This window comes from Abrus precatorius, unplaced genomic scaffold, assembly GCF_003935025.1.
Source record: "Abrus precatorius isolate BTA unplaced genomic scaffold, Abrus_2018 Scaffold2, whole genome shotgun sequence".
NCBI classification, from domain to species: Eukaryota; Viridiplantae; Streptophyta; class Magnoliopsida; order Fabales; family Fabaceae; genus Abrus; species Abrus precatorius.
In genome coordinates this window covers 5,918,764-6,062,942 of record NW_020874362.1, presented here as the reverse complement: position 1 = coordinate 6,062,942, position 144,179 = coordinate 5,918,764, and the positions used below count along the sequence as shown (strand labels likewise).

The 144,179-nt window shown below is 30.7% G+C and overlaps 7 protein-coding genes across 12 annotated transcripts; 2 read left to right on the top strand and 5 right to left on the bottom strand.

Annotated features, from left to right (window-relative positions):
• Positions 1–40,757: 40,757 nt before the first annotated feature.
• On the top strand, positions 40,758–45,915 carry LOC113859361 (probable methyltransferase PMT27). The gene is made up of 8 exons (XM_027492159.1): positions 40,758–41,927; positions 42,397–42,546; positions 43,102–43,372; positions 43,990–44,100; positions 44,196–44,370; positions 44,657–44,914; positions 45,041–45,247; positions 45,338–45,915. Exons 1-8 carry the CDS (start codon positions 40,758–40,760, stop codon positions 45,543–45,545), a joined length of 2,550 nt encoding a protein of 849 aa, XP_027347960.1. The 3' UTR covers positions 45,546–45,915.
• A 1,775-nt stretch (positions 45,916–47,690) lies between these two features.
• On the bottom strand, positions 47,691–48,234 carry LOC113858298. Its single transcript, XM_027490867.1, has one exon. The coding sequence runs from the start codon at positions 48,122–48,124 to the stop codon at positions 47,783–47,785; it is 342 nt and encodes a 113-aa protein (XP_027346668.1). The 5' UTR covers positions 48,125–48,234; the 3' UTR covers positions 47,691–47,782.
• Positions 48,235–50,992: 2,758 nt separating this feature from the next.
• Positions 50,993–53,330, top strand: LOC113858767 (epoxide hydrolase A). 3 transcript variants are annotated; one of them, XM_027491519.1, is made up of 5 exons: positions 50,993–51,366; positions 51,466–51,648; positions 52,050–52,291; positions 52,688–52,952; positions 53,042–53,330. In XM_027491519.1, exons 1-4 carry the CDS (start codon positions 51,067–51,069, stop codon positions 52,935–52,937), a joined length of 975 nt encoding a protein of 324 aa, XP_027347320.1. In that variant the 5' UTR covers positions 50,993–51,066; the 3' UTR covers positions 52,938–52,952; positions 53,042–53,330. The 3 variants fall into 3 exon arrangements, with proteins under 3 accessions (XP_027347320.1, XP_027347321.1, XP_027347319.1); XM_027491520.1 differs by having other exon boundaries at positions 52,688–52,917; positions 53,042–53,298; XM_027491518.1 differs by having other exon boundaries at positions 52,688–53,306.
• A 7,453-nt stretch (positions 53,331–60,783) lies between these two features.
• Positions 60,784–84,762, bottom strand: LOC113858591 (folate transporter 1, chloroplastic). 2 transcript variants are annotated; one of them, XM_027491293.1, is made up of 11 exons: positions 84,479–84,762; positions 84,322–84,398; positions 83,333–83,409; positions 82,607–82,700; positions 81,888–81,981; positions 76,419–76,492; positions 73,836–73,946; positions 72,879–72,950; positions 72,733–72,753; positions 72,567–72,634; positions 60,784–61,075 (listed from the first exon to the last, which is right to left on the bottom strand). In XM_027491293.1, the coding sequence occupies exons 1-11, from the start codon at positions 84,600–84,602 to the stop codon at positions 60,943–60,945; spliced, it is 945 nt and encodes a 314-aa protein (XP_027347094.1). In that variant the 5' UTR covers positions 84,603–84,762; the 3' UTR covers positions 60,784–60,942. The 2 variants fall into 2 exon arrangements, with proteins under 2 accessions (XP_027347094.1, XP_027347093.1); XM_027491292.1 differs by having other exon boundaries at positions 60,864–61,075; positions 73,836–73,949.
• An 8,794-nt stretch (positions 84,763–93,556) lies between these two features.
• Positions 93,557–96,032, bottom strand: LOC113858695 (50S ribosomal protein L7/L12). Of its 3 annotated transcripts, none has more exons than XM_027491428.1 (2): positions 95,189–96,032; positions 93,557–93,989 (listed from the first exon to the last, which is right to left on the bottom strand). In XM_027491428.1, exon 1 carries the CDS (start codon positions 95,805–95,807, stop codon positions 95,190–95,192), a length of 618 nt encoding a protein of 205 aa, XP_027347229.1. In that variant the 5' UTR covers positions 95,808–96,032; the 3' UTR covers positions 93,557–93,989; position 95,189. The 3 variants fall into 3 exon arrangements, with proteins under 3 accessions (XP_027347229.1, XP_027347227.1, XP_027347228.1); XM_027491426.1 differs by having other exon boundaries at positions 93,557–93,988; positions 95,186–96,016; XM_027491427.1 differs by lacking the exon at positions 93,557–93,989 and adding an exon at positions 94,490–94,529 and having other exon boundaries at positions 95,189–96,016.
• Positions 96,033–118,343: 22,311 nt separating this feature from the next.
• On the bottom strand, positions 118,344–119,956 carry LOC113858801 (peroxidase 72-like). Its single transcript, XM_027491557.1, has 4 exons — positions 119,689–119,956; positions 119,342–119,533; positions 119,085–119,250; positions 118,344–118,859 (listed from the first exon to the last, which is right to left on the bottom strand). The coding sequence occupies exons 1-4, from the start codon at positions 119,911–119,913 to the stop codon at positions 118,447–118,449; spliced, it is 996 nt and encodes a 331-aa protein (XP_027347358.1). The 5' UTR covers positions 119,914–119,956; the 3' UTR covers positions 118,344–118,446.
• A 3,658-nt stretch (positions 119,957–123,614) lies between these two features.
• On the bottom strand, positions 123,615–134,931 carry LOC113858198. The gene is made up of 17 exons (XM_027490714.1): positions 134,628–134,931; positions 134,430–134,521; positions 134,199–134,237; positions 134,036–134,092; positions 132,889–132,963; positions 132,110–132,175; positions 131,744–131,786; positions 131,357–131,402; positions 127,611–127,704; positions 126,687–126,739; positions 126,467–126,551; positions 126,281–126,383; positions 126,106–126,198; positions 125,490–125,556; positions 125,225–125,291; positions 125,062–125,115; positions 123,615–123,971 (listed from the first exon to the last, which is right to left on the bottom strand). The coding sequence occupies exons 1-17, from the start codon at positions 134,662–134,664 to the stop codon at positions 123,834–123,836; spliced, it is 1,209 nt and encodes a 402-aa protein (XP_027346515.1). The 5' UTR covers positions 134,665–134,931; the 3' UTR covers positions 123,615–123,833.
• Between the last annotated feature and the right edge of the window lie 9,248 nt (positions 134,932–144,179).

Genomic DNA, 144,179 nt, shown 5'->3' with positions numbered 1-144,179 from the left:
AATGAAGTTAGAAAATGTAAATAACATAGAAATCTCAATTATGTTATTAATTTCAATTTTTTTAATTTAGTTCAATTTACATAAGTTTTACAATTATCTTTTGCAATTTTACTCACTAGAATAATTGTGCAGGAATTTTTGGACAAAATCTATGAGAGTTGAGCTCTTAAGAAGAAATTGGGTGAAAGTAACTACTTCCAGTACCCAAAGTAATCACTACAGCAAGCTATTCCTAAGAGTCAAGTGAAAGTAACTACTTCCAGTAGTGAAAGTAGTTACTACAAAGCCAGATTTGAGAGACGAAGCTGTGTGTGTTTACTTTCACCATTGATAGTAAACACGCACAAGCATATTTTTATGATGAAGCTGCATGTATTTACTCTCAGCACTAATAGTAATCTCTCCAGTCAAGACAACACTGCAGGAAGTTTTGTGCATAATTACTTTTACTATTCAAAGTGATTACTCCATGAAGGCGTTAAATTCACTATAAATAGATTCCTAACTAGAAGAGGGGCCCTTTTTATCTTTTTCGCTATTTTCTTGTAATTTTTTATTTCCTCACTTTCATAGGAATAGGATAAGAGTTCTAGGTGGGTGCCCAAGAACTCCACTTTAAGGTTTCTATTTCTTTTCCTCTTTTACTTTGTTTTTCTATTTTTTTTATGCATTAAATGCTTGTAATGTTGAACTCCATTCCCATGGAAGCCTATTTTTTGTTTATTAATCCCTAATGAGTACATGATATGTCTTGAAATCTTGATTTGATTGCCAAAATGAATTTCTTTCCATTGAATTTCACTTTCCCTAATCTCTTGAGAGTTGAGTTAGGAATTAAATGATGGTTGTTGCTTAATCAATCTAAATTTCATTCTTAACAAGAGTTTCAAAACTCAGTTTGCTTAATTTTGGATTAGGTCTTAAGTTTGCTTAATTCTAAAGACCAGGGATTAAAGCTCATGTGATTTGCTTAATTTTTCATGAGAATTTAGGGTTGTTGACGCTTGTTCTAATTAACATAATTCTAGGAAAAAGTGAGTTATTAATTTTAAAAGGATTTATGATTGAACCAGTATGAATGAACTAGGGTTAATATATTTTGTTAATTGATTCTCTCAACTTAATTTCCTACTTGAATACCTTTGAACATAGAAACAACAAACACCCCCTATTTTCTGAATACAATGCACACCACATGTTTGATATTTTGTTACTTACCTAATGATTCATAAGAGGATGATCTAGGTTGATTCAATCTAGTACTATATTAATTCTATTTATATTTTGATGGAGGTAGCGACAACCTTCTCATCAATTATCTATTAGGAATTTATAATGGTAGAATCATTGTTATTTAAGAAATAAAGAAGCTCATTATCACACTTTTATGAGTACAAAGTACATACAAGATTTAATAATGAGATATAACTTTCTTTACCTCGTTGAGATGATTTGTAAAGAGATTCGTGGAAGATATCATCTAAAGACTAAGTTCTTCTTATATATTTCAAATCAGAGCACTTTTGAAAAGAGATAAAATAAAGAAATAGAAGTAAGATTAAAAGATTGAGCTCTAAGGAACTTACTTAGAATCAAGTAGAATAGCCTCTCACTTGGCCAGAACACCAGACAAAAATTTTTACACAAATTTTTGATAATCTCGCCTAAGGAAGATGTGGTCCAAAGAGTTCCATTTTCCCTTGTGCCTTCTCGCATGAAAAAGAGGACAGTTGGGGCGATATTATCCATTCTTACCTAGGTAAGACTTATCTGGCCTAATAAACGAGAAAGCCTTGCAGCAAGTGGTTTAGAAAACTAAGTCTTGCTTAAACAAGACATATCTCGCTTGAGTGAGATCCCCTGTAAAAATACAATAATAAATAAAATAACCATGTGATAAATAAAATAAGGATGTTGCATTTTGTATATTACAATTCAATTTATGTGACTATTACAATTGCTTATTATACATGTTGCATAAATGGATAAATAGTTATACATTAAAGCAATTTTTCATCTATTTTTTAATGCTCACTCTTATTTAATGATGTGAATACTAGTTATTATGTTGTATTGTAAAATGAGCAAGTTGAGAGATGTGAATTGTACTAACATAAAGAATGATGTATGAGAAAATACTTTTGTGATATTTTGACATTTAATGCCTTCAAAATTTTGACTATGTTTATTAAAGTATTAGACCATATTCGAATTAGATTAAATCTTATGTTGTATGCAAGCTTATCCAAACTAAATCATAGGATAATTTTTAATTATGTTAAATGATTTTTCCTCCCAAAATCGATTCAATCTAATATTTGAACACCCTTAATATATAAGTAGAGAATGACTTAACTTAAAATACTTAGGTATCGGAAGAATAATAATATCACATATTGATCATTAAATTTTATTTAAATAGTTAAGATGTGTGTGCACGCGTATGTGTGTTTAACTATCATTCTATCACGTGTGTTGTGTGTTTACATGCATGTGCATGTGTATATCTAACTATTGCTCTATAACTTTATATGAGATTTTAGTCTATATTTATAATAAATTTTATACTATCCTCTTCAAACTAACTAAGTTTTTATTTTATTATATGAAGTGATAATCATGCAACATTGTTAAAATGGATTAAATTGTGAAGAAAAGTTGTTGCAATAAGTTGTTCTTTCTTTCATTCTCCATCGCATAGTTGTGCTTCCATCATAATATATCAATCTCAAAGGTTTTTCTTTCATTACTATTTTTGCTTGTAAATATTTTATGTTTAATTACTTTTACTTTTATCTTTATGACTATGCTAACTAAAATCTTCAGTTATAAGTCTAACAAAACCAAGAGGTAATTTAAGTTTATGAATTAAGATGATTAATTTATCGCCTAGACTTTCAATTAGTTAATTGAATTTAACAAATATAATGTTTCTTAATTATTATATTTATTCGTTACTACCTATAATCATTAGGATAACATATGGGGTAACACCCTTATTTTTATTATTGTATTTTATTACATTTTTTAAAAAATAAAAAATTTTAAAATTTTAAAAACTACAACAGATCTTGCTCAAGCAGAATATGTATCGCTCAAGCGAGACGGGTCATTTTGGACCACTAGTTATAGAACACTCTCACTCAGGCGAGAAGGCACGAGAAAAATAGGAGATATCTGGACCAAATCTTGCCTAGGCAAAAAGGATATTTAAGGAAAACTGAGTAAATATTTCTCGCGCAAACGAGAAATTGCGAGTCAAAAATGATATTTAAGGAATTTCAGTATTCCAAACTTGTATTACAAGCCAAGTAAACTCTTTTCACTATTCTTTATATTCTCCCAGTTATTTTCTCAGCTAAATCACCTTGAGAACTCTAAACCTCTTTCAAATTTGAGCTTAAATGTCTCTTTCTCTTGATTCTAAATAAGTTTCTTGGAGTCTAATCTCTCAATCTCACTTCTATTTTCTTTGTTTTCTCCTTTATCAAAAAATACTTTACTTTGTGATATATAGGAAGTACTTGACCCTTTGAACGATATCTTCCACAAATCTCTTCACAAATTACTTCATCAAGGTAAAAAGGATTCTATCTCATCATTTATAGCTTTAAATACATAATTTCCTTTAATTTTTGTACATGTGCTTTGTTCAGTATGTGATTATATGATGTTTATTTCAAAAATCTAAACTTAAAAATGAATTCTTTGGATGCTAAACCTTACGATTTGACTCAAGGGTCACTTGAAGAAGAGTTTTCTAGAGAAAGTTATTACTAAGATGTGATTTCAGTTATTTCCTTGAGTTGGATAAATTTTGAAATGAATGATTGCATGATATATTATGTTTTGAGAAGTTTGCATGGGATATATAAAAAATGTGTAGTACAAAATAATTATAAAGTGATGTACTTCAAACCCTAGTATACAGGATTTATATTTTAAAATAATTATAATATGATTGGAGCAAAGTCTGGAGGTGTTGGACTTTTGTCAACTTATTAAATGATTTCACGGTATTTAAATGGAATATTACTATGATTGTGGATCTTTGTTTGGAAGTTAAAGTATGTTTGATTGTTCTCTTAATGATGTAGAAATATGAGTTTTGAACTGAGTTAGAAAGTATCTAACGTTCGGCATGATTGATGATTTTATGAAGAAAATGATGAATTTATATCATGATGAGAAATGAAAAAGGATGAAAGTTGTACTATCGCAAAAAGTGATAGAAATGCGTATAGCTAGTTAGAGATACACTAAAAATATGGAAGACATAGTCAATTTTTAGAAAACTGGAGGAAATGTAGGATAGTGAATGTTTGTCATTAGTTGCACATAATTAATGAAAATGCAAGTATCACAGCCTCACACTCATTTTCTGACCTACACTTCTGACTATACTTTTGCTAAAAAAGCCCGTGTTGGCGCACATTATATCTATGTTGCTACAGTTAACTAGTGACTATCCATACTTATAGAAGATCTCAAGGAATCTTAAGGGCAATAATGGTGTGATTGTAATATATGTGTTGTAACATAATGATTATATAATTATAATATATATGTTGTAACATATTGATTAATGTGATTATAATATATGTATTATAATACATTAACGGGTGTGATTATGATACATATGTTGTAACATATTGATTAATGTGATTATAATACACATATTATAACATATTGATTGGTGTAAACATATATTAAATAGTATAATCTTAGTTTATGTTTTAAAATATTGTTGATGTAATTGTCATCATATTTGATCTACTGTGAATTCATTGAATCATTATATCAGTTAAATTTTAATATGAGGAGAAGACGCATCCTTACTTACACTTTTAGAAAATAGAGTATGATCATTTTCAGAAGACTGCTTAGATTGATTTAGACTAGGATCATATTCTCCAGATTTTGACGTAGAAATTATCTGTTCATTAAGATCTAATGTATTTTGATTTTTCTTCTTTTTATAATTATTTAATTTAAATTCTAATGTATTTTGACCATAATTTGTAAATATTGTACTCATATATTTCAGTAATACAAATGAAATAATTGTTTAATACTGTTTAAATTTTATTTTATTTAATAGGTTATATTTTGTTGAGAAATGTTTAATTATGTTTTAATTTTTGTTATTTTAAGTAATTATTAAGTTTTAAGGATTCACTAATTAAAAAAAATAAAAGTTTTAAATTTTTACAAGCTTTTTGTGTTACAATTGAGAAAAGGCGTAATAATTTAATTAAAATCTTAAATTCTTATAAATTATTATAAAATGATATATAAAAATAAGAGTGTTACATATAAATAAAAAGATTATAATTAATGCATGACGTAGTACAAATAGTTGATTAGATTATTACTAATTATTCTAACGCAATTGAATGAAACAAAATTGGGAGAACATACAAGTTAATTATAATAAGAAATTGAAGTTTTAAATTTTTATTCATATTAAAATAACTATAATTTTTTCTCTTTTTTTGTTTTTTTTAATTACAAACACTATTTAAGTCTTAACATTTACAATTTTTAAATTTGTTTGACATGTGAGAAATAATAATAGTAATTGCTTATAATATAATTTTTGTGAGAATAACCCTTAAAAAAAAGTCTAAAACACTTTTTTTTATTACAATTGATGAAGTATATTTACCCGTTAATTAAAATTTTTTAAAGAATATTAAAATTCATTTTAATGTGAAAGATGATATAACTTCCATCAATATAATTTGTTCTAACTTATGTGTATATTGTGGAAGAAAATATGTTTACTCTCATAGTAAATCTTAGATATTTGCTCCACTCAATATTTTTTTTTATAAAATATAAATTTAACAAATACAATATTACAATTATTTTAATATAGACAAAATTTTAGGTAAATCAAATGTCAATAGACATGTAAACGTATACTAAACATTTATTTGTATTTTAATAATACAATATTCATTAAGATAACATTATTTTTAAAATTATATTAAAAAAAGTTTTAGCTCCAAGAGTAACTATCTCCTTCCTTTATTTCTCTATCTATTCTAAAATGTATCAAAGTGAGAAAACTATTTTTATATGAAAATTAGAAAAGTAAATATAGACCGCACAATTATATATAAATGATTAAATTAAAAATTTTAGAAAGTTGCATTATTATTTAAAAAAGTTGTGTAACTTTTTAAAAAGTTTACATAGTCAACTTGTATGTCTTAGTTTTACTCATTCATAATAAAACCTAATCGTGATTTCAAGTAGAAAAAACCCTCTCCTTTAATAAATACATCCGCACATGCTCAAATGACATATCTAGTAAGGAGACATTTGTAATATACGAAGTAAAATTTATAAATTTTGATCATATAACTATCATGGATGGTCATATATAAAAAAAATTTAATAATCATGTGATAACTTAAATTAGTATATAACTTGATATTTTAACCTTAATTATTTATAATTAAACTTAATAGTTAAAATTTATCACCAACTTTTATGTTAAAAATTGATAATTTGATACATAGTCTATATATAGATACACAGAGTCCTGACTTGTAGGTTTTAGGAATGATGTGAGTATCATCATTTATGCTGAAACTTGAAAAAGAAAGAGCATGAGGTATTTGCCCCCACCCCAAAAGAGTCGGAAGGACTAGCAGTGCAAGGCTGCTTTTTAAGTGTCGTCTATAAATAAAGGAAGTTAAAATATATAGTTTGCATTCAGGTTATATGGATTATAGATATATGAATGATGTGTTTATATGGTTGGGTTCTGGGAATAGCTAGCTAGCTAGAACTAGGATGGTCCTATAGTAAAGAATGACCAAGAGAGGAATGGACTACACAATGAAACCATTCGGTATCAATCGTATTCATATATATGATGGTGCAGACATATAGATGTCACTCTACTGTATACTGTACTGATAATGCGGTCATGTGGCCATTGTCTGTTTTGAGTATCATTCACTAATCAAACCAGTACTCGTTAGTTAACAGTCTCAACCTTTTTTCTTTGCTTATCTCTTCCATCAACTTAATTTGAAAGGGACAACCAACATGCTCATCAACTTGTAGGATAAAAAATCTCTCCATCATAAATTTCATTCTTAAATTATCGATAATAACTTCACAGAAAAAGTCTCTTTAAGATTAAGGATATATGCCTTTTATATATATATATATATATATATTGAAATATAATTTAAATTAAAAATTGTATTTTAAATAAATTTATTAAAAATATAAAAATTAATAAAACTTTTACCAATTCAATTTGATGACCGTATATGTATTACTAATTTCGAAGGTACCTATACCGAACAACCGTCAACTTTGATCGCAATGTTTGGCCGTCACCGGACCTCATTCTTCATTTGTTTCTCATTTTATGGAGACAAAAAAAAAATTATATATTAATAAATACCATAATTATAAATTATTGCATACCCTATTTTGAAGTTCCAGATTTTAAATTGACTACAAGGTATGGGCAATACAATTTGCTATATAATGAAAATGAACTTCACAATCTTGTCGCCTATTTTAGGGTTTTACGTGCAAATCGATTATTAGTAGTTCATTAAAATATTAGGCCAGACGAACCAATTGGTGAATTGTTCAACAATTCAGTCTCTTTAACTCAACAAATCTTTAATAAATAACCGATTTAAACCAGTTGGTTCTTTTTCATTATTTAGTTTTTTGAAATCTGTATTCAATAAAAAATATTTTTTAGTAAAATAAAGGCTTAACGTTAAAATATAAAGATTTGTGATTCACTTATATATTATTGTATAACTTTTTTATTATTATTTTATTTAAAAATATAATATGATCATTCTATCCTAATTAAAAATTTTATCTAATTTAATATTTTATATAATAATATTGTTTTATTATTTAATATGTTATGTAATGTTAATAAAATTATATGTTTTAATTTTATTAATTTAATTGTAATTCAACCATACTTAAATTATTAAATGATGAATCAGTATTCCTATTAATTAAATGGTTAGTTGTTAGAACACTTTTAAGGAAGAATTTACAACATTTTACAAACAACTAATGAAAATAATTCAAGTTGGTAAATTGTGACTGTCTCAATTGGCATGATAAAATATAGAGTTTGATTTTTAAATTTTGAGACCAAATTAAATATGAACTCTTTTAACTTGGTTCAATAAGTTCAATGTAAGTTAAACTCACAAAAAAATTAATTTAAAAATCAAGCTTTATTTGGTTACTACGTTTAGAAACTCCAATCGAATCTAAATTTCTTTATCCAACTCATTAAAGCCTACTGCTCAGAATGGGGGCAACCCAAATTAGTCAAATAACTTATTTTGTCGTTAACATATAATTTTCATAAGTTTTCTTAACTTATTTCAATAAGTTTCTGGTATAACTTATTAAAATGAACTCTTTTTAGCATATTCTAAAAACAATTTTGATCAAATATATAAAATAAAATTTTATGTAAAAAAAAATACTAAATAACTACTTAATTAAATATGTTTATAAAGATACTTTAAATAATAAATAGTACAAACAAAATTTAGATAATGTAATTTAAATATATTTTTTATTTATTTTTAATAAAATTAAATTTTATTTTAATTACTACAATAATAAAGTTTAATATTAATTTGTAATATAAAAATTTAATTATAATTAAAAATAACATAAAAATTACTTGAAACACTGCTTGTAAAGTTTAAGTTTATAAAAACAACCATACAAGCTACCATAATTTAAAGTCGGGACCAATGAAAAGCATCTACGTATTGAAAAGCCAACCTTTGTCCTCCGAAATAATCAATAATGGGGTCAGATTCGAACTAAAACATTAATACATTGTTTGGTTGACAGACGTAGGAGGAATGGAGATGATTAAGGGATGTATAGAAAATATCATTTTTACTTTTTTACATATAATTAGGTCATTTTATGCATTTCATTTCTTTCTCAGTTCAACTTTATTTTTCATATTTTTCACCAATTAGTTATCTTGCCTCTGTTGAAACCAGCCAAAGCCGACGTATATATACCCTGATTCTAATGTACTACTCCCTCATTTTTTAACATATGATGTTTAAGATTTGCGTATATAAATCACTCACAATAATTTATTTTCTCTTCCTCTAATAAAGTATCAATTTCTTCTCTTGTCAATCAAAGAGATATTTGTGAACCATCTGAAGTATTTTTTTCTTCATTCAATAAAAATAGGATTTTCTCTATAATTTTTAATTTAAAAATTTTTACCACAAAAAATTTTAATTTAAAGAATTACTGGAAGATTTTTATTTCTCATAAAAAATTTTTAATATCACTCATAGTTTTGCTCCATATTTTAATTTTTAACTTTAAAAAATTCACAACTTCATAGGCATGACTACTAAAGATAGATATAGATATAAATGTTGAAATCACAAATCTAAAAATTAAAAATAAAGATATTTAACTTATTTTTACTAAAAAATTTCACACTTATTTTTCATACTTGAATATTAGTATAGAAGAAAATTTTACTCTTAATCTCAATGTTATTCTAAATTCTCTAAAATTATTCTAAAGTTAGCTTTCATTTAATTTAAACAAAAAGTCACGTGACAATGATAAGAGTTACATAATTGATGAAAAGAGCAATAATGATTATTACGTTTTATGTATTATATCTATTTTAAATATTTATTGGTATGAAGGTGGGTGGAGACAAAGGATGTAGTGCTCTAGGTTCAAAAGAGAGTGGTGAATAAGAGAGAGAGAAAATGGGCTCCAAGCTTAGTTGAGGTGTGAGGGGCTCAATTGGTTGAGTAGTGATAATCCAACACTGAGTGACATACTCGAGCAAAAGTAAAACTTCACTTTTTTTAACATTGCATTTTTTTTTCTAGCTATTTATTTATTTTATCATTTTAATGTTAAATAGGTGTAGACTTTAATATAGAAATAGACTTTGAAGTAATAGAACTTGATTCTCATCCTAGTAAGTTAATATTTTACTGGTTTAAATTTATTTATATTTTAGTATCTAATTTTTTTTATTTCTAATTATAACAAATATGAATGGAAGCCGATAAAATATTGAAGAGGCAGGATTCCAAAGTTAAAGAAAGAAACTAAAAATTTTAAGCAATGAAGAAAACACAACCATTATTCATGTTCTATTACAAAAAAAATTATTAATAAAAAATTACAAAAAGGAGTGATAAATATAGTGACTTCATTATTTTCAGTTTATGTGAGAACTATTGAATGTATTTGGAAATGAACAAAAGAAAGTGAGATGCATGATATGTCTCAAAGAAAGGCAAAAATTTGTGGATGTGAAAGAATTCAGATTGATCATGCTCAATTTTTTAAAATTCCTTTGAATCGATGAATAACTATTCGACCTTTAGCTTGTGTCTTAAATACAAATTAAACTCTAGTGTTTAGGCTTTTAAAATCGGGGGATATACAACACCATTAAAATGCCATAAAACTACTATTTAAAGAAGAAAATATAAGATCTTAATTAGAATTTTGTTTGTCAATGCTCAAAGATATACCACATGATCCAATGTTTAAAAGATTGCATAGCATCATTCATATTGATGAGAAATTGTTTTATATGATAAATAAATTTGAGAATTATTATCTGCTATAAGACGAGGATGATCCATGTCACATTTGTAATAGCAAAAATTTTATTTCCAAAGTTATGTTTTTAGTTGCTCTAATTGACCTAGATTTGATTCTCAAGAAAATGAGGTTTTTTCAAGAAAAATTGGTGTTTTTTTGTTGGTTATTCAAGAATTGTCTAAAAAGACAAATTTAATAGAGTTGTAGGGACAATGGAAGCAAAAGCAATAACTTCAGTATAGAGAGAAGTTATAAGATCATTTTTTAATTGAGAAAGTCCTTTTGGCTATAAGAAAAAGTGGTTAAGAGAAGACTTATGATCTCCAATATTTATCTAACAAGATAATGCAAGAACTTATATCAATTTTGATGATGTTGAGTTCTTTCAAGCAACTACAAAAGATGGGTTTGACATTTGTTTGATGTGTCAACAATCAAATTTTCTATATTTAAATGTCTTAAATCTTGGATTTTTTTAATTTTACATAGTCATTGCAATATACAGAATCACATAAAACTATTGATGAACTTTTCAATGCAATGATGAGATCATTTAAAAACCTTTCTTCAATGAAGTCTAATAGCATTTTTTAACATTGTAGTTATGTAACATAGAGAGATAATGAAAACCAAATGTTCTAATAAATATAAAATTCCAGATGTTAGTAAGGAAAGGTTAGAAAAAGAAAGACAATTACCCACTTAAATGAAGTGTGATCCAATATTAGTGCAAAAATCTTTAAATTATTTAAACACTGGTTGATACCTATTATGACTAGGTTGTAATCGCATTTCTATTAAAATCACTTGTTTAATCAAAAGTATTTCATCCTTCTAATTTAATTTAAACTATTGTTATTTTACTTTACCTATTCCTTGTAGTCACATTCCTATATATTGTTTTCCTTAAACATGAATTCAGTAAAAATAAATAAAAAAATACATGCTATGACAAGTTACATTCATTTTTTTCAATAAATTAAAATATATCTAAAATATCGTGAGAAACACTCCTATTGCAACTAATCTTTTGTTTTAAGGTAGTTATAAAATTAGCAAAAAGAAATCAGCGAGAGATGAAGGAAAAATAAAAAATTTGAGTTGATATTTTGTGCCCATAAAAAAAGAAAAATATGTCAATATATTTTATCCACCAAATAATTGGTCGATGCAAGCTCTAGTCCTCTTAAAATGTGCATTTTAATTTTGAAATATTTAATTTTAAAAAAAATTAAAGATTTATTATCCAATTTTATGAAAAATGTGTAAAATAATTAATTAAAAATAAAGATATAATTGGTAACAAGATCATTAATGTAGTCTTGAATTCTAAAAATAATAGATAAATAGTAATAAAACGTATCAAAAAACTAACATCCCATTGAGATTTTGAAAGATTTAATTTTGTATTCAACTTGAGAAGGGGACAAAGTACGGAATTCCCTTTCAAAATGGGCATATCTCTTCAAGACTACAACTGTAAACCACCAAAATTCTAAAGATATATCGTAGCGTAGGGCTTCCCCGGGAAAAGAAAAAGGAGAGGGGATAAAATGTCATTTTGTCTGTTAAATTATTGTCAAATAAGAATTTCTATACACAGTGAATAAATTACATTTATTGCATTGTTAATGTAAATTTTTTTATGTTGCCGTATAATAATACGTTGATCCATCATTAAAAATTTAATAATTAATATGTTAATATATTAATAATAATATTTAAAATGCAGTGATAATATATCATTGAATAAAGTACATTATTGATAGTAAATCAAACTTAATTTACAAACAAACATTAAAATAAAATAAATTTATTTAAAATTTTAAATTAATTTTTTTTATATTTTTATAAGCTCTCTCATTTAATTTTTTAAAAAGTATATATGCATTATTTTATTTTATTTCAAAAAATTTAACTTATTTTATTTCTGTATTTTTTAATAAATATTTATTAAAAAGACATTCTAAACTAAAGTTAGGAATATAAAATTATTTTAGACTCACAACGGACAGGGGCGGCGCCACGTGATGCACTGCAATATGAAATATATTTGTAAAAATTCAGGGATAGCTAAAATACATATGTTAGCTACTCTAAAAAAAATAATTGTCACAAAATTATTATGAATGTCAAAACATTGATAAACTAATGGCTTTTTTTCTTAATATAGTTATTGAAATTTTTTTACGCTTTCTTGATTTTACAATTAGTAACTTAAATAGATATTTTCAAATAACAAAACAAAACCAAATAAGGAAAAGGTAATTTTTTTTTTATTAAATACTATATATTGCTTTCGTTTACTTATTTTAAACGTACAGCTTATCATAATCATACTAACATTTCATTTAATCTTAATATTGATTCAAGTTTATAATGAATATTATAATGGAGAACATAAAATAATTTGGGAGAATATCCTCAAATTTGTTTCATTTTTTATATGAAACAATTGTTTCATACAAAAGGTGTAGGTTGTTGCTGCTGTTTGATTTTAACTGTAAATTTTCGAAATATAGAAATATGATTGGAGTTCAGGCAGCTGAATATATATCCCGAAGCCATGTTTATAAAGTAGTGAACACAATTTGTTAGAACTATTGCAGTTTTATCATAATTTTTTAAAAACAAATCATGCAAAAATACTTAGTAAAGTGTGGTAATTAATTTTATATTTTTTATTAATAATGAAATTATTCATTCAACTTTTGTTGAAACTTTATTAATTTAGGTATTTTTTTAACTTTGTAGAAAATATATTTAAACTCTCTCTTAATGAAACTGTGTCTTTTAAAATGAACTTTGCAGACCATTGGACTCTTGACTCCTCCGGGTGCTCCTCAGTTAAATTTATGTGTCTCAGATCCATTCTTATAATTCAGTAATTGATAAAACATTTTTCAGAAATTCTGAGTTGAACTTGTTCCTCTTAGAGTTGTTTGCTATGCTTTGAGACAGGTTGCCGACTCTAACAAACTTGTGATTGTGATTGTAAAAGCTCTTATGTGTGTTTTATATTTTTCTGTACCTGGAAAATATAAGAAAGCCATAATTTTTAAGAACTTTGAGTAGAATTGATAAAATTGGTTTCTGTCTCATCTCCCTTTGAATTAGATTAAGTTGTCATAATCTTCAAGAACTTTTAGTAGAATTAATAAAGGAAAATTGTCAATATCAACTCTTAAAACAGACAATAAATAAGTAAAATAATAATTTTTTATTAGAAAAATTGTAACTATCATTTTGAGAATATAAAAAGCAGAATAAACATTATATGATTTTAATAAAAAAAACATTTTAGATATTTAAACCCATCTTTAAAAACTAGAGTTAACAAAACGGTTAATGAAATTACTTTCTCTCACTTATCTCTCTAATTGACCCATATAATGTTGAAAGATTTTTGGAAACCTAAGCAAGAAAATTGAACCCGTATGAGGTGAAATGAGAAGAGAGAAAACCAATTTATATATATAAATATTTAATTTAACACGTTCATCAAGTATTAAAAATAATATGTGAAATTAAAAAAAAAGAGTTCGTAGTTACCTTACTACATCGTTTTTTAGGCCACAAATGGAAGTTACATTTGACTCCAGCAATGTTCGAGTTTACAAGCAGACGATGAGATGAAAAGTGAATGAAATTGTTGTCAGTTTGCGAATTGAAGAGAGAAATTGGCGATTGATAGTGATGAGTTTTATTTGACATATATTGATTTCCCTGTCCGTCCTTTGAACGATTCTTGGTGTCAATTATGTTATGTCCATCATAGAGGCAACAAACCCTTTTGGCACATCAGAGAAGACGTTGCCTCTAAAATTCTAATTTTTATTACCAATTTGACCTTTTTTGGCTTCATACCTTCATTAGTTGCGTGAATCCAAGGCAAGCAATAAGGGTAATATGTCACTGTCCACTGTTATTCTTCCAACATAAATTGTTTATACTTTATATATAATAATCACAGCTCGACAGCTACAGCAGGTAAACAGTATTTCAACTCTATAATGGGAGACGATTTTATCAAATTTTAAATTTAAATTTGCATCAGCAATTAAAGCAAGATCAGTGTCCAAAGATTTCAAAGAACAACTGTTTTTGATGTGCTTACCCGTTGATTTTAAGTTTCCTTCTTTCTTTCTTTTTTATTTGTGTATTATAATTAATGTTTATATATAGTTGTTGTTCTTTCCTCTAGTTTTTTAGTCTGTTTTATGTAATGCGGTCAGTTTAATCAGTCAAGATAAAAATAGATAGATAAGATAAGATAATATATTATATTTATTCTTAATTAAATGTTTATTAAAATAAGATTAATTTATACTATTACATATTTTATTAAACTAATATAATTATTATTATAAGAATATGACTGTAATAGAAGAGAAAGAAAAAATATAATATTTTTTTTCAAAATATTTTAATTTTATTATATTACTTTTTCTCTTCTTTATCCTCTCTATTATAAATATTTTTAAAAATATATTAAATAATTTTTATACATTTTTAAATTTTAAAATATATTAAATTATTTATATATTTTCTATTATAAAATAAATTTTAATTTAATAAATATAAAAAAATAATTTTGTCATATAATTTTTTTATCAAATTTATATTAAACATTAAGCATTGAATATAATATCTTATTTTATTTATTTTAATCTTATCATATCTTAGTTTTATCTAACTCTCTTATCTTATTTAGACCTTATACTGACCACTAAACAAATCCTTTAATGTCAATATATAATGATTGATCTTGTAAATTAATAAATTTAATACTCATATTATCCTCAAAACTAATAACAATTTGATATATGTAGTTTATTCATCTTTAACATTCTTTCTTCTAAGTAGACAAAAAGGCTACAGTTAATGAATTGAGAATATATATAAAAGATTAACAAATATAAGATACATTAATAATTTTTTGCTGTACTGTGTGGGTATTATAAAATTAAATTAAATTTTGTAAATAAATATTTAAAAAAAATTATATAACTATTTTTAAATTTTATAATTTTTTACTATCAAAATTTTTTAATTTTTTAAAATTAATATTAAATTAAAAATGTATAATTATAATGTGAGGAAAAAATTACCAAGCTTGATTAAAAAGTATGCCTCCAAATATATTTCATTGTTTCCATGACGCGCCAAAACATTGTTTCCGTTAAAAAAAAAGTATTAAATTATATCTACAATGTTTACTCTCGAGGTTTGAACATATAGAAAATAAGTAAGTAACTTGTACAATGCATGAATGTTTAACTTTAAAATAAGTATGTGTATAACTTAATAATTAAAGATAAACACTTTATATATTTTAAAATTAAATTTTATATATATATATATATATATATATATATATATGTATAGATACACACACATAATAAGACAATTAAAATTAGTAAAAATATTATACAAACAAATAATTAAATTCAAGACCCATTATTTGTATTGATTTAATATATCAAAATTTAAATTTTAAATACAAATTAAAAATTAAAATAAAATAATTTTAAAATCAATTTTATTTAGAAAAATAAATATTTATATCTTAATAGTGTCTAAATGTAGCAATTATTTTGTTAAATGTGTGAAAAATTGAATAAGCATTGTGAGAACTCTTAGATCAATTTCTTCCTGTTCTCCACAAAAACGTTAAAATTCTTTATCATTTATAAAGTTATTTTAACGTGTGACACTATACGAATGAATATTATTTCTTAATAGTACTTTAGCAAGATCATAATAATTTAAAATTTATTTTATTTTCAAAAAATATTTTGATGTTAAAGTATCAAAAAAATTTCTTATTAAATGATAATAACAATTTTTATTATATGAAATAATTGTAATTTAAAAAATTATAAGACAGTTATTTGTAAAAATAAAAATGAATCAAGTTGAGTTAAATTTTGTAAGATCAAAGTCTGACCTAATCTTTTAAATCATATTTAAAAGTCTATTTTACAATTTTTTTTAAAAAAATAACCTGCCTCTGAATCGGTGAATATGTTTTTTTTAAAAATAAGACAATTTTGTTAACTCTTATGTTTGTTACCCTTCAAGAATTCCATCCATTACTACCTTCCCATGTTTACTTATTTCAAAGGGACTCACAGTGTTGTTACTTTCAAGGGCAACATATGATTTGCTGATGGAGACTTTTGATTCATCAGCCTGTCATTTTTTTATTTTCTTTCAAATATATTTTTTCTTTTATTTTCTTGTCGCCCTCACTTTTTTGAGAAAATACTTGTTTTTATTTAATTGACACTTTTTAGAGTTTAAGATAATATTAATTTTTATTAATTATACTTTTAGCTCAAAAAATATTAATTAATTAATAAAAGGGGTAAAAATTTAACAAAAATTCAAATGATATTTTTAACAAAAAAGTATTTTTTAAAAAGTATTAAAAGATACACTTATTATACTTGTATTTTCAATTTAAATATTTTTAATGAAATTTTATTTTTTTAATTGTTTAATATTAAACGTTGAGGTTAATGTGGATTCTTTTCTAAATTTAAATTTTAAAATTTTTATGCCTTAATTTTTATACAACATTTTAAAATGGCAAATAAAAATTAGAGGAATACTTATTGATACCTTTTTTTAAAAAAAATAGATGCAGTTTTTAAAATATTTTAATATTAATTTTAATTGGAAATTAATTCAACAATAACTTTAAATATTTTTATTAAAATAAAATTTTAATTTTAATTAGAAAATAACAATAAAAATAATTCACTTTCTCGTATTAGATGTCATTTGAGTATTTTTATTTGTCTTAAATTATTTATGATTTTAAAATATAAAAAATTAATTAAATATTTTAATAATATTTTTATTTACTATGGATAACTTTTTATAATAATTACTATAATAACTATAATATTAATACTTTCTCCGTCCGGCTGATATTAAATATTACTTAATTAGTATTAATGCATAATATTAAAGAAATAATTAATTTCATCAATTATTATACAAAAATATGTTAATTTTATTAAAATGCCTCTATTGAAAAGTGAAATTTATTATAATAAGTTAAGTGATAATTAATCTTATAACAAAATTTATCGTAAGGATATTATTATAAAATAATAATTAATAATTTTTCGATATTATAAAATAATAAATAATTCAAAAAAATCAAATTTATTCGAATAATGTAAATTTAACATTCATGACAATTCTTTCCATAATCATTGTATCTAAATATACTGTTAAAATTTATTTTTATTGATTTTAATTTAATATCTTATCAACTTCATTTATCAATGTATGTAATATTTTATAAAAATAAAAAATGTTTTGTGAAAAAATTACTAAAACTTTTTAAAATATTTATTATTAAAAAGATAAAAATATAGTTAAATAAAAATAATGAAAATTATTATAATAATATAAAATTAATTTTTTTCTTAAAATTTATAAAACGATGCGAAATAGTATATTGAATATGAGACATAAAAAAGATTCCTCATCTCATGCAAGTGAAAGGAAAGGGAAGTATGCATATAGGTGTGTTTACTTTTACTAGAATGAATGAGGAGAGAAGGGAATGATATGTGCGAGTTCCAATAATCGTTTTATCCATGTCATTCTCGAGCCCTGTGTGTGTTCCCGCAGTTGACTACTTCTCTTCTGCAAACTTTATGCAAATACGATGTACTAATAATTCCATAACATAAAAAAATTAATATTCCACGCTATACATTTCATAGTCCCGAGTCACGCTATCAGGACCAGAAGGACAAAGGATCTCATAGTTACTTCCGGATTTGGATCCTTTTGTATCAACCAGTAAAAAACAAAAACAAAATACTAACCAATGTTCCTGTGAAATTATTTAAGAAATTAAAATAATATTTTAAAAATAATTTTTATTAATTTTCTTTAAAATATTTTTTTAATTCTTTAACCAGTACATTAAAATTATTAATTAACATTTTCTAAAAAGTTTAAGTCAATTTAGTACAATTGAACACATAAAAATGATAAGTTTTAAGAAAATGTTACTTCATTGAATTTAAGTAATTAATATTAATAATTGTGTTAAAAAATCTTATAAACCAATATTGTAAGGGATTAATTATAGAATTAGTAAATATCTTTAAAAATACATTAAAAGTTATAGAGGTGAATATTTTTTACATTTTTAATATTTTTTAACTAATATTATACAGACTTTGGTTAGTAACCAGAACTATTTGAACATTATTTAAAAAATTTATAATATTTTTCTTTTACTTAAAAATCAAGTTACGATGTATTAAAAATCACAAGTATTAATTAATAACATTTTTTATTATTTTATTTTATTTTTTATTTCTTTACACACTGATTAATATTTATTTACTTCTATATATTTTATATAACAAATATATATTTTAATAAAAAATCATTACTTTAAAATGTTCAAATTTAGAAAATGTTGACATTATTCTTTACAACTTATTTTAAGTATAAAAAGGATGAATAAAAGTAAAAATTTAAAATAATTATTATACTTTATGGTTTTAATATTATAATACTTTTTAAAATAAAAATTACTTCTAAAACTTAAGATCATTTAAATTTATTTTCAATAATTATTAGTATTTTTTTTTATTCATAATAATATATATAATATTGTGTATAAATTATTATTATTATTTTATATTTATGAATATATATATATATATAGAGAGAGAGAGAGAGACAGAGAGAGAAATTATACTAGTGTAAGTTACTTCTAAAATTATTTTAGAAGTAATTTTTACTTTATATTTAAAATAAAAATTACTTCTAAAACTAAAGATTATTTAAATTTATTTTAAATATATATTAGTATTTTATTTTTATTTTAATTATTAATCATTATTTTATATATAGAAATATAAATATATAGAGAGAGATAAATAAATAAATAAATAAATTATACTAGTGTAAGTTACACTCTCTTTTGTACCGTTAACAACTTTAAAATAAATTTTTTTATCCATTCAACTATTGAATTATAACTACACATTATCCTTATTATCTAGGTAAAGTTTTGTAAAAATTGAACAAGTATAATAATACAGTCATAAGGTTATTATTTTTATGTATTTCAAAAGTATATACTATGTTAATTTTGATATACATAATTAAGGTATTAAACAATTTTAGATTTATATAAAACTTTGCATATATAATTTATTTAATTGAAACTTTTAAGAAAGGATGCATGGTGAACCTAACGATAGCTATAGGAGTTTTCACTTTCCACCTTCTATTGTTGTTAGGAAGGAAACACATACAATATAATGAGAAAAGTTCAAACAAAGATCAAGAGATCAATTAAAGGTTAAAAATTAAGATTAATGAATGAATTATCAAGTTAGTCAAGTTGAGTTAAAAAAATTTACGCTTAACTTGTGACTCAACCTATATTTAATTGAATTATATATATATATATATATATATATATATATATATATATATATATATATCTGAAATAACTCATTTACCTAAAATAACTCATCTATTATTTAATGGGTTGGTTGGTTGTTTGGGTGGATCAAATCAGTGAACACTCTCAAATGCTAATAACGTACTATTTAAAACATTCATGACTATTATTTAAAATTTATTAAAAACCGTAAAAAATATGTAAGAAAATTAATTTAAAGGAAGAAAAGATGAAACTCTATAATTCTTATAATTTTTAATAAATTTTGGTCAATTATTAAAATCGTATTAGATAGCATATTGCTAACATTCTCTTTAGTTTGGAACCACAATAAAAAACTTTTTTTTTTTACTTTTACTTGTTACCTATTAGCGGCTAATAATGAATAACAAAATTGATAATATTTAAGTATAATTTTATTTTTTTTAAATTATGTTTTAAATTTTTTTAGTTTATGAAAGATATACCATTAATTTTTAATTTTTAAAAATACTTATAAAATTAAAAGATCATAAATATCTTATTATATTAAATAAAAATATACTTGATCATATAAAGTTAGGTAACAAGTGAATGTCTTGTTACTCTTGTAAAAATAAATTTAGAATAAATAAAGATATAATTTTGTAACATTAATTTTTATTATTAAGTTTAAAGACAAAATTAATAAATTTTTAATTAAAAGATATATATTTATTATATAAAAATATAATAGAAATTTTTTATTAAAAATATCATTTTAACTATTTAAATTATAAAATTTGAGATTAATATTTTTCAAAAAAATAATAACTAATATATTTAAGAATGTCTTTTTATAATTAAAAATATTAATAATTAATTTATATTAAAAAATAGAAGAAAAGTCCTTAAACAATGATGTTGTGCGTGGCGAAGGAGGGTACCACCAATCCCAAAGTTACCTAACTAGTCTCTTGTGGGTAAATAAAAGCCAACAGCAAGAACGATGCATGGCCGTGTTTGTATTGCAAGGGAAATTCCATTTGTGGCAACCTTTGCTAATTTCATGCATCCAAACAAAGCGGCTGTGTGTATGTCCCGTAGTTTTCTTCTTCACTCACTCACTCGCTCACTCACTGCACTGCAGGAGTAATCCGAGTCCAAGGGAATGCTTGTGTTTCTGTTTTGTTATGCTTCCTTTGGGTGACCCATAGATTTTCCAAGAGAGAGAAAGAGAGCAATTGTTATGGTAACTGTGGCAAAGAGACGAAAGAAGGGTCCCTGTCAGAGCCATAAATGAAGGGGGTGCTTTTGATGGGAACAGCCCAACAGGCATGTGAAATGGTAACAAGTCAAAAATATGCCCAAAAGATTTACTTGTTTCCTCTCTCTCTCTCTAACACAAACTCCATCTTTTCCATCCCATCTTAGCCTCCCCAAACCCCCAAAAACCATCCCTTAAAATCAATGCTTTCAATTAAAGAAAAGAAAAGAAACAAAAATTTACACATTCCTTCCAATTCGATTCTGTTTCAGAGCAGAGTGCCCTTTTTTGGGTGCCTGAAATTCTGGCAAATCTTGAATAAACCCAACTGGGACAAATAATCCAAAGCCCTGCTCCTCACTGATCAGTAACAAGATCCATCACATGCACTCTGCCTCTCGGTCCCACCATTCCTCCTCTTTTCTTCTATTATTATTCATTTCTTAGTATAATTAATATCCATTCAAAATTTAATAAATAAAATGTTTTTATTCAAAGTTATCTTAGAGATGTACTGAAAATTATGATACGAATATAGAGATGTACTGAAAATTATGATACGAATACTACTAATCATTTTTATTTTTAATTTTACAGTAAGTATTTTAAGAATATTCCTTAGCATTTATCTCATCATTATGGATAGAATTTAAAATAAAAGTCTTTTCTAAAATGAGTAAAGTATATAAACATTAATCTCGATTTAATTTAAAATAATTAAGTGAATTTTTGTTATTTGTTTTATAAACAAACAATCTCGTTTAGTTATTTATTTTGCATGCTATTCTTAGTAGTCCCCATCTTTCCGTGTTAGCAACCTAATAATAAAAGCATTTTTTCCCTAGATTATGTAGGTATTTTTTTTACAGTAATTAAAACGAGTAATATGATAATATTTTATTTTTAAATATTTAATATAATTGTGTATTTAAGATTTACATTTAAAAATATTAATTAAATTAAAATAATTTCATGCTAATTAATTTATGAATTCAGTAATTTTAATTTTTATAAATATCTTTTATTTTAAATTTTGAAGTTTAAATTTTTTTCTTAACCTTTTTTCTTTTAACAGAATTATATGCATTGAGACTCAAACTAAAAACGACAAGTTAAGTTGGAATAATTTTTATCAATTGAATTGCAATGGTTTCGCTGAGTTATTTTCTAATTAGACCCTTACTTACTTGCCAAGAAATATAAAAAAAGCTGTAATATTATGAAAATAATGTTCTTATAGCTAAGAAAAATCCACGTTATATCAACTAAGAACAAAGAGGGACGTTTTGAATTAGCAGGACCTTCTCAGTAGTTAGATTCCAGAGTTTATAGAAATTTTCAAAATGTTCAAATGCTAGATCTAAACCCCGATTCTTGTAGCAAAAATACTGCATGTAAAACTTAGTCAGGTTTACGCAATTGATATCACCACCTGGATTTTTGTTTTAGTTAATGCTAAGGTGATCTTATATGAGCATATCACCGTTTTATCCAATAATGAAGTGCACGGATGTTGATTTCTACCATGCTAAAGTTCTCATCGAATTATTTTTGGGCGTTAAAAGTAATTTCACGTCTCATTGGCATTTTTATGAGTTTCACTGTTACAATATTAACTCTTTTTCGGTACATATATGCCAAATTTTAATAAATGCAAATACAAATTGACATTTCTATACATGGTATGTTAAAAAAAAAAAAACACACACACACACACACAAAGAACCTACAAGGTAATTATGTGATGACTCCAAAATTAGTTTTGAACAATCAAGCATGAAGCTGCATCTGCATTACAGCTTTTGATACAGTAAAATGTTATCTGTCCAATCCCTGGCATTTTCAGTGATCTTTAAAAGTTGTTAGGACTGCACTGTTCATAAAAAAACGAATTGTTAATGATATAGACATAAAAATGATTTTTCACAATGTTATATACATTGTCCTCGTAATTAACTTTTGATTTTTTTAATGTATATAAAATTAATAAATAATATTTTTATTAAAATTTGTAATATCTAAATAATGAATTAGATCATGTAATTTTTAATAAAAATTTATTATACATATATTGATTATGTATTCTTAAATATACATTAAAAAATAGTTAGTTTTTATCTTTGACTTAAATATGTTTTTAATATTTACAATTTTACAAATTTGTAATTATAAGTTGTCCATATTTTTATGTAATCAACATATTTAATCTTTGACAACCACTAAATAATAATATGATTAACAAAAAGTTGTCGCATATAATTATTCATGTACTCAAGATATTAACAAGGGAAACAAAAACACTTAAATTTTACAAACATATAGACTAAAACTACCGAAAAACATTTAAAGGAACCAAAATAATAGGACCCGGTAAATTTTAAAGATTGAAACATGTTTAAACTTTTATCATTTTATCTCTCTAACTTTTTGCATTACATGAGGGTTGAATTGAATTAGCTTCTGTGATCTCAGATCTGGGAGTATTTCACATGTCTGAGCAAACAACATTTCCTGGGGTGCGAATATTTCACCGTTGTCATGTCTGTGTGTCCTGCTCCGACAGCATATATTGAGGTTACTATCCTTCCTACGGAACTTCACAGTTAGTCATTAATACAAATATTATTGAGAATTCAAGGAGTGTAATATTTTAATAGAGTTTGGATGGCCTCGCAATTAATTTACATTAAACCAAATTGAGGAAACTGTGAATGCTAGTTATCAGTAACATTCAAACTTGTCATCATTTCCTTTTACATTAAATTCTAAGTTATAAATGTAAAGTAAAATAACCGAAGTAGGACCACGATTTCACCTAAATATGTGACTCCTTTGATTTACTTATGACTTTGCTTAGGCTGGTCCACAATCATTAAGGAACATGACTTCTCTTTCCTGGATCTATTTGTTGAGAAGAGGGGAACACATACTAGATTTCATCAAACAAATGGTATAATAATTTGAAAAAAAAAAAAAACTAGGCACAAAAAGGCAAGTAATTTTCAAGTTGAGATTGCATGCATATGAAACCTTTTGGGTTTGTGTATTTCTAGTGTACTGTTCATTGTGGCCAAGCATGGATTAAAAAATTCGTATTAATAAACATGTCCACAATGGTGAATCGTGCAATTTAAGCCAAATATATAACCAAAAGAAAAAGCTTCATATATTAAATCTATATACAATCTGATAAATAGGCTGAATGGAATCTTTTTGGGTTTGCACAATTGGCAAGCTCTTGTTATGTATATATTTTGAAAGCTGACTAGTCAAAGAATGCCATGTGTGCTACAGAAATTTCCCCTTGACTATAGGGTTCCTGTATGAAGTTAATTAGTGCCAAGCTTTGCCATCATCATATGCTTTTAGGAACCAGAAAGTGGCTCTTTATGCCGACTTCAATCACTTCTTTATCTAGGTAAGGACCAAATGCCTAGCAACAGATACCACTTGACTTTGCCTCTATAGTTTTAATAATGGATATAAGAAGCAGAAAGAGAAGATAATTAATTTCTATGCAGAGTAAATAAAACGAATTAGTAGTTAATAACACAAACTAATGAAGAAAAATTTGTGAAAACGTATTTACTTGAGAATCTTACAGCTAGTTCAAGTAACTTTCATTCACGATCAATTATTTGTACTTTGTATTGAAAGCTTACCTAAAATTCCACAACTTTAGTGGCTGGTTTTGAAAATTGCAATTACAGTTTATACATGCAAGCATGGTAGTGACAAAACGTCATTATAGGGATACTAGTATGGTGGGTTAGTCATTTGTCAATGCCCCCATTATAAATCAAGCTTAAAGGCTGCTATTGGGAATCATTGACTTTCCAAAGTCTGTGCCTAATTAACTAAACCGCAGCTGAGATGCCTAGTGGACTAATTATGTTGTGGACAAACATATTTCGTCTTCAAGCTCTTCTTTTGAAGGAAATTTTTTTCTATGCCGTGTCTTAACAACACTTATTAAAAAAAAAAAAACACAAAGGTCTTGTTGACTCGAATATCTAAAGCACCAAATTTATTATTTTTTAAAAAAATTATTACAAAACTACGTTAAGATATATTATAAATTATCGAAAGAAGTGTAATAATTATATTTTTAATTAATTGACTTGTATTTTTAGGATAAAATGTATTTAAGACACTAGTTAACGCAATGATAAATAAAAACTAATCATCACGTTGAGAATATAAAAGTATAATATTTTTATGAAAATTATTATTTGAAGTGTTTAAAACGAACTTATTAATGAACAAAATTAAAAATTAAAAATAAATGTTGATAAATATTTATTATATTAATATATAAATTATTTAATAACTACTTTTTCAGTAATTATAAACGTTAAATAATATATTTAAAAAAGAAAAACATTTGTAGATGTGTACCAATACTCTTTAATTAATATTCTTATGACACTGATCAGTGCTTTCCTTTGGCTTACATATACTACTCCTTATGTTTCCTTTGATTAATCCGCTTTTGAAACAATTGTTTTTATTTATCTACTTAAAAATAATATTAATTACTAACTTTAAAATTATATTTTTTCTCTATTTAATTCTTAAATACTTTGTATATACTTCCTCCATTCCCTTTTCCCTGTCACATTTAAAAGAAATTTTATTTTTATTTATGTTACTTTTAAAAGTTCAAGACTATATTAATCATCTATTGTTAATTATACCCTTAATTTAAAAAATAAAAGAGTAATTAATTAATAAGAAAGATAAAAGAGTATAACAAGCAATCATATGATAATTTTAATAAAAATGAGAATAATAAATTTATTTCTTAATCCTATATCAATCCATTAAAGTGACAGATAAAAAAAAAAGTAGAAGCATTTATCATAAATGAACAGAAAAGAACGTATTAGAAAGTTAAAAATAATTTTAACATATATAAAAAGTATATTATTTGTATTAGAATTTTAAAACACCCATCTCATTATTATACTGATCTTGGCATAAAGCAAAGTCGGTGTCAATATTCAAAGCCCTTCATGGCCAGACTTGAAAAGATTAGGTACTAGCCTAAATATCCTTAATTCTTCTTACTTTGAGACAATGTTGCGCAGATAATCTTCCAAAGGTGCCCAAAACATGCTGGAGGAAAGTTGTCGTCTCAAGTTCAGCACCAATTTTGCCATTTAGCCCCTCCAAAAAAGGGCAAATAAATTAATACGCCATGCGTTCTGAAAACACTATTTTTTTGGTACATAACCGGAAAACATTTTTTTAACGAGCTTGGGTCAAATTCGTTTTATCGACATTATTCCACCAATGCTGTGTAATGAATATATACATTTGTCCATACCTATACTCTCATGTAGTGTTGTCCTCCTACTCTACTCATCCGCATTCACTCCCTGGTTTAATTTAATTTTTCTCTCCCCAGACGTGTAGGTAATGCATGAGTACAATAATGCAACATTTAGTGTGGATCGTTCTGTGAAGTACAATAATGCACCAATTAAATGAGTAAGGGGTAATATATAGATATATATAAAACATTAAAACTAGGCCATCAATCAATAACTGAAAAGAAGTTGGAATAAACAAGTAATGACAATCTCCGGGCCCAATGTTTGTTAAGATTAGAACTGCAATCAGACCAAACCCATAAAAAAGGGGTTTCCAAAAAGAACATATATGTGACCTATGCTTGTGTCCCATTCTTTTCTACGTACCAGTTCCAGTGTCCTGCCCCACGACCTGCAGATTTGTGAAATCGTGGTCTGGAAGAGTATGTGTGTGAAGAAGAATACGCTTATTGATGCATTAATTTCAGCCTTTAAATCAAGTTCCTGCTTCCGTATATATGTATAACTGTATAGGTACAGTAGACATACATCAAATACGAAGGTGTATATATATACACGTCCATCCTATGCACTAAAGGGAGAGAATATTATTATATCATCAAATTGGTTGTTATGGTTTAAATGCACATATGTGGTATCATTTTCGCTATCTAACGTGTTAATGATTATCTTCAACTCAATGTAGGATCTCTAATATCTAGAATCAGCAAAATGCATGTCACCACACGAGCTTGTCCCCAGCAAAGAAATTCTGAACCCTCCAATCATGAAGTTGATTTGGTTACTCACATAAGCATTTTTTTTAATAAAAGGACTTAATTAACTAATGAAAAATAAAAAAAATAAGTTAAGTACATTACGTTGGGGATGGGGATATGTGTTTTATTTTATGTGTATCTTTGGAATTTCCATCAATTTGAAACTGCCTCGATTGGACAGGCAGCTTTAGTACCATCCATATATAATCTGGTCTCAGTGAATGGTGAAAGTGGTGCACCGCCCAAAATAGTAACATGGCAACATCAACTTTTGCATGAACCACATCCCCTTGTTTTAATTATTTTATTTATGTGCTAGCTCGTCAATGCCAATGTGAATTTCTTTGTCTCTATCAATGATAGTTGCTTGTTCTTCGCTAGACACTTTTTAAAAATTATATGCATATTTTACAATGAATATTCTAAACTTTGTCCCTAAAGCTAAACCTAAACCTACATATTTGATGAGTACACAATTGTACACGTTCAAATATAGAACATATTTAAGCTATACATATCCCACTAATTGCCTCTTTGGACAGGGATCAACAGCCTGAATAGAGGAAAATAGGGTAGCCCTACGGAAAACCTAATAATAAGTTGATAACTGATCTAAGATTGTTATTAACAATTTAGTGTAGCTATATATTTCTTTTGTTAGTTATCCTTTTGCACTTTAAATCTTTGACCAATAGCAAAGCAATTTGTGGATTATAATACATTTTAAAAAAGATGCTATTAGTCCAAGATATCTGCTGTGTGCACCCAATGAAGACATGATTCACAGTAACCTTTCAGTTTCAGTGATGATCAATGTCCCCAGCCCAAGTCTTATATATAGGTCTCCCTTGATTACCATTAGGTCGCCAGCGCTTATTATTATATGTTAGAAAAAAACAAAAGAAAGCAAATATGTTAGATTAGAATCTAATCAACTTTTTCATTGGATCAAGCTAGGTTGGAAACCAATGCACCCAAGACCATTTGATATGGCTGTGTCACAAATTCACAACACCACAGCGAATTAATCTCCCTCTCTATTGGATGTGGGCCATAAGACAGGAACCTTTCTTTTCACTAATCATAGGAAATGACCCATGAAATGAATAGTGACCTCACCAGCCAGGCCTTTATTTGCCCACCCATCGTGGAAAGTTCAACTCTTCAAATTTAATACTAAAATGCAAACCAGCAAAACAAAATCAAATATTTCAATGGGAAACGTTAGGTATGTTTAATTGGAAAAAATTTCTATTGTACTATTAATGCCATATTATTTTTAAACATTCATATAAAAATAGTAAAATAATTAATTATTATTTCATTATTTCTTCTTATAAATATTTAAAGTATTAAATAAATAAAAATAATATATTTTTTCAAACGAAAAACCCTTTAGTATTAAATTTGAGGAATATTATTTGCAATATATCTGGTAAGGCAAAGAAAGCCTGTTGATGTGGCTGAATATATAATATTACATGCAAAATTAGCAAGATACGAGTATATTGGGAGTACACACGATGCATTAAATCGGCTATTGCAAATATTTTGTGGGTTTTAATATACTTTTAGTTTATATATACATTTAATTTTTCCTCTAAATCATGTAAAGTTTGAATCTTGAGTTGGGTTTATTATTTTTAAGATTGAGTTCTTTTAATTCTCACCGTGACAAATTGTTAAATATTGCTGAAGTATAAAATGAATTCTCTATATAACAAATGTGTTTAAAAATAAGATATTTCTTAAATAAAGTTTTAGATTCAAATTTTTGTAATAGCTACTTAGAAAATTTAAGTATTCCCTTCAATAAATTTATTTGTTTCAATTCATAATAATCGAATCTTAAAAAAATGATTTTCAGACCTCCGAATAAAAACTAAAAAGTCTGTTAAAGGGACAGATGATTATTTGATTTATGATAACAAAAAACAAAAATTAAAAGTATCAAATTATAATTTAAAATTAACTTAAAACTCTATTTTAACATTTTTAATTATAGGCAGTGATAGATGAGATTGAGGGAATTTATGTAAAAATAATTTATCCACAAGAAATTGATGGTAAGAATGTTGGCAGTAAAGGTACAAGGAAGTGATGGTTGTGTTGGAAACAGAAAACTATGCTGCGGTGGTAATGAGAATAACGGCTTGCAACAGTAATAATGACAATAAAATTTACGGTGACAGTAATAATAGTAACAATAGGAAAAACGAAAGAAGTAATAGTTGTGGACCAGAGACAATAATAATGAGTAACATGGATATTGGTAATAAATAACAACATAGGTGTCTAACAGTCATGACATTATTAATATTATTAATAATGAGAGTAGTAATAATGATGATGGTGTATAGTATGAAATGAAGTTAAAAATTATAATTAAGAAGGTAAATTAGGATTTGAAAGTAATTTTTTAAATTTTTTTACAAATTTAAAGAATTAAATCTTAGAATTATAATTCTAATTTTCATAACGAGATAAGATAATATTTGTGGTAAGAGCAATTTAATAGTATAATAAATACAATAATAGTAGGCAATCAACACTAACGATTGATTGTCACGGTGAGATGAGAAAAAGTGGAATAAGAAATGCACAACGTGGAGTGAAGTTAAAAATTATAACTCAGATTAGGAATTAAGAATTGAGAAATGTTTGTTATAGTAGTATTCCAATGCTACGGATTTAAAATTTAGAATTATTCTAATTTTAAAAAGACTTTTAATTTCATAATTACAATCCAAATATCTAATTTTAATTCCAAACCTCAATTTCATGTGTAACATTTAATAGCATGAATATATTAAATTACATTAAATTTTGTAATTTTTAATAAAAAATAATGTTTCAATGTCATACAAATTGAAAAAATCAGGATCTAAAAGAATAATTGTTATTAAAAAATTTCCTAAAATATATTAACATAGCTTAAAACAAACGCTGCCTTAAAAAGGAGGTGAGGGAATAGTAAGTTTGAAAGACGGGGAAGGCATGATTACATGAGGGATGTTGGTTTCGCGACAGAAACATGGGAATGGTTGTATTTATTATTCAACGGAACACAAAAAGTTGGATAAAGATATATAGTTGGCATTTAGTTTTGAGAATAAACAAGTATAGCTAAGAGTCTTCATTAATCATATTCTCGTCTGGAACACATTTCACCATCTTAGACTCCTTTTGTGCATATCCTTCTGTCCTCACTTCAATATTCATAGATTCATTTTGTCCATTGCTTCAAAATTTCGTTTGGTATCTGATTAGTCCTTTCCTTGCTGTTAGCCAGACGTACAATCCCTTTTCAAAAGATCCACAACACTCAACCACATCGCATTTTGGAATCTTGTAGCACCTAATCTAATCACTTTCTAATAATAATCATAATAATGACTATAACAACAACGACCCATGTCCTTCAAACCCGCATTTGGAGTGAAGTAATTAACCTATAAAATCCAGGCTTGCATTGATTTTACTTTTTTTTAACCTCAACTTCAAGACACAATTTAAATATTTGTAATTTATAATTTTTTTATCAAAAAGTATTTATTACTATCATAATTAAAAATATCAGTGTTAATTATCTTGTTTTCTTAATATCTTTCTATATTTTTATTGTCAACTATCATTATTATAATATTATTTCTCTACATGAACATATTTTTCTAGCCTTATGGACAGGTTAATCTACTTTACCAAAGTTTAAAGGAATAAGAAGAAAGTGGAAAGGAATTGGACCCACAAAAAAATTGGTCGAAGGGAGTTCTTTCTTGAAATAACAATAGCCAAACCTTGCAAAGGTTCAATTTGGGCCTTTAAAAGATCTTCAGATTTAGTTCGAATGGCTAATAACTTGGTTCATATGAATGGGGATGTAAATAAAATTTTCAGTGAAAAAGGAAAAAGGGGCAGGGCCCACAAACAAGCACGAACCACATGAGAAACCCAGTTACACAATAAGCACTCGACGAAAACAAAAACCAATAGGGCACAAAACACGGAACACCAGTGCCCAAGCCCGTTTACTCGGCTAGCTATAGCAAGGGAGAAGTACATAAACGATCATTTTTTGAACAAAATATTATTTTCATCACTTCAAAATAATAAAATTATCATTATCGTTTCTAAAAACAAAAGTATTGTATTCTTTTTATTTTAACACTTATGTAGTCTTTATAATCCTCTAAATTTATTGATATTTTTTATTTTTTAAAAACGATAATGGTAATTTGGAGATTAATTTTATTAACTCTAGATTCTTCAGAAAAATATTTTATTACTAGTCATACTATCCGTGGTATGCACGGTCAAATGATAACAAAATAATTAAAAAATTAAATTTATTTTTAAAAAATGAACTATAGACAATAAATTGAATGTATTATTTATTTTATATTATTTATTTAGTTATTCAATTATTAAAATATAATTTTATATTAATTTCTCATATTATTATTGAGAGAGATATTTCAATAAAAATAGATGACTTTATACACTAAATAACGAAGTAATACCATTAGATGCAACATTCAACACAACTTTATTCTTATAATGTAATCAAAATGACAGAGTTTTGTATAAAAATATTTTTACAGTTCCACCATATTTGTATCCAAAGAAAAAACTATCACTTATTACATTGATAGCACTAACAACTTGATCATATACTTTTTTCTTATGCCATAAATGGTCTTCTTAGAAACAACCTCAAAACCATTATGGATTCCTCTATAATTTCATTAACAACTTCTTTGTTATCAAATAACAAACCCAAAGCAAAATAGGCTTTCCTAAAAGTGTTATATATACAATTGTTAATAGTCCTCAAACTCTCATAACTAGTACAACCTCTTTGTATAGTCAACAATAACCTTAGATAATATATCTCACTAGTGGCAGGATGAACAACATTGGAAATATCTGCCATAAGCTTAGCAAATCTAGATGGAGGAAAATATTTTTTTAGAAATTGTTGAGTCAAATATTGCCATATTGTGATGGAGTCTGTTCAGAGTGTGACAAACCAATTCATATATTTTGCTATAAAATAATGGTCACACCCACACTAATAGAACCTATAATTATTAAAAATAATAAAAATAATCAATTCTATAATATCTAAATATTTTATCTTAATTATAATATTGTAATCTTTACATAATTTTTATGGAGGAATTGAATCTTCTTCCTATAATTACTCTAACAGTGCATAATCAGAAATAAAATTAAATCAAAATTGAATGTCTTAAACAAGAATAATAATATTTACTATATTTTAAAAATAATTATTCATAATTTTAAAAATATTTTCTAAGAACTCAGTTTGCACGATTTGCTATTAAAGGACCAAAATTATGCAGAATAGTATATTTACACTTGGTGGGTAATTACTGCAAATCTTCCTCACAACTTTTCAGTGAATCTAAGAATTTTGCTCAACTATTTTCATAGTATTTTTTTTGCTTTTCTTATCTCTCATTTTGTTTCTATTTGCTTATTTGTACTAATTGACTCAGTCTATTTTGGAATAATAAATCTAACACTCAATAGTATTTCTATCCTCTTATTTCAGAATAGGCATGTTCATTTATACTTCATATATTTTATTTAAATATATTGTTTGATTTTTTTTCTTAAACACTAACAATTGGTTAGGTTCCTCATTGTCCTTTAAAGTTATAATGATTGAAAGTTAATTTGGTTGATAATTTTGGCACTCCTTTGATTGTGAGAAGATGACTTCTAATTTGGACAAGATTTCCAACATTTCTTCAATCAAATCAACATGAAAAATTAAGGCACGAGTAATTCGCAAGTGAAGTATGATTAGATATGGTAAATAACATAATATTGTTTTTGTTGAGATAAATTTGCTTGATGTTGATATGAGTTATATTACTATTGAAGTTGTCATCATTTTGCAGGGGGTAATAATAATAAACTAATTTATTTTTCTTAACAACCTTGTAAAGAGGTCAAATTTAAGCATTTATAAGGAAAGTATTCCTAAATAAGTTTAAGGACGCACTTCATGAAGGTGAACTTTATGTTTTAGGTAACTTTGGAGTGAGACAGAACACAATAAATTCTTGTTGCACTAACTATACTTTCAAGATCAACTTCCAGTCTTCAACTTCCGTTTATCTTAGTGAGACTACTGATGTTATTCATTAATTTAAGTTTACATTTATCTCATTTGGTAATGTGTTGTCTTCCAGAGTTAATGATCAAATTTTGGTTCGTATGTCATTCCTTCTACGGTACTTATAATAATGTGACAAATAGTGCTTTTAATATTCATATAATTTTGTGAGGCTATTGATAATTATTTTTCAACCATTTAGATGTCATGGGAAGAGTTAATGAGATTGAAGATTAGAGAAAACTTGTAAGGATGGTGTGCGTCGTAAGAAGTTGATTCTACTTCTTGAGGATATTAAGCAAGTGTGCTTTTGGTTTATTATTTAACCTAGTTGTTTATAATTTGCCTTCATTGAAGATTTGATTCTCCCTTAATATGTATTTAAATATTTCATTAACTCAAATGCCTAAACTATTACATAAGAATGCCTTTAAAGTTTCAGCATCAACAATTTCTAATTGCAGTAAGTTTTGCAATGACTATAAATAAAAGCTAAGGTCAAACTTTGTCTAATGTTAGTTTGTATTTGCCAAAGCCTATTTTTTTGTCATGAATAATTATGTGTGGCTATCTCTAGAGTTAAAAATAAAAAAAAGTTTTAAGATTTTAATATGCAATAAGGAAAACATTGTTTCAAACACAACTACAAATGTTGTTTACAAGAAAGTTTTGGATAAAATTTTATAATATTTAGTTGGTTGATACAAATTAATAATATGTAATTACAAAGGTCTTTTTTTTAATAAATTTTCTTCCTATCAATAATTGTTATTTTCTCATCAAAATCTAATGCATCCCACAGGTGAAATACTAGGTATTATTAATAAAAAAATATCTTATAAAGTCATACAAAAAATTCATCATAGCTCTAACTATGGATTTAGCTAGACATAATCTAAAAGGAAACTAAAACAATACTAAACAAATCCATAAAACTTGAAAAGTAAATGCAAACTAGAAGAGTCTCCAATAGAGAAAAGATCAGGAGAGCTCTTGATCCGATGCGCTTCTAAAGCTCTAATAGTCGTCTACGACTCGCCAATACCAAGATTGGAGATGTGTAAAAAGTGTAGAAGGGATGAGATGAAAACAAATAAAAAATAGGCTGTGTAAAAGTGTAAAAACAAGATGCTCTATTACTACCCTAGAGATCGCTTTTAATAGGGTTTGAAAATCCTAAAATTTTTTAATAGTTGGGCTTCTCGCATGTAAGCACGATCGTGGATGTAGATCAAAGCACTCCTGCGTTGATTGCTAGGGACTAGACGTACTCACTGTTGTGAAGCTCTATTTTTCAACTAATTTAGGTTCAAAATACACTCAACACTAGTGGAAAAAAGACTTTTTACATTGATTAAAAGAGGCCTTTCATATCAGTTTCGTATTCGGTGTAGATATAGGCGATACTTTTTACGTCGGTTGTTAAAAATCGATGTAAAAAGTGTCACTTTCTACATCGGTTGTTTATAATAACTAATGTAAAAGATGTTTTTAATATTCATCTTCATCAATGATGTCAGTATTTCTCTTCTCAGAGAGTTTTAACGTTCGCGTCAATATTATCAATATATTTTTTTAAGTTAAATTAAAATCCATAAATGTCAGTGTTTACTTTTTGATCAAGTTCAGCAACCATATATAGTTATCAACACAACATAAAAAAAATAAAACTAAATGAAAGTCTACAACATTAACAAGACCTGGGACGCATCATTAAAACAAATTTACGAAAGAGCAAAATGGACTACTATGTCTAAGTCCTTTCCCAAAATAGTCCCATCATACAAAAGAGAACACATATACATATATAGAAAACACTATCAGTCTAGAGGAGTATACTCCTCTGAGGGATCAGAGTCAGGCGAAGTGGATAGGGTAGCATCCGGGTCAGAAGGCAGACTGGGCAGGTCCTTATCTACATCTTCCAGCCAACAAGGAATAGGTGGAGGTATACGAGAGAGCAGAGAGGACAAGGGTGGTGAGGGGCTACGGTGTGAGGGTTCGACCTCATCAATAGGTGGTAATTAGCAGGGTGGAGTAGGAGGGCAAGGTCAACGGATGACTCAAATACCTGAACATCAACATAGTCAGGCTCAATAGGAGGTGAAGAAGAGGGTCGGGGATACTATTTGGGATAGGTAAGGGGATGGGGACATCAATGTCCATAGGAACAGGGGTGGCCCTAGTTGGAATAAGAGAAAATGGTATACTGGTAGCATAAATAAGTAAAGGAAAGACAATCTCGACGGGCATGTCTGTAATGCAGCGGGTTTCCCAACCCACCTCAGTAACTGATACAAGAGTCATCTTGGCGAACCCTTGGTAGATCATTTGCTGGGTGGTATCATTGTAGATCCACAAGTTATCCTCGGTCGGAAGCACTAACACCTTCATCATCTCGGAACCCATCTGCACATAATATACACAATGTACCGAATAAACAACCACACACCACGAAGAAGAAGACAAAGGAGAAAAGAAAGGGTGAGTCCATAATTTCAGATCAAAGTACATATAATACATGTAAAAGAAATATTTTATTAGAAGTAAGCATATCAAAGAATCAATGTTGCGTTTAAAGTAAGACAAAACAGAAATCACTAATATTTATAAATGAGCTAATGCATGATGCAAGTAAATTATGAAGGTTACTTCTTCTTTTATAATAATTTCTTGTTGTCATGCAATGCATGGGATCCCATATATCATTTTCCATTCAATTCACTTTAAATCTCAAGGTGATTGGAGGACTCTATTCCTACTATCATATCTAGCACATTCAAAATTTTGTGACAATGGTCAACCTTACACTTCACGAGTGTCGTTCAGGAATGAGCCTATTGCGATCTTAGTAATGGGTATTCATGTTAGGCTTGACAAGGGTTTGTTGGCGACGTGACCCGGTCATAGTAAGCTACTCTGTGCCGTTGGGTTATCCCCCTTTACCACCCTCAAGGTTTGCCAATGAACCTAACACAAACGTCCAACAGCTGTGCCAATTGTAGCCTTAAGTCGTCTCTCTTTTCATATGCATGATCATTCCACGGTTTTTAGTCAGTCCTATTATTTGCCTTTGAAGGTTTGTTGATTAATGTCATTTATACATTGAAATTTCCCATAGCTGAGTCTTTCCTCATTATTTCACCTTACGTTACTATCCTAATTCCACCTGTTTTGAGTACTAATGTCTCAAATTTTATAAGGGGCAGTTGTTAATCACACATCTTATGTAATTGAAATATCTAATACACTTTTAATTTATTAGCATATTAACTTAAGGTTGACTACACAAGAGTATTTAAATTTATTTATTTATTGAGAAGATTAATATTCTCTAAGAATTTTTAAAATTAATTCTTTTATCACTCTCCTCACTATTGTATTATGTTTAGTATCAAGTAAAGGTCTAGTGGGATTACAATCACTTTCGGTTAAGGTGTTTACCAAGATTTCTATTTTCTTTTATTCTCAGTCTTATTATTAATCTCCATGAAATTTCAATTTGTAGCTACAATTTACTTTACTACCTGGCGTCAAAATCCTAATGTCTTATTGGTAGTATATGTGTGTGTGTGTGTGTCCACCCATTGCCATATAAAGTCTAAGGCCATTTTCGACTAGGTCCCACACTATCCATATTCCATCCTAATTTATCTTTTACTTTATTCTTTTGGATAGTTCGCTATGGCCATACTTAAATCTGGTTACTTACGGTTTTAGGGGAATATAAATATCTATTCATATAATGAAACTTTATTTCGTCTTATTACAAGTATATTTACATATAGTTTTTACTTAAAGTATTGCAATATGTTTAATGTACGTCCTTTTAATTGTTTATTATATATATTGTCTCAATCTAGACATCAAGTCTAGGAGTTTTAGTATTAAGTTTTAGTTCTTCGTTTCCAATTGTTCTTAGTTTGGTTTTGTCATTAAGTACTTGTCCTTACACCAATTTCTCAGCTATGTTAGCTATAGTAATTTTTTTTGTACAGAGGAAATAATTAATCAAAGTTAGCATCACTATTCTTATTGCCTTACTCTCTCCGATTTTGAGCTTCAGATTTCAAATTATCATGGTTAATTGTCAAATTGTCCAGCCTTCATCTCACTCTTGCAAGGTTCTAAGAATTAAATTTTTAACTATCACAATTAAATATCAAACGGTCCAGTACTAATCTTGGCCATAGGTAAAAAATATACGAGTTAATTCATCATAAAAAGAAAACAAATGTTCTGTTAAATCAATGTATCCCCTATATAATTTACTTTCATTTGTTCCACACTTTATGTTTTATTTCTTAGTCCCCTTCCTCTTCTTAATGGGGGCAACTTCATTATATTACATGCAACAGGATTTATTTGAACTCAAGTAAAAAATCCAGCAAATCACATAACATAAACTTAACTAATTATGCAATCATAATTCAATCAAAAGTAATGGAAACATCAACAAGGTTCCATACAGTCAAGGTCACCCCCTTACTTGATAGTGAGAATTTGATTGTAGAGAAAGGAAATGGCAAGCTTGAAATGTCACGATTTTACTACACAGAACATGCAGTGAGTGACATAAAATACACAAGGGAAAGTTTATGGAACTAAGATTTTTGAGTATATTGATACGGTGTTTACAGTTGGCTTACCTTTGTATAACTCACGGATTTTTCTCCTTGGCAGAATAAGAAAGAGGAAAATATGCAGAGTGACAAGGGAGGGTGAAAGGAGAAGAAAAGCTTTAACAAAAGACTGAGAGACATATATATTTTATTCCTTTAGTGTGCATATGTATCTTAGTTAGTTTCTCCTTTTGTCTTTCTTTCCTCAGTACTATTTACTTCAGGAGATTTGGTGAACTAACTTGCTGATTTGACGAGACTAAGAGCGGTTGTGTTTGCATTCCCAAAGCCACTAAGACATCTTCATCATTAATGAAGGCTTTCATTTCATTAAGGCAAGGATATGAGGTAGCAGCTGATGGTCTTTTTAGCGTCGAGATGGAGGATTATGCAGCGGCCAGCAATGAGAATAATGACACATCATGCAACATTTAAAGAACAACTTCATTATATTATAAAATCTTACACTTATAATGCTATGTCTACGTTGGAAATCTGTCTCTCCCTAGCATATGTTTGTACATGATCAAAATTTTCAAACCAATAGTGTTATATGGGTGGATTACGCGTGGAGTTTGAATGGATTGCCACAGTAATTTGTAGCATGCATAGATTTGGTGGAGTTTGGAGTCTTGTTGCATGTTATGCAGTCCTAACAATGGAATAATTTAGAAAATTGAAACTTAATTTGAGGATTTTATGGGATAAAAGATGGATGGGGAGTGGCACCACCATTCCTTCCCAGTCATCTAATAACAAAATTTCTGTGACTGTACTTCCTCTTGGAATAATGATAGAAAGGGAGAAAAAAAATTTGTTGGATACCAAATCATACATATAGGAATGTGAATATTTATGAAATCTAAGGTAAGAAGAATAAAGCTTGGGGAAGGACCTTAACTAGATGATTTTAATATCACTTAGGCATAAAATGGACATTAGAGAGAATTAACTAAGATGAACCAAAACTCTAAGCTCTAATATATAGAAAATGTAAGTGATTTTTGGGGTGTTACATATGGTATTCGTTGTGTTCTTCATGTTTATTATGTTCTTCAAGTTCATCGTGTTCTTCAAGTTCTTCATATTTGCCATGTTTGTCGTGTTGATTATATTCATCATGTTTGTTGTGTTCATCGTATTTCATTATTGTTCATCTTTGTTTGAATCTGAAACATAAAGAAGATGTACTGTTCATCAAATCGTTTAATAAGGAAGAAGAAACAACAAAAAAAATGAAAAAATTAAAATAATTGATGTACCTAAAAAAATATTTACATGTTCGTTGTTTACTTAGCTAACAGAGCAAAAGTTTCAGAAACTTAAGAAAAATTTGTATTTGACTCTCCAATTTATGCTATTTCGCTAGTGCGTATCTGAAAATTTGAAATTTAAATTGATTTTACATTGGTTCCCATAAACAACCGATGTAAAATGTACATTTTACATCGGTTGTAAAAATTGATATAGAAAAATTTGCATAAATTTAAAAAATGCCACCATATTTTTTTTACATTGGTTATTTTTACAACCGATGTAAAAAGTACTTTTTACATCGGTTCTTTTGACAACTGATATAGAAAAGTTTGCAAAAATGTCATCGCATCTTTTTCTACCTCATTTCACAAAAAACTGATGTAAAATCTTGTTATAAAAATTGTTTTTTGTATTAGTGCAAAATCTAACTGTGACCTTCTTATGTTAAACTGCACAATTAATATATATAAATTAGTGAAAATTCAATTAAAAAATAGTCACACATAAATATATAGACTATAAAAGCATGCCAAGATACATACTTATCATACACCTATCATTTTTCATGTAAGGAGATTCTCTTTGACATCTTGTAGGTCCATGCATCATATAATTTGATGCAACATTAAAAATTTTGGATACTGAAATGAGTTTAACAATTTAGCATAAACTAAAGAATTAATCATTTCAATTGAATGTAGCTTATCTTTTGCTTAAAACCATAATAGAATATGAGCATGTGACAACTCTCTTTTTAATAATTCAATGATATAAATTCTTGTACGCATAAAAGAAGCTTAGAATATGGTACAACAAATTGTCATATGCCATGCATAAAAACAATATTAACCAATTAGTACCTACAATAACCTATTTTTCTTATAGTTTACCTTTTACACTCTCCTCTCTCTCTCTCTTTTCTTATAGTTTACCCTTTACCAATTGGTATATAAATGTTTTTTTTAATATGCTTTAAAATGAACGAGCCTAACTCTATCGCAAAATAAAAGTTAAAAACTGTAATAATCAAAATTAATAATAGAAGTGATTTTTTTTCCAACTGAGACAAAGCCTCACCTTTGTGTATGATGCATGCGATTTCTTTGTATTGTCTGCTCCCTAAAATAGCAACTAAACTGTCTTGACAAATTCACTGCTGCGACTTTTTGGGATCATTGATACTTTCCAACTTCCAACTTAGAAACATTTCTTCCACAAACATCACTCAAACCTCTCTCTCTCCCCCCTTCCTCTCTCTCTCTCTCTCTAGTCCCCACTAATTTCACTCTCATTTCCTCCATCAACAACACCCATCAATGGCACAACCTTCTAAGTCACGAAGCAACAGGAGGTCCTCTTCATCAACCTCGTACGCATCAACCTTGACAACATTAGTCTTCATCTCACTATGCGTTTTGGGCTTATGGATGTTAACCTCCAACTCCGTAGTCTCTCCCAAAACACGCACAGCCATAGATAACGATTTCTCCTCTTCCACTGAAGACACACCCGAAACCACAACAACAACAACAACAAACATAGATGATTCAACTGAGGCCACAACAACAACAAACACAGAAGAGTCAACTGAATCCACAACAACAACAACAAACATAGACGATTCAAATGATCAAACCACCACAAACAACATAGAAGACTCACCTGAAACCACCACCAAAAGCCAAGACCAAAAGGACACTACCGTCTTTGGAGACAACCCAGGTAATCTCCCTGATGATGCTATCAAAACTGACATCGGAAACAAACAAGAGAGTGGATCGCAAGTATCAGAGGAAAACACGTTAACACAAAAACAAGAAGTGTCCATAACAAACGAAGCTACAGTTTCAGACAATGATCAGAAAATCAACGAGTTTGAGAAAGATGAGCAAAGTACTCATGTTTCTGAAGAGAGCAACACAGCCCAAGATGATAACCCAAATGCAAAACAAAACGAAGAGTCTCAGAATGCAAATGCGGGTGAAAATCAAGAAGAGGTTCAAAGTTTTGACAATCGAGGATCGAGAAACAGGGATGATGAACCAAATGAGCAACCACTAAGGGAAGACAAAATTAGTGAGGTAACGGAAAAAGACCAAAAGCAAAGGATCGAAGATGAGGGTCAAGAAATGGAGAAGCCAAAAGTAGAGAAAACTAGGAGGAAATCGAGCAAAGGTTTGAAGAAGGAGTTAAAGAAATCATGGTCAACGCAAGCAGATGAATCTCGGGGTGAAAAAGAGAGACAGAAGGATGAATCTGGTGGTGCTGAGGAAGTGCAGTTGCATGAATTGAAGTGGAGTCTCTGCAATGTCACAGCTGGTGCTGATTTTATTCCTTGTTTGGATAATGAAAAGTATCTCAAAACTTCGCATAGAAAACACTACGAACATAGAGAGAGGCATTGCCCTGAGGATGCACCTACTTGCCTCGTGCCACTTCCCCAAGGTTACAAAACACCAATCCAATGGCCTAGCAGCAGAGATAAGGTGACACCCACTTTAACGTTGAAAAGAACAAACATTTAAGACATTCATTCCAACATACTTTCAAACATTTTTTTTATTAACATTTATTGAGACCTACAAACTTCTACGTGTCACGAAATGAGATTCCCGTGATTTTAAGTCTTCATAAACTAATAATATAAAATGTAATAAGGCTCTATCCTTTCACCTTTTTGAAAATTAAAAGAGTATATTTATTTAAGTAATTCTATTATTTGAATTATTAAAAATTGACATTATATGTAATATTTCATATCATTATTTTTATCTCTCACTTTCTTTTTCTATTTTATGTACATACATTCTAAAAATATACCACAAATATGAAAGGAAAATACACCTAAAATATCCACTTCTAGTGCTATACAAAACATTTTACTTATTTTCAGTAGGCTACCCATGTATGATGAGTGGTTTCTAATAATTAAAGCTCTACATTGTCTTTCAACAGATATGGTACCACAACATACCACACACTTTGCTTGCGGATGTGAAGGGACACCAGAACTGGGTGAAGTTGTCGGGTGAGTTCTTGACATTCCCTGGAGGTGGCACACAATTCATTCATGGTGCTCTCCACTACATTGATTTTCTTCAAAAGGTAATGAACCTTCGTGCGTAATAGTTAGCAAGGTTGTCAAACAAAGAGCCTACTAAAACTCAAGAAGTGTTTATGAACTTGACCTTGTAGACTCCCTTAAAAATCCCCTATACAAAAAATAATATTTTAAAATATCTGTCTTAGGGCATAATAGTATGCACATATAATTAATAACTTACCATACCCAAAAAATTATTTTTCCCTAGTTAATATAAGTTTAACTCATATTTTTATATCTAATTTCTCTTACATTTATTTTTCACCTTTTTTATTGTTCTCTTTCTTTCTATCAAATCATCAATTACATATTTTTTTTATTGTTTAAGCATAGTTTCTTGCTGGAAAGAATACAATTTCGCACGGAATTGTTGATAGAATAATTTATTTATTTATTATTTTATACTTACAAAATTTCTAATTATTAAATAAAGAAATTTTTTATTTTTTTATTTTTAAGATAATAAATATATTTACCTTTCATTATCATCAGAATTTATAAGATGATATAGCAAATTAAACTGTTGTTGAAAAGAATGATTATTTTATGTTACGCAGGCTGTACCAGAAATTGCATGGGGAAAGCACACGAGGGTGATATTGGATGTTGGGTGTGGAGTTGGTAGCTTAGGAGGTTACCTGTTTGAAAGAGATGTTATTGCTATGTCTTTTGCACCTAAAGATGAGCATGAAGCACAAGTGCAGTTTGCCCTTGAGAGAGGGATACCAGCCATATCTGCCGTCATGGGTACTCAAAGGTTGCAATTCCCCAGCAGCGTCTTTGATCTTGTTCATTGTGCACGCTGTCGTGTACCTTGGCATGAAGATGGTTAGATTCGCTTACCATTTTGCTTTGTTTATATTTGTTATTTTATATTCAATTTTAGAAAAGTGCTGACCTGTGCCTTGAAATTTATTTATTTTATCTTATCTCTATTCATTTATTGCATAAATAAATTTTTAAATGGGTATAATATAAAATTTGATAATACTCTTAATAAAAATAAAATAATTAACTACATTTCTTAGTTCTTATGCAACCTTAAATGATTATTTTTCAAAAAAGGAAGGAGTACTAATTTTTGGTCTAAAATATAAAATATTTGCATTAATTGCTAAATTTATTTCATAAAATAAGATATTTATATCATCAAGCTACTCCTACATTATTTATATAAGAGGACATTTATTTATTTAATATAGGAGTTATCAATTTGAGTATTTATTATTATAGATGTTTTTAGAATACACTATAAATCTATAACGCAACTATTTTTTATTAGTTTTGATGAATTACTTATTTGTTTCTAATGAAAAAATCGAAAGGAGTATTTATTGATTTTTTTTGTGAATGGTAAAACGGTACCGGTTAGCAACACTCTAAATTCTATTAATGTTTCTGTTTTGCATTGATCATGGTTTTTGTAAAATGTGTAAATCTTGTAGGTGGCATGTTGCTATTGGAATTGAATCGTGTTCTTAGACCAGGGGGTTACTTTGTATGGTGTGCTACTCCTGTCTACCAAACGATAGAAGAAGATGCAGACATATGGAAGGGTACGATACATCACATAACATATCTTTGTGCTTCAGAAAGGAATAATTTGGCATTTTTCATAGGCGCTTATATTTTTGTTATTATTCTGTTCTAGAAATGACCTCATTAACCAAGTCCATGTGTTGGGAACTCGTGACCATACAAAAGGATGAATTGAATCAAGTTGGTGCTGCCTTCTACCGCAAACCTATTTCCAATGAATGCTACGAGGAAAGGGAACAAAACCAACCTCCAATGTGCAAAGATGATGATGACCCAAATGCTGCTTGGTAAATCTCTATTGGCAAATTCTGTGTATGTGCATATATGGAGTTGTGTGACATGTTATATGGGGTTTGTCTAGGTTACCAGTGAGTAGATAATTCTATCTTAAGTAGACTAATTGGATTTTGTTTATAAAAAGTTGACACAATTTTTAATACAGGATCTTAACGTTATTGATCCAGCTAAGATAGGATTATTTATCGAATGGGATAACTCAGACAAAATCCTTTTATATATTCCAGAAGTGCATAATAACATTTCATTACTTTTTATTTACCCATTGTACCACAGGTATGTTCCGCTACAGGTATGCATGCACAAGTTGCCAGTTGACAAGGCTGAAAGAGGAACCAGATGGCCTGAACCTTGGCCTCGTAGACTGCAAAAGGCCCCATATTGGTTAAACAACTTGCAGGTTGAAAAACAAGTTTCTCAAGATTTTGCAGCAGATAATGAACGCTGGAATAACGTTGTAGATGAGCTGAGCAACAGTGGGGTTACTTGGTCAAACGTGAGAAATGTCATGGACATGCGAGCTACCTATGGAGGGTAGGTATATATTGATTTAGTTTGGACTAAAAACTATCACATTCTCTTCTAGAATGCCTTACTTTTAGTCCTAATGTATCTATCACACCTTGGTAACTATTGAATCATTACACAATGTGTGTGCAGATTTGCAGCAGCTCTGAAGGATCTTCCTGTTTGGGTATTCAATGTGGTTAACAGTGATTCTCCAGACACACTTCCTATCATCTATGAGCGGGGTCTTATTGGAATATACCATGATTGGTGTGAATCATTCAGCACCTATCCAAGAACTTATGATCTACTTCACGCGGATCATCTTTTCTCTAATCTAAAAAATAGGTACCAATGGAAGTAGTGATTTTTTTTTACATTTTTTTCTCACCTAGAGTTGAGAAACTAATTGTAGCATATTGATTTTATTCTCTTGTTTTGGCTTCTCAGGTGCAACTTTGTTCCTGTTATAGCAGAGGTCGATAGAATACTCAGACCAGGAGGTAATATTATTGTTCGGGATGAATCCAGTGCCATTGGAGAAGTGGAAAATTTGCTGAAATCTCTGCATTGGGAGATAACATCCAAAAACCAAGAAGGGGTGTTATGCGCCAAGAAAGGCACTTGGAGACCCAACTCTTCCGTAAATTTGTTCTGATCAAGGAGACAACATTGGTGATTCAATTTAAGATTTATGTTTTATGACATGCTGTGCATTGGCAATGACATGGGGTTTGGTTTGTCACTGGCCTTCTATGCCACAAATTTTGTACTGAAAACGTCACCCCATTTTGCTGAGATAGATCATTGACGTACTGCCCCGAAATGGAGATGCGTAATACACGGACCCGAAGACAGATTTGTAGTTGTCAATATAAAATGTCATTTCCTTGTCATCCTGTTCAATGCCTGCATTCAGAAGCAGCAGTTTTCTGCATGCAGGATCCCCTGCCCCAGAATTATGTTCTATTTCCCTTACATCACATCCTCTATAGGAGTGTCTAGGAATCCTCATAAACAAGATCTAGCACAATAAATCTAGACTTTAAATATAAGGTATTTTGTTATTATCCAAATTTATAAAAGCTAGATTTTATCTGTACCAAATTTAAAAAGTTCAACTAAAGTTTGTCTTTTGTTGTTTCCTTGTTAATTTTCTCACGAACTCTCATTTCTTTTTATTCTCCTTTTATCTCTTATTTACTGGATTAAAAAAACTGTCATTGACAATAAAAATATATAGTAGTACGAAGTACGAACTACTAACTTTTCCAAATTTCAATAAACCCCATTCTACTTTAAATTTTAAATATTAAAATCAATTATGAATTAGTTTTAACCCTTAGCTTAATTTTGACTCTCTTTTTTCCCATATGAGCTTATGTAACTGATTTCATCTTGTACCGCTTAATGAGAAGTTCGTTTTTATCTTCATCTCTTAAAATTTCGCTCCTTCTAAGTGGAACCCCTTCAACTTCAAACAAGGAAAATGTCATAAAGTTTTTATTATTTCCTTTTTATTATTGATAAAATGCAGGCATTCTTATGATATTGTCAAGTAATTTACTAAGGAATCACGAACCCGTATCAATGTTCAAATAATTTCAATATAATATACCAACTCATGTGCATGTTATATAACGAGCACTAATCCATTTCATTGTTCAAATAAGATAATTAATTATTCCAAAATGAAAAAGAACAAAAAAGGAATCCAAAATTTCATGGTTAAATTACAGGAAACCTGTCAATCATCCATTTGCTGGGGGCAACAATGAGAAATTTGTGAACAAAATTCTAAGATTTGGGCTAGGGATTCTGTTTGTAAAGCTTACCAGATCTCTTAACCTAATAGTACACAACACATTCTTGAATTTCATATATTTGACACGCTGAACCCTGAGCTTGTCATCAACAATAAACCCTGAGATATTGACAAAATTATGTTTCCATTTCAAAAACAAACTGCATCTTATGATGCCCCGGTGGTAAAATCATTTAGTGCAACTAATAAAAGGATTGATGCGTAAGATGAAAAGATGGTGTGATAACAAGATATACAGGTGAAGGCTCAAATTGTGGCAATGACAACCAGCCCCAGCAACAATAAACCATTCACCAGTACAAAAATCAATAATATTCCATAACACAAGGGTTCTAACACCACCAATAGAATCAGTTTTTCTTGAACTAAACTCAATTTTGGCACTATCACATTGTGTGGGGAAGTGAATTGTAGGAGTTCCCGAACCCCAATAACTATACAAGTTATCGGGAACTAACAAACTCCAAATTGTCAATCTATATAAGCATTGGCAAAGGATCCCTTTAACCCATGAGTATTGAGCCAGGGAAGTAAGCAATGCTAAAATATCACCATACTATTTAATATTCATACCTCAACAATTAGTTTCCTCTAATTTCACCGATTCAAACGGGGAAAGTATTATAATGTATTTACTTCAGATTTTTTAATATAAGAATCAAATAAATAATAATTTTTATTAACAATTACAACATTTAATATTATTAATACAAATTTTTATAATATCTCGCAATCAAATAAAGTTTATATACTTTAAAAAAGTGATTTTATTATTATATTTTTAAAAGCAGCACATATATCTAGGATTCAGTGAATCATTATCAAACTCGTGTTCATGTTTTTTTTTTTGCACAAAATTCCGATCCACTGCAGAATTATTAAATAATTAATCACACGAAAAAATAAATATTCAAATCTACATGGTTTTAACTTTTAATTGGCTATCAGTAATACACATAAACAATGTAATGAGGGTAAAAATAAAAGAAAAAGAAATAACATATTAGTATGACAACAAAACCGACCTTGGAATTGTGAATCGTTGAAGAAACAATGAGAAAAGAATGACTCTAAGGTTTGGGGTTAGGACCGTCGTGATTGTAGAGCTTATTATATTCTTCAAGCTCCTCATAGTACACGTCCCAAACGCATCGGACACAACCGCTGCCGCAGCAATCGCCGGGATCTGGCTTCTCCGGCGGCGGAGGAATCTCTTTGGGTGAATTCCCCTTCTTCTCGGCGTCAGGTTTCGATTGGATCGGGTGTGGCGCGGGTATATTGGTGGCTGATGCGCCCTCGGCCATGCGATAGGGTTTGAGAAAGAATGGTGGGGTGCGGTGAAGGCGATTTTTGGTGGCGATAATGTTGAAAGGAAGAAGGTTTTGGGTGAAATGGGTAGGTCCGGCTCTCATCGTCTACGCCGCCGCCACCACCTCATTCTCTCTCTCTCTCTCTCTCTCGAGCGGATTGGGATCAATTGAAGTCTAAGAATGTATGCTGTCGTTTTATGCAACACGGACGCGTTTCAATTGCTGTACGTTTTTAGGTTTGACAACTTTGACTTGATCATTCTTAAAATAAAATTAGAAATTATAAAAATAAAAATAAGATAGAAATATAACACGCGTAACAATGGTTATTTAAATTTAAATATAAATATTTAATTTATTTAAATATTTTTTAATTTTATTTTACATTATTTGAGTATCTTTAAATTCAAGTTGGCAATTAAGTATTTTTTAATTTAAATTTAATTATCATTAATTGAATTTTATTCAAACTCATAACTGAAGTTAAAATAATCTAAATATAATTCTTAATCTAATTACAGAATTAAAAATTGGTAAGATTAAAAATTATTGTTAATTATTTATTAAGAATAATAATAAAATTTAAATATCATAAAATATTCATACTCAAAAACTATACAAAATCTCATAAAAGAATTGAGAATGATAGGTAAAACATATTCAAAATCAATTAAAGACAAAATCTTAAACTTTAATTATTGAATTTGAATTAGAGAATCAATCCTCAGGTATTTAGTTTTTTATATTTTAATTCACAAATACAGAAAAATAAAAGAAGAAGAATACGAATAAGAAGAACAAAAACAGAAATTAAAGCTGAAAATTCAAATCTTGAATTTAAAAATAACAAAAAAATTAAGATAATTCAAAAGGTAAATCACAATGAGCTTAATGAGAGAAAAACTAAGCTATTTAAATAATCCTAATTAAGTTTAATATATTTAATATAAATTCAAAATGTAATGAACTCTTACATAGTAAATTAGGCTCAATAAAATCATACTCTAGATTTGTGTACAGCTATAATAGTTCAACTTGTACGAGCAATATCTTCCATCTCTAAAGTGTTTTTTATATGAAATTACCTATCAAATTGATGTCTTGAAAAATTTCTTTCCAATTAAAAAAAAATATCAAAATTCTATTTGTAACTCAAGATATCATGAAAATAATAAATATAAGCCAAAAATTCTAAAAATATAAAATTATAATATTTTAATATTTCAAATTCAATTAAGATGTTCTTATTAAATGCACTCAATTCAAAGTAATTTAAATATTAGTATTATGTACAACTAAATAAGTATGATTAAAATATGATTCTCTAGTGAGTAATAACAAATTAACTAAATATGATGTGAATTATGTGTTAGTTCCTATTTTCTATTATTCATGCTTTCTAGTGTTACACGACTTGAAATTAGCTTATATGGTAACAAAGTGTGTCAGTTTCTCTTAGTCTATAAAAATGCATTAGAAAGCTATGAAAAAAAATCTTAGATACCTCAAAGACACTAAAGCTTGTGGCTTACTACTTCAATCACCGAAACAATCTTTTTCACTACAACCTTTTGTAATGCAGATTGAGTATATGATCCTAATGATGGGAGGTTAACTTTAGGATTTTGTATGTATTTTGATCCAAATTTTATCTCCCAGTGGTCCAAAAAAGAGAATTTGGTAGCTCAATCTAGTGTAGAGGTTGAGTATCTTAATATTGCCAAAACTATAGCAGAAGTTATCTAGATTTAGTCACTTCTATTTGAAATACATATTATAATGTTCCAACTCCAACAATTTAAACTCTATCCCACAGCTCTATTATTCACTCTCACACATAACAAATGGAGTTTAACCTCTTCTTTATCATAAAAAATTCTCAACAAGAGTATGATTGTTTGTCATATTTTATCTCAAATAAGTATGTTGAAATTATGATAAAATTGCTTACTCTGCTATAGTATATGGAGCTGAACTCCAAACTTAGTATATCTGCAAAATAAATAATTCACTTTAAACTTATACGAGAAAATATTAGTATAAGTGTAGTTTAGATCAAGTATAGTTTATATCAATTTCGTTAAGTGATGGTTGTTTTTGTAATTGTTTTCTATTTCTGTTATAAATATTATTATTTTTCATATGTTGTAATCGAATTAGGACTAGTAATTTGTGTTTTCTCTTTTATAAGTTTCTATAAATATTCATCACCCATTTGAAGTGTATCATTTTTTGTTCATTCAATAAAATCATAATCCACTTAATGCTCTCTCTACACAAGTAATTCTTTACGCCACGAGCCTACGTGGAAAATTTCTCTTAGGCGTATCATTTGGTTTGTTTCGTTGCGTGTTTTGGACATTGCTTATCTTTTATGATTCCCTTGTTCATCTTTTTTTGTTTTGTTCAGTGCATGGGTTGCATGGAATACGATATCCTATGACATTTTCTTTAAATTATTTTATTAGATAAATATTTTATTTTATATAAATTAATCCGGTAAAAATGTTTTATTAAAAATTATATTAGTTATTTATTTTTATAAATAAAATATTATTAATTTATTTAAAACAAAATTGTCTAATCCCATAAAATAATTTAAATAAAAAGTTTATTCATATCAATTCTTAAAAATCCCAATTTAAATACCTAAAAGTAACGAGCTATAATGGGAAAAAATACATTTAATAAATTAAATTATAAAATTGTGATGAAATTTTTTAATACATTATGTATTTATATTTTTAAAAAATATATTTTAACATAATTTTTTAGAAAAGCTTATTATTTATTAAATTTTTAAATAATGTCTCAGTAATACTTAAATTTTGTTATTATTAATTAGAAACTAAAGTTAAAATTTTCTTTTAAAGAAAATATGATAAAAAAATGTTTGGGGTTAGCAAGTCAAAGTTGTGCTCTGACCTCAGCTTTGACACTTGGCAACCTTTAAGGACACGTTTCATCCTCTCTAGCTGTTGTTCATCTTAAGGAACATCTGCTGCTGCTAGGTCCAATTTTGGTTAATTTGATCCTTAAACTCTATGGAGCAATTAGGCATCGTGAGTGAAGTGAAACACCAAAGAATAAAAACGAACGGAGTATGGATACATGTGGCAGAGAAAGGGACAGGACCACTAGTTCTACTGCTTCATGGGTTCCCAGAAATATGGTATTGCTGGCGCCACCAACTCAACTTTTTGGCCCAACATGGTTATCATGCAATTGCACCTGATCTCAGAGGATATGGTGACTCTGATTCTCCTATTGATCCTAGTTCCTACACTGTTCACCATGTTGTAGGTGACCTTATAGGTTTGCTTGACCATTTTGGTGAACAACAGGTATGAGCATCAAATTCCTAGTGTGTGCCCAAATCAGAGAATTTTATAGTTTTTCAATTATTATTATTATTATTAATTTTGGAACCAAATTGAATATAGGCATTTGTAGTTGGATCTGACTGGGGAGCAAATATTGGATGGCAACTGAGCCTGTTTAGGCCTGACAGAGTGAAGGGATTTGTTGCTATTGGGGTTCCTTATTATCCAAGATCTCCTACTGCTAAAACTGTTGAAACTATTAGAAAACTGTATGGAGATGAGAGTCATGTCTGCCAGTTTCAGGTACCCTTACATGCTTGTTTAAATTGGTTCATAAAGAATAAATCTTCATTGGAGAGAATTTATAATTCTAATAATTTTTTTAGTTTATGAATTCATATTTAAAAGAGTTAAGAGTTTATAGAATGCTTATAAAAATAATTTATATATTTGGTAAGTTTTTATTTAGTATATTTTTGTAGCATGAATTCTTACATTATAAAAAAATATTTAATAAATAAATAATTTATTTATTTATTCAAAATTACTCTAAAAATTATTATGAAACTTAATTAATTATAAAAAATATTAAAATAAGTTAAAACACCTGATGATAAATCCATTTTATAGGCTCAAAATGAACTATTTGAAAAGCCTTAAAAAATGATTATAATAATATGCTGTGGATTGGGGTGGGTGTGCAGGAACCAGGGCGAGCAGAGAGAGCATTTGCTAGATATGATTGTCTGACAGTGATGAAGAAGTTTTTGCTGATAACATGGACAGATTTTCTAGCAGCTCCTCCTGGCATGGAGATTATTGATTTCTTGCCAACACCTTCGGTTTTGCCATCATGGATAACTGAGGAGGAACTCATGGTCTTTGCTGACAAATTCCAAGAATCTGGTTTCACTGGTCCACTCAATTACTACCGTGCAATGGACCTGTAAGCATATTCATTACTTTTTTCTGTTTAATTCTTAAAAAAATCCACATTTCTCAAAAAGTAAACAATGGCAACTTCGAATTCTCTACTTTAGTCAAACTTTGGAAAAAAAATGCAATGCGTTGCTTCACAACGCGCTATTGCATTATAAGGTTTTACCAAGTCCAACTGGCAAGAAATTATTACACTTGACTAGAATGGTGATAAATTCACATTACATATTTTACATCAACTTGTGAGCAGAGCATCAATTTTTACATCCTTTGCAAGATAAAAGGACACTGCTATGACACTTATCATACACGTGACAGATCCATTCTGTTAATACAATAAAATTCGACGGGTGTGATTTTTCTCAAAGTTAATCCTACTAATATACATGCTCAATGTTTACAGAAACTGGGAGCTTCTTGCACCATGGCAAGGAGCAAAGATAACAGTTCCAACAAAGTTCATTGCTGGAGCCAAAGACATCGGTTTTGAAAGTGGTGGCACAAAGAATTTTGTGGAAAGTGATATCTTTAAGAGCCTTGTTCCCAACCTTGAAGTGGTTATACTAGATGGCCATCATTTTATACATCAAGAAAAGGCCCAGCAAATTTCAAATGAAATCCTTTCCTTCATCGGTAAATTATCTCTCGATTAGGGAAATCCTAAACAGGTTCCACTTGAGACCCTTTTTTCTCCCCATTGCATCCATATAGTATTAGCGGTTTATAGATTGTTGATGTCAATCCCTTCCTGCTCCAGGTTCTGGCTCCAAGGCGTAGGTGTGATCTTCACAAAATTTATTAGATTGTGATTTTTCATTGGTTTTAATATCTAGTTTCCTTAATTTCTGCAATATTACAGACAAATGTCACCGAGGTGTTGGCAAGATCTTGGGTGTGAATAACGATGCGTATTTTGTGTGTCCGCTTCAAATTTATAGGTTTTTCTAGATGGTAAGTTGTATAATTGTTGGGGAATAAGTGTAGCATTGAATACTAATAAAATAGATTAGATTCTTAAATTGATGATCTGAGTATTATTTTCAATTACTAAAAATATGTGATTTACTTGTTTGAACATAAATAATGAATAATAAAATAAAATAAAATAGCAGTGTGAAATAATTAAATAATAAGATAATTAAAAGATAAAAAAAAATATTTTAATAATAAAATTATTTAAGATGAATTCAAGATTTTTTTTACTTTTATATCTGTTTATATTTATATTTATTTTTAGTTTAATTTTAATTTTAATTTTCTTATAATAGCCAATAACTCGTACTAAATTATTAACATTTGATTTAATTAATTCTTTATTTTATTTTATCATATAAATTTATTAACTACATGCAGTAGGACCACTTAATTATGATATATTAAGAGTTATAAATTTTTAACATATACACATAAATTTATTAAGATAAAAATTAATTAAAAAAATCACAATTATAATTATACACAAAAGATCGCATAAAGCGTGAAAATGATCCACTGTATCCTTATTTATGAATTTACTCACTCATAATAGAGTAAAAAAAGAAAATAATTGTAAATAAACTCATAATCATTTGAAAGTGATATAAACTAAAAGAATCCCAAAGAAAAAAGAGATTAGAAGAGTTTAGAGTATGATTTAATTTTTAAAAATAAATTGTAGTATAAATTTGTATTATAATTTATTTTTAAAAATTAAAAACTATTTTTAAAAACTAAATCAAACATACTCTTAGTCTCTAAAAAGCACTATCAATCAATTACTTAAATTTTAAAAAAGTATCTTACATCTTTATTAATGATTTTCACTCCCAAATAAATAGCTTCAAGAGTTGTCATAAAAGTTCTGAAGTGTTAATGTGTTTCTTCTTAAGGATATAAGGTATGAGGTCTCTTTATATAGAGTATAAGATAATTTAAATAACAAAAGAAAAAAAATAATGATTTGACCTTTCGAGAGATATGTGTTATCTTTAACTCATTTAAATGTGAAAAAGATATAATTTTCTTTTTGTTAAATTTAATATTCAGATTCATATTCAAAGTTCATTTTCATTTTCACTGATTTTTTAAAATCTCCAAATTAGTTATACTAAAAAATAAGTACAGTTAGCATGACTATGCATAGTTATAAAGCATTTTTAAACTAAATGTTAAGTAAGGTCATGCTTCCTAATGTGCATGACAATGTTTTTCATTTAATTTTTTCTAATTTTAACAAAAATACTTTATTAATTCATTGATGATATATTTATGATAATATGCATAATTAATTAATAAAGTAATGTAAAATTCTCATTATGTAAAGGTTGAGCATAAAAAAATAAGTCATAAAACAATATAAAATATAAACTTATCAATAATATAAGAAAAAATATTAATCACCATCAAATTAAATAAAAATATCATAAAACATAAAAAGTTATGTAATTATTTAATATAAATAACAATGTTTTCTTTGTTTATAATTTATATTACTAGAATTGAGAGTTAAATTCTGTAGGAGAATGGCAAACAAACCATCTATTTTATTAATTCTTAACTGTGTGTTGTTTGTCATTTATTATAGTTTCTCGTCTTGATTATTTCTCACAAATGAGAAACATTAAATAGAATGCGACTAAAAAAATACTCCATTAGCATGTCATATTGCATTTAATATATCACATTCCCATTTTCATGAGAGTTAATTAATAAATTCCTTACGTGGACATAAAATTTAGTTTGTTATATAATTCTAATGATCAAAATTTTCTTTTAAATGATAACTATATATATAATTTATGCAGTTAATTCAAAGAAATAAGTTATTTTATTTGCTAACTTTCTTTGTTTTAATTTAATTTATTTTTTATGATTAGCATCAAATATTTTATTAAAAAATATATTAAAAATTATATTTTCTTTAAATAGTTTTATAATATCATCTCTTAGTGAGTGAGTGTACTATATGTTAGTTGTAGAATAATATGATTAGCATATGCTAGTTGTAGAATATCATTTCTGATTCAATTTGAATATTAATCAAGTTAGAATTGTAAATAGAATAAATAGTTTTTTTTTTTTTGGATGGTCCCAAATCATTTTTATTGATTAGTATTTTTTTTTATGATTTATGTTATTTAAATAATGTCAATTTATATTTTATTAAAGTGATAAATATATAAAATATTTGAATAAAATATATACTTTAATCACCTAGTTTATACTTCTTACACAATTTTAATTACATAAATTATATAAAATATTCAGACAAATCATTATCATGATAAATAAAAATATTTTTAAAAAAAGATATTTTAATTATTAAAATTATATAATAACTAAATTTTTGTATCCACTTGATAAAATTCATTAGTTATATCTTATAAAGATTGAAATGTGACATGATAAATACAATTTTTTTTAATAACGTTGAATTTAACATGTTATATTTGTATATATGTGAGAATTAATAAATTTTAATTGATCAATTTTAAATGATAAATTATAATAAATAACACATTATATATTTAGAGACTACATTTATCAATTTCTTCTTTTAAAGATTGAAATAAATGATAAACTACACATTTAAAAAACAATTTTAATATCTTTCAAAAACTAAATTAAATGACTTTTTATCTTTTAAGGACCAAATTGATAATTTACTCATTTAAAAATGTTATGTTCATAATTTGCATAGAAGAAAGACTTAAATTTAAGTCATAAAACAATTCACATAAATTGATGTGTGTATATGCAGAGTTCTCATAATTACAAATATATTTTATATTTAGCTTAAAATTGAGAGTGAAAGATGTCAATTAATTTTAATATTGTATGCTTAGGTCCCAAACTTGATGGAAAACTTGATTATAATTATTGGAAGACTTTATTTAAAAGCTCACAATATTTAAAGCTTTATTGAACTAAATTTACAATAAAGAGTTGATGATGCAACTTAAAGGAGAGACTAGTTGGTGTTATCCCAATTTCCTAAGGTGGAGATTACTCAATTTTTAACAAAATCGCAAATGACAAAATTGTTAAAAAATGCCTAAGACATTTTAAAGTTGTCATATAAAGAAATGGAGAAAGCACAAAAATGTAAACTATAATCCCTGCACAGGGAATACGAAATATATGAGATGTCCAATTTATAAAGTGTTGAACAATATTTTTCTCGTGATACTAGTATTGTTAATAAGATGAAGGTATACGAATATGACATTTCTGAAAGCAAGATGGTGGAGAAAATTCTTCAGATCATGCCAATTAAGTTTGATCATGTGTTGACTATAATAATTGAATCTTACGATACATATATCATGATAGTTGTAGAATTTAAGATGACTACAATAATTGAATCCCACAACACATATATCATAACCGTTGTAGAATTTAAGAATGTATTGAAAGTCATGTGTGTAAAATTTTGGAGAAGACAGAGAAAATGAATGAAGCCTTAAAGAGTTAAATGAACTTTAACAATGAATTTGAAACTCGTCAAAATGTTAAAGGTAAAGGTCATGGTTTTAATAGCAGAGGAAGAGGAAATTATAAAGTTAGAGGTTGAGGAATTGGAGGAAAAGGATGTGACAACTTCAACCAAGACAACAATTTTAGACTACCTAATCAAGGAAGAAGTGGAAATAATTTATGGGTTGTCAACCAAGAAAGAGGAAGAAGCAACAATTATTAAGAAAGAACAAATGTTAGTTTTTTTCAATGTGTAAAGTTCGGACACAAAGCTGCTGGACTGCAAATTCAAACAACAAACAAACATGATAGAAGATGAGTACCAAAATGTTGGTGAAAATTCTAATAACTTGCAAAATTTATTTTTTGCAACTAATAATTTTACAGAAAATGGAAATATAGTATTTAGATATTAGATGTAGTAATCATATGAGTGGCAAAAAAGAGTTATTTTATTCTCTATATGAAACAATAAAATCTACCATGAAATTTAGAAATAATACAAATATTCTAATATTGGGAAAATGTCAAGTTCCTGTTAAATTGAAGGATGACTTTTAGAACTTTATCTTTGATGTTTTTTGTACTTCTAGTCTTCATCACAATCTATTTATAGGACAATTGACAGATAAAGGTTACAATATATAGATTTACCAAGACTATTGTATATTGATTAACAAAAATGGGAAGTTGGTTGCCAAGGTACAAATGACTCTTAATTTCCTATTCCCTTTAAAAATCTAGCATGAAAAATTTTCTTATTTGAGTTCTGTTATTTCAAATGATAATTGGTTGTGACACATGTATTTTGGATATTATCACTCTTTTAGATTGAATTATCTGTCACGAAAAGAATATGTTTCTTATTTGCCTATTATGAATATTTCTAATGGTGTATGTGGACTTGTTAATAGGGCAAGAAGCACAAAGACTAATTCCCAGCTAGAAAGTCTTGGAAAGAATTAGGGCTGAGCAAAGAATTTAGAAGTACAGATCCAAACCATAACCAAAACTAAACTAGTTTTGAAATCCAAATTTTTAATAAATCTAGATATTTAGATTCACTTTAATTTTTTTATCCAGATTTAGATCAAATTTCATTTAATATATCTAAATTTTATTTATCAAAACTGGTTTGTTTTAAAAATAGTAAGTACAGACTATTTATTCATGCATCTTAATAACAAAATCCATGTTATGTTCCATTGCAAAGCGACATCACAGGAGCATTCGACTATACCACACTTTCTCTCCACTCTCTCTAGAGACAGCTATTGGTATAGCTATTTAACAAACTCTTGCAAAACCACAAAGTTTCACTTAAAATTATTTGTTTTACTCTCTTTCTTATTTCTTAAAATATTATTTTAATGCACATAAATAAAAAATATCTTGCTAAAGTCGTAAAAATATATAAATAAAACTATATTTAAATTTAAATTACCATACATTTTAAAATATTAAGAATTCTAATTAATTTTTTTAAATAAATTTTAAAGAAAAGTACATTAATAATATTTCTAATTCATTAAAATATATATTTTTTAAGATAAATTTATAATTGAAAATATAATAAAAAATAATATAAAAATTAAAAAAATTCATTATATAATAATTATACCAATTTAGCATCCAAAGCTAATTTAAATAAAATTATATATTTAAATATAATTTTAAACCAAATTTAAATTTTAAAACCAATTTTAGAAAAAGAAAATAAATTAGTTTAAAATCTACTCCGTATAATTAAATTTAAAATAGACTTGGATTAGTTTTAGGCAAATTCAATCCATGCTCACCCTTAGCAAGAATGTTGCTAGAGATTGTCCATTCAAACTTATGTATAGTTGCAGTGTTGACACATGGTGGTAACTTATAGTTTATTATTTTCATTGATGATTTCAGCATAAAGTTTTGGGTGTATTTTTTTAAATCAGAAGCTTTTAATGCCTTTAAGTCATTTAAGGAATTTATTGAGAAATAAAGTGGCTACAAAATCAAAGCATTGAAAATAGATAAAGGGTGAGAATATCTCATATGTATAGACTTTTTTGAGCAGCATGAAATTCAACATCAACTAATAATTAAATACACATCTAAGCAAAATAAAGTTATAAAAAGAAATAATAGAACAATCATAGACATGGTAAGATGTATATTGAAGGTTAAACAATTGTTTAGAGAATTCTAGAAAATTGTTGCTACTACTATTTATATTTTGAATAGGTGTCTTACTAAGAGGGTTCATGACAAGATAACTAAAACATGATGAGGTATTTATTCTTTATGATTAATATGGTTGGTGATTTTGAAAATGTAGATTATATGGGACCCTTTACTATGGAGTTAATGAATCCTTTGACCTTCGTTTACGCTGAAGGAATCAATGTATAGAGGTCGTGATTTTATTTATATGTTTTTAGATTTTCGAGTGTCACCATGACTATGACATACGTCAATTTTGGATGTTGCTACACATTCCTTGACCCTTATTTCAATCTCACTAATTACATGACCTCACTCTTCGGGGCAAGACTAGAAAAAAATTAGTTAATTAAGTTCAAAGATGTCTTAAACTTGTGGAAGAAAAGATTAGATCGAGTGATGAGTAATAACTTGCAATGTGGTTTATTAAGTTCAATTTTTGAATATATGTGATAGTACATTACTCGTAGGAGAGATTAGATGAACAAGAATGTGGACGTTTTGCATTGCTTGTAAGTTCTCTTTAATCTTTACTAGTGTAGTATCATAATTAATTGCTTTAATGTTAAATGTGCTACTCCATTGCATGGTTATGCACTTGAGTAAGTATGTTACTTGTGTAGTGATAGGTAAGATTCATTTACATTTGATGAGATGAGAAAATTGTGTTAGACAATGCTATCATTACAAAATGAGTAGGAATTTATCTTACAACCTACTTCATCATTTGACCCTTGTTCAAAGGGGACACACCCCCCTATCCAGATATTAATATTGCTTAATCTCGACTACACAAGGAAGGCTAAAACTTGAAAAGTTGCCAAATACACATCTAGACAACAAAATTTTCACTTACCCTGTTGCTCAAATGACGAGATGGCATATATCATGTCCCTTCACAGTTTTCTTTTCACCATTCACACATTATAAAAACGTCCTATTTTCATTTATCACAATTCAGCTCACCCATTCACTTCCAATTCATCTGCTTTTCCTTTTAGTGTTGCACATGATTGTCTCTGAATATTCATGACCTCTTCCATATGAATTATCCTTATTCACATTGAATGCACTAGGTCTAGATTTTCAGCCTCTTAAAAAGACATCGTCAGAGAAATCACAACATTAATCTAAATGAACAATTCAACATTGTTATATATGCAAAAGTGCACGATGTGTGACGCAACCCTCGTAATGAAGTTAGAGATCATTCTCCACAGTGTATCTTCACTTTGTGAGGAAAAACATTAGTAGCTTGTTCAGATTTATATTTTTTTATAGCTATTATTTGTGCTTTTTTTTTTTTTTCACATTATAGGTGACCTATGTTTAATGTATTTATGGACTTTATACTACTTGTATATGAATAGAATACAATAACATTACACGCAGCCCACTGCAAAGACAATACTTTATCCCTTGTTGACACATGGTTCAATCCTAGTCATTTAAATAAGAATTGCCTCCCATAGATGTGATACACTCTACAAAGATGACACATGTCAGTAGCAAAGCAAGTATCGCATCTATCTGCAAGGTGTGATAGTTATTTTTTCAAAAAATAAGTATGGGTGACATGACAAAAAAAAATGCTTTAGACATGAAAATAGTTTGAAAATAATATTAATCTAAGAAATTGTTTTCAAAATACAATTAATTTGGTAAATAAGTCGTGGAAGTGACCTACGGTGTACCATAAAATGGAATTTCAAGTCCCATAACACAACTGTGGGAGTAAAAGAACAGAAAACAAAAGCCATAGATATTAGATCAATTTGTTAGCATCCAGAATAAGTCATAAAGTACACGGATATAACAGCCAACGTGCTTTTTATCTCCAGAAATTGCATCCACATTGCTAGATTATATATTTTATGGAATCCCCATCGTTAAAAATTGATAGGAAAAATGTGCTTTCAAGGCTACAAATAGTAAATAAGGGGGGAGATTAAACCCAAGAAAGAGAAATGAAAGAATCACGAAGGAAAATGAAAAAACTCAGTCATTCCTTCTAGTCAGTTTAAGCAATTTTAGTACATTTTCATAAACAATAAATGTTATTGATGAAGCAGGAGCATTTTTTAAAAGGTTTGCAGTAATTCCTTTATAAAAACCCCGGACACCTTCAAATCTGCAAGAACAGAACAAAATTTATGAAGGACAAAAAAATATTGATTCAATTTGAAAAGATCAAGAGCATATTAATTTGGATATAAGCAAAAGTAACAATATAGTTTATTAGTTCATTGACAGTGTTTAAACCAAGAGTCAACCTATTGTGTTGCCATTTGCCGAGGTATAAGCAATGTGTTAAACCTTTAATTAGAAAAGTATATTTTAGGAAAAGTAAGAGACCCAGGTCAGAAAAAAATAATAACTGACTCTTGTTGGTAATGTGACTGTTGGACCCGTCTAATAAATTGCAAAAGAACAAATTTATGTTATTTTTAAAAAAAATAAAAGTCATGTTGACTGATAGGATAAATCTGTCTTTAGTCCTATCTTTTAAGAATGATTTATTAGTGGTTTCTATCTATCAACAGTTCTGTTTTGGATTTGTTTTATATATACGTTGCTCTACATTTGAATAAAAAATGCCTTCTACTAAGGTACATTTTTCTATTTTGTTTTCTTTTACCCTTTACATTCTATATCAATACAAATAAAAACAACAAATTGGTACCAAAGCTCTTATCTTAGAGGGATATGTGAGTTGAAAGAAACACTAATGGAAGGAGAACTACAATACACAACGGGTCCACCACCAATCTTTGATGGTAAGGCATATAAGTTATGGGCTACAAGAATAATTAGTCATCTTGAAGCGTTGGATCTTTGGGAGGCAGTAGAAGAAAACTATGATGTTCCTGAATTACTTGAAAATCCAACATTGGCCCAGATGAGGTATCACAAAGTAGGAAGACAAAAAAGGCTAAAGCCAAAGATTGCTTTTTCTCTACTGTGTCAAAAATTAGTTTTACAAGAATTACGAATTTCAAGTCTGCTAAAGAGATTTGGGAATATTTCATCTGAATATCAAGGTTGTGAAAGAACCAAAGGCATGCAAATGCTCAACTTGGATAGAGAATTCAAGATGCAAAGCATGAAGGAGACAGAAACAATTAAAGGCTATGTTGATCAGTTGTTAAGCATAGCAAATAAAGTGCGGCTTCTTGGAAAGGACTTTCTTGATGAAAGAATAGTGCAAAAAATTTTGGTTACTATACCTAAAAAGTATGAATCGAAGATATCAGTGTTGGAGAAATCAAAAGACTTGTTAGCCTCACCTTGGGAGAATTGATAAATGTTTTACAATCACAAGAGCAGAATAATGAGACAAGAGGAGGTGGTACAAGGTGCTTTTCATACAAAGGCACAAAACTTAAAACGTGGCAAAGACAAAAACAACAAATTGAAATACAAAAACCAGAAGGCTCCAAGAAGCAGCAAGGTGAGGCTTTTCTTCCTTCTCTGCATCGCAGAAAGAAAAACCATTCTTAGAGAAAATGTTGGTGGAGGCCAGATGTCAAGCATATAAAATGCAGTGATATGGGACATATTGAGCGAATTTGCAAGTCTAAACTACAGGAGGTAAAGGTGATTGCAGAGGAACAAGAAGACGAGCAACTCTTTGTTGCAAGTTGTAACATACTTTGCTACAAGCAACAATTCCAGTGACTTATGGCAAATAGACATCGGCTGCACAAACAATATTACCAACAATTAGAAGCTCTTTAAAGAAATGGATAAAAACATTGTTTCCAAAATAAAAATTGTAAATGGTGATTTCATTTCGGTCAAGGGAAAAGGGATTGTTGCTATTGAAAGTTTAACAATTCTGAAATATATCTTTGATGTTTTTTGTGTCTGATATTGACCAAAATTTGTTGTGTTGCTAAACTTGTAGAGAAGGGCTTCAAAGTCATATCTGAAGACAATTGGTGCTTAATCAAAGATACAAAAGGAAAAGACATATTCAAGGTGAAAATAAGAGCTAGAAGCTATGCTTTAAATCTAATGGAGGAGGAGCAAATAGCTTTTTCAAGCACAACAACCAATGCTGAACTATGACACAAAAGACTTGGACATTTCCACTTTGCTAGACTCTTATAATACATGCAAAAACATGCCTTGAAAGGTGTCTCAATGCTTGAAGACAAATTGGCTGATTGTGTGGCTTGTCAATATGGTAAGCTAGTCAAAAAACCATTTCCTCAATCAACTTAAAGAGTAACTCAAAAGTTGCAGCTGGTACACAGATGTTGGGAGACCGTAGAGAGTATAATCTTTAAATGGTAATAAATACTATATTTCATTTATTGATAATTATGTCAGATATTGTTAGATTTATTTCTTTAAATCCAAGATTGAGGTTGCTAATATTTTGTGGAAATATAAAGCATTAGTGGAGAATCAAAGTGGCTGTAGATTGTAAACAATAAGGTCTGACAATGGGAAAGAATACACAAATGATGTTTTTGATAAATTTTGTGAAGAAGTTGGCATAGAGCACCAACTTATTGTACCTTACACCCCACAACAAAATGGTGGAAGTGAGAAAAAGAATAGAAGCATCATGGAGATGACAAGATGTATGTTGCATGAAAAGGAGTTGCTAAAGAAGCTATGAGCATAGGCTGCAAACATTTTTGTTGAATAGACTTCCAACTAGAGTCATGAACTAAAAAACTCTATTTGCGGTTGGTTTGGCTACAAACCAGATTTACACAATCTAAAAATCTTTGATTGTGTTTGTTTCTCTTATGTTCCACATGCTAAAAGGGCCAGGCTTGATAAGAAGGCAGAACCTGGAGTAGAATTTTTCAACCACAAAATGGAAAAATTCTGGTAAGTAGAGATGTAAAATTCATGGAAGATCAACAATGGAGTTGAGAGGAGCCAACAAGCAAATAGTTGCTAGAAAAACCCCACAATTCTTTGAAGATAATGTTGGTGACATTCTTGTTAGAGGTACAAAATCTTTGTTTGAGATTTATCAAAGGAGTAATGTGGTTGTCTTAAAACCTGCAAATTTTGAAGAAGCCAAGAAGGATGAAAAGGGGATCAATGAAATGAACAAAGAATTGAAGATGATCCAAAAAAATTATTCTTGGGAGCTGGTGGACAGACCTCAACATAAGCAACCTATAGGGGTCAAATGGGTTTATAGAACCAAACTCAATTTAGATGGTTCTATAAATAAATACAAGGCCAAGTTGGTGGTAAAGGGCTATGCTCAAGTGTTTGGAGTGGATTTTTCAAAAACATTAGCTCCAGTTGTACACCTTGATACAATTAGAATGCTACTTGCCTTTGTTGCATATAAAAGGTGGAAAGTTTATCATTTAGATGTACAATTTATTTTACTAAATGGTTACTTGCAAGAGGAGATTGAAGTAGAAAAGCTTGAGGGATTTCAAATAAAAGGAGAGGAGGAGAAAGTTTACAAGTTGAAGAAGGCCTTAAATCCTAGTACAGCAGGATAAATGATTGTCTTCAAGGTTTTGGATTTATCAAAAGTCCAAGTGAAGCTGCATTAATGTGAAACTAGTAGAAGCAAATTTAATCATTATTGCTGTTTATGTTGACGATTTGCTTGTGACAAGTGATGAGAAACTCATAAAGGAGTTTAAAGTTGAAATGTTCAAAGTGTTTAAAATGACAAACTTTAGCTTGATGAGCTACTTTTCGGGAATGGAGGTGAAACGATAGTAGTCAATCCCGGATAGCGGCATGAAGCGACCAACCTCAAAAATGCTATAGCGGGAATAGCGGTAGTAGGATGACAAAACATGCTGAAAAATAAAAAATTAATATACAAATTTGGAACAAAACAAAAAAGGAAAACTCAAATTAGAGAAGGTAAAAAATAACGAACAGCAAACGGTGCAGGAGTAGCCATTGCTTCTACTTGAAGCTTCGAAATTTGAAACAAAACAGAGTAGGGGAATCAAAACAGAGAAGGAAATAAAAAAACAGAGAAGAAAAAAAGGAAAAAAAAAAGCTTCAGTCATCGAAAAATGTGCAGTTGGCCAAAAAATTCACCGGAGATGGAGAAGATGATCGGAAAGTGTTTGGGTGTTGTTGGAAGCTTTGCTGACCTTGAAGAAGACAACAAGAGATGAAGAAAATGACTCAAAATAATTTGGGTCACATTAGAAGTCACCAGAGACGAAGAAGATGACTGGAAAATATCTCTTTCTTGTTAGAAGCCTCCCAGGAGATGAAGGCCACACTCCAGCTGTGGAAACAAAGAGAAAAGAGATGAAATGAAAGGAGAAATGAGAGGAGAGCTGAGGAAAGAGTTGAAAGGTGAGTTGAGGGGCTAGGGTTTGTGAGAGGGAGGGAGAAGATTCAGAAAATAAAAGGGGGCAAAAATCTCAAGATTGTCCCCCCTTAAAAGCCCCCAACGTTAAAAAAACAAAAGACAGATTTGGAATTTTTAGGGAGAACAGCTTAGCGGCCGCTATAGTCGTGATTTCCGGCCACTATTAGCAGGGTGACAGCTGCGACACTGAACCGCAATGCTACAGGGTCACCATAATGGGACTGCACCACTCTGCTCCACCTCGATAACGGCCACTATGACCGCTATTGATAACTATGGGTGAAACAAGATCATGGTGTAATCTTCATTTACCAAAAGGAGTATGCAAGAGAAATACTATAAAGTTTCATATGGAGGACTGCAAAAGCACTACATCTCCAATGAACCAAAAGAAGAAGTTTAGTAAGGATGATATAGCTGATAAAGTTGATACAAAAACATTACAAAAGCTTGATTGGTTGCTTAATGTATTTTACTGCAACCAGACCTAACATTTTATTGTAATAAGTTTATTTTCAAGGTTCATGCATTGTGTTAGTGAAGTAAATTTTCAAGCTGCCCAACGAGTTTTTAGATATATTAAAGGCACTTTAAACTCCAATGAACCAAAAGGAGAAGTTTAGTAAGGATGATAAAGTTGATAAAAGAACATTACAAAAGCTTGATTGGTTGCTTAATGTATCTTACTGCAACCAGACCTAACATTTTATTTGCAGTAAGTTTACTTTTAAGGTTCATGCATTATGTTAGTGAAGTACATTTTCAAGCTGCCCAACAAGTTTTTAGATATATTAAAGGCACTTTAGACTGTGGTGTGATGTACTCTCATTCTCATAATTTTAACCTTCATGGATACTTTGATAGTGACTAGGCAGGTAGTGTTGATGACATGAGAAGCACCTTTGATTACCTTTTTTTTTTTTGGTTCTGGACTTTTTTCTTAGTGTTCTAAAAAGCAAGATATTATAGCTCAATCACCCGCAGAAGCGTTGTACATAGCTGTTGTTGCTGCAGTGAATCAGGCTCTTTGGATCAGGAAAATCATGACAAATTTGCATATGGAACAAGAAGAAAACACAGATTTTTGTAGAAAACCAGGCTGCAATATCAATTGTCAATATTCCGGTGTTTCATGGCAAAACTAAGCATTTCAAGATAAAGTTTTTTCTTCTGAGAGAGGTTCAAAAGAAAGGAAAAATGAAGTTACTGTACTGCAAAACAGAAAATTGACATTTTTACTAAGGCACTTCCAAAAGCCAGATTTAAATACTTGAGTCAAAAGCTTGGAGTTTGCAGTTCAAAGTCAAGGAGAAGTGCTGATAATGTGACTGTTGGAACTGTCTGATAAACTGTAGAAGATCAGATTTTATGTTATTTTTTATTTAAAATAAAAGTCATGTTGATTAATAGGATAAATTTGTTTTAGTCCTATCTTTTAGGAATGATTTGTTAGTGGTTTCTATCTATCAGCAGATCTGTTTTGGATTTGTTTTGTAAATACGTTGCTCTACATTTGAATAAAAGATGCTTTCTAAAGTTACGTTTTTCTATTTTGTTTTCTTTTACCCATTACACTCTATATCCATCAATACAAATAAAAACAACAACTCTAATTTAATTGATACAATTGTTTTTACTAATTGACAAAGGGAGGAAAGGGGGGCATTTAATTAGACACTTGGAATTGGGCTTAGGAGAGATCGGGCTCTTGAATTCCTAATGGATGATATTGTTGTAACCATTATTTTCCTTTGTATGAGGTATTTCTATCAACTGGTATCAAAACACTTGTTTTTGGGGTGCAAAAATCACTAATGGTGCACACAAGAATGGAGGCTCGGTTGGAATCTTTGAAGCTTGGATTTGAGAAAAGAATTGTGTATTATTGCTGCTGAACCTGAGTTAGGGATTTGGTACCCCACACAGAGGAAAAGAATGGTTACAACAATATCACCCTTTAGGAAACTTGAGATAGAAAAATAATTAGGGTAAAAACTGTATATACTTTCTTGTGATTCAGAGGTTCTTATAAGAGAAATCTGTACAAAACTAGATCCCTTGATTATAGGGATTGACTAGGTAATTACAGCAGAATCCTAATTACATTATTTACATAATCAATTAGATTTCTATATAAAAGGAAAGAAGGTAAATATGGAAATACAAATATTCTCAACACTCCCCCTCAAGCTGGTGCATATATATCATATGCATCAAGCTTGTTACAAATGTATGTTATCCTTGGACCTCGAAGTGCCTTGGTAAGCATGTCAGCTAATTGATCATTAGAGTTCACAAACGACGTAACAATCTCACCAGAAAGAACCTTTTGACGAATGAAATGGCAGTCAATCTCTATATGCTTGGTCCGTTCATGAAAGATAGGGTTAGAGGCAATATGTAAGGCTGCCTGGTTATCACAAATAAGTCTCATAGGTCCTACCTCACAAAACTTTAACTCAGCAATAAGCTGTTTTAGCCATACAAGTTCACATGAGGTATTGGCCATTGCTCGATATTCAGCTTCAGCACTTGATCTAGCAACAACATTCTGCTTTTTACTCTTCCAAGCAATTAGGTTGCCTCCAATCAATACACAATATCCTGAAGTTGATCGTCTATCACCTGGGCAGCCAGCCCAATCCGCATCTGTGTATGCAACAATATCAGTATGGTCTCTGTTTTCATAGACTAATCCTTTTCCAGGGGAACCTTTGATGTATCTCAGGATTCGAATCACTGCATCCCAATGACTATCACGAGGGGAGTTAAGAAATTGGCTTATAACACTGACCGGAAAAGATATGTCTGGCCTAGTCATAGTAAGATAATTCAATTTTCCAACTAGTCTTCGGTATTGATTTGGATCTGAATACAACTCTCCCTGATCCGGCATAAGTTTGACATTTGGATCCATAGGGGTATTAACTGGCTTACAATCCAACATTCCTGTTTCTTTCAAAATATCAAGAGCATATTTTCTTTGAGATATGGCGACACCAGTTTTTGATTGAGCTACTTCAATCCCAAGGAAATATCGCAATCGACCCAAGTCCTTAGTTTGAAAATGTTGAAACAAATGTTGCTTGAGTCGGATGATACCATCGTGATCATTGCCTGTGATAACAATATCATCTACATAGACAACAAGATAAATGCACTGGTTAGTAGAAGAATGTTTATAAAACACAGAATGGTCTGCCTCACTACGAGTCATCCCAAACTGTTGGAGAACTGTACTAAATCTCCCAAACCATGCTCGAGGACTTTGTTTAAGGCCATATAGAGCCTTACGTAACTTGCAAACAAATCCTTGGGACTCCCCCTGAGCAACAAAACCGGGAGGTTGCTCCATATAAATCTCTTCTGCTAGATCACCATGAAGAAATGCATTTTTGATATCGAGTTGGTAGAGGGGCCAACAACGTGTGGCAGCTATGGATAAGAAGAGGCGAACTGAAGTCATTTTTGCAACAGGTGAGAAGGTGTCGCCATAATCAAGGCCAAAAGTTTGTGTATAGCCTTTAGCGACTAATCGGGCTTTAAGCCGATCAATTTGTCCATCTGGACCCACCTTAATGGCAAACACCCAACGACAACCGACAGTAGATTTTCCAAGAGGAGATGGAACAAGTGTCCAAGTCTGGTTAGATTCTAAGGCCTGCATCTCATCAATCATAGCCTGTCGCCACCCTGGATGGGAAAGTGCTTCCTGGACTGTTTTAGGAATAGTAACAGATGAAATAGCAGACACGAAGGCACAATGGGAAGAGGATAAACGATGATAACTCAAGAAATTATAAATGGGATGAGGATTTCGAGTTGAACGTGTACCTTTGCGAAGGGCTACTGGCAAATCAGCAGGTGTGTCAGATGGATCCGGAGTAGGTAGAGCAACTGGCGTAGGAGATGGGCTGCCTGAATCTTCCAAAACTACGTCTTCTAGCGAAACAGGACGAGGTCTACGCTGGTATGTAGCCAGGGGACGAGGAATAGTAGATGAAGAGGGATTAGGAGGTTCTAGCACATCAGAGATTGAGGGATTAGTGACAAGGGGAATATAGTAAGGAATGGGAAGAACTTGAGAAACTGAGTTTGAAGAGACTGATGTGGTGAAATATGGTGTGTCTTCAAAGAAGGTGACATCGGCTGACATATAGAAGCGATGACTGGATGGGGAATAACACCTGTATCCTTTCTGCACCCGAGAGTAACCCAAAAAAAGAGACATTTAACAGCACGAGCAGATAATTTGTCAAGTCCTGGAGTGAGATCATGGACAAAACAAGTGGAACCAAAAACACGTGGGGGAACCTTAAACAGAGAGTCATTAGGGAATAAAAGTGAATGAGGTACTTTGTTATTTAAAGCAGAGGATGGCATCCTATTTATTAAAAAGGTTGCTGTAAGGACAGCATCACCCCAAAATTTTAAAGGTACATTAGCATGTAACAAAAGAGTTCGAGCAGTTTCAATAATATGACGATGTTTTCTTTCTGCAATGCCATTTTGTTGTGGGGTGTGTGGACAAGTGGATTGATGCAACATGCCATGAGAAGTCATAAAATGATTAAAAGGTGCAGAAAAATATTCTTTGGCATTGTCACTGCGCAAGATTCGAATAGAACGACCAAACTGTGTTTGAATTTCATTGCAAAAATTCTGAAAAATTGTAAATAATTCTGAACGTTCTTTCATTAAGAAAATCCAAGTACATCTTGAGTAGTCATCAATAAAAATAACAAAGTACCTATGTCCTAAGATAGAATTAACACGACTCGGACCCCACACATCTGAATGGACAAGATCAAATGGAGATTTTGCTTGACCATGGACAGCACTTGGAAAGGAGGCTCGAATGTGTTTACCTAATTGGCATGACTCACACTCCATAGACTGTAAATGAGAGAGGTGAGGAACCATGTGCTTCAATTTATTTAGACCTGGATGACCTAGGCGACGATGCAAGAGAAGGGGGGAATCTGCAACAGTGCAGACAACTGAGGTAGTGGGCTGGAAATAATAAAGACCATGCGATTCAAATCCTACTCCAATCGTCTGTCCCGTACTCCGGTCCTGTAGAGAGAAAGATTCAGCAGTAAATGTTATGGAACAGTTATGAGTGCGAGTAAGTTGACTTACTGAGACTAAATTAAAGGGGCAACCAGGTACAAGAAGAACAGAATTCAAGGATAAATTAGGAAGAGGGGTAGTTCGTCCAATGCCAATGGCATTAGCTTTTGAGCCATCAGCAAGGGTGATGTGATGTGCTGTTTTAGGTTGTGACAGTTTTGAGAAAAGAGAAGGATTACCAGCTATGTGGTCAGAAGCACCAGAATCTAATATCCAGGGTCCAACAGACGATGAATGAGAGAAGCAAATTGTAGAGTTACCAGATTGAGTAGTGGCAGAGGAAGATTGTTGTGATGCTATCTTCAGCTGGAGGTACTCCTTGTACTCCATATCTGATAGAATATTTTGGTTGTCTCCTTCATGGTCAATTTGCTTTTTTACAGCGGAAGGCTGAGAATACGTCACATTGGCTGATTTCTCGGGAAACCCAATCAAAGAATAACACTTATCTTGAGTGTGGCCCATACGTTTACAATAGGAGCACTGTGGACGATTTCCAAAACTGCGACCTCCTCTTCCACCACTTCGACCACGACTTCGACCTCCACGGCTGATCACATTAGAGAAGAATGCAGAAGACTCCAAACCTGGTTGGGAACCATTTCCTATCATAGTTTCCGGAGAGGGAACACGCAGCAGACGATCAATGAGATTCTCTGCTGTAGGTACATTGGAATTTGTCAAAATTTGGTTCCGAACAGATTCAAAATCTTTGTGAAGGCCATGAAGGATGAAGACCATGCACATGTTATCAATCTTATCTAAGACTTTTTGAAGGTCATCACCTGTCAAGACCAATTTTACTTCATCAATGGTGGACTGTGCTCTGTTCAAATATGATGGGAGATCGTGATCTGTCATTTTAAGTGCAGCTAAATTATGTACAACATCATAGAGACGCTGAACATCATTTGAATAGACACTACGAGCTTTCTTCCATATATCGTAACATGTCTTATAAGTGCGAAAGTGGACTAACAACTTCGGATCAATGGACTGCCATAGAAGTGAAACTAACTGATAATCAGCCTTCTTCCACTGATCTCGTTCAGTGGAATTAATGTCACTTGCCGTCTTAGTCAAATGGTCAGAGAGACCTTGACCCAAAAACCATATTTCCACCGCAGCTTGCCAATCCATATAATTTTTCCCATTAAGTTTCTCTGAAGTTATGGATGGATTTCCAGAGAAGACAAAGGATACTGGATTTTTGTTTAAGGGTTCAGTGCTGTCAGGGGTAGAGGACTTAGTTGGGTCAGAATCCATGACTAAGCTTGGTGAGAGTCGGAGGAGACTAAACACAACTCACCAACAGGGAAAAGGACACCCAGAACAGACAGAGGGTGTGCCGACGAGCTGAACAGGACCAGCGGTGAGACGAATGGAGTCGCGTAGGGCGGCGCGTGGCCTTCACGCGCCGACGGTCTGGTTTTCTGGTAAGCGCGCGTGGCGGCGCGTGGAACACCGGGAGACGACGGCGATCGGTGGGACAGCCGATCGAAAGCTTCTCGAGCTAGTGCCGAAGTCTCAGGCCAAACGGTGGCCGGACGACGGGACAACTAGGGTCGGCAGTACTGTAGATGATTTTATCAAGCCCACAGAAAGTGAGCTCTGATACCAACTTGAGATAGAAAAATAATTAGGGTAAAAACTGTATATACTTTCTTGTGATTCAGAGGTTCTTATAAGAGAAATCTGTACAAAACTAGATCCCTTGATTATAGGGATTGACTAGGTAATTACAGCAGAATCCTAATTACATTATTTACATAATCAATTAGATTTCTATATAAAAGGAAAGAAGGTAAATATGGAAATACAAATATTCTCAACAAGGAATTCAATAGCCCGATCTGTCCTAGCCCATTCCAAGTGTCTACCCCCCCCCCCCCCGCCCACACACACACACACACTCTTTCACTTTCCTCCCATTATCCTATTTACTCTCAATTAGTAAAAACAAGTGCAACAGTTACATCAGAGTCAGTTATTATTTTTTTCTGACCTGGGCCCCACCTTTATTTTTCCTGACATATACTTTCTAATTAAAGGTCTAACACAATGCAATAGTCCTAATCACCAATATTTCCTAATCCAGTTTCACCTTTCCTTCTTTATCAATGTAAACATGCAAACTAAATCAGGGTGTCTTAATATGTACCGGGCAGTGTCTTTCACAACATGCCAACTGTCCATATATCTTGGAACTCCATCACCACTAGGTCGTTGCTGCAGAGAAAGAAAGTTCAGTCCAGATAAGAGAAAGATGCAGAGTTAAAAGAAAAGCAATATGGAATATCTAAATCTTTGTAATGACATTCTTGTACCTGCAATCGGGCCCGTATAACCTGAAAAAGAGGGGAAAAAGTGTATGCCTCATGAGAAAGCAACTTTTCAATTATTGATATATCATATTCAAGGACTGTAGAAGCTAGACTCCCTCATCAAAAGAGAAGGGAACAATCAGTTGTACCTGAAATGGATAGGTCAGAAGTATTGCAGCAAGTTTTGATGTTGCTCCAAGAACGGCATAATCAACAGAATTCTGGGGGGAAAAAAATACAATAGGAAAACATCACAACTGTAATTCCTTTTTTTTTTTTGGAGAGGGGGGGCTCAAGTAATTACTGATAACAGATTCAATTGAAACCATTCGTAAGCACCACAAATGAAATGTAGGATATGCAATATGCATAAAGCTACATTTCTCTCATTAAAAATCATTTGAATACAGTAAAAGCTTACTGAGGCAACTAATATCAGCTTAAATATACCGTGACCAAGCCAGTTTACAATCAAGTCAAAACTGTAAAAATCCACAAAAACAAGCAGAGTCATGATTGTTGAGATGCGTCATTTTGTTCTACCAAACTGGAGCAATGATTTATTGGAACAAGATTCATTCAGGGTGTTAAATGGATGGATTGAGTAAATTTTAAATAATGGTTAAAAATAAACCATTATTCTATTTTGATTCATTAAAAATGTGTTAAAATATCCAATCCAATCCATTCATAACCTATTTAATAAAAACCCATCCAATTTATCCATTTAAAATATATATTATATAATATATTATACTTTAAAAAATATTTTTATAAAATAAAGTTTAATATTTATATAAAAAAACCTATGCCTAAGTAATAGACTTTGGACTACTCAACCTAATGAATTACAAATATTGTGGATGCTTCATTATCCATCCAATAATAGATAATTATCCAATCTAACCCATCCATTAGTTTGTAATTTTATAATTTGATGACATGGTTAGATTTATGCATGAATGGTTAATATATCAATAGATCGAATTGTCATCCCTAAAATTGAGAGCCATACAAGTGACCAAAAAGGTCAATCATCAAACAATCAGTTGAAGAATGTAAATAGTCTACCCATAGTTAAGTGGATCCAAGGTCCACTAACTCACCAGCAGTTTATCAGGGTTTTGATGATGTGTTGTACTTCCCTTACTCTTAAAATCGACAATAACTTTACGAAGCTCCTCATATGCTGTGAACTGAATAGCACCATGAGAGACCTGCTGAAACATGCAAATTCAAGTAAGCTCTCTAAAAAGCAGACAAAGAGAATGCTATGCATGATTTCATTGTCGTCAATAGTAAATTTGAAGCAAACTATAAAGCTTCATAGATAACTATAGCTTCATAAATAACTATAAAGCTTCAGCAAAAAGTCATCATCATAAGGTAAAGGTTTAATATAACCAACTTTCAGATATAAATTCAAGAACATTATTACTATCCTGGCAAGGAAAGATTTAAAATTTTTTTTTAAAATTATGCAATCCGCCCAATGAATAGATTTAATGACAAGCATATTCCTCCTTTACTTTTAAGTTTAACACCATTCTAGCCAAGTTTATGCTAAGTACTTTCTATTACCATATATTCCCAGGTAATGAAATGACTCTTTTAAAAATAATTACAATTTAGGAATTTTGAGAAAAAGTTTCTAAACTGAAAAGTAATCTAGAGGAAGCGTTACTAATATGGTTAGAACAAGAATTTCTCTTTACATATTGTTAAACACTCCTGCAGTTAAACGTTCCTAAATTGTAAATGTTTTGGACCATGATCCCCAAAATGTAATTTTCTCAACTTTTTTATGATAAAATTCTCAAAAGGCAGGTTTGAGTGATTTACTAAATTCCACCAAATTTTGGAGTAATTTAATATAGTTTGAGAAAAATATGTGCTCTCGCTACTTGAAATTTGGGGCAGTCACAAATAGTTGCCACCTTAAACTTTTAAACTGTCAGAAACATCACAACAGATCCTTCCATCCTACTGCTGTTAAGTAACAAGAGGAACGTGTTTGTAATGCAAATGAGGCGATAACCACATAACATATATTCTCTGGAACTAAAAAAAATCGGTAAATGATTTTAAATTACTAATACCTATTGAGATCCCACATTGAGTACAGATATGATTAAAGTAGAACTTATAAAGATTAAGGCAAGTCTTACCTTCTGAACTAACTTTTGAGATTGAATTAGACTTACTTTAAATTTAAAATGATATTAGATGATCATATATCCAACATTAGGCTACAGATTTTCACAGTGCAATTAATTTGGCCCTGCAAATTTTTAGTGCAACTTACCTAGCCCTGTGACTTCCCAATGCTACTTGATCCTGCCAGCTTTCCCAGTGCAATTGAAAAAAAAGTCCTACAGTTTTCACTCTTCAAAAGTTCAATCCTAACATGAGAGAGGTGTTGAGATCTCACATCGACTAAATATATGACCAAAGTAAAGCTTATAAATGTTGAGACAATCTTCAACTTATGAGCTAAGCTTTGGAGTTGAATTATGTCAAAGCCCCAAATTAAGATTAAATTTATTTTTAATTGTACTTTTGGTCCAAAATGAAAATTTTGAGTGCTAACTAATCACATGCACTACTTTATCAAATCCCCACCCCATTAATCTCTTAATAGCTTCAAAGCTCAACCTTCAGAACATAGCACCTGCCCTCATGAATGTCATATCACAAGTTGCCATGATGCTACAGGTAAAAGGAATCCAAATTCTTTCATCAATATTAATTATTTGTCTAAATAATTTCCACCACATTTCCATGCAGCAAGCAAAAAATGGGGAAAAGGATAAAGAGACATTTTGTAGGGTTTTTAATCATTTTCAAACACAATATGTGTGAATGTTGGGAGATGATTTACCAAATGATTTGCTGAAATGAGCTAATAATCATGCAAGATGCAACAATTACATGATAAAATAAACATTCCTTTTGTAACTTAACAGTTGACAGCAATTAAATGGAAGGATTTGTTGTGATGTTTCAGATAGTTTAGTATATTAATTGGCAGATTCAAGAGTTCATCGTGGCTAGTTGCAACACATGTGATGTTCATAGTATATTGCAAAAGAAACACCTTAATTTTTCTTTATTTATGCACAATCCCACACATTATATTTAATCTATAATTAATTTTTTAATGGCCAAGATTGACAGGCAAAATAACAAGAGCCAGCAACATACCAGAAATAAACCAGGAACAATCCCTCTTTAAGTGCACTAAATCCTTCTTCCCTCATTATGGTCCTAAATGCATCTGATATTTAATTTTAACATAAAGAATTTCATGACTAGTTAGCAAATCATACAATGAGGAATATAACCACAATAAACAAAATATGGTGAGTGCTGACACATGTTAGTGATCATGTGACAATCACATGACAACACATTCTGTTTGTAACTTAAAAAACAGTTATTAAATGGAAAATGAAGGATCAATTACGAAGCTGCTGATTGTCTTTGGGTTTAATTGGCAGACAGATAAGAGTTCATAGTAGCTAGTTGCAACTGGCACAATGTTCATTACAGATTGGAAAAGAAAGGGATGAGTAAGACGTGTCATCTTTATTTAAAGCGTAATACCAAACATTATATATTTAAATTAATATGATTAAAATTTGAAGTGCCAAGATCAATAGCCAAAGTAACAAGAGCCAGCAACATACCAGAAACAGACCAGGAACGATCCCTTTGTAAAGTGCACTAAATCCTTCCTCCCTCATTATGGTCCTAAATGCATCTGAGATTTAATTTTTACAGATAAAAAATTTTCATGACTAGTTAGCAATTCATATTTCATATAATGATGAACATAACCTCAAGAAACAAATTATATAGTGACTATCATGTTTGAGGTAGTTGAGTCAAACATAACCATCCTGATCCCCAAATCTAAAAGGAAGAAAGTCAATTAAACCTAGCTATTTTAATGTGATCATTCCTTTCTGAAAACAAGTGCAATCATCTATATATAAATTTAGAAACTAGATTTCTTCCCTCTAATATTTAACCAGTCTGTAAATCAAGACAATATTATGGAACAAACAGGATGAATTTGTGTACACTCAATACTGGTTAGTAATGAATGACTGAATACACATAGTGGTGATATAGACACTGCCATGAGTCCATGACCATTTTTGGGTGAGAAAGATAAATGTCCCATCAAATACTATGACTCAAATTGAACCAATCGGTTAAAATGAGGTATCTTTTGACTTTTGGATATTAATTTCAAACTTAATTTAGGATAAGGTGAATAAGATTAAGAAAAGTCTTGTGTAAAAGATAATAAATGTTATAAATAGCTATAATAGACGTATTAGGATTAGGGTTTATTTTAGTATTATATAATGGACTTGGCCTAGTAGGGTTACATATGTATCCTTATAAATATAAAAGTCTCTCCATATTGTAGAGTATCCAATTCCAGCACACTAATCTATCTCTCTCTCTATGCTCTCTCTCTCTTAATTCTACATGTTATTAGAGCTTCAGAAAAGGCCAACCATGGCTGCTATGGGGATGAAAATTTTTTTAAGTGACCAAAATATGTAGTAATTTGACGTTTATAGTTTGAGTGCAGCGTTTCTTTTTATCCATTGAGACGAAACCTAGTCAATTCTATCACTGTTTGTTGATATACAATGTCTAAACGTGATAGCCAGGATATGCAGGATGCACAGCACAAAGGGGGGCTGTTACGGAGATTATATCTCTATCCAAACTTACTAATTTTAAGCTGGATGAAGATGATACGAACTATATGGAGAGGAAGTATTTGGTAAAGATTAGCCTGGGTGGAATGGGAAAAGATAACCATTTGACTGAAACAGTACCTGTCAATCCTAAGGATGTTGACACATAGAAGATACGCAATAAAAAGATCCTTACGTTGCTAGTAAACTTTGTTGATAGGCGAATACAAGCAATTATTACCCATTGCAAAACCGTGAAGGAGTTGTGGGACATTTTGCAATTTATTTTTGGAAAATCTGATAATTTGAATCGGTTGTATGCTCTCTTATAGGAAGTTTATCGACCCAAACAAAACAAGCAGAAGCTAATGGACTATTTTTTGGAGTTTAAGAAGCATATTGAAGAGATACAATCTCTTTTAGCCTGCAAAACTATTAACGAGATGATAGTGCAACAAAAGAAACTCATGGCTTTGAGTTGGCTCTCGGGACTTAATCCAAAATATGAGGTAGTTCGATCTCAAATTCTGTCAAGTAAGCAGGTTGATAATCTTATCGTTGTTTTCTCCAAAGTTATGCAGTTTTCCTTTAATGAACTCAAGAGCACTACAAAAAATGAGTCTCCTGACTACTCTACCTTGGCAGCCCAATACGGTCACTGTGGTGGTAGAGGGAGTCGTGACTGTGAGCATAATGGAGGTCGTGGTATTATACAGTGCTACAACTGTGGCGAATTTGGCCATTATCGGAATCAATGCACTCATCCTCTACAGAATCAGTCGTTTTTTCACACACAAGATAATTCTCGCTTTGCTAACTTGGTGTCTCAACCTGATACAACTACTCAGGAGAAAGAAGGACGTATTGTGCGTATGAGTGATGAGAAATTTATTTAATATACTTAGTTTCAGATTTTCCAACAGTCGTCTACATCCTCTACAGCCACTTTTGTCCAAAAAGGTAATCCTATTACATGTCTTTCCTCTTCTTCCAAGCGTTGGGTTATTGATTTTAGCGCTACTGATCATATGACTGAGAATTTAGGTATTCTTTCCTTTTTTGGTCTATCTAGTTCTTATTCTTTTGTAACACTCGCTGATGGTTCTAGTGTCCATATTAAAGGCAACGGGTGTACCATCCCAATTTCAACTTTACCTTTATCCTCTGTTTTATAGTTGCCTCAATAACCCTTAAATTTGTTGTCTATTAGCCAAATCACTTCATCATTAAATTGTTCAGTAACATTCTTTTCTAATTCTTGTATTTTTCAAGATCTAGTGACAAAGAAAATTATTGATAGAAATAAAGTATCTAATGGGTTGTATCTATTGGAAGAAGAAGGACTTTCGCAAGCTTCTATTGCTTCTAAGAATGAAACAATGTCTCATTTCCAACTTCATTGCCGTCTAGGTCATCCGTCTTTAGGAGTTCTTAGGAAATTATGTCTTAGTACAGAGTCTAATTTTTATTATGAGTATGTCAGTTTACTAAACATCATCGTAATGTTTATTTACCTTGTTTAAATAAAAAGGCTCATGCCCCCTTTAAAATTGTGTATTCTGATGTTTAGGGCCCTTGTCCAGTTACTTCTAAATCTGGTTTTAAATATTTTATTACCATTGTGGATAATTATTCTCGTGTAACATGATTGTTTTTTATAAAATCTAGATCTGAAGTCTTTTCTATATTTTGTAATTTTCATGCTGAAATTAAAACTCAATTTAATACTTGTGTGTGCACATTCTTAGAAGTGATAATGCTAAAGAATATTTGTCTGCATCTTTCACTAATTTTATGAATAAAGATGACATACATCATCAGTCCTCTTATATTATTATCCCGCAACAAAATGAAGTAACTGAACGTAAAAATCATCATCTTATGGAGGTAGCCTGTGCTTTAATGTTTGAAATGAAAGTTCCTAAACCTTTTTGGGCTCATGCTGTTCTTACTGCTACATATTTAATTAATCGCATGTCATCATTTGTGTTACATGGTGAAATTCCCAACTCTATACTTTTCTCATTACAATCTCTCTTTTCTTTACCTCCTAAAGTTTTTGACTGCACTTATTTTGTGTTTGATGTTCGTCGTCAGGTAACTAAACCCGATCCAAAGTCCCTCAAATGTGTGTTTTTGGTTTATTTTCTGTCACAAAGGTTACCATTGTTTTTCTTCTAATCTTGGTCATTATCTTATTTCCTCTTATGTGTCTTTTTTTGAAAGTCTTCTATTCTTTAAGTCCTCATCTTCTAAGTCCATATATGAGGAAGATGAACCTTTCTTGACTTATACTCTTGTCCAATTTACACATCCTGTTGCACCTCTGACTCCTATTGATACAGGTTTCAAGTTCTTTGAGTGAACATACTCTTACCAGCCAAAATAGCCTTCAGATAATGTGCCCCTCATGGCTAATGATATTTAAGATGATACTCAATCTCTATCATTATCTCCTCAAGTGTCAATAGATCCTATGTTTGACCTTGACTTTCCTATTGCTATCTGTAAAGGTAAGAGATCTTGCACCTATCCTATTTTATCTTTTGTGACATCTGCTCATTTATCCTCTACATCTAAATCTTTTATGGCTGGTATAAACTCTCTTTCTGTTCATAGACCCTTGCAGATACGGTTGGAGACATGCTATGGAGGAAAAAATGTTGACTCTTGAGATGAATGATACTTGGGATTTAGTTCCTCTTCCCAAGGGTAAACAGGCTATTAGTTGCAAGTGGGTTTACATTGTGAAGTTAATCCAAATGGTTCTATGACTCGTTTAAAGGCACGCCTTGTTGCAAAAAGGTACTGTATGTCCAAACTTATGGCATTGACACTAATACGTTCTCTTCAATTGTTAAACTTTCATCTATTTGCATCTTCATCTCTCTTATGGCTATGCATCATTGGCCACTATTCCAGTTAGATGTCAAGAATGCATTCTTACATGGAGACTTATAAGAGGGAGTGTACATCGAGCAATCATCTGACTTTGTTGATCAAGAGGAGTGTGGAAGAGTGTGTCGTTTAAAAAAGTCATTATATGGCTTGAAACAATCACTTAGAGCATGGTTTGGAAGATTCAGTGACGTGATTCTGGAATTTGGATTAGTAAGGAGTAAAAGTGATCATACAGTGTTTAAGAAACAAACTGATCGTAGTTGTATTTTACTTGTTATTTATGTTGATAATATTGTTATTACAGGTAGCGACAAAGCAGGAATCAGCAACCTAAGAAAATTTCTTCAAATCAAGTTTCAGACAAAAGGCTTAAGAATTATGAAATACTTCTTGGGTATTGAAGTCATGTACTCCAAACAAAGAATCTTCCTTTCACAGAGGAAAAATGTCTTAGACTTATTGATTGAGACTGGACTAAAAGGAGCTAAACCATGTAAAACACCTATGGAGCCAGGAGCAAAACTGACAGCAGATAGAGTTCCTTTTGCAGATCCACAGAAATACAGAAGATTAGTAAGCAAGCTAAATTACTTGACTGTCATAAGGCCGGATATTGCTTTTCCGGTGAGTGTTGCTAGCTAGTTTATGTCATCTCTAACAAATACTTATTGGGAAGCACTAATCCACATTGTGAAGTATTTGAAAAAAGTACCAGGAAAAGGAATTGTGTACAAAAATCGTGGACATGCACAAATAAAGACATTTTCTGATGCTGATTGGGTAGAATCTATGGACAGAAAATCTACTACTGGATACTGTGTGTTCTTGGGAGGTAATTTAATTTTGCAGAAAAGTAAGAAGCAGAACGTTGTATCGAGATGAAGTACGGAATCAGAATAAAGGGCGATGGATCAAACTACTTGTGAGTTAATGTAGTTGAAACATATGTTGGAAGAGATAAGATTTGATAGCACTAAGCCTATGCAACTTTGGTATGATAACCAAACAACGATACACATTGCCTCAAATCCAAAACGGACAAAACATATTGAGATAGACTGTCACTTTATTCGAGAAAAAGTTTAGTAGGAGCTCATATCCATCTCTCATGTTAAAACAAGTAACCAAATAGTAGATGTGTTTACAAAAGCTTTAAATGAAACACGTAGCAATTATATTTGTAACAAGCTGGACATGATTAATATCTATGCTCCAGCTTGAGGGGGAGTGTTATGAATAGCTATAATAGACATATTAGGATTAAGGTTTATTTTAGTATTATAATAATGGACTTGGTTCAGTAGGATTACATATGTATCCTTATAAATATAAGGGTCTCTACACATTGTAGAATATCCAATTCCAGCACATTAATCTGTCTCTCTCTCTATGTTCTCTCTCTTAATTCTACAATAAATAAGGTATGTATTTATAGCTAATATCAAGAGTCAAAGGAGAAATAATATGGACACTACAAAAAGTAAAAGCCCAAAGTAAACAGTTTATAATAAAGCTAGTTTAAGAAGAATAGTAGACCATAAAGCCCAGAGTATGGTCGTGTCTGATGAAGAGGAGTCTGAAGCTGCAATCTTGTCTTTACTAGCCACACAGGATTTGTGCACAGGCAAACCTGACAAAAGGCAATGGAAACCAAAATAAATAAGGTTCAGTTTTAACTCCATTCAATTAATATGTTTGGCAAGCTTTGGGATTCAAAGCATCCAACAATGAAAGTTAAGCAAGGACTCAAATATAAGCACAGAGATATTAGTATATTAGTTCCATTCTCACACACACTTCAAACAATAATTTCCATTAGTAAATCCATTAATTCATTTCACCTAAAGTACTTCATTGTGAATTTGACTCCTCTCTAAAGTGAATTTAAATTGAGGGATTCACTTTAGGGAGAAAAGTAAGGAGTTATATCAGTCAATGAGAAGGAAAAGCAAGGAAATAGATTTAAAAAACTTCATATTTTATTTATATTTGCATGTATTTTATCACAATCTCAATTAATTTTCAAATAAATGGCCTTAACTTCTCAGTTTTCACTTTAAAGTTAATCCCCACTTTGGATGAACCAAATCCCTTCACTGTATCACCATTCATCTCTCCTTGGGACCAACAGTAACAAAATTTAACAATGCCAAACCTCAGGGGAAGCAGAAACTCAATGCCAAGTTTCACAACAAATACCAACAAAATGCCTGCATGTGGCTTTCCATTCATAACATTGGATTTGGTACACTCACCAAAGCTCCTGCTTCAGCAGCTGAGGCAAGATGAAGACCTGCATTCAACTTACCCTCCCTGTTCCTAGCATATCTTTGCTTGGCTTTGTCATAGCTGCAGTTTAAAAAAAAGGGTTTGGTGTGATCACTTTGGTGTTCTAGGAAAACAAGCAGATGGACCACTGACTGCTCAAACAATAACAATTAATCACTCAAGTCTGGAAGGGAAAAAAATAAAGAACTTGATTCTGGTGAATAAATAGAGGACAATCCCTTGATAAGATAAAGAACAGTGATTTTCCAAAAGTTGTTTGAAGTTAAATGAAACAACTGCCAGGTCACATATAATGGTCCTATCATACAAACATAGATTCCAGAATCAGTCATTAATTACTAACAAATAGTGATTGCCATGCATGTTTTACAAAGAGAACAAAACAACAGCCCTTACATCATCATGTACTATAGACTAGGAGATATTGACTTACTGATTCAGCCCTATCTAAAGAAAAGAAGTTGGATTTTTATTTTTTTTTCCATCTGAGTGCAAGTGAGAGAAGATTTTCAAACTCACTGAAACAAGTCAAATTTTAACTGGAGAGATGCATATACACACACATAAGAATGCAAACATCAAAAGAGTCAACCATGCTATATAATTTTCTCCTAGTGAGCATATCATATAAAAATGATAGGTTAACATTGACTCAATACAATTAAATTCTATTGATGGAATTTGATACTCACAAAAAGAAATATAAACCCCATGAAATAGTTGACCCAAGAACCCCAGGAAGAAAGCCCGCATATAAGCCTCTTAATCCCTGCAAGACGAAGCATGGCACATAAGTAGCAGACATTCACACAGGATGACATAAACAAAGTATCTAATGCGAAAGTTTCTCTCCTGCAGCAATTAGCAACCGATGTTAATTTGTCAACACCAAACCCATCAATAATAAGTGAAAGGAAAGGATATTGAGCCTTAAGTCTATAACCCAAGCTGCAACCATGATAACAGTCGTTAAAGTAAGACCATGGACTGATGCACAAGGAAAAAAATGAAGTCTAACAACACAAGCAACCATTCATTAATAACAAAACTGACAAGTGACCCTCCCCCCTGGGATCAAAGAATGGCACGACAAGCAGCGTCAACACCTTTGAAACACTGACTCTCCAAAATGGTTGTTGTACTGATGTCGGACGCATCATATTGGATACTTTTATATGTCATATCTAAGCCATTTCATGTCTTACAATTTTAGAATTTGTCAAATCTACACGGTATAATATCCATGTCCTACGTCAATATTTTATTCAAAAATTTGGTTTGTACTGAACTCATATTGAGCGACACACCATAAAATCTCAGGTCATGGCATTAATCTTATTAAGTTCCTCTTCACTCTTCATGAATGCCAGAAACCATAGTGCTGACTGCGCTAACTTCATTACATTTGTCGGAATTATTTGAGCGAACCATTAGCTATATTATCCATGAAAATCCTAACAAATAGCATACTTAGTATACCAGCCAAAAGCCACGAACCTAAACAAATGACAAAGGGCAATCTCTCTCTATACATAGTCATCAAAATACATGATCGTTGAACAGCAAAAAATTGCGGATTTTCATAATTTAAAGAATAATGTCAATAATTGAATTCTCAATTGAAAAGGAAAAGAAAAGAAAAGAAAAAACATTGCCGTTGGTCGATTAAAAAATCACAAACCTCAGAGCGAGCAATGGTGAAAACGGCGTGAGCAGTGTTCTTGTAACTGGGAAGATGAGAGACCCGGCCATCGTTAACTGCAGAAAATAAAATAATGCTTCTAAAATTGAACGCAGGAAAAATCTGAAACCTTAATTTATATGAGAAAAGAGGGAACCTTGGAACCTAGTTCGGACAACGTCGAGGGGATGCATGACGGCGACGGTGGCGAATCCGGCGGCAGCGCCGGCGGTGGCGTTCTCCCACTGCCATTGGTCGCGCTTGGAAGCTTCCGTTGACATAAGAGAAGTTAGAGTTTCAGAGTTGAAGTGATTTATGCGTCATTAAGTTAATAAATGGAGACTGACTGCGACAGTTAAGTGTGGTTTCGTTCTGTATGTTTGTTTCTTGGGAGCTTCTCTCTTTCAAGGAACTCTTCTCCTCACACGTGCTGAGTGCAAATCGTGTTTCGGCGAGAGATTCCAAGTTTGAACCTGAATACTACCTATATGTTATTCCCAAGTTTGTGGGCTAAATGCCTCACTTAACCCGTTAAAACATCTATAATCTATAATATATATTACGGAGTTAATCCAAATATGACATACGTTGTATTTGATCTTTTCTGACTAACGAATTAAGTATTTTTATTTTAATTCTTTACATGAAAATATTATCTTCTTAATGCATTTATTTTTAAAATTTTCATTAAGAATATTAAAATCTTCACGTACCTTTATTCTAACTAATGAAATTTTTTTAATAACATCTCCGATCTAAATTATAGTAAATTTATTTCAATATTTTGATTATTAATTATTAATTATTGCCTTTAATATATATATATATATATATATATATATTATTTTTATCATTAAACATGATATTATAGTAAAACTCACAAATTTAAAATATTAATATTATCGCACTTTCATCTCTTCTCTTCCTACATCCATATCAATTTGTCTATTCTTCTTAACATTCTTATTTTACTTCCTTATACAAAGCATTCACGGTGATAGTTAAAACCATTAAAGAATTGAAAATTACAAACTTAAAAAAAAAATAAAAAAAAATCAGTGATTATCAAAGTTCCAACATAACTCCTCTTTCTCTTAGTTGTAATAAGGTTTTTGAGGTTTTTATCTTAAAACTTACTAAGTTTAAAGAATATATAGAATTTACAAAGATTCAATCCAAAAATATATGTTTGTCTTATGTTTCAATAAGATGAAACTTACTAATAAGATGTTAGATGTTGTAGAAAAATGTTTAACTTTCTTTTGACAAACTTGAATTTAAGAATTCAAGCTATTTGAACTACTTTAGAATTATTGGTGCACCTACCATTATTGATTGAAAGAATGGTTGAGTTTTTATAAAAATTTTAAAATTTTCTGAGGTAACTAAAGTGTTTTTATCTTCTTTACATGTAATGTTATATTTTTCATTTTACTAACTTGTCCTTACAAGTGAGCCTTTATTTTATGATTATTTTCTTTAAATGAAATTAATTCATCTAGTTTTATTTTTCTATTTGTAAACTAATCAAAATATTTCCATTTAATATTTTTAAGAATTTGAACATGGGTTATCACGTTTTGTAGTGGTGCAACAAGATTTGGAATTGAACCTTCAAATGAAACTAGTCCATCATCCTAATCACAACACTAAGAGTTGATTTAGTTTTAGAATTATGCCAAATTTTGTTAAATAATTACCTTTTAATTTTCTTACTAAATTACTAATTATTTTTTGAATTTCATTATAGTGTTACTTTTAATATATTTTTTACGTTTTTAGAGTGATGTCTCATCAACTCAATTCATACACTCAAAATTCAGTTAGTTTAAAACACTTTTTTTATGGTCAGTTATTTAAATTTTAATTTTTTTCATGGAATTTCTACTAAATTCATTAGTATTTGTTTTACATTTTGTTTGCACTTTGTATCTTGCAGGTTTATGTGTTTTTTTTTTTTGGGAGAACTATGATAATTAACATTTAACAAAGCTTTCTATACTTTAATTTTTATCATCACTCATTCACTTTGATCTTATAATGCTTTTAATATATGACTTATTGAATTCAAACATTTTTATTTCCTTTATTCATTTATGATAAATTATTTGAACTATCTAGTAGATTTTCTTTTTCTTTAAACTATCAAGTTAAAATGGATCATATGACAAGTTCTATTCCCACATATACAAAGGAAGACTTGTTGTTTTCAAAATTTGCATGACTTGTGTGCATTTGTTATGGACTAGATATCCTAATTACTTCATCGATTTGTCATTCTATTTTATTATTTATGTAAGGTGAATGAAATTGTTAGTGACTCCATAGTTTTACTTAATATGTGAAGTTGTGAACTCAGAATTTGAAAATTGTAACAATGTGTCTAATGTTTACTATTTTTTTCCCCATATGTAAATTTTAAGTTCAGTCTTTTTTTATTTGTATTTTTATTTTTGGATTCATGTATAATGTATAAGCATCATTTGGTTAAGGTCAATTTTATTTTTCTTCAATGATTCATCTTTGTAATGAACAATTTTAAATACAATTTTTAAATTCAGTTGCCAAAATTAACACAAAATACCAAAATATGAAGTTAAATTTTAATCAGCTCCAACAAAATTGTTTTGGCCCAAATAGGCCATCATCGTGTGCAGTAAACCGTTAACAGTCAAAGTGAAAATTGAATCACTTGATTTCATTATTAGATGGAAATGAGTCAGAACATGTTTTGCATGGGTTTACTTGGATTGGAAATTACAATTCCGAAATCGACCACACAGTCCTACTCCGGGCTCCATTAATTTGTTTTTGTTTTTTGTGATCAATCTGTACCAAAAAAAAAAAACTCAGCTGCTCTCTTTTCTTTTCAACCAAACAATGGCAGCAACTTCTCTCTCTCTCCTACTTTCTTTCTTCCTCATGTCTCTAGGCCATCCGAAAAGAGATAAACAGCAGTTTTATCGATGGAATGATAGTTTCTTCTTTCTCTTCTCGCTGTCAGCATAAATAAGAAAAAAAACAATTGTTGCTTTCAGAAGCAATTGATTCAACATGTATTGATCACAGTTTTTAAAAAATTGCGGTAAAAAACCTAGTTATTCATAAACGCAACTACTTGCTGATTACATTTTCTTTAAGAAACCGTGGCAAGTAGCCGTGTTAAAGTTGCTATAATGTCACGGTTCATTTTATTCCTAACAAATCAAACCTAAATTTGACAAAAACGAAAATTTTGATACTCATTGGACTCGTTAAAATGGTCACAATAATTATGTGAGGAAGAATTCAAGAAAATGATCAAGCCTAAAAGCATCTTAGATTTTGTTTTGCTTAGGGCTAGACGTTAGTTGGTTAAGGTCAGATTTGGGTCACAAAAACTCTATATTCAAAACCGACAATAACTTTAGAACTGATTCTGCTCAATGTTAGTCTTGGATTTATCAGGTGACAAATCGACATGTTTTGTGAGTTAACGGTCCAGTTGAAACGGGTTGAACATGTGAGGTCGTGTAGGTGGGAGTGAGAGATAGATTTATGGTAAAGAGGGGCTGAATTTGTCATAGTGGAAAATAATACTGGTGTTGCCATGGCCATGGTGGGAGTGATAGAGATGATATGTTATGACAGGCTAGGGGTGGTGACGTTGTGGCGATTGTTGAAGGTAAGATCAGATTTGTAACAAGAAAAAACAAATATATGATGGTGGGTAGCAGTCGTCAATTGGTGTCCAACCATGGTGGTGGTGGGTAATGGCCATTGTAACAATGTTGTCCCCAACAACCTACGACTCAAGGTAAATATATTCGGTCTTTAAACCACCTAAGATATAGAAAAAGAAAGAAAGTGAGGTTGAAGAGAAAGAAGACCAGCATGGAAAAATGGTTTGCATGTGTTCCTGGTCAGGTTCAGGTACTAGGGATTCTGAATCTCTAACCATTTGAAACCGTTCAAACTTCTTGTTCCCTTATTCACCCAAAGCCGACACAAACTAACTATGTACCATAATAGTTAATATCAGATAACCGATGCGGAGCACCTTATCCTAAAAATGTCATACATCGGGATAGCAGATTGCAGAATGATCACTATTTTAGGCATTATAAATATATTCATACATATATATATATATGTTAAAAAATATAGATTTAAAACTTAATTTAAAAACATATACAATATTAATAATTAAAAATAAAAATTTAAGAACATAACACATGTTAAATGTTAATAACAAGTAATAGTAAAATATAAGAACTAAATAAATTAAAGTATTTAATGCTTAGATATTTAAAAATATTAAGTATTCAATTCAAATACAGATATTTTAATAGTTATCATCATCTTTATTTTTAAGATTTGTCATGTTTTTTTCATTTTCACTTTTATGACTATTTTTGTATAAGAATTTTCTCCTCCTCCTCCTCTTTTTCTTTAGAGTCTTTTTCATTACATTCTTTTTCTTCTTGTACAATTTCTTTCCCTTTTCTCTTAGATTTAGAAGAAGAAGCAATTGTAATTATCTTAGATTTCGATTTAGCTTGTCGCCTAATGTAGGTTATAGATTCACTAGCCCCAATTGCATTAGCATTAGCTTCCCAAGTCAAGTTATCATCACCAAACACTAATTCATCTATAGCATCTTCATCATCTCCAACAGTTCTTTCTAGTAATCAATCATTACTATCATCAACATCTTTTAAGATAATAGGATCCACTACGTCAAAATACTTAAAACATTCATTAAGAACTTGGTCATATTTAATGAAAATCAAGTCTTACAACCTTTGATGCTCAAGTCTATTTCTCTTTTCAGAATAAATTTATTTTACCATAAAAAAATATTAATTATGCACTTTTAATATTAGATCAAGAACTTAAAATTAAAGTTACTAGACATTTACTTACGTGCTCAAAAGTACTCCAATTTAATTCACATTCAGATGAACTACAAGTCAAACTCAACACTCTAAATGTGGTGTACATTTAGGGTTTATATATAACCCATTGCAAGCTTTCTTTCATTATCAACAAGCCTTAAAACTTGCACAAGTAGCCTCATAGCCTTAAAACTGAAAATCACATCATTCCAAAAGGAAGGCATAAGCACAATGTCTGTTGCCTTTTCTTCCTTTAGTTTCTTTGGCCATTTTGGAGTTTAACCACTTATCGGAAGTGAACATTTTTCTAAAGTTGTTTTTTTTATTATGCAACTTTTGTAATGTGTGAAATGTTGTAGCAAACTCTGTCACTCAATATCTAACCAATTCAACTTTATTTATGAACTTTATCATAATGTTCAAAGTCAATGAATGATTATAAATAAAATCCACAAGAGTAATTCCTCTTTGGATTGTTCTCTTGACTCTAGGCATTTTTCAATATCTTCTAACATCAAATCAATATAGTGTGTAGTGCATAGAGTCCAAAACAAATGTGGTCTTTTAGTTTGCAATAACTTACCTAAAATTAAATTGCATAGTCTAAAATTAGAAACTAATAAAATATGAATACAAATTGTTTAAATGATATTACTAGAAAGTTAAGAATTATTCTTATCGACTAACACACAATTACTTCCATTATCAGTAACTACTTACACAATATTTTTCTCTTCAATCTTGTCAACAAAACTATCTAAGAGCTTAAATAACTTTTCTTTGATTTTCGTATAAGCAAATGCATCAATGCTTTTTACAAACATAGAACCAGTTGGACAATTTATTAAGAAATTGATCAATGTTCTTTTTTTTTTATTCGTCCACGCATCTGACAGAATTGAACATCCACATTTTTCTCTTTCTTTTCTACAACTTTTCAACATTTCTTTTGTATACTCTAACTTTTTTTAAGAAGAGGAACTCTACACTCATGATAACTAGGAGGCTTTAGATGTGGACCATAGTTTCCAATAGCTTCAACCATTAATTTGAAGCTTTTTGAGCGCACAACATTGAAAGCAATTTCATTCCTACAAAGGAATCACTCTATGTATTGAATTATTTTTGCTCTTGCCTCCTTGACATAAACATCATTTATACTTATTTGTCTTTTTGTTTTTGCTAATTTGATGCTTGTTTTTGGACTCCTAACCACAAAAAACCAATGGGCCCTTAACATTTTTCCCTTTTTTGGTGGCAATACAACCACTAACGTAAGCTGATGCAACACTTGAGGTTGTAGGTTTTTTTCTACTACGAATATTTTGAATTTCTTGCACCTCTTCTTCATCAGGCTAAAGTAAATATGCCTTTTTTTCAATTTTTTTCTTCTCATGAGCTGTTAATAGTATTTTTTTTTATTTCTTTGGGAATTATTGGGCAGCTATCAATATCTCTCTTCACTCCCATTTGATGTCTCTTTGCTCAAGTAATACCGTCCGTAGTTGTTTTTTTCATAAAAGTCACAAATAATAGACTTTTTATTATTTATGTCTTTTAAATTGTTCCATTGCCAACCTATATCCAAATTATTTCTCGAAGGCTTCACTAATGCACAAGATGAAATTGAAACAGAGGTGGTTTCTTATGACTGATTGGCTAGTGCAGTCATTGCTTCTACTTTAAGCTTTAAAATTTGAAACATAATAGAATAAAAGAATCGAAACAAAGAAGGAAAAAAAATAGAAAAAATAGGAAAAAAATTGTTCAGTCACCAAAATGTTTGCAATTTGCCAGAAAGTTTGCCAAAGATGGAGAAGATGATTGGAAAGTGTTTGAGTGATGTTAGAAGCTCCGCTAACCTTGAAGAAGATGACAAGAGATGAAGATAATGACTCGAAATAATCTGGGTCACATTAAAGGCTTCACTGGAAATGAAGAAGATAACCAAAAAATGTCCCTTTCTTGTTAGAACCCTCATCAGAGATGAAAGCCACATTTGAGCGGTGAAAACAGAGAGAACAAAGATGAAGAGTTGAGGAGAGAGCTGAGAGATGAGTTGAAGGCTAGGATTTGCAAGAAGGAGGAAGAAGATTCATAAAATAAAGGACGAAATCCCAAAATTGCTCCCCCCTTAAAAGTGCCAAACATTAAAAAACATAGGACAAACCATAGCAAGACTGTGCCGGTATGCTCTACTCCGCCCCAATAGTGGCCTTTAGTAGATTGTGTTTTTTCTTTTTATCTCTGTTTATGTCATTATCTCACACATTGTCTCTTTTCTCCCTTTGCCTCTTCATAAAAAATTTGTAGAAATAACATTACTCTAGATTAAACCATTTGGAAAAGCTAAAAAGAGTGAAAAATAAATATCTATGATGCAATGCCATGTCTTGCTTATCTGCTTTCTTCGCTCGAGTTATTAAAGTACATCCAATTGTTGCCATTTTTAATGAACATATAAGGAATGATAGTATAGCGACCGCTACAGTTGTGATTTTTGGCCTCTATTTATGGCGCAACAACTGTGACACTGAACCACAATGCTATAGGGTTGTCATAGCAGTCCAACCACGATGCTATAGGATTGTCATAGCAGGATCCACCGCAATAGCAACCGCTATGAGCGCTATTGATAACTATGTTGTGTACACATTTTAATCTCATCAGATTTGTCAATTTTAGTTGGGACAATATTTTCGTAATACTTTTCATAGATTGTGTTTTTTCTCTATATCTCTGCCCATGTCATTATCTCATATACTTGTCTCTTTTCTCTCTTTGCCTCTTCATAAAAGATTTGTAGAAATAACATTACTCTATATTAGACCATTTGCAAAAGCTAAAAAGAGTGAAAAATAAATATCTACATGCAATGCCATGTCTTGCTCACCACCTGCTTTCTTCGCTCGAGTTGTCAAAGTGCATCCACTTGTTGCCACCTTCAATGAACATATAAATATACAGCTATTGTATAAATAATTTCTTCCTTAATTGATATACTTGCACCTCACTGGGCATTGCATGATCAAGTAGCTGACATAATCATAGTGAATTGTCATTTCAAAATATGTTTTGTCACTTTTCATATAAGATTTTTTTTTACTAAAACACTATTATTAATAATTTAATCAGCCAGCAGAAAAAATACAATTTACATAAAAAATTATTTAAAGAGAGATAACAATAGACACTTTGAACTGATAAAAGACGAGTCCCTTGTAAATAACACTTCAAACTGCCTTATAAATAACACTACAGACTATTTGGCTGTTCGTTTAGGATATTCAAGTGTTGGAGTTGACAACACATACTAAAACTTGGCTTAATTTGGACAAACTTTTTAAAAGTACTTACAGAAATAAAAAATTAAAACAAATTAGACTCTTTTCACAAGTTAAAATCAACTTATAATTTCTCTATTTTTTAAGAAAATCTCATATAACTTCTCTATAATTTAAAAAAAAAATTAATTCTAATTTACGAGTTTTTTTTTTTTTTACATTAATTTTCATCATATAAAGAATTCTAAGTTTAAACAAAGACTCTGTCTTTTACTCAACAACTTGTTTGATTCTGCGTTGGGGTCCTGCTTCTAAAGGGTTTTAAGCTCCAAAATCAATTCTAAGTCGAAGTAACCTAAGGTGGCTTCCAATTCTTTCAATTGTAAAAATAAAAATCAAGAGTGTACTTCATTCCAAAGACATTTTTAGCCAAAGTTAGTTTTTCAAAATTAAAAGAAACTAAACTTATGTTTACATACACTTGTCAACATAAACTAAAGGCAAAATGCAAACAATTATATCGGTAAACCAAGATCTGCACACGAACTTGACCACCCAAGAGTCTTAAACAACTTTGCAAGATTAAATTCAAACTAGCAATATGACAGAAGGACAAAATGATTATTAAGCCAAATAAAGTGCATCATCCTTCTTAAGTTGTGCGACACCGTGACTTGGAAACCAATCCCAGCACCACTCTAACAGGGGATCCAGGATTGGCAATGAAAACTAAATTTCATAATGTCTAAAGACAGTGCTTTTCTACCATCAGTCAAGGTAACAGCTACGTATGGGGCAAACACTATGGAAATCATTCTTACTTACAGCTTACCCTTACTCCTTGCAAAATTATTTTGTTTACAGAGATTGATTTACTTAAGCAATGGCAAAAAGGATTAAAACAGAAATAAGGGACAGCATGCACAAATAAAATCTCGTTATATCAGGAGAAAGTTTCTTTCAAGAGTGTGACCCATAGCATGTGCATGTTTGTAGAAGAGGAAACCAGGGAGAAAACAAAATGATAGGAAAATAAAGCCAACACTACAAACTGTACAGCCAAAAGAAGCAAAAGTCAATAGACAGCAATCAGAGCTTTAACTTCAATTCTAGTTGTCCATTACACATTATTGCCTGATCATGGTAGTTCGGGGGACAACCAAATGGGTCTTGAACTTTACCAGCAAGTAAAATGTATGTGTCAGTTAAAAAATGCTTCCACTATCATAAACCAATTATACAACATTGGTTAAGAAATGATCGAGAAATTCAAGGCAAAAACAGCCTAATGTAAGGGAGGAATAACAATAAAAAAGCAGAGAGGTAGGAGCATAGTCTACTCAGCAAAATTTTCAAATACAAGAAAACATAACAGCTTTGCATCATGAGACACATTTGTAGACTTTCATTGCCTGCCGATGAGAACTTTAGTGCTATGAATACGCTGCAGCACTTGATCAAAAAAAGAAACACTCTAGGCTATGTTTTGCTCTTCATCCAGTTTTTCCTGGGCAAGTCCAAATATTAAAATACTGGTTAAAAATGGCAATTGCCAAAAACCTCTATTGGGGCATTTACATTAAATGTACATAGTATAACTCTGTTTCCTACTACCAGGACTTGCATATACACACTTAAGCATGAGATGCTTATGATACCACATGAAAGACAAATGTTCTTTATTTGTTTGGCATTGATCCAACTTGACATCTCACTTTATGTTGCCACAGTTTCCCATATAGAATTCATTGCCAGGCAATAATAACTGTTAATTAATAACTTGTAGAAGTCCATTCATCCAACATTTCAACCTTATCTTCAAAGTAAAATCCAACCATTTCCAAGAATCCATTTAAAATTTAAAAAATTATATATGAGAAAAACAGACAATGGTTAGCATTTGCTCACATGCAGTAATTTGTCTAAAGGATGGATTATTTAATCCCATCAAACCTACGAGCATCAAACTTTGGTTGTCATTAGGAGCACTGATTCCACAATTTCTTTTCCTTTTCTCCCTTTCAAATGGCCATGTGTTTATGTGTTGCTACATCAAAGGAGTGAACTTTTTAATGTTATTTTCAATTTAATTATTTCTACTCAAATAACTTTTGGTTCAAGGTATACAATTACATTCCCAAGACTGCCATGACAAGGAGTATTATTCCTGGGTAAATAAAAAACATTTCAGGTAAGAATTTAATTTTTATGGGAACATTTTTCAAAATTCAAATGATAGAAGATAGAAGTCAGAGTGGGAGTGGAAACTACTGAATGTTACTAGTTGGGTTATATGATAACTTTCAGTAATCCCATGGGAAAGCAACAAACCCACCTATCACCATGGGAACAAAAATAAATTAAAATATGAGAAAGACACCATTCTAGGAATCAACAATGCCAGGAAAAGTACTTCTACAGCTTGTAACGAACACAAGAATATCATATTCCCATGTTCACACTCCTAGGAATAACTTTACAAAGCTTGAAATTACGCCATCAAAAAGGAAAATGAATATCCTAAACTTCAGTCAAAGGATGCTAGTAACTAATAGAAATTGAGAATCCTAAACATCAGTCACAGAATTCCTGTAACAGATAGAACTCAAGTAAGATCTCCCTTCTCAAGCACTGATTATTCTTAAACACAGATAACCCACTGGACCTAACAAGGGTAGAGAACAATTAATCAGCAGCATAATGTACCTTATTCCATAGAAACTTTAGCGCCAACCTCCTTCATCTTGGCAATAATAGTCTCGGCCTCTTCCTTGGTGATACCCTTCTTCAAAACAGTGGGAACCTTCTCCACCAAATCCTTGGCCTCCTTCAAACCCAAGCTAGTAAACGTCCTTACTTCTTTGATAACCTTGATCTTCGACGCAGCATCAAAACCCTCAAGCTTCACATCAAACGCCGTCTTCTCCGCCTTCTTCTCTTCCACTCCAACTCCGCCGCCACCACCTCCTCCCCCCTTCGATGCACCCTTCGGCACACCCCTCACACCCATCCCCGGCACCATCAACATCATGATCGGAAGCTCGTTGATGCCCCTCTTCTCGCGCATTACTTCCACTAGGTCCATCACTTCCAGCAGCGTTAGCCCCATCACCTCGTCCACGATCGATGACACCTTCTCCGAATCCTGAGGCTGCGAAGCGCTGGTGTAACAGCGCACGAAGAAGGAACGAGGCTTGGGTTCCGAATTCGATTGATCATTGCGTGAGAAGATGCACGGTGTTGAAATCCGTGGAGAAGCGAAGTTCGGGTTTTGGGTTAGGGTTTTGCGGAGATTTGATAAGTATTTGAATGGGGAATACCTCATTGGGAATGGTAGTGGTAGAAGCTACTCGTGGTTTCTCTTTTTCAACATCACATTGAGTTGAATTCGGAATGCACGAGCTAGTTAGAGCGTAACGGGCTTATTCACTGTGATATGAGGGATGTCACAGTTTGGATCTTCGGCCATACACCCTACACGAAGAGGATGCTGATTTGTTTTACACTTTTGCCCCTCCATTCATGGTGAAACAGAAAGTATCTGAGAAGCACCCAGTTATTTGGGCCTGTGCTGGTTTCATTGGGCTATGTCCAGGATTCGATGCGTTCTTTTGTGCGGCTTTCTTGTTCACCAAAAATTATTAAAGGTCTTAATTTTTATAAAAAATTATAAATCATAAATAATTAAAAAAATTTAGCAATTCAAATACAATTAAAAAATATATTATAAATTAATATTAAATAAAAATAAACCGTATTATAAATATAAAAATAAAAAATAAAATAAATTGTAAAAAAATGTCATTTTTTGATCCTTCATTCTTTTATTGAACAATATTTTTTATAATAATTTTTAATATAATTTTTTTAGGAATAAAATTCATATTTTGTATAAAAAATTAATAAATTAATGATTATATTTTTGACAAATACTAATCCATACTTTTAGACTCTAATTAACAAATTAAAAAAAAATAAATCACTTTTATTATATTTTTCTATAATTTTTTATTTATTGGTGCCCTCTCAATACTAATCTATGCTTTTTTTTTCTTCCTTTAGTCAAAAGGTTCTAGGAATGATTGGGGAAAGGGAGGAGAGATGATGGTGAGTGGGGGTAGCTTTTAATGAAAGGTAAGGTGTTACAGAACTTTCTAAAATGTATATATTTCCAGTTCATATTTACAAGAGGTTTTTAACATATTTATAGATACAACACAACGGTAACAATATATAAAAGGAAAAGATATTTAGGACATTTTATGGTGATTGATTAATTTAATCCCACGAATCAAGACAAGACATTGGTGCAGATTGTCTTCCAACAGTTTACTTGGATTATCTTTTTCTGATTCTGTAGTTATGGGATCTGTACTATTTGGGAAATCTTTACTATTCTTAACACCCCCTCAAGGTTGGCAGCTAGGGAGGATGAACGCCAAGCTTATTACGAAAAGTAGCAAAGGAATATTTGCACAAAGCTTTAGTAAACACATCAGTAATTTGGTGAGTTATAGGTATGTAGCGGAGTTAGAGGTCACCAGTAATGACCTTTTCACGAATGAAGCAATAATTAATTTCAATGTATTTTGTACGAGCATGAAGCACTGGATTATGAGATAGGTGAATAGCACTTTGGTTGTCACAAAATAGCAAGGGACGACATTCAAGAGTGATGCCAAGGTCAAAGAAGAGATATTGAAGTCACATGAGTTCAACAACAGTGGTTGGGTTGCTAAGGACCTGTATTCAGCTTCAATGCTAGAACGAGAGACAATAGGTTGTTTCTTTGAGACTCACGATACACAGTTTGAGCCAATGAAGATGCAATAGCCAATGGTGCTTCTTCTAGTGGTTGGACATCTTACCCAATCTGCATCACAAAAGGCATTAAGAGTGAGAGAGCTTTGAGATAAATAATGAAGACCATGTGTTAAAGTACCTTTTATATATCACAAAATGCATTTGATAGCACGAAGATCCTTTTTGGTTGGATTCTGAAAGTGTTGGCACACAAGATTAACAACATATGTGATGTTCGGTCTAGTGAAGGTAAGATATTGGAGAGAACCACACAGTTGACGATACCCGGTAGGATTCACAAGCTCATGATCATCATCAAGTTCAAGTGCTTTGTGAGCAATTAGAGTGGAGATCTTTGAGGCTTCAAGCATATTAGCTTTGGCCAAAAGGTCTCGTGCATATTTCACTTGGGAAATTGTAAGATCGCCAGAGAAGTAACGAATTTCAAGTCCAAGGAAGTAATGTAGTTGGCCAAGGTCTTTGAGAGCAAATTCCTGATAGAGTCGTTAAGTAAGACCAGAAATAAAAGCTGGAGTGTTGTCAATAATGATAACATCATCTACATAGACAAGTAGAAGAGTGAAGTTAGTGTCATGACAGTAAATAAAAAGTGAGGAATCTGCTTTACTGCATATAAATCCAATCGAAATAAGACAAGTAGATAATTTAGCAAACCAAGCACAAGGGGCTTGTTTGAGCCCATAAATTGCAAATACACAAAGCCTGGAGGTTGTTTCATATAGATCCATTCATTAAGTGTGCCATGTAAGAAGGCATTTTTGACATCTAACTGTTTGAGAGGCCACTCAAAGCGCATAGCCAGAGATAGGATAACACGAATGGTTGGGGCTTTGACAACGGGACTAAAGGTTTCTCCAAAGTCAACACCAGGAATTTGTGTATATCCTTTAGCAACCAAGTGAGCTTTAAACCAATCTATAGTGCCATCTTCTTTAACTTTTGTGCGAAAAATCCATTTAGAACAAATAACATTACCTGTAGGTGGGCAAGGAACAAGAGACCAAGTATAGTTGCGATGAAGCGCATCAATTTCATCTTACATGGCAGTTCGCCAATTTGTGTGCTTAAGAGCAGTTTTATAGGTTTTGGTCTCTTTAAGGGATACAAAAAGGGCATTGGGAGATGGTAAAGAGTTCTGCATGGTTGGACAATCATAGTCTTTTAGGTAAGAACGAGGGCGTTTGTTCCTAATGGGTCTATTGATGGTGGTGGAAGTGTCAATATTAATTAAAGGTGGATCAAGAGTAAGTTGAGAAGAACTAGAGGATGTGTCTACATTAGTGGTGAAGGGGACAAGATCTAAATTGATGGAGGAATGTTTGGTAATTAAATTGGGTGAGGAAAGGTCAATAGGATCAAGGATCAGAGGTCTAAAGGGGCTGATAGGATTAAGGATCAGGGGTGTGGTATCATTCTTATTACATGAAAACCAATCATCAGAGTTAGGAAATGTAGTAATCGATGAATCATAGGGTTGTGAGTGTGTGGAGTTTGTATTAGATAAATAAGGAAAATAATTTTCATTAAACACTACATGTCGTGAAATATAGACACGGTGAGTGTGTGGATCCAAACAACGATATCCTTTGTGAAGTGGGCTATACCCTAAAAAGACATAAGAAGCTATTTTTCTAGAAAATTTATGTAATCCAGGTGTCTTTAAATAAGGAAAGCATTAACAACCAAAAATTCAAAGTCCACAGTAATCAAGATTTTTACCAAAGAGTTTAAAGTATGGAGTTTCCTTACCAATGGATGAGAGAGGCAGTCGATTAATAAGATACACTGCAGTTAAGAAAGCGTCAATCCAAAATTTTAAGAGAACATTTGCATGGAAAAGTAAAGTTAATCTTGTTTTGACAATGTGTCGATGTTTGTGCTCAGCAAGTCCATTTTGCTTTGGAGTATGGAGACATGAGAGTTGTTGAACAATGCCATTATAAGCCAAGTAGTTCGTAAAAATGTTGGAAGTGAAATCTCCACCACTATCGCTTTGAAATATTTTGATTTTTTTGTCAAATTGTTTCTCAACAAAAGCTTGAAATTTAAGAAAACACGTATAAAATTCATATTTGTTTCTTAAAGGACATAACCATGTGTAGTGAGAAAAATTATCAACAAAGATTGCATAGTACTGAAATTTTTGAGAGGAAAGTATAGGAGCAGGTCCCCACAAATCACTATGAATTTATTTTTAAGGATAACTTGAAACAAAAGTTGATTTGTTGAAAGGAAGCTTACAACATTTTCTAAATTGACAACTAGTGCATAAAGTATTTTTGGTTAACCAATTTGAAACATTGATGGCTTGCTTATTTTCTAAAGTTTGCAAGAATTTTAAGTTTGGATGGCCTAAGTGAGCATGTCATATCTCAGGAGATGCTTCTTTGATTGTAGCAAGTGCTTCAATTTTTTCTCCTTTGAGTGCATAAAGATTTCCTTGTTTATGTCCTTTTTGCCAATTTCCTTTGTTTCTTATCTTTAATGACAAAACCATCAGAGTTAAATTCAAAGGTGCAATCATTATAATTTATAAGTTGACTCACAGATAGCAAATTCTTTTTAATTTTAGGCACTACTAAAATATTGTTTAGGTGAGACTTACCTTGTATGGTTTTAAGAAAAGTTTTACCCTTATGGGTAATGGGTAAAACTTGTCCATTTCCAACAAAAACAGTGTCAGTACCAAAATATGGTTTAAGATTTTTTAAGTTACCTCCTTGGTTTGTCATATAAGTAGTTGCTCCAGAGTCAATGTAAAAGTTTTGATCATGATTGCCATTCAAGTTCAATACAGCCAATGCTTCTTGGGTGGTATATCGTGTGCACCATTGTATTCATACGTGTAATAGCATTTTGTGGCAATGTGATTTGTTCTACCACAGATTTGGCAAGCTTCCTTGGCTTGTTACCTTGGTGGTCCTTTACAATGATTACTGGAATTTGATGGAATTCTATAGCTGGGAACCTGATAGGTGTGGTTGTGACTAGGACGATTATGTATAGAATTGTTTGAGCTACGCCCTCTACAATTGCTTCTACCTCTACGCATGTTTCTTCCTCTTCCTCGGAGACTAAGAAAGGCATGATTATGATCAACAGAGGGCTTTTCTTCATGAAGATAAACTTGTTCAAAGTTTTGCAAAGACATAATAAATTGATTAAAGGAAGGATATGGAGGTTTTGATAAAACAGCAATTCAAAAATTCTTGTATTGGCTTCCAAATCCTTTTGAGATTTGAAAGACTTTATCCACATCTGAGACTGGTTTACTAATGGCTGCAAGTTTATTACAAATTTCTTTGAATTTTTTGATGTATTCATCTAAGGATAAGGTCCCTTTTGATAAGCTATAGAGGCTATTTTTTAATTGAGCCTCGCTGTCTTTAGTGTTGGGCAACAGCTGATCATGAAAAGCACTCTAAATTGAGTAAGTTGTATCCCCTCCGTAGATCATGCTAAGAATTTCTTCTTTCATATTGCCAAGAAGCCATGAGGTGAGTAATCCATCATTTAGCACCCATTGCTCTTTATCTACATTTTTTGTTTTGTTTCTTGTTGAATCAGTTGCTTCATCAGTAGGTTTTTTGGGGTTTGTGATATGATGCTCTAGGTTGAGGCTGTGAATCAATGGTAGGATTTGAGATTTCCAAAGCAAGAAGTTTGTGGTGGATAATTTGATTGAAACTAGGCTAGGGCATTGGTGAAAGGACTGAATCGAGAGTTTGGGTTCTTCAATGACGTGGTGGTTTTCAAAGAACCAAGCTTTGATACCATAATGAAAGGCAAGGTGCTGCAGAACTTTCTAAAATGTATATATTTTCAGTTCATATTTACAAGAGGTTTTGTATATATTTATAAATACAACGTAACGGTAACAATATATAAAAGGAAAAAATATTTAGAACATTTTATAGTAATTGATTGATTTAATCCCATAAATTAAGGCAAGACATTGGTGCAGATTGTCTTCCAACGATTTACTTGGATTATCTTTTTGTGATGTTGTAGTTGTGGGATCTGCACTATTTAGAGAATCTTTACTATTCTTAACATCTTTGTTGATTTGTCATGAATGTGATGCAAGAGTAGGGCTCTTAAGAGTCATGCTCAAGTGCATGATTTTGGTGGGCCTATTTTAAAAGAGTGAACTCGTCAATTGCTGGTGGGCTATAGGTAGATAGGAGTTGTTCTTAGTGCCTTTGTCTCTCTTTGAACATAGGGGAGTGGACATTCTCATTGGGACTTTGAAATTGACCTGTGGTCGAGGTCAGTGTTGCCTAGGTGTGGTTGGAGTCCCTCTGATAAGAGAACTATATGATTTAGAAGAGTAAGATTTGAATTAAGTGTGGAGTGATGACACAATGACAAAGTCTCTTCATACCGAGTTGGGTGAATGAGGAAGTCTTAGGAACTGCCAACTATTATTCAATTGAAGATGATGTGGTTATTTTGAAGCATCACTTTGAAATATATGCTAATAAGTAACTCGAAAAGAACTATTTGATAGTGGAACTAAGGTAGGGGGGATTTGCGATGTTGGAGGGATTTTGAGTTATTTCATGTATATGTATGATTGCTTCTTCAATGAAATATAGGTTCAACTTCCATTCCTTGAGTTTGAGATTAAGGCATTGTTGCATTTGAATCTTTCATGTTCGTAGTTACAACAAATTTGTTCATGATAAAGATATATGGTAGCATAAGAAACTATTTTTCTCATACATCAGTCTTAAATGGAATGAAAAATGAACATTGCATAGTTAATAATAGGAGAAAAAAAAAGAAAAAGACAAATAATTCAAGTAAAAAATCGTTACCCTCACATATTGTCTCGTGAGACCTATGAGTCACTTGAGAAGATGATATTAGAAAAGAAGACCAAAATGTGTCAAGTAGCTTCTGAAGTTGACCCCTCTACTGTTATTTCACCTCAATCACTACCTATGCATTACAAGAAATGGAAGAAAACATGTTTAAAGAAGTTAGAAGAGTACATTTTGGATGAGAGTCACATTGTTGGCTACAAAATTGTGAGTATTTAATGAAACTTTAGTAAGTAGTCAATTTAGTTTTACCTTAATAAATTTACACTTGTTGGATGTAATAAATTTTGTTCATTGTTATTGGATGAACCGAGCACCTTGGTCATGTTCTTGTTACTGTATGAGTTATCGACATTAGACAATAATTTGGGTCAAGAACATTATATAAGAAAGGAGTGTTTACACAGGAAGAATTGTAGGTCATTAGAGAAGAAATCAGATAGGAGTTAAGAGGTGAAATTAGCCAAAAACTTTTTTCATTAAACAATGCTAATAATAGTAAGTTGTTTGTAGAGGGTCCTTTATAGCTAGTAGGATATGACACAATGCACAACTTAAATTTAACCATACACCATAAAAAAAAAGGATGATAGTGTGCTTAGAATAGTGGTTGAACAGGTTGAAGATGCTTTGTATTTCAGTTATTCAAGTGTGGTTAATGTAAGTTCACTAAGTTTTTTTTTTTTATAAAATTGTCAATTAAATGTTAAAGCACTAATACTTAATTTTATATAGGCATTTCGTAGGTATCTACATCAGCATTCCATTTCAAAGGGAATTACTCATTTGTATGGATTCTTTGGTCCTCTTCAGATTCAAAGCTTAGGGAACTAGCTTGAAACTATCCGGACATATATTCAAAGAAGGTTGTGTGAAGGAACAAAGAATTGCTACCTTGCACCATATCATTATATTAAGTTTTTCCTAATTAGTTTTCATATAATTAGCTTTACTTTTCCTTATGGCCATTTGTTTGTAGTAGCCATTGGTAATTATTAATACTTTGTCTTAGATATAATCGAGTCATCTTTCTTTATACATTATGAAAAAAATCTAAAAAATAAAATAAAAGACATTATTGATGTGTAAGTATATTAATACTTGTTATAAACTATTTTATGTATCACATTTATTTATTGTTTAACCAACATGAATATTTATTTTCATCATATATAGATGTATAAAAGCATACAATGTCTTAGAAGGTAAGAATGTCACAAAAAAAAAAAAAAGCCTACATGGAATCTGCCTACATGTACGTTATTTTTAAATTTTTGTTCAACATTTAATATTTTTATTTATAAGTTACTTATTAGAGTTTAATATTTAATTATTGTTATTTTTCTTCTAGTCAAACAAACAAAAAGAAAGTTAGAAATGTGGATATTACGTGAAAAAACATATGTTGACTATTATTGCAGTAATCATTACTGATTTGTGATCTTTAGTACTTATATTTAATATTTTAAACATATATTACTTATATTATTATAGTATTTAAAGTTAATAATTTTTTTGTAATTTGAACTTACAAATATTCAAAGATGCTGATCCATTACTTGAAGGGGAAATTAATGACATTCGAATATGTTAGACAAACATTATGCCATAAATGAAATGTAAGAGCAACTCTATTTGAACTTAGAAAGTGGTTACTAGTGCTCTAAAATTTTACACTATCCAATGTCTTATATTTCAGAGAGCGGTTACTTAACAACTCTCAAATATTAACTTTAGAGAGCGATTTAGTTACATCCGCTCTTTTATCTCACACTTTTTAGAGCAGTTCTACATTAGCAACACTTTAAAGTCCACTTTTAAGAGCGGTTATTTGTGAACTGCTCTCTAAAGTGTGCTTTTAAGAGCGATTTTTGGTGAACTGCTCTCTTAAGTTTAGGAAACTTATATCAGAATTTTAGTAAAATTGACATTATTTCAATTTTTGGCATACCTAATAAACCATATATTATTAAAAAATAATGCAAACAGAATAGAAATGTAAAACAACTTGATATATCAGAATTACAAACCACATGCACATTACATTTATCAATCAGAAATGAAATTAATTTTGGAACATACAAATATTTATCCAAAAGTAATTAACATAACATGAACACATTAAAAAAGCATATATATAGATTACAATTATAGAGAACCACAATGAAAAAAGGTCAACAATCTATACACTTTTGCCTTCAATATTTTATAAATATGACCAGGTCTTGTAAAAAGGCACTAACAATCTATTATGCTTAATGTATCCTTTAAATATATATGGTACAGATATGCACACCACTCCTTTTCTACTTGATGAATTTTATTGTTAGGAAAGGTTAAGAACTAGAACTTTGAAAAATACTGAAAACAAAATAATGTACAAAGCTTAGTTAAGTTAAATATAATCCAAATAGGCAAACAATTAATTAGAAGAAATAGAAATCAGTGTATGAAGATTTTAGATATGGAGTCCTCCTACATTAACTGGGATTATAATTTGTCCATAGTGCAAAACATCTCCAATGAAGAGACACACATAATATGCATAATCATCATTATTTGTTTGCCTAGGACATTTTGTGGAGAAAAACAACATAAAAATCATGATTAATAAAGAATTATATATAGTGTATAATATATATTATTATAAGTTTAAAGTAAATAAGGTTTTTGTATCATATATATACTTGTACAGTGACCTATATTATTTGATGCATCTTTGTTCTAGAGAGTTGCACTTCCCTCTATGCTCAATACGTGACAAAAGCACTAACAATGATGGATGAACGAAGTAAGTTACATTTCAACCACATTCATATATGATAAACTATAAAGAAAATCATGCATACTTATTAAATAGGTTCTGTATATGTATTCTGGTCTTTAGTTGTTTGCGTAAGGGATCCATATAATACATTGTCTCATCAGAGGTGTTGATAGCAACCAGAACCTAATATTGCCTACCAATAATGAAAATAAATGTTTAAGATTACAATAATTAAATATGACAATGAAAATTATAAAACAAATATGCATGCTTATAATAATGACTTACCCAACATTGTAAAGTGCAAAAACCAAGTGATCTTCACCCATATGACACTTCAACATATTAGCTATATATTGATGTGGGGTCAGATTGAGCTTTTCTTCCATTTCATACAGAGATATAAATAAAAATTTACTTGTCTTATTTGTCTCTTGCAAGTAAGCTTCACATAAATATCTTGTAATTGAAAAGAAGAATTGAACCGCCTTAAATAAGGAAATGAACAAAAAGTAATTATATGTTGCTATAATTATACAAATAGTATAGACAATTACCTAATGTAAAGGTTGACGCTGGAGGCACTCAACCAATGTCGACGTATGACCTCTAATATGTTTTCTTTTCCCACTATGTCATTAAACTCTTTTCCCTAATGCTCAGTTGTTATATGAATTGTAGCAGTATCAAATACTTGATCATTTCTGATGTGAAACTTCATCATATTGAAGCACGTAGCACCTTGGGCCTATGCCAAAGAAAGCTCAAATGAAATAAAAACAACACCTTTACTGCTTGGACCAGCAATTGATTCTTTGTGTGGCCTGTCTCTTTCCCTAACTCTTTACTTGATAATGAAGCAACCTGAAATATATATCAAAGTTTGATTATGGAATGAAACATTAATAAACTATGCATCTAATTCAAATTTATAAAGAAAATTATTGTTACATATCTTGGGCCATAAAGTGATTAGGAACAATGGCAAAGCAACATAAGTACCAATTGCATTTCTCAAGCAATTGAGGTTTGCTTCTTCATCAGGGACGGACAATGTAGTCTTTTCTTCATGTCATTGAACTACCTTTATTGATACCTTACCATGGTTTGGAAGAAGAGTAGTATTGTGTAAGGAGTCTCTAACCACTGTATGATATACATTTCCTCTTGCAACCATGCAATATGGGGTGCTCAAATACAACATGCAATCATGATCACCTTAAAAAGACATGAAATATAATAATAATTAAATTTAATCGTAAGTAATTAACAGTAAATTAGAAGATAAATTTATTTCCTAGTGAAAAGTATCTCTAGAATCTCTACAAATGCAATTAGTATGCAACTGCCCTTTGGCTGTTATATGATACATTTAAGGAGGAATACTGAATAGATGTAGCATGGAACTAGACATGCACGATGGTTGGGTGGCAGTAAGGTTGAAGGCATCTGACCTGACATGAATGGGGACAGTCCTTGACCCTCTGTCAACTATGCCACAACATTTGTCAAATGCGCTAACCAATTCTTCATGTTTTGCCACTCAGTAGATGATGGCTTAGGATATGATGATGTTAAGCCAAATGCATATTTTTGGGTTACTCCAAAACCTGCAACTCTCACACGATCAGGATGCTCTCTTACACTAAGTGCTTGAAAAAATATGTTGTTTTTGGCTGTTGATTTAGACTCAGCCTCTAGAGCCACCTGTGAAAGAATTTCCTATAACAAACATAACACAATCATAAGTATAGTATTTTGCATTGTTCAAATAGAAGGACAAATAATCAAAGTATTTATTCAGTTATTTAAAACTTACAAATTCATGGATCATTTTTTGAACTTTTTCATCATTAATATCACCTTATTTATTAAGCCTAGCAGCCTTCCATAAGACATGCCGAGGTACAAAGGTCACATTAGACTTAGATGAAGAAATTTACACAAAGAAAAATAATAATTACAGGTCTTAAATATGTGATCACATTAAAAAAAAAAAAACTTTGAAGATTACATATCTTAAAATAAAACATACCAAATTTTGCTCCAACTGAGCATATCCCTTAGCTGATCGCTTATATCTATACGACATTCCTTTTGCCCTAATAACATTGGCTTCATTTTCTTTCTGAATTTTGTATTTCAAAAGAAAACCAAATCAATTACAAAGTATAAATGACATGATCATTGAAGTAAATGAGCATATAATTATATTACCTTAAAATTTTTTGTGCAGCTTTGCTTTACAAAGTCCACCCAGTGATCAATGTGATAGTGATGAATCTCTGATACTTCTCTAGAGGATAGAGGAGACAATTTTTGTCTTTGTCCAATATATGCTTCCTCATCTGTGTACGAATTGCACAAAGATCACATCCGGCTAATGCAAATACAAAGTCTTTGTGCATGTCTTACACTTCAAAGGTTTGCTACATTGGAAAAACAAAAAACACATATCAGATAGCACCATCATTGTATAGAAAACTACAATTAGTGAAAGAATTGATATTTGCCTTTACTTGCTCTCATGTATGTTTGTTCATATTAGTAGGTACGTTTGTCCAATCAAAATAACTAATTAACACCGTACTTCTAGTAACAAATTCAATAAAATGTCCAAATTTTGATTTGTTAAGGTACATACATGGGTTGTCCCTTAGAATTCCATCTAACCTTCAAAATGTTATAAGTGATGACCTATATTTAAATTAATAATACAAACTTAAAAGATACATAAGCATTAGTAAGGGTTCAAATTACCTGTAGATTTTGTCCTAACTTCCTTGATTTGCTAATGACCTTTAGTTTTATTATTCTTCAAGTTTTCTTCATCTTCAATTCTTGGGACTTAGAAAGAGAACCTCCTTTGATGTTATTAGAAGATGTCATATCTACAAAAATGAACATTGTTAGTAGTAAATAATGACATTATAGTAAACTTGATTAATAAAAAGATAAAATATTAAGTTTAAATTGATTTATGCTTAACCTTTTTCTTTTCTTAGGGACCTTAATGGCCTTTTATGGAATGAAATGATGAATTTAACCAAATAGTCTTTTCATGATTATGTCTTGCATAAAAGTCTCTATCATTTATTATTGTATTTGTAATTGACATGTGTTTTACACTTCTTAAAAGATCGTCCTTGACGTTAACTTCTTCTTCCATAAATACACCATTGGTTAAAGTATTGATTTTATTAGACAATAAGACAATTGACCATGACTTGTCAATAGGATCCATTATTAAAATCATGGAGTTAAGTTATACATTATTAAAACCACACGCAATCTATTATGGGTGCTACTTTGCATCCTATAGCGATTCATTTTATCGGTTGCCAAAACAAAACGTATATTCCTTGTTTTTACTGCAAAGTCTTCATATTCATCATCAAATTTTTTCCACTAAGGAGAATCTGCTGGATGCCTAAGTTTCTCATCACTAATTCTGCTTTTAACATGCCAAGTTATCTGCTTTGCACTATCTAAATTGTGAAATAAGCGCCTTAATCTAGGTATTATCGAAAAATACCAAATGACTTTCTCAAGTGGAGATTCTTTCTTTAAGTATTGTGACTTATTACGCTTTGGATAATGACTTAGTGATGCATACTTATTTCGGAATGCAATCATTATGACAAGCATGTATCTTCTCATGGATCAATCCAATAGAAGCAAATATTTGTTTAGCATCATAGGTTCTCATAGGTAGCACATTATCCTTTGGTAGTATCTCATTTAATAAACTTAGCAAATCTGTGAAGTTCTTATCAATCCATCCATTCAAAGATTTTAAGTTATAAAACTTTAACCCAAAACTCAATCTTGTGAACTTTTTGCATCTATTGTACAATGATATTTCTACATCATCTTTCAACCTTTCAAACATCTTTGGACAATCTCTAAGATATTTTTCAACAACATTTGGAATGTCTTCAACATGATCACTCTCATATGTTCTTAATGTCTGAGTAATAGAGATCGAATTCCATGTTATGTGACATACTTCTACCTTATCTCTCACTGTGCTTTGTCCAACAAGTATATTTTTCATCAATCCCATTGCACATTAGATGCTCTTCCAATTCTTCGTATTTACTTGTATCATATTCAAACAACACCAACAAGGGTAGGAAATAAAGTTGACATCAGTAGCATGCTTAATTGCAAATCTAATAAACTCCTTCACTTCATCTTCATATTTTTCAGTCAAACGATCAACTATCATCCAACTTCGATCCACATTTGCTCAAACTACAGTTATGATTTATGCATTTGTCATATACTTATTAAGTCTCACATGGTAGAATCTTATCCCATTTGAGAACAAAGTTTTTCATGCTTTAATTAACAATTGTTGCTTAAATTTTGTATTTTATACTTGGCAAAATTTTGGCAGCATTTTGCATTAGTCTCCTAGTACACAACTTGAATATGAGATATTTTAACTCAATCAAGCATGCACCAAGAGACAATGAAAAATATTTCAAACCAATTTTTTTTCAAGTACAACATACAACATTATAAGAAGCATTAGCTAACCAATGAATGTAAAACTTTATCTACAAACTGTCCAACTTGAACAATTTAAGCTTGAAAATAATGATTAAATCTTTATTTTTAATCTCAAACGGGAAACTAAGGTTTCACTCAAATTTAAATTTCTTCACATAATTTCTAAGTACAATATTCACTAACAATTTACAAGCATTCATAACATTTCATAAGGCATAATAATGTGCAATGACATTATGTCTTTCATCAAATAACAAAATATACAACAAACTTATAAAAATAGGACAAAACATATAACAATAATGTGTATTCACATGCTCTACCTTTATATTTAGTTAGCAAAGATCTATTTTGTGTAACTTAATTACCTAACATCAATTTGATTCACACCACACAGAGTAATTTCACATAATAAGGACATACACATATATTGGAAGAATAGATAAAACACAACAAAAAAACACCTAAGGTTATAATTTGATAGCATCAATTTGCAGAACAATCAATTAATTACATTTTTAGAATAATAACATGCATTACAGGAAACTAATCTACTAATATAATATTCAGAAATTGATAAAAATACTAAACTAACAAGAACTGAGGTTAACTAACCTAAAGTTCCACATTTTGAATCTAACTTTTTACTAATTAAAATAAAAATTCATGGTCTCTGTCAAGTAGTAGAACTAAAAATATTCAGTGTCACTAACCTCCAAGCAACGTAGATTGAAAAATTTAGTTGCAGTTCACCTTAACCCAAGGATCGACGCTAGGACATAATAAACTATTCATTAAACAAAACAAAAGGTGCGTCTCAGTAATGTAACTTCAAAGAACATAGAGATAGTGATGAATATACCTTGAGAGTGTGAAGGTGATGTCAACAGTGCAGATGGTGGTTCAAATACGTCTAAGAACACAATGAACAGAGATAATTTTAGGAGTACAGAGTGGGTACGAAGATAAATATGAGATTTTGGGGTTAGGGTTTAATTTGAAATACAACTTTAGAGAGTGGTTAATTCTTAACTTCTCTCTAATCTATACTTCTTAGAGCAGTTCTACGTGGCAACCGCTTTCTAAAGTTATGAGAGCGGTTCCACATGTCAACTGTTCTCAAAAGCCTCCATTAAAGAGCGATTTAACATTAATCGCTCTTGTAGTGTACACAAAACAATTTTTATTAACCACTATCCAAATTAGCACTCAAAAAGCTCATTTTATACATAGTGAAAGTTTATTTTAGATATTAAAAATACTTGAAGTGTTTTTAGACATTATATGACATATAATTTATTTTTAAATTATATCTTATTTTATATTATATCAGAATATTAGTAAATGATATATTTGGTTATAAATGAATTTTGTATGTTTGAAACGGTGTTTGAAAGTATATTTGTCTTCAAGGTTTGTTATATCATAATCAATGTAGAAAGTATTTTCTACATCGATTAATAGCAAAATTGATGTAGAATGCAGATTTTTACATTGGATGGGAACTAATGTAGAATATATTTTCTATATGGGTCTTATGAAACTAATGTAAAAAATAGAGTTAACTGATGTAAAATATTTTCACTTACTACATTGTGTATATGCACATCAGTTTCTAACATAGAAAGTTATTTTTAATTGTGAAAAATCTTTTTCGCACAAATGTTTATCCCCTTTTAGTATCTACTTATGTAATATTTAAATTTTTTTTTTTAGTGTTTACCTATATAATATTTAAGTTGACTTATATAATATCACATAGAATTAAAGTGAACGATGATGTAACATTTATACTTTCATTTTTTTTTCATATTTTTAAATCTCAATTTTAAAAGCAATAACTATATAACTTAAAATTTTATTAAAAATATAAAAGATACTTATTCATGTCATGTTTTTGTCCAATTATATGAGTTAATTTAGATGTTTTGTAAATAAATAAGAAAATAAGTGAAAAAATTATTAATAAAGAGACCAAATAAAAATAAAAACTATTTAATTATTAAAAATATATTTATTGTATGCAATAAAAAAAATAAAAGTGTAATAAATATTTTTTTAATTATTATTATTATTAAAGTCAACCATACAAATATTAGGTAATAAAAAGTTAAAAACTCATTTTAATAAATTATGTTGAGAAACTTATTATAATAACAAAAGTTTATTTGAGGAATATGTTATTCTCATGAACCACCCTTTCAGCCCTCTCTATGTGGAAATGATGTTGCATTATCAAGTGTTAATCTTCCAACAGTTTGTTCTGATATCTCCTATTGAGCCTGTCAAAAGAGATATATTTTCCTGACAATGGACTTGGCGAATTGTTCAAAGAAAAGATTATTATTTTCAGCATACAAATTCGCATAATTTGCTGATTCTTGGTTCATTGTGAAGAGGACTTCATCAAAGTTCAACAAGACCCTTATGAGCCAACAGGTTCTTGAAGTAGTTATTGTCAAATGTTGGTAGGGTTACATAGTCCAGGAAAAAATAAATTCTGGTCACCTCCAGATCTTGGACACCTAGTACGTAACGCATTAACATATTTTTGGTCAAAAGTGGAATCTGACTTGCCATTGCCAGTTTGGTTGTAGAATCTTTGCTTGAAGTTAATGCATTTGGAATATCCTATGGTATGGCTTCCTATAGCAAATGCACAATTTTATAAAAATGAAAGACTATTTCACAAATGATAAACATTTTTCTTTTTCTTAGTTGCAGGATTCTGTCCAATTTTATAGTTATACTTCCTATGTAGGACTTGAGCCCATAAATTTGAAGGGGAAGTATAAGGCCTCCACTAAAGTTTGACTAAATTGGCTTTAGTTAGCACATGCAGGTCTTTAAAACCTAATTTCCCCTTAGATTTTGATTTGCAAATTGTAGGCCAGCCAATAAAATGACATTTTTCACCCCCTAAAGATCACCAAATAAATTTCTTACAGATAGTATTAATAGAATGACAGATAAATGAAGGGATTAAATGCGATTGCATAACATAAGTAGGAATACTTATAAGGCTAGATTGAGCAAGAGTTACTCTACCAGCCAAAGATAAAGAATTCATTTTTTATAAAGAAATTTTTTTCCTAATTTTATCTATAAGGTAGGAATAATGATCTCTACGGGGTTTGGTGTGGTAAATAGGTATACCAAAATATTTTCCAAGCTTATTGGTGTCAGGCTTGTGATTTACCATTGAGTAATCTATAATATTTTATACTTATTCAATGTTAATTGAAGGATTATTTGGTACTGGAATAGATTTAGATGAAGTTTGAAATTATTAAAAAAAAAAGTGAACAGTACTGTATGAACAGTGCTGAATGAACAGTAAAATCGCCTATGAACAGTGCAAACTGCGTATGTACAGTGACTGCTGACATCATCAGTGACATCATCATGACGTCATAGTTGACGTCACATACGCGTACAGTACGCGTGTACAGTGTTTCAGGCGTGAATAGTGCTCTGTACAGTGTTTCTGGCAATAAATAGTAAATTCCGGCGGTGAACAGTAATTTCAAAAAAATTCTATAAAAAGGGGGCTTCACACGAAATTTTCATTTCTTCACCCCTATCCAAGCTTCTCAAAGGTTCTAAGGCCAAATACTACCATTTTCTCTCATATTAAACCCTCATAAACTTAGATTTCTCGTCAGATCTGAGATTCTATGTTTATTCTGAGGGATTTGAAGTAAGTTTCTTCAAGTTTGAAGCTAGATTTACCTTTTGTTTCTCTTCTTCTTCTTTTTCTCATAGAAGTTCATGGTGTTCTTAGGAGAAACTTTGTTCTAAAGCCAAATCTTCGATGAAACTTGCTATAAAACAAGTAATATTCGGTAGATCTAGTGTGAATCATCGTTCTGAGGTAAGGGGAGCTTACTTTAGCCTATAATCTATGTTTTGGATGGTTGATATATTATTACAAGAAGTTTTGATATGAATTTTGTTAGATCTTTTGAATAAAAGCTATTTTCTAAGCTGTAACTGCTGTTAATTGATTTAAAATGCTGAGATTTTGGCTGATCTATTATAAACTTGCCTTAGCTGAGCTGTTACAATAATTTTGGCGGTGTGCATCATGAAAAATATGTTTTGCATCATTATAGAGCCGAGTTACATGTTTAGGTGGGTAGACGTGTAACAGTAAGTTCATGCTGAGCTGCTGTGCTGTGCTGTCTGGATCCAGATACCGAAATGGGTCGCTCCCGAACCGGCACGGTTCCTTCTGGATTACTTAGGCTGTGAAACCAGTTGGAAACCATTTTCATGCTGTGCATTAGATGGGCTGGAAATGCATGGGGTTATTGCTGTGAGAAATATTTTGCTCTACATATATGATTTTATTTTATTTTTGTAAGCTCACCCTTGCATTTCTTTCTATGTGTTGTGTGCGTGTGTACTACGATGATCGTACGGTGGTACGTGAGCAGATGTAGCAGGTGTTGCATCTACTTCATAGGCTGAGAGGCCAGTGAAAAAATGTTAGAAGCTGGGGTTGAGTAATATTGCATCAAAATCCTTTTTCCCTTATATTTTGAGACCTAATGTAGAGGGAGCTATATAGTATAATTTTGGGTATTTTGAATATTATGAACTAAATGTAATATTATGTTGTTCTGTTGGATATTTGTTGTAAAAAACTTTGTTTTATTTTAATTGAGAAGAGAATTTCATACTTATATTCTCTATTATTTATTTATTTTAAATAAGTATGTGATGAACAAACAATGTTTTCGGTTCCTTACAAAAAAGGGTCGTGACAATTGGTGATGGGGATTCTTAAACTAGTGCTAATAGATTAATAACTAACCTGATTTGTATTTGCTGAGAAAAACAAAGAGAATTTATTAACATTAATTTGGAGACTAGATGAACAACAAAACTCATTTAGGACATCTTTAATAATAGTGGCTTGTTGACTAGTGGCTTGGGCAACTAAAATCAAGTCATCAGCAAATATTAGGTGGGATATATTAGGGCCGTGGTTACTAAAAGGAAAAGGAATCCAGACTTTACTAGGAACTTTATCATTTAGAAGATGGGCTAGCCTATCTATTCAAAGAACAAAAATATAAGGAGACAGTTAGTCTCTTTGTCTAATACCCCTTGAAGGATTGAAAGAAACAATTCTACTACTATTCTAGTTTAAGAACATGAAAGGGGTAGATATGCATTGATTAATTATATCAGCTAGATAATTATTAATGTCAATTTTTTGAAAAGTCTCTCTAATAAAGGACCACTTAAGCTTGTTATAAGTTTTCTCTAAGTCCAATTTAATGATCATATAACTATTCCTTCCTTTAGGTTTAGAAAAAGAATGAACTAATTCTTGCAATACCATAACATTATCAATACCCTGCCTTTTAGGGATAAAACTAGTTTGATTATTAGATCTTCTGTAGATCTTTTCTCTGCTTCCACCCTCGCCATGAAGACTTTTTGTTGAAGCCAAGGGGACTGAGGGCAATAGCCCTAGTGAACTCCATTGCGCGTCTCTAAGAGTACCTCTACAGATGAAGTGACCCTACGAGAAAAGGAAATAGGGTTAAGGAAACCTAGTGAAAAGGAGGAAATGACCCTTCTCTCTCTTCAATTCAAGAAAAGCTATCTTGAAGCGTATCTCGAGAATTGCAAAGTATGCTTTAAACCATATATTTGATTTAAATAAATAGATTACTAAAAATATACAACACACACAATGAACATTAATTCATAAATTATTAAGAAAATCTAGTAGTATAAAATTTTACACCATAAATCAATAAATACAATGCAACTGAATAAATTTTAAACCTAAAATTAGCAAATGTAACAAACAAAAATCTAAAATACATATATAAAAACATTGTTTTAAAGTAAAATATAAACATATTAATGAAAAAGATGCATTAAACAACAATAATGCAAAAGATTCTAGTAAATAGTACTCTTTCAGAAAGTATGTAACAGGGACACTCTCCAATTCTTAGGAAAATAATTAAATTTTTAATTTAAAATTTTATTCATTTTAACATTTAATTTATTCAATATAATATTATATTATAAATTTTATATAAAAATATTTAATATATTATTATAAATTTTATGAATCTTAAATAAGACACTCTACTAAACTTAATAAACTTTTTCTTATAATTCAATCCTAACATATTCAATTAATTAAACTTTTTAAAAAATTTAAATAAGTTAAATTAAACTAGATTTTAAAAATTTTAACCGTAGATTTATGATCTAACTAATTTCTATTCTTAAATACAAGAGAATTGATAAAAAAAAAATGTTAGAGCATTTAAGCAAATTAAACTTCGCTTTATTTAGATTAACTAAAACTTAATGTTAAGTATAAGAATTTACTTCGTTCAAGTAAAAGGATAAATCTAATATCCTCTCTTCTTTTGCAGAAAGTGTCTTGATTTGAAAATGATTACTTTGTCATAAGTAAATCATATTTAAACCTGAGCCATTGATTAGAATAGTTTAAAAATGGATGGTTAAGATTAAAGGTTTTCACATGTGAAGAGAAGTCATGATTGAGGTAGACAATGAGGAGTAATATCGTAAAAGTGACATTAATATGATCTGAAATGCCATAATAGTGGACACCTGCTTTTAAAATTACGATTCCATATATTACATAATTTTTTACATGGGTCAGGACCTCAACAAGATGTAGAAATGAAAAAAATATGAAATAGCTCACAACTTTCTGCATCACCGTTGCAACTCACCAATGTTGAAACATTTTTCTTCTAAAACAATTTCTACAATGGATTTTGAATCTACCCGATGTCCATAACCATTAACCCATCAAGATATCTCTACTCTGACTTTATTCATAGTAAATATTTGAATTCTATGTTTTTAACTTTGTAAACTCTTCACACTGCTATTCTGATATGCAGTTGTTGTGGTGGTCTTTGTTTGATATTTTCATAATTGAATTTTTGGTTGAGTAATATGAAAAATTATTTGTCATTTTGTGTAATATGTTGAATATGTTGTTATTTATATAATTGATATATTTACTTTAAGAATGATAAAGAGCGTGTTTAATTTGTCACCTAATGCCTTGATGCAGATGTTGTTATTTTAATTAGACTTGACATTGGATGTGGTATGATGAATTTCGGTTGTAGAAATATGAATTTTTTTTTACTCCTATGTATGTATTTTTTATTGCATATCACAGATACCATTCATTAGAGGGACATATGTTTGTGTATGATGGACAAATATACGTCTGACTATTAATATCATTTCACCATGAAATATGAAGATGATTTTGTTTAATAACTGCCAATTACTTTCAATTTCAAGAGATGATTGAACTTTAGTTGCAAAATTAGCATAACAGTGTTGATTGCATATATTTAACTCCTTCTGAATTTTCTTTAATTGTAGTCATGCCTTTATTTTATATTGTAATATAATGGTTATAAGTGGATAATGACATACGTTAACTATCAAAATCAGGTCAAACATCCACCACATGTAGAACTGATGCTTTTTTAAATATAGCTCGCCACTTTTTGCATTGGCTTTGTAGGTAACTGATGTTCAAACTTATTTTTCCAATATGTCACTTTCAACATCTGATTTTTAATAGACCCAATGTACATATATATGACCCATATATATCCAAATTTTCTAAGTTGAATCTTCACAACTCTATGTTGTTATTCTCTTTAACCTTACTTCATTTTACTGGACAAAGTTGTATAAATTGGTCTTTTCGCATTTCAATTTAGGATAAAAAGTTCTACAATTTACTACTAATCTTTTATGACCTTATATTGAATGACGAAAAAAACCCTAAAAATAAATGAAAACAACAATATAATACTGAAGACGAAGAAAACAAGATGACAAACATCAATGAGAAGAAAAGAAAGAAAATACAAAAAAGAAATAGAAACATGAAATTACCAATTTATCCTTTCATAAATCTAACTTGAATAACTGATATCATATAATTCATTCTTAACCATTCGATTAAAATAAACAGTCCATAATATATGATAGCTTTTGTAAAAATTTTCTTTCTTTTACTTTTTGCAAAAGAAGGAAGGATATTATAATCCAATCAAGCAAAAAATAAAAACCAGAAGTTTCACCACTTTGAGAGAATCCGTATATTAGTACTAAATATAGATAGACTCTATCAGAAGCAAAACATGTAACATTATATTTATAGTTAATGTATCGCACGACTTTGAGGAAAATGTTTTTCGAAACAATAAAGTTCTGAGAAATTTTTTTAAAAAATTGTCACACAAGAAATGGCGGGTCAACAATATTTTAGTGTTTAACGGTATTAGTTTCTGAAGGTTACGATATTTTGAAAATATAAAAACTTTAAGACAAAATTTAGATGAAGAAATTTAGGTTTCTATAGTATTAATTTTTAATCAAAATTTTAGTTCTATTTGGATAAAAGTTTCATATTTCATGTTAACGAAAGTTGTTGAAGTGAAACTCTAATTTTTACTGAAAAACAATAAAAAAAATTTATTGAAAATTGTATTACAAGTTTTGAAATTATAAAGACTTAACTGAAAACTTGGGTGATATTGTAAAACCTACCGATAAATTAAAAATATATAATCTATAATATTGAACAAAAAATTAATGATGTTAAGTTTTCATATTATAAATAATTAAAATTTTAAAATGCAACAACTTAATTAAAAGTTAAATGAAATTGTAATAACGTAAAAGTTAATTTAACCTATTTTTTAATGAAAAAAAAGTTATAATGCGGCAGTTTGATTTTGCTTCTCAAACGGTGGAGTGACGACAAATAATCACTTCATCATAGATATATTGTAATACATAAATTTCATGAAACAAACACAAGAATGTTACCTAATGCCTAAACGACACCCTCCCACACTAGCAATGACTTCACGGTCAACTCATCATGAAAAAGAACAGCTTTTATTATTTTGGGCACAAACAAAAGAAACACATAAATAAAATGTGGTCACATGACAGTAAATGGCAATGATATTGCCTCATCAAGTGTTAATCTTTCTGCAGGTCTTTCTGATCTCTCCCCTTGAACCTGTCAAAGGGGATATGTTTCCCATCTTGATCATGGACTTGGCAAATTGTTCAAAGAAAAGATCATTTCTTTCAGCATACAACTTCACTAACTCTGCTGATTCTTGGTTCTTTGTGAAGAGAACTTCATCAGAGTTTAACAGACCCTTGTAAGCCAAAAGGTTCTTGAAGTAGCTGTTGTCAAATGTTGTTGGGGTGACATAGTCTAGGAAAAATAGATTCTGATCACCCCCAGATTTTGGACACCTAGGACGCAACTCAGCAGCATAGTTTTGGTCAAGAGTGAAATCTGGTTCACCATTGCCACTTTGGTTGTAGAGTCTTTGCCTAAAGCTGGTGCACCTGGAGTCTCCTATTGTATGGCTCCCTATAGCAATTGCACAAAAATACTTATAATGCTGCTATTTGAGTAAAATGCAAGCGATACTAAAATTTGGAGAAAAGTTTCGATAACTTTGACTCAGGGTGGTGCATGAAAAATGAGTATAAGATCAACATAAAATTGGATGATTATGCCAATTAAAATTTACCCATAAATCAATCATGTTTTATGAACACAAAAACTAGAAATAGACAAGTTTAAGGAGTGTACCAGATAGAGCAACTAGATCAATAAGGTCAAGCCCCTGCAGCTTGAATTTTGTTAGGATGGTTTGGAATGTGTTGTTTGGGGCTGGAATGTTGTTGTTGGAGCCACTTATGCTTGCTCCAAGAGAGTCCCTTCTGCCTAAAGGTACTTCCCAGTTTGGTCCACCAGTCTATAACATAAAAGTGATTGTGAATCAGGGTTGAGAAAAATGACAATGCGAGTCTCGAGAGTGAAAGGTTAAGAGACAAGGAAATGCTTACAAGAACAGTTGAATCTCTTGCAGCTAGAGCCAAGATATCAGCACAAGACACTGTATAAGGGCATTCTTGTTCTAGTGCGGCCTTAATTTCATCAATGACTTCAAATCCTCTAGCTGAATTACGGTTAGGATTTGACCCCTTCTCACTAATAATGCTTCCGCTGCTATCTAACAACAATGAAGCATCACAACCCTGCAAAACATCGACTTAGAATTAAGCATTTGAAAAAACAACTCCATATAATACATTAACACTATTAACCAATAAGACTAATGTCACATAGCTATGAAATACTAATAATTTGCTGCTCTTATGCACTGAATGACAAAGTTGTTTGTAGGACGTACCTTTACAAAACAGTCATGAAAATGAAGTCTTAGAAGTGAAGCAGCCATTCGGGGTTCTTCAGCAACAACCTTTGTAAGGATGGACTTAACAATTTCCTGAGCTTGTGGGCATGAATAGTCATAAAATTGAGGGTAGAGGTAACCCCCCAGCATCTTGCTACATAGGCACAAAGGAGCAAAGGCTAGCAAAAAAAGAAGCATGAGAATGCTCATAGACTTGGCCATTGTTGATTTTTCAATATCGCTTCGAAGAACAGGAAATACAGAAGAGTGGTTGAAGAGAAGTTTTCAAACTCTGTTGCATGAGTGCTGTGATTGGGAATGGTATTTATAGAGAAGAACTAGGCGGCAAATTATTGCATTACAGTAAAGGAGCAGGGAGAAGGAACGAAAAAAGTTGGAGCTGGTAGCTAACCAATTTCCAAATCAAGATAAACATGGAAGAAAACATGGAGTAAGTAGCTTTCTTATAAAAAAATTTAACTGGTCTGAATACTTCAAATAATATCAAAATTTATTATATAATATTATGGATTTAATCTTATGGTATGCGTTCATGTTACTTGGGGGGGGGGGGGGGGGGGGTTGGAATCAGCCCTTTTGAAAATTATAGTTTGTTGGCATTTCTAAATTAAAACAAAAAATATGTAAGTTTTTTAGAAACTTGGGAAGGTGGCGAAAGCAACATTATGTGCTTCTACATATCACGTTTTTATTGGATTAACATAGTATTGTAAATAGTACATAAGAAATTTTCCTTTTTGTCGGCATGCTTAATAATCACTTGAACAAATAGTTGTGAAAGCAATTAGTTTTAAGCTTAAGCAAGCTAACAGAACAATAACATAAAGTAAACATGTTTGACATAGAAAATGCCCAAGTGTTGGACACTGTTCATTCATAAACGTTATCGTATTCTTACAGTTAAAGTTATATGCGAGTATACCTAACTGTTGGTATTTTATTTCTAGAACTGTATCAATTCTTTTTTTGTTATTTCATCTATCAATCTTTTGCTTTACATTAGGCTACATGGATCAAACCTAATTGCATTTTTTAGATTAACTTTCTTTTACATTTATGGTCATACAAAACAACATAAAATAAGAAATAATTGTATATATAAAAAATAAATAATCTTTATTGAGAAAAAGATAGGAAAAAATCGATTAAAATGATTTAGAAATGTGAAAAACAAAATATCCCTTAAAAGCTGGTTGATTGTATGGCGTTTATCCTTGAGAAAAAGAATAAACGGTGTTTCAAAATAACCTTAAAAGAAATTCCTAAAACAATTATAATAAATAATATTTCTAAAAATTTTAATTTTTAACAAAGATATGACTTTATTGTTATTCCTTTTTCAATAGAAAGTTCTTGGCTTGTACATTTTTACAGTACAACCTTGAGGCCAAAGACTAATTGCTTTTCAATAAGCCTACTCAATTATAGTTTTGGTGCTTCGCTAGCACTTAGCTTAGTCCTGAGTCTATACTTCCAGATAAATATGACATTATCAATTACCAGCTTGGTCAATCTGCAGGTTTTGTTGTATTTTTTTTTCAGAAAGCTTCCGCAAAAGTTAAGGTTGACTCACCTGCTCAGTTGACTAAATCTTATGTAGCTTATCTCAAGTTATTGTTCTTACCAAAATAATTTTGCCATGGACGAAGGATACACAAGCCAGCTAAACTTATTCCGGGGATTAATGTTCAATATTCCCCCAAAGTAATTTTTTTTATGAACTTTTGTTATATCTTTTTAAATATCCTCTCAATAACTTTCCTACTATTAAATTAAAAGCATATGTATTACTTATCTTTAAAAATATTAAAAAAATTACTTTTTTTATTTAATTATTAAGAGAATTTGTAGGAAAAATATGTTAGAGGATTTAAAATTATGTTTTTGTTACCTTTTTGAGTTTTTGACACCCCCACACTATAAAGATGTAGTTGGCAGCTGCCCTGCTCGACCTCTCAATTTAATGGGAATGCTTTTTGACTTCAACACCTTCAACAATAGATCAATTATTTTGTATTTGTTTTGATGTATCTGTATACGAATGTTAAACAAAATTGGTAAGGGAATATTAGATAATTTTGTTATGCTATGTGCTGAAGGAATAGGTATGGTTGGATACCAACTCTATTTTTTCCGAATACTAGTCTAATCTTCAACTGGAGTTGTCTTCTTTTGGTTTAGCATTATATGCTTAGCTTTACTTACTTTATACTTAAAATTTGCCCTATACAGTGTATTCTATGACTACTTAAGAAAATAATAGCCTTTAGATTATAATATATGTGGTGCTAAAACGTTCAAAAGGTGTCCATTCAGGCTCATTTTAATCTTTTTTTACTACATGATAACTTATGCTTGAGCTCTTAAAACGATCCAAGTTTGAGTTATTAACAAATGCCAATCTGGCTCACCTTTTTAATCATTTAAGAAATTATTAACTCAACTTATCTGAAAAGATAAAAACAACTCAATAAGTGAAAAACAAAATACAAAATGCGATTTAAAATATTTAACGTAGGTTGTTTTTCCCTTCCAATCTATCCTTTATTTTGACTGGGAAAAAATTATTTCGTATATATCCTATAAATTTAATAAATTAACCATTACAAACAACTAAAAACCACTAACCAAAACTAGAATGATTAATATTAACCATAAACCGCAAATGAATTGATAAGATGAAACAAAGAGTAAAAGAGAAATTATAGTTGTGTTGCATGCTATTGTTCTCGTCGTGGTTGTTTCTTCCCTTATGCTTTGCTACATTGATAAAGACTCCAATATCAATTATCCATCACACAAAGCATAAATGAGAAAAAAGCACAAAACCAGTGAGACAGATTGTTGAAAGAACATTGGATGTACACAGCTTGTTGGACAAATGCTCACGTGCTTGTTTGATTTAAAATTGAGTTTTTAGGCGTTAAATATAATTGAAAAACATGCATAAATTAACACTGCTCACTAGCTCATTGACAAGGTGATAAGGGACTAATCAAGGACGAGCAAAGTTAGGGTGAGAGGCAAAGTCCTACTTTGGCTAGGGTTTTATAACTTTTGGGACTCAATGAATAGACGAACATCGTTACTTGGTGTATGACATTATGAAAATAACCAAAAAAGAAATAGAAAAATTTTAAACTTACTGGACAACCCGACTCAACTCAATTTTAGCTCAACCTAATCATAGATTAAGTAGGTCAAATCTATTATATATATATATATATATATATATATATATATAGTTGCCTCATGAGTTCAAAATCACTTTCCCGGCTCTAAATTAAGCTACAGTGTGATAAGAGTAGTTATTCAACTTAAAAAGTTGGTTGGATATGAATCGCACTTTTTTTTATATGATGTGTTTAAAGGGTGCACAATACACTTGATAAAATCATTGCAAAAGAAATAACAGTAGGATTTGGAGACCATAAATGCATATCATAAGCTATCGGAGCGCATGCTCGATACTGAACCTACACGACACCGACTAATCAATCTTTCGAAGTCTTACAATCACGTTTGATAAGAATTGTTTTTCCTAAATCCAAAAGTGCTTTTTCTCGTCGTAGCCAAGAAAACAAATAAAATAAGGTCTCCCACTGATACTATCCATTACACCGCAGTCAATTTTGTTTCCAACAGTATCATAATTGCAACTAACTTAAAAGCATCAAACACGATCAAGCATTATCTCATTAAGTGCATGTTTAGCTTGGATTGTTATTGGAGATTTTTTTTTAAAAGAAAAAAACTATTTCAAGAAATTAATAAAGGAAAATGAAAATTTTAAAAACAATTGAATCAAACACGTACAAAAAGTTTTATATAATGTAATAAGTTAAATGGATGAAACAACAGGACTGAACTCTATTAAAACTCAATTTCAACAACATCCATCGAATGCAACGCAGCAACTTGATTCATGCTATAACTACCCTTTCTTTACTTCTAGATGTGAATTTATGTTTACAAAGAAATACATCAGACTGAGGCTACAAAATCCCCCTAATAAGAGTTGGTCCAAGAAAACATATTTGGCAGAAGAAAATATAAAAAATTAGATAAAATGGTGGCAGACTGTCAGTAAACAAAGGGAAAAAAGTGAGTGGCGGTACACATTACATGGAGCCATATTTTCTTTCTGGTGGTCTCCATGCACCTTGAGCGGGAGCAGGAGGGCGTTCCCAAGAGGTTTCGCTGGCAACGGCTCTGTTGATATCTTCTGGCCGTGAGTAGCCTTGCCCAGCTCCACTAACCTATTTTCATGACACATTCAACAAATCTTAGATATGCAAATGAGGAAGTAGACAGCCCTACTAAACGAACTCACAAATCACTATTCAATTTATTTTGACATGCAAAGTCCCATGACATTTCATTTCTTTTAACTATTTTGAAAAAAAAAAAAAAAACACTACAAAATTTAGGAACAAACCCATGATGCATCTAAAATTATAAGCAGTGATGCTAGTAACACTATTATTTAGCGAATTCGATGGGTAATACTAAAAAACGGGTCACAACTTGTTCGTTATTTTCCTAGGCTATTATTAGCTAGACACTTCACCCAATAATATAATCTGTTGGGAATGATGTGTCAAAGCTTGTGTTTTTAGCATTACTACTATTATATCTAATGCCGACTGCACCTTCTACATATTTAAATTTTTTCAAAATAAACAATCCCACTTCTTAATTTCAGCTTAAACATAACTCTGCCTTTAATGAAGAGAACATGGGAGGTGTTACTTTTAGTTCCTGCTAACAATGTTCTAAGGACACTAGTTAAGAAATCAATAAATAAAATTTTTTTATTGAAAATTACAGTAGGGCTGCATTCAAAATCACAGTGTGGGGTATTGTTGGTAACAATTTTCCATGAAAACTTTCCATTTTTTATTCCTTAAGTAGTATCCAAAGGTCACTTGTTAGCATTCTTCTTATTTTTATTCACATTTTGTCCATAAAGCTGCAAAAACTTTGCTTTTTATTCAAAATTCAAATGTCTTCCCAATTAGACCAATAAAATATTTAGGGCAATAAATATAAAAATTAAAACTAATTTAAGAATCTAAGCCAATATTCACTCTATTCTTATTTCTCTACAAAAGTTTTTACTCCCATCCAATTTTCTAATACTTAGCATATGCTTGAAATTTCTTAAATCCATGGTATCAAAGTTTAGCAGGGGACGTCCAATATTTAGTTTAATCAAACAAAGACCTAATAAGACTAATTTGTGGACTATTAACATAGACCTAATATATCATGAAGTTCAAAATTAAACCATTATTAGTCAACAGTTCCATTGAAACAATAAACATTAGTAAGGAGTTCGGAACTTACAGTCTCTAAACATGCAGATAGGATTGTCATGCCAGGCAATGCGTCAATTCCACGCTGCAAAAGGTTTACACAGTGGAAATATAAGATCTATGTGCTATAAGCAATGACAGAACAGATATTTGCATCTTATGCTTGCAACTCGCAAGTTAAAGAAAAATCTGACCTGCCGTTCCACTTTTGTCTTGTAAATGAAACCTCCACAACAAAAGAGCGTTGAAGCGACAAAGAATCTGCCCAATAACATTTTCCCATAAATTGAATATGCATAGGAAAGAATATGGAAACACTGACATGTGTATATAACAAGACAACGAGAATTCATTGAAGTTTTATGAACATAGTATTTCAGCTCAGCTCCTAATGCTAGGTTTTAACCTTTACTTGGCATAATAAAATCCTGAATTAAATATAAGAGAAAGTTTCTATACATGCAAGATAGCACTCCAAATATTGCCCATCCTCTTGTGCTACCTCCCCTTTGATTCTGTATATAGTCTGCAAAAATGAATAAACAGAGCTATCCCTTCATTCAACTGTAATGGAAGAAATGATAGAATAATGATTTTAAGAAATAAAAATAGGATAAAATCACACCAGATTAAAAAAATTATAGCAATTCCTTGCTGTCTCAAAGTTCAGAAACTCCTAAAGAGACTATCTCTGTCCAGAAAACTACCAAACACATAACTGTCCCACATTTTCCCCACACAAATACCTACGAAAATACAAAATTATTTCCTGCAGAAACTGTCACATGGCAGTTATTAAAACATGACAGATATTTCCTATCATGGCAGTTATTAAAACTGTAGTAATAATTAAAACTAAGTTCTATACTTCCTAGAATAAACCCTCCACAGTCCAAACAATTGGTCTCTGTGGGTGGTTGTTTGATGCCTTATCAGATAGTTAAAAGAAAAAGAAAATGGTAACACCATTAGCACAATCCCGACACTTGTTCAGTCTTCCTATTAAATAAATACATATAAAGGGCAAGAGGAATAGTAGTAGAATTTATATTTTCTGGGTGTGTTAGTATCTCACCACACATTTTTGTAAGCACAAATTGAATTGGCTCATAACCCTCAATTGGGATTGTGATATTAACTTCATATGGGGTATGGTGGGCTATCTCACCTGGAAAAGTGTTGAAACGTTAAAAGTTTAACAAGGAAAACTCAGTAGGAAACTTTTGCTTCTATGATAAGTGGTACCGTACATCTCCAATCAACAATCAACATTGTAGGTGACAATGTTGTAGGAGGCTTCCCTTCAGCAGCAGATCCAGACACTCTAACATCTAAGCCCTTATCTGGAAGAACCTAATTAGCAGCAGTCAACAATGGTCATGTCCTGAGGAAAGCCAAAAACAGTTCCCCAGAGACTAAATCAATGAGAAAAGTACCTTCAAAATAGGTTTTTGAACCAGGGAAGAAAGTGAGGCAACTGCAGTCATAAACAGGACTAACTGAGTTTGCCCTGTTTCAAAGCTGTAAAAAGCATATATAACACATTATTTGTAACAATTGAAGGAAATCTTGGATAAGTGAAATACTACAACTGAAAACAGAAGAATAAAATGTCAATGATCAACTGCAAGACGTGACAACAGCATCAATCCTGACCTAAAATCAAGTTGGGGTTTCTCAAAACCAAATTGAGTCATGCCATTATAAACCTACAATTCCACAACACGAATAAATTTAGCATTATAATTCAATTGAATAAACCCACATTTTGGTTGGTCCTTGAAAGAATTTCAGAAAATAAATTTGGTCCTCAAAAGGACATTACATCAATTTGGTCCTTGAAAAATATTAGACATCAAAACAGTCTAAAGGTTACCGTTTACTGGGAACAAATTGAACTTATTCAGGTAGCATTTGGCATGTAAACAACACAGAATAGAACATGACAATGATGTTCTATATGTGTTTGGTTAACTTCAAGATTGAATGATTTACTGATCATCACAAGATAAAATATCAGAAAAGCAATTAAATGAATAACCTGAAATACTGAACAAGAAATTGGAAAATAATGCAACCAGACTGGAGAATGCAATGAAGACAGAAGGGCAACATGCCAGACTGCAATGGAGAAAGGAACCAGTGTGCAACTGAGAGAGATATGGAATGCTTGATGGTAATTTTGTCAATAAAAAATGGATAACAGAAAGGGTTTGTTCTATTCTTCTTCGTTCCACCCTTTTCAATGGAATCAGAGTTCTGCTCCTGCTCTTTAATTCCTAGGTTTTGTGTTGTTACTTGTAACCTGTTCTATTTTCAAAATACAATAAACATGGAATAGAACCCATATGTTATGTTCTGTTCCATTCCAACTTATCTACCAAATGCTACCTCAATGACCAAAATTTTTCCTTTGAAGACCAATTTGATGTCAATGAAATTATGAGAAGTAAATTGATGTTCCAATAATCTAGTCAGAACTGAATTGGGGTTTCCTCTAATATCATTCCAGGAGTTACGTATAGTCTCTTAAAGCAAACAAATAAACACACATAAGTGCAAGTGATAGAAGCTGCTCACAAGTTCCCATGATCTTGGATGAAAACCAACAGTAAAGCCTTGAAATACTCGAGGGCCTGGTTCATTACACTGAATTGCAAGCTCAACTAAAACTCTGAGAGAAATCAAGATTGATGTAAATTTTACAATCCATATCATACTCTAACTGCAAACATGGTAAATCAAGAACAGTAATGAAATACACCATTTGTGAAAACAAGAAGACAATGGGCATAGCAATACTTTAAGAAACAAGCACCATAAAATCCTCAACAGATTTAAATCTGTTCTGAAGCAAATGGTTGAATGAAAATATTTCTATGCACACCATATGTTCTCTCCATTTTCATATTCAAAGAACTGAAATAAACTCTATTAATTACACACTAGCAATCTGGTAGGGGTGGCAATTTAATCCATTTATCCATTAAACATCCATGCATATATCCAACCAACTTATCCAATTGAAAAAATAAAAACAAATGAATGAGTTGGGTTGGATCATCATTTGTTATTCGATGAATAATGAACCATTGATAGTATTTTGTAATCCAGTAGGTTAAGTAATCCGAAGTCTATTAGTTGGAGAAAAGTCTTTAAAGAATTGATCCTAGACTGTATAGTGTTAAATATTAAAATTATTATAAAAATATTTTATAAAAAAATTAAATGGATGGGATGGAATTGTTGGATATCCATCCATAAAAAATTATTGACAAATGAGTTGGATAAATTTCTATTAAATAGGTTATGAATGGATTGAATATTTTAACACATTGTTTATGGATCAATGATTTATTTTTTACCCATCAATTATGATAGTACATGAGAGAATATTAGAGTAGCATCTTTAGTAAAACAAAATGACAAAAAATCGTCTAAGGGTGTCCAGTCATGTACAAAGAAAACCTTTGAAGGCACCAATAAAGAAAGTGAATTGCATGACTCTTAGTCTGATAAAGAGGAATCGAGGGAGACCTTAGACAAAGTTACTAAAAAGACCTTCTAATTAAGCAAATTTCTGAAAATTTGATTTATGACTGAATTTAATGGCATTATGTGATCCAAGTAGCCTAGTGAGATAAGGCTTTGTTGTTGTTGTAATCTGTTTGAATCCATTATAATTTGGTCTTTATATATATAGTCGCAATACAAATCAAGAGTAATTACAAAGAATAATTATAAATAATGATTCCTAATAACCATCTCAATGAGTCAATTATGACTAAGTGATGACTAACGTTACTAAACCTAGGCTTAACCCCAAAAGCTAACTCAAGGGAGAGGTTTGCTCAAGTCTTACAAGGAATACTATGACCATATTCTAGGCCACTGTGGGACATCTCCTCCTCATGCCTAGCACTCGACATTTGACATGTGAAGTTTGCAAGAGTAGACATTTGCTAGTAGCCTAAAATAAGGGCTGGATAAGCTTTGATCAAGGTTTTCTAACATCAGTATACTATTCCTACCTAGATCAAAAAGGGGAATAAAACATGTAAATCATGAATTCATGGGACTGTAGCATGAATTGTAAGATTCTACTTTAAATATAAAATAATATTTAAAAATATCTATGTTAAAAATAACTACAAACAGAAACAAAGTTGGGAAGTTCAGAACAAAGACATGTTATTCAAAGTAGAGAATACAGAACAATCAGGAGAGATGATTAGAGTAGGTTCAAAATGTTGGAAAAGAGAGAATCTCAGATGGAGTCACATGAGTGTATCAATGGGGGAGAAGAGAAATTAAGTAAAAGAATATGACAAAATGGAAACTTGTGAACAAAGAACACAAGAAGACATGAGAGAGAATTAAGTTGAAAGAGAGGGAAGAAGGCTTCTAGTCTGTCACCAAAGAGGAGTTCAGGGCAAAAAAAACTCACAAAAATGAGCTTTTAATATAGATGAGGGTTCTTTGGTGCAAGAAAGCAAAAAAGTTGAAAGTTTGGAAAGCAAAGAACCAACAGCTTGGAGAGAAGAAACAAAAACTTCAAAAACAACAATTGTTCAAGAAAAAGAACAAGAACCCACTAGAAATTTTGAACAACCAAATTTTATCCTACTATAAAGTTGGCTACATGGATCACACAATGCCATTGAAATTAGTCAAAAATCAAATTTACAAAAATTTAGTTAATCAAAATGTTTCTTTTAACAATTTTCTCTAAGGTTCTTTTGGGTCTCTCTTAACCCCTTTTTACTGGACTGAAGTTATACAATCCACCCTCTACACAAGTGTCTCTCCAAAGGTCTTATTTGCATGTGATCAAACCACTTTAACGATTTTCAATCATTTTTTTCACTTTAGGTGCTACCCTAATATTCTCCTATATATTATCATTTCTTATTATGTCTTTTCTTATGCAACCACTAATCCAACTTAACATTCTCATTTCTATCACTTTTACTTTTTTCTTGTATTGTTTATTTAAGGCTTAACATTCACTACTATATATGATAGTTGATTGTATATCAGAATGGTAAAACTTTCCTTTTAACTGGATATTTTACCACCATAAATAACTTCTGATGTCTTTTTCCACTTTAATCACTCAACTTGTATTCTATGATTAACATTTTCATTAATTTTTCTATCATTCTATATAATTTATCCTAAGTACCTGAATTTGACAATTTGTAGTAATATCATCTCGAATTTAACTTCCAATGCATGATCCTTATCTTGTTTTTTTGCTTAACTTACTAAAGATAAAAAAAAGAGGAAATCTAAAGGATCAATATCTTAATAAGTGAAAATTATAGGAATCAATCCTTCATGGAAAATAAGGGTCAACACCTTAATGAATTATAATTATAGGGCTAACATTTAATTGAAGAAAAAAATAGGGACCAATATCTTATATAGGAAGGACCAATTCTAACAAGGATCAATTAAAAAACACTAAAACCAAGTGGGTTAATTTCTCATTCATAGTAGTCAATAGTGGCTACTATTGCCTAGGAGCGGAGCAGCAGGTTGCCGCTATGAGGAGTTTGTAGCATTGTGTTTCAGTGGAGTGGCCATTGTGCTGCGATTAGCAACCAAATCATGGGAGAATCGCAGTCATAGCGGCTTCTATTTCATTCAACTTTGCCCTCCCTTTCTTATCGTTGGGCGACTTTAAATAGAGGTAATCTTGGGATTTCGGCCCCCATTTATATTTCTAATATCTTCCTTTTCCTCGTGAGCCCTAAGTTTTCATTCTTATCTCTCAGTTCTCTTTTCTCTGGTTCGTTCTTCTCCATCTTCGTTCTCTGCAACATTCTCTTGTTTCCAGTGTCCTTCATATCTGGCAAAGCTCCTAACGTGACTCAGATGACAAAACATCCGATGAACTTGCACATTTTCTAGTGATCAATTTTCAGTTTTTTATTTCTTTCTCTGTATTTATTTTCCTGCTCTGTTTTGGATATTAATTTTATATTAAGTATACTTAGAACTTCAAAATAGCAGTCATCCCATTATACACTATGCCATTACAGCATTTTTGGGTTGGCTGCTCCATGCTGCTATATGGGATTGACAATTATTTTCTCATTTAAACGAAAATGTAAATTAAATTGGGAAGGGGTGACAAAAGGATCTTCAAATTTACAATATTATTGCCTCCAAAGTTCCAACTTAAAGTAAAGAACACACTCTGTTTTGACTCCCAAAATTAACATTTCAAAATGCTAAATTGATAACAAAAATGGAGGGTTTTGACATTTTCATTTACAATAAAAATTGACAGCTGAGAACAGGGTAAAAGTATCAAAGACCTGCAGTTTGACTCATATGTGACATTACATATGCATCCAGGAAGACCTACAAGTAGAAAAAAGAAAAAAAAAAGTGATGTCTACTTGAAACAGGATATAAAATAGTTAAACCCATTTCAATATGACACAGTTTTATGATCAACATTCAACACCAAGGAGAAATTCTGCTTTGCATACATCACTCAATAATTTATTATTACCCACCTCAAATTTGTGCTTTTCTATTTTCAGAATTTTTTTATCGTACACATTTCAATAAATTGTGCTTCTAAACAACCCATAGTGATAGTCCACAAAAGAAAAGGAATTGAGAGTGGAAATAAATCAGGGTTGGGACATTGTGCATATTTCAAGTAGCCCAATATCTCAAAAGGTAAATGGTTATACCTTTACATTGTCCATTTAAACAATTCCCACATCTGATATCTACCTGGAAGAGATGAATGTAAAATGAGAAAGGTGCATGCACCACATAATAACACAAACATTAAAGAAGCCTAGACTTCTTACAACCAAAAAATTATGTATTAAACCAAAAAATCTTAGCCTGGTGGGCATCAATCATTTCTGTATGGTTGACAGTTAACTGCCCTAGATTCCATCACAGTCACACAGCTCCTACCCAGGAGCTTGTGCTAAGTCATACCGCATTTATTAATAGTAATTCCATCCATGTTCTGAGGTCTTGGGTCTAGTTGATTTAAACAAAAAAGAAAACACAAAAGTTTCAGAGTAGCACCAAGTCACACCAACCTGGGCTGTTCGTCCCATTTTGTCATAGCTTTGTTCACAACCCATCAGGTCACCATTATAAAACTCCTACACATTGTGAAAATGGCTTAGAAAGCAAGGAAGATTTTAAAGGAGAGAAAGGATGAGAAACAGGAGCAAAACGTAAAATGTCAAGTTGATACTCAATGTATTAGTCTAAGTGTCATGAGACTCTCTACCAATGCACTTACATACAGGTAGTACCAGTTAGTCAGTTACTCTCTCCTCGAGGCCCTTTTAGCTTCACACTGGTCACAAAGGAGATTACAACATTTTTTAAGGTCCCTTCTTTGAATATTAATTATTTTTGCAGTTTTAAAACTTATTCTTAAAATGAAAATACACTTATGTGACTAAAATTATAGTCAGTGTGCTCCTTGTACCATTTCTTCGCTCAACATTTTATTATTATTTCCACAAATTTAACATCGGGCAGAGATGTGTTTGACACCTCTAGGTATTCTTACTAGCAAAAGCTCAAATAGAAAACAGTGGAAGAAAAAAATATAAATTATAATAATTTCCTTCTGTTGGGAAGAATGTAAATAGGGTAACTTAGCTCTAAATATCATGTATTTATAGTAACTAGGGCAACGACAATCTTTGTATTTATGGCAATTCACCACACAGACTTCACCACATGTCACTTGTTTTTCTCCTCTTTTAACAAACTCCAAGAGGAATTGATGTATAAGAAGTGTCCTTACTCAAGGTATTTATTTCGTTGACCCAAAATATAGAATTAGTCAGAAGGAACTTACTTGAGTAAAGTCAGATTGGCCAGAACCAGCAATGAAGTAGTTGAACCTATCAAATCGGCCAAAATCAACATATCCCTAGATAGTTGTTTTGGGCATCAGCTAATGAAGTGAAGAAGATATTATATCAAAGAAAATAGGCATGCCTTATCAGATAAAGTTTGTGAAAAAATAAGAAACAAGTACACGGGAATAACTATTCACCACACAGACATGCATCTATGACTGGATTGAAATTCAAATTTAGGTCAATCTACATCAGATATAAGATCCACAGTTACTGTAGCTTAACCTACTTTTAAGTGTTTGAAAGTCATTATAAAATCACAGTATTGTTAAAACTTGAAACACTTGAGGCATTGTTTGAGAGTAAAATTTAGGAGGAAAAGGGAGGGGAGAAGGTTTATTTGATAGTAACCCTTATTTAAGAGTTTTTAAATGTGAGGGATAGTGTTTATAAAGCCTCCAAAACCTTCCATAAACCCATGTTTTTAAGTTCCTCCAAATTGGGATTTTTTTCATTTAATTCTCCTTCTCTCTCTCCCTTCCCTTCTCTTCCTTACCTCTCAAACTCTTTCTTTTTCCCCCTCCAAACTCCCAAAGAAAGCCTAAAGGAACTTCCTAAAAGATGTGTAAAGATTGTATAATCTTCCTAAAACCACTTAAAAGAGGAGGGGGTAGAGGAGAAAGAAATGGAAACAAATATACATCAGCTCAAAAGTGTCCTTATCCCTCTGCAATCTGTAAAAAATTCTCCCTCAAAAATCTAAGACTAGAAACACACAGAAATAACGAAAATTGGTATATTCTACCCTCAGTTTGATAAGAGAAGAAATGATAAATACGTTGAACACAGAGGCCTATCAGTTGAACATATAAGCAACTTGTAAGTCAATCATGTGGCATATCTGTAGCAATCTTTATAAGATTTATATTATTCCAGGCCAAGTTAAATGCGGTTTACAATTTACAAGACGATGCCTCAAGTGCTTGAAGTAGAATATACCAAGCGGATAAAACAAAAGCAAACAATGAGCATGCTCTTCATCAGATAACACAAAAACTACTCTACCACAAGCCAAAAAGCCGAAGGGAAAGAATTAGAGTATATAGTGAATAAAGTTCTAGAAAGCATGGTGACATGAATTACCGTTTGTGATCTACTCTCCACATCTTTGCAGAATCGTACGGCCAAGTCAGAACCTTGCTGCATCAGCTCAAATTGAATAATTTAGCAGCATATCTAGGCCTAAAATTGAACACATGAACAAAATCATTCCATATATAACATAATAACTGTTTGAGAGCATTACCTTCACATCATACTCAAAAAGGTAACCAATCCAGCTACTCTAATTAACCGGTTAAGTAAAAACAAGCTTCGTAAAAAAAATGAATCATACCATCAATTAATAACTGTTAAGTGTTAACAATCCCTATTATTATACTAAAACCTAAACCCATGAATTACCCATTTACAATTATTATTTTTAATATTATTATTAAAATGCAATGCCCAAGGAGCGTGTAGGATTGCAGGATACGAAATCAACAATCCGACTTGAATTGTTGAAGGCGTAGCAATTGGAACTCGGCATCGGAATTGAAGCGATCCATGGTGTCTGCAAAAGCACACCTGAAATACACCAAGAAGAAAACGACCATCACTGCGGTTTAATAATCAACCGTTTTGGTGACTGAAACCAACGATGAGACAGAGACGGAGAAAACGAATGGGCCACCTAGGCATAAAATGGTTGACGCTGCTGAAAGACGCATTTTTTGGGAGCGGGCGTTGCTTCAGATTTGAGGAACTCGATACAACACGACGTTAGTGAAAAGCTGAAAATCTGCATCTAGCAGTGGGCACTAGTAGGAAGAGTGGAAAACATGCGAAGTGACGAACGGAACGGCATGGAGACAATGCTGTCGTTTATTTGTCAGCTCCGAAACTCAGGCAACTCGATATGAACATGTCGTCCTTTCAGGGAATTTTCCTCACTGACGTTCTTCACCGTGATGTAAAAACAAACGCTATGTTTGGATTTCTAGATGAAACCAAAAATGAAAAAGGAAGGAAATAAATATAATAAAAGATAAATAAACTTTTAATATCTAATGTTTGTGATGGTACTTATGATATGAAGAAATCTTGCAGCCTTCTTATATCATTGTTCTAATATTTTTATATTAATAAATGTTTATATATTTTTAAAATAAACTAATAAATTTTATTATTTATCATATATATTTAATATAATATTAACAATATAATTATTTTACATATAAAAGATATAAAATGTCACTTTTTTTATAATTTAATTTTTCTAAATAAAAAATTATGTATATCAATTTTAATATAAAAATATTTTTAAATTAATTTATGTTGTTATAATACATTATATTCTTTCTCCTACTTTAATATAGTATATTTATATTATATTTTAATTTTTATAGAAATTTTTTTTATACATTATAACAATATTAGTTAAGAATGCTCAAAATTATCAATTGTAATATACCAATTCAAAAAATTATCCGATGTTTGTCTGCTGACTTTTTTGCACAAAAACATACAATTCAACAAATAAACATAGGATGAGTTAATATACTTAACTGAACAGTACCAATAATTAACTAAGAATGTTCATTACAAATGTCAAATCAAGCAATTAAAAAATTTGTCCAAATTGAAATAAAATAAAACTAGAAAGCACTAAATCAGTTTTGACCTGTTTCATCATACATCTCTCATTCATCATCGAAATTTTAGAATAAAATGTGAATATATCCAAGCAAAATGCAAATATAAATATGTGAAATAGCATAGAATTAACTTGTATATTTAACTAAATAGTACCAGTAATTAATAAAATAAGTACATGAGTTTAGACATATTTCGTTCTGTATCTCTATGTTATAGACAGATGACATTGGCTATATTTGCATGCATCAAATGTGAATAATGTTACATGTTACATGAGGGTAGCTTTACTTCATACACTAAATCTAGTGACACAAAATTTATGAGCACCAAGTGGATCATGTTAGTCTTACCTATATCAACAAATTCATCTATTATACATGAAAATTATCCGCAAATACAAAGCTACCAGTCAAGATAGAAGAAAAACACGTGGCTATAGAACATAGATTAAATTAAAAACAAATTAATATTTCTACTCACTTTCTGATGTGAAAATTCAACTTCTAAGTCTGTGATGTTTCCCTTGAAAGCCACATGCTTACACCACAAATCTTCACACATATCATTGGAATCTTGTTTAGAGTTGATGCAATTTTAAATTTCTATATCATTATACACAATCATAATTTATTTATACAAAAAATGGCATAAATGTTCAGGTGTATTCTAAACAGCAAAACACATCACATCATAAGTCTAAACCCTAAGCCCAAACTGATTAAAAGAGTTTCAAGAACAAGAATTGTGCAGTTAATAATCCAAAACATAGATCTAATGACATCTATTGATTCATATGAAAAAAAAAATACAAATATAACACTAAAACCAAGTGATTAAGCAAACGAGTTTTCTGATGACTCAAATATAACTTCTTAGGCTGTGAAGTTTTCTGTAGAAATTACAAGACTATAAATGATGCCGATCACCCTTAGTATTTACAAGGGAGTTCTTTGAAATCTTTTTTCTCCTTGGAATCATAATTTACTTATAGACAGATCTATAATAGTAAATATATACAAATAATATCCAAGAAGGGAAAATGAGTTCAAAATCTCAAATGCTTCAAAACAATGGAAAAAATATTCAGATTTATGATAAATAGTAAAATACACAATAAGTCCACTAAACACAATAGATCTATAATCAAAAGCACACATTGAAGGTGGTATCAAAATTGTGCATACCTACCAAATCTGGTGGTGGACAAACCTTAGATATTGGTGAACAAAGATTCCATTGTAGAGCACCAAGGAATCATCTAAGTCCTACATGTATCAGTCAGTGTTCATCTATCATACATAAAAATTATCAGCCATAATGAAGCTACCTAACAAGAAATTTTTTTAGAAAAATACATTATGGCTACATAACTACAATTCATCATGACTTAAACTAAGAACAAAAAGTCACATTTAACTTATTGTTTTCTACTATCAGCCACGAAAAGATATGCAAAATAACTCAGTCACAAAATCAATGTCCATACTAAAATGATACATTATCAGCTAAAGTTTAATAGTCACTAAGGTTTTTGGATAATTAGAGCAGTTCCTGGCTATTGTGTCATGGCTACTAAATAATTGTTTGTAAAATTCAATTTTGTTGTATCATTTCAATGTCAATGACTTACTGAGGCTTTGATTTTGGTTTAACAGCAATTTCAGCTGCAAATTAAAGGATGTCCAACAACATTAGCACAAACTTATTTCTGCTATTTTAAAAATTCCATCAAAACATCTGCTGCTGAAGAAATTAAAAACTGAACAATCAAAAAAGAAAATGAAAGTAGTTAGGAACAGAAACCCCTAAAAAGTTAATAAAAATATGACATTAATTGTCAGACAAATTATATTATCTATGATACAAGAATGTCCATTCATTAATAGAATATGGTATTAGCTTTTGATCTTCGTAATATTAAAAGTAGAAAAGAGACAACCTTTTAGTAACAAAGCTCATAAACATAAAACAAGATTGTATCATTAAATAACATACGGGTTGCATTTGCAATGAAATTCCATGTTTTCTTCTTTCACAATAGACCAGCTAGTATTAGATCCATAACTTCAAACAAGTGTCATACAAATCATACATTGACAACACCTTACACATGATTTCTTGAATCCAACTTTATTCACTTACAAAAATGAAATGTGCATTATCTTCAAATGGAAAAATATAAACTCAAATCACATTCCTTTCCAACTTTAGTGTTTCACTCTCACTCTTAAGTGTATAAGGACAATGTTTACTCTCAATTGCCAACTCGCATTAAGATCTACGGCCATAGGCTTGATAATATTCTAAGATTTCCACTGCCTATGCACATGCAAACACATATCATGAGGACTTTTGTAATGGGGTTGAAGTCAAGGTGGATAATATGAATGAATGTGGCTAAATCAAAGAAGATTAGAGGATACAGGATCAGATTTGAGTTCTGGAATAAAAAGACTGGGTACATTCAAGGATTCACTCAATTTGCATCCTATAAATTTCTTCTATTATTTTTTTTTCTTTGCATTGCACTTTGGTAGACTATTTTCTGTATTTTCCTTTTCTTTCAACATTTTTTTCTTTTTCTTTTTTTTCTTTCTTTTTTTTCTTTCTTTCTTCTCTTTTTCTTTCTATCTTTTTTCCTTTCTTTCTTTTCTCTCTCTTCTTTTGGCAAGTATTCTTCATATCCCCAAAGTATTCTTGATACCCCACCCCAAACAAAAGAGATTTGGTTGTTTGCAAAAGAAATGAATATACAAATCCAAAGTTAATTCAAAAACTCATCTTACGATATTACCTATATCCTCCAATCCACAATGATAAGGGGCATATGGGTTTTTCACTTAAGGCTTGTATTGGGTTTAAAAAGAAACAAAGGGTAAGAGCCTCAAGAGGGCTAGCAAATGATTTTAATATAAGGTGGGTCAGTGTGGTCAAGTAGCTTAAAACAAGGAAATGCCTCAATCATGCTTGTGCAAACATATGAAATGCAATCTCAATCAAGAAACATATCAAGTTCTAGAGTAAAACCTTAATGGAGGGCTAAGCACACAAGGAATGAAACTTTTAGTGTTTAGGCCCAAATCCTAACTGCTTTTTATTTGTGATAAGAATTTATACAATTCCAAAATTCACTACCAGCACAATCATTATGTAATGAACAAATTTTTTTCAATCAACCAAAATGCTCAGCAATGCCAATGAGATTTTCATGCACACTCATGCTATTTCAGATCATGGAGAATCCAATACTACCTGGACATTGCATTACAGCAACATATGAACATAGAATTTCATCACAAACATCTCAAAATAATATCAAAATATATCCAAGCACATCATTAAAGTGGTAAATTAAGTGAACTAAGAGAAAAAAGAAGAAAAAGACACTCTCTGAATGCTCAAGAGGCTTCCACAATTGATGTGTGTGTCAAAGATAAAGTGTGTTTGTGTTTGTCTTCTAATTTTTCTGCACAAAAGCATTCTTGTGCTCATATCTTGATGCATGTTATGATTGAAATTTAAGGTTAAAAAGTTGAAAGAGATACTCTAAGCTAAAAAATTGAATAAAATCAAATAATCTTCACTTTGAATAGTGACGTTGAGACTATGTTTATTCCACATGAATATCACATGCACCTAATTATCCCCTCTCAAATAGCATTAAAACTTATTTTCCAAATCTAACCATTCAAATAATTGTACTATCATTGCATTGTCATATTTTACTATACATTTTTTTTAGTTAAACAAAAATAATATTTTTGTTGTCATAAAATTGTCTTATTTAAGCATATCATATATATATAGACTCTGATACCAGATAACCCAAAGTGGATCAAGGATAAATAGACTGAAAAGAAAGTAGGCAGTAGTAGGACTACTAAATGAAGTGCAGAATTTAAAGATGCATAATGTAAATGTAAATTTAAAGCGTAGAAACTAGAACAGCGGTAGAACTAACACAGATCTAGTGGAGGGAGAAGGAAAGAAAGCTGGAAGACGGTAGTCTGAACAGAACCGGCTAAGAGGGAGAAGGGAGAAAAATGAGTTTAAAACAGCAAAAATTTATTAAAAGATCTCAAGAGATAGGCTTACAAGGATAGTATCACTCAGAGCTTCTCTCTCTAGAACTTCTCTCTTAATTGCTAAATGAAAGGGTGCCTCATAACCAAAATGGCATCAAAGTTTGTCAAAAAGATAAACTCCAGAAGCAGCTTGCCAAAGAAAGAGCCCTGAACAAGAAAGAGTTAGGATCTTTCTGTGAGCAATTTTGGGCCAATTCCTAAACTCTAAACTCACAACATGGTCAATGACTCCTTTTAAAAAAAAAATTTAAGTACTATTTCTACAGTTCCGGTTGATTACTGGAACTATTTTCTATAGTACAGGTTATAGTTCTTGAATATCAATACCGAAGCAATCATCTTCATTTTGATACATATCTTCTATATTGGCATCAGGTTTTGTAGATGATTCACCTTCTTCTTGGCTTTGTAGGAGAAGAAGAACATCTTGCAAATTTTTCTTCATCTTTTCTTTTGAATTACAACTTGAAAAAAAAGCTGCAATCTTCGATTTCTGGTTTAGGAATTGGAATGTTGCTGGGTCTGCCAGATTTAATAATTTTGAATTTTTTCAAAATATTCAGCAACACCTGATGGACCAGCATGGTCAGCATTGAACTGATTCCACCATTTCACGAAGGAATATTTGTGAAGCATAGGAAGAGTTTTTTCATTTTCTGTTTTACCATATTGATACTGCCATGAGAATACCTATGCTAAGGCAAAATCAGAAAAATATTTGAGATCTGCTGGAATTCTTGATTCTCGCAGATACTTACCTTTGTAGATTCTATAATCTTCTTTCACAGGTGTGGGAAGAATATCTTCAATTAGCTCAAAATAGTCCCACCATTGGAGAAACCAATTTGGAAAGTCATAGTTCTGATTCTTCTTAAAATATATTAACCAAGAATGTCGATTAAGTTTATTCTGGAACCAGAAACTCCTTCTTCTTGGACTGATGTTCATACCAATGTCGTCAAAGAAATAAAAAATAGAGTCAGAAAAATAAATTGTCTCTATTTCCCCATTCCTCAAGCTTTCAAAATTGTTGAAACTGATGCCTCTGACATAGGTTATGGTGGCATTCTCAAACAGAAATTCGGGTCACATGAGCATATCATTGCATATACTTCAAAACATTAGAATTTTGCACAGCAAAATTACTCAACTGTTAAAAAAAAAAGTTTTAGTAATTGTTTTATGTGTATCAAAATTTTAATCTGATTTATTAAACCAAAAATTTCTTATTAGAGTAGACTGCAAGTTTGCTAAAGAAATCTTACAAAAATATGTTAAAAATCTTGCCTCAAAACAAATTTTTGTAAGATGGCAAACAATTTTAAGTATTTTTTATTTTGACATAGAATATCTCAAAGGCACTTCCAATTCCTTTCCTGACTATCTTACCCGTGAATATTTACAGGATAAATAAAATGCCTAGGAATAGTTAATTTCTCCATTAGGAGAATGACTTCGGAGTTTGCTTCTAATAAGATCTTCGAAGGATTTTGGAAGGCCATCAAGATATTTTTCTTTCTAGTAGGCTTGGTTACAATCTTCTCTGGTTAAAACCCTAGACATAAGGAAGACTAACAATATGTTTCTTCTTATTCCAGAATGCTCTAGACAAGTCAGAACATATATAAGATTGAATGTTTTTTAAAAGAGATTGAATTTTCTTCTGAAGTGAAGGATTTTGTAATTGTTTTTCAATGTTGACAAAATAAACTTTCTCTTTTAGAAAGTTAATTTGATTGATTTTATTTTGAATAGAATTGATATTTTTAGTAAATGGTTTACTAGAGAATTTAAAAGCTATTTGTTTCCCTAAATGATAAGTAGAAATTCTGTCTTTCAAAATTTGTAATGGGAAGAGGGCTTTAATAAAAAGTGTTTCCAAAATAACTTCATTTTTCAGATTTTTTGCAAGGAGAAAGTTTGTTTCAATCTTAAGCCCTTGATTTTCTATCACAGTTTTGGAAAGCTTATAGTTAATTTTGAGCTTCGAACTACTAGCAGTGCTGAGTTTTTCAGAAGTTTCTTCAAAATACTTTGTAGGGATTAAACTTTCTAAAATACAATTTGAATCAGCACCTGTATCAAAGAGGGCTAAAGTATCAAGGACAAAATCATCAATAATGATTCTAATATTAATGTAAATTTTTTGAATTTTGACCTTGTTGATCAAACACATAAAGGTTTCTTCTAGATTACCAGAATCAACCTTTACAGAATCATTATCTTCAGGAAGTTCTTCTTTCTCAATGTCAGATTCATCATTTAATTGGGAAAGAATAACTTGATAAATTTATTGTTGCTCTTTAATTTCTCTAATCTTTTTCTTGAGGTTATTAATCTCAATCTGGATTTAAGGATAACCAAATACCCACAAAGGTTAGGCCTATCCAAATGAATGAAGAACTCCTTCAATATTGTCAGAAAGAGATCAAAGATCTCTTAGACAAAAACCTTATCAGAAAAAGTAAGAGTCCTTGGTCTTGTTTTGCCTTTTATGTTAATAAACTCGCAGAAATAGAAAGGCTACTCCCAGACTAGTTATCAACTATAAACCTCTTAACCAAGTTCTTCAGTGGATTAGACATCCTATTCCCAATAAGAAAGACCTCCTTAACAAATTAAACTCTGCCAAAATCTTTTCAAAATTTGATATGAAATCTGGATTCTGGCAAATCCAAATCTGTGAAAGTGATAGGTATAAGACTGTCTTCACTGTCCCTTTTGGGCATTACAAATAGAACGTTATGCCTTTTGGTTTAAAAAATGCTCCTTCAGAATTTCAAAAAATCATGAATGACATTTTTAATCCCTATTCAAAATTTGTTATTGTCTATATTGATGATGTCTTAATTTTTTCCCATTCTATTGATCAACATTTCAAACACATAAATGTTTTTGTCAATGTTATCAAACATAACGGACTTGCTATTTCCAAGTCCAAAATTAATCTCTTTCAAACTAATATTAGATTCCTTAGTCATAATATTCATCAAGGAACCATCATTCCTGTCAGCAGATTCATTGAGTTTGCCGATAAATTTTCTGATAGAATCCTAAATAAAACCTAATTACAAAAGTTTTTAGGATATCTTAATTATGTAGATGATTTTATTCCACACCTCAATAACATTATCAAGCCTTTACATGATAGGCTTATATATATATATATATATATATATATATATATATATATATATATATATTTTTGTTTACATATTTTTGTTTCCTTGATCCCTCAAATATAATCTGGTATCAGAGCCTGATGGGGAAGTAGGAATATAACTGTTAATTGTCTGTAACTATGTTCTTCTGGATCTGGACTTTAAATTCCTTTATGAAATTTCTGTATTCATGGTTTATAGGCTGGACAGCTGACAGGCCCTTCGGGTGAGATCAGTAATGATCGTCCCTGTCTGTAACAACGCCACGAACTAATGATACCGAAATATTGCTTTTGTACAGTTCTTTGTTTTTAGAAAATCCTTTACTGGAAGTACAGCAGTTCTTCGTTCTTTTGAATAGGGCTGTAGCAGTAAGTCCCGTATGGTTGAAAGGGCAGTAAGGCTAATTTGACGATGCTGTATTCAAAAGAAACAAAAGAACATAAGAAGCTGGTGGCTATAGTAAAAGAATTTTCAGAATTTTGTAAAATTTAAAAAAAAAAAAAAAAAAAAAAAAAGTCCACAAATAACCAGATCCAGTTGAATAAGTTATAAATAATTAACAGATGTATTGTTACGGAACCAAATGAGGGTGATGAGCCAGATGTTTTTACATTATGTCTAGACTCTTACGCTCTTTCTCTCGCATTTCCTTCCGTTCTGGCTCCAGTTCCTCCTCCTCCTCTCCAACTAAAACCAATCTCTTTAATGACCAGGAGAATCATTCTCCTGAAATTACACCCAAACACAACCTCTTCGACGAAGAAGTTCGTTTTGAAGAGATCAACCAAAGTATGGATGACTGGACCATCCCAGTCATTCCTCAGGATACTTTATATGTTCCTGAAGACCAACCTAAGAAAAACAGTTCTGATTATATTATCAAGACTGTTGAAAATAATATCCCTTTAGGGAAAGGTATAGGGGAAGAATTTCATCTCCTGTCTAAATCCTCCCTCAATGACCATAGAAGAAAGTACAAGTACCTTCACATAGGATGTGTTCAGGTAGCAATTAAACCTTTGATAGACATAGGCATAGATGCTGCTGTCTTAATTTGTCTCAGAGACATTCGTCATAATAAATTTGATGATTCTCTCATAGGAACAGTTGAAACCAGTCTCGGTCAAGGTCCGATTTATTTTAACTGTTTTCCCAACAAAACTGTGAGTCTTATGGATGAACACATCCTAGACTCCTTATTTCTTAATATTTGCTTTCATGGGTTAGACATGAAAGAGGGATCTATTCCCGCCGCTTTAATCTATAGGATTCAGTATAAGGTCATGAATTCTTGTGCCTCTAGAGTCCTTCTCAAGCCTCAAAAGGGAGAAACTACTT

What these genes read in the sequence shown, in the direction of transcription:
- LOC113858767 (XM_027491519.1), top strand. Translation starts at nt 51,067, where the DNA reads ATGGAGCAATTAGGCATCGTGAGTGAAGTGAAACACCAAAGAATAAAA. An exon ending in GTCATGTCTGCCAGTTTCAG is followed by an intron (nt 51,649 to 52,049) that starts GTACCCTTACAT and finishes GTGGGTGTGCAG; the next exon opens with GAACCAGGGCGAGCAGAGAG. An exon ending in TACTACCGTGCAATGGACCT is followed by an intron (nt 52,292 to 52,687) that starts GTAAGCATATTC and finishes CAATGTTTACAG; the next exon opens with AAACTGGGAGCTTCTTGCAC.
- LOC113858591 (XM_027491292.1), bottom strand. Translation starts at nt 84,602, where the DNA reads ATGTCAACGGAAGCTTCCAAGCGCGACCAATGGCAGTGGGAGAACGCC. An exon ending in TCACCATTGCTCGCTCTGAG is followed by an intron (nt 83,410 to 84,321) that starts GTTTGTGATTTT and finishes TTCGTCTTGCAG; the next exon opens with GGATTAAGAGGCTTATATGC. An exon ending in TTATACGGGCCCGATTGCAG is followed by an intron (nt 72,635 to 72,732) that starts GTACAAGAATGT and finishes CTTTCTCTGCAG; the next exon opens with CAACGACCTAGTGGTGATGG.
- LOC113858198 (XM_027490714.1), bottom strand. Translation starts at nt 134,664, where the DNA reads ATGCGTCTTTCAGCAGCGTCAACCATTTTATGCCTAG. An exon ending in TTTTTGAGTATGATGTGAAG is followed by an intron (nt 134,093 to 134,198) that starts GTAATGCTCTCA and finishes GAGCTGATGCAG; the next exon opens with CAAGGTTCTGACTTGGCCGT. An exon ending in TATCTGCATGTTTAGAGACT is followed by an intron (nt 123,972 to 125,061) that starts GTAAGTTCCGAA and finishes TCATGAAAATAG; the next exon opens with GTTAGTGGAGCTGGGCAAGG.
- LOC113858298 (XM_027490867.1), bottom strand. Translation starts at nt 48,124, where the DNA reads ATGAGAGCCGGACCTACCCATTTCACCCAAAACCTTCTTCCTTTCAAC.
- LOC113858801 (XM_027491557.1), bottom strand. Translation starts at nt 119,913, where the DNA reads ATGGCCAAGTCTATGAGCATTCTCATGCTTCTTTTTTTGCTAGCCTTT. An exon ending in TTCATGACTGTTTTGTAAAG is followed by an intron (nt 119,534 to 119,688) that starts GTACGTCCTACA and finishes GATGTTTTGCAG; the next exon opens with GGTTGTGATGCTTCATTGTT. An exon ending in CAAGAGATTCAACTGTTCTT is followed by an intron (nt 119,251 to 119,341) that starts GTAAGCATTTCC and finishes TTTATGTTATAG; the next exon opens with ACTGGTGGACCAAACTGGGA.
- LOC113858695 (XM_027491428.1), bottom strand. Translation starts at nt 95,807, where the DNA reads ATGAGGTATTCCCCATTCAAATACTTATCAAATCTCCGCAAAACCCTA.
- LOC113859361 (XM_027492159.1), top strand. Translation starts at nt 40,758, where the DNA reads ATGGCACAACCTTCTAAGTCACGAAGCAACAGGAGGTCCTCTTCATCA. An exon ending in TGTACCTTGGCATGAAGATG is followed by an intron (nt 43,373 to 43,989) that starts GTTAGATTCGCT and finishes TAAATCTTGTAG; the next exon opens with GTGGCATGTTGCTATTGGAA. An exon ending in GATGACCCAAATGCTGCTTG is followed by an intron (nt 44,371 to 44,656) that starts GTAAATCTCTAT and finishes ATTGTACCACAG; the next exon opens with GTATGTTCCGCTACAGGTAT.